The sequence below is a fragment of the Nyctereutes procyonoides genome, unplaced genomic scaffold (assembly GCF_905146905.1).
Source record: "Nyctereutes procyonoides isolate TBG_1078 unplaced genomic scaffold, NYPRO_anot_genome, whole genome shotgun sequence".
Classification (NCBI taxonomy): domain Eukaryota; kingdom Metazoa; phylum Chordata; class Mammalia; order Carnivora; family Canidae; genus Nyctereutes; species Nyctereutes procyonoides.
Window position 1 is genome coordinate 15,318,813 of NW_026575032.1, and position 144,179 is coordinate 15,462,991.

The 144,179-nt window shown below is 36.7% G+C and overlaps 1 protein-coding gene across 1 annotated transcript; it reads right to left on the bottom strand.

The window, feature by feature from the left end:
• Positions 1 to 34,408: 34,408 nt before the first annotated feature.
• SLC7A11 (solute carrier family 7 member 11) lies at positions 34,409 to 111,903 on the bottom strand. Its single transcript, XM_055317070.1, has 12 exons — positions 111,176 to 111,903; positions 107,527 to 107,653; positions 103,916 to 104,031; positions 95,697 to 95,822; positions 91,968 to 92,067; positions 84,376 to 84,420; positions 55,390 to 55,513; positions 53,204 to 53,307; positions 52,166 to 52,262; positions 50,457 to 50,606; positions 48,911 to 49,088; positions 34,409 to 36,369 (listed from the first exon to the last, which is right to left on the bottom strand). Exons 1-12 carry the CDS (start codon positions 111,450 to 111,452, stop codon positions 36,302 to 36,304), a joined length of 1,512 nt encoding a protein of 503 aa, XP_055173045.1. The 5' UTR covers positions 111,453 to 111,903; the 3' UTR covers positions 34,409 to 36,301.
• Positions 111,904 to 144,179: the final 32,276 nt, after the last annotated feature.

The following is a 144,179-nucleotide window of genomic DNA, read 5'->3' on the forward strand; positions in this document are numbered from 1 at the left end:
GTTCAATTAGACTTAAGGATCAAACTCCTTTTATGCAGAAAGAGTGCTGTATTAAGCATCATGGCCATGCTCACAGAAAGCAGAGAGTGAGGGTGGGAGGTGACAAATATCAGAGGAAAAAAGACAATGAAATGTCAAAAACAAACTTCAAGTGGTCAGTGTTTTGTTCTTGGTTTGCTTAGGGACCTAGGATAAGGACCAGGAAATTTTTTTGTTGAATATTTAGATTGGTAATTGCTAATTATTGGACATAATTATGACTGGTCACAAAAATAACTGAATATTGAGCAAATGAATGCTTTCTGGCCCTGTGGGCCAGTTTCCAACAATGAACATCTTCTTCGTATTATTTTGTTCCCATAGAAGCACAAAGGGTTGCTGCTTCAGACTTCTTGCCCAGGGAATCAGCTCATTCAGCACATCCATATGCTGCCCTAGATTCTATTGAAAAGTCAATGAATCATGTGGGTAAATGGCAGTGGACCACTTCTATGTCCTCATTTTCATTCCCATTAGTTGGGGTTTTAAAACTGGGTTGAGTTCATTTTGATTGCTAATTATTAGGTTTCTGTAGCTCATCGGAATGTTGAGAAGGAGCTCAGAAGATGGTGGGGAAAAAAAAAACGAAAAGCTGGGGAAAAAAATAAAGCTGCTTCAGGGATGTGAGAGGCTGGGTTGTTCACTTCCTAATGCCCTACAGAGATCTAGGTACGTGCAACCTCTTCTGCAAAAGTCTTTGCTTCAGAGTCACATTACTCCTCTAACAACTTCTTTCAGATGCTTTAAAAAAAAAAAAGCAAAACTCATTGAGCACCAATTATACAGGAAGCACTGCGATAGATTTTCAATTACAAAAATATTAAAAGAATATGATTGTTATCTTCACGGAGCTCAAGGTCCCTGTGAAAGTCACCATGAAAGCAATGCACTTGAGTAAAAACTACCATAAGAATGACGGCAGGTTACGAGTGCAGAAGAGACTCAGGAGGTGTAGACGAAAGGCTCAACTAGCGGGAGAAACAGGAGGGACAATGAAAAGGTAGCATCGGAGGGGAGGCATAAAAATGGGCTTGAGAAATATAATGTAATAATATATAATAATCTGTCCATAATGCTGTGGTTCTGACATGTGGGAAACAGGACATCACCTCCCGGGCCTCGCTAACTGAAGGTACAATAATACGGTTCAGGGTTCCTTTTTCTATCCCATGCACTTTTAGCTGCTCCACGTTGCTATTTACACCCCGTTAGCTCGTTGGCTGGAATCACTGCTGCCATGCATTCATCATCCCTGCTCTTCTTTTATTTCTTTATGATAAATGATTCAATTTCTGTAAACATATTTCCTCATGGGGCTCTATTTCCCTCTAATTTTATCATCTTCAGGCTCTTCCCTGACCATTTGTGAGCTCTTTAAATTCAGTGTAATGATGCTTTCAAAAGGGCAGAGGTATCAGACCCGGGGCAAGTCAAAATTGGGTTTTCTCCTCCCCTATAAAGTATGGTTAAAAGAAACATCAAGAAAGTCTACGAGGAAATGAAACAGAGAGGCGATCTCACGAAGCCAACTCAAGTGCAGCAGAGAGGAGGCCCTGCTTCTTTAGCTTGTTGAATGACCACTGTCAGAGTGGAAAGAGTGGGGACTCCACCCCTGAGAGTCTCGCCCCCCTTTGTCCTTTGGGCTTTTCCTGTTCTATGAGGCAGCCAACCCTTGGCACCCCCCTCAGGCCTGGAGCCCAGGTGCATCCATCGTTTGTCAAAGCTCTCCATTCAAATGGAACAGAGGCAACGCATTTCGCCAGCACAGCAGATAGGAAAGCCAGGGAATGGAAGTGGAGATGCAGGACGGACAAGAACACACACGGGTCCATGGAGAGCTTCCTGCAACAGGGAGCAGAAGAAATCAGGCAAAGCATGTGCATCACAAGCTGCAGCAGAAGTGTCCCTGCCTGTTGAGCACACACACATCCACGACCCTTCCCCTCCGGCTCATGTCTTCTTCAATAAGTTCACCCTAGGAGCTACTGCTGTATCACTTCCATTCGTCCTATTTTCATCGGCCCCAATACATTTCTGCTCCCCACCCTCTCTTGGCATTAGAGTAGTAAAATGGCCACTATTCTCCTGAAAATCTGATTCCACCTTTAGTAGCTTATCATTCCTACCAACCACGTGCGGAAAGGCAGAGGAGGAACAGCCCACACCCTGATGGAGAAGGAACGGTAGTCTCTCTGTGATTTTTAAATGTATAAAAAGAAAACTCTCGCTTGCAGCATTGACTGGAAACTGCACAAACAACACATCGTTTTGACGATTGCTTAAGCTTTCAAGGGTGGCTACGATGCTTATTAATCGATGGCGTTAGCAAGTTACTGCTTTACATGACATCAACTGAGCAATAGTGAGAGAAACTGACAGACAACTAAATTCAATTATAATTTGTTCAGGTAACCTTAGAATTCTCATGGAAACCCTGGATCGAGTCCCATGTCGGGCTCTTTGCATGGAGCCCGCTTCTCTCTCTGCCTGTGTCTCTGCCTCTCTCTCTCTCTCTCTCTCTCTCTCGTGTGTGTGTGGTGTGTGTGGTCTATGAATAAATAAATAAAGTCTTTAAAATTTTTTTTAAAAAAGAAATGGGAGACAAAGTGGATATTAAATGGTACAGAAATCTAGGCATTCCAATTTTTATTACCTGCACCAGCAGGGTTTGATTTTTTTAAAGATTTTATTTATTTATTTATTCATGAGAGACACACAGAGAGAGAAACAGAGACCCAGGCAGAGGGAGAAGCAGGCTCCATGCAGGGAGCCCGACATGGGACTCAATCCCAGGACCCTGGGATCATGCCCTGAGCCAAAGGCAGACGCTCAACCACTGAGCCACCCAGGCGTCCCAAGGGTTTGATTTTAAATTGTAAAATCTTAGGGTAGACTTTGGTTCATAATGTGTTCCAATTTTCAAAGAGGTCATATCTTCTTATGACAAAAATATAGTCCGCAATTACTGGCACTACCCTCCCCCCATCTTTATGTGTCTTGGACCAAAAAAAAAAATTGCTTTATTTAAGCCCTTTCTATGTCCTTTATTTTTTGCTGCTACTGGAATAAATCTGAGCTGAATTTTTAATCCATCCACTGCAGCAAGTATTTTCAATCATTAAAAAGCTAAGGTGAACATAGCTGAACAGGACACAAGAAAACAGAATGGAATAGTAGGAACACACCTGAAACCTCTGTCATCCTAAAGCAGAGGGGTCATCTTTGATCCTTTTTGCACCTCTTCATGTTGCCTAGTATGGTATAAGGCATACAATAGGTTCTCAGAATTTCTGAGCGAAGTTGGTTAAAGGTAAATATTCTTGTCTTAAAGATACAGTAAATTACAATTTGTCACCCCCCCCCTTCAATATGGTCTCTAGGGAAGCAAGAGATAATCCTGCCCCTCGAGACTAAGCCTTGAAAAGTAGATTTGCTAAGGTCAATGTCAGTAAGGCCAGTTATAGGATGGAGGGGTTTCAAAGTAGGAGACCTGACCAGCCGTGTAGTCAAAAAGCCTCTGCGAGGAGGAATAAGACAGAGAGAATTTTGAGGTAGACAGTGACTGACGGGACCCTGCCCTGACTCACTGAGTGAGCCTCTTTCACATTCCAGGTCTCAATTTGCTCACCTATATAATGAGGCAAAAGTTGAACACAAATATCTATATATCCCCTTCTAACTAGCCTGGTACCTTTCATCTGGTAAACCAAAAAAGATAAGAAATATTTTAACAGAGGTCTTCAAAATATACTAATAATCATTTAATACTACCCATAATTGAAAAAAATATATAGTGCAAATGGGCTATCTTAATCTGACTCTTTGCTCGTGGCCTTGTCTTTCTTCGTCATTTTTTTTTCCTTCCTTTTCATTTTTTCACTTGGAACCTGTGGAGTGTGTGTGCCTGCATATCTGGTCCCATTTTGGCCACCTGGAGGGGTTACTGTCTTGGACTTCCTACAAGATTCAGTTTGTCTACTTATACCCAGATTTTCATGCTTTTTAGTAACTACTTCTCTAATTCTCCAACATCTCCTTCCGGAACATCACCCCCTCAGCAAACCCCCATAGTTTTCCATAATCTAATTTCTTCTACAAATTCTATTACATTCTTTCTTCCTAACTGGAAAATGATGAGTACAATGGCATCACATAGCATGTTGGCCTCCAATTACAATGTCTGGTCTTTCTGCATCCTGTTTAGTCCCTACCTTTATATCTCTGTATTCTGTTTGCTTTAAACTTCCCTGATGATGCAATACATGCAGAATCACTGCAACTCTACACATCTCGTTTTTATATCAGGTGCTTCCTACCAAAAGGAGTTCCACATCTATTCTATGAATGAGAGAATAGAATTAGGTATGAAATAGGAATGTTTCTGGGCAGTTGTCTTCTAGGACCAGTCCTAAAGCTATCCAGGATGGATGGATGGAAGGAAGGAAGGAAGGAAGGAAGGAAAATGGTCATCAGGTGGATCTCCTGTAAATGCCCCCAAAGATCTCTGCACATTTGAAATCCATTCTTTGTCTTCTAAAAAAAAAAAAAAGAATGAAATGCAGAAAATACCAGGAAACTGAAAAATAGGTATGAAGGAAATATGTAGTTAATGAAAATCAGTATAAGAAAATGTAAAACAAACATATGAATAAAACTAAAACTATAATTTGATTGGCAAATAGATGTCAAATCGTTAAATGACACAGGAAACATAATCACTAGTGGGATGAGGGAAGATGTGACTACTTTGCGAGGCACGCTTTGACTCCTTCGTCCTATTGCTTTTCTAGTCCATTTCTAAGAGGCAATACCCTACCAAATGCTCAAATGCAAAAACTTGAGTTCAAATAATTGTCAACACTCATCTGGACTCTTTTTTATTTCACCTTACATTTCTAAATCACATTTATTTCATAACGCTAAACTCAAGCCAGGTGAAATCCCCTGACAAAAGAATCGAACAAGTCCAAATTGATCTCTTAAGTGGATCAATAGAAACTTAACTGAAATGGATTGGGGATTTTATCAAACTTGATGTAGTAGAACACTAATAAGATCACTTCCAATTCACACATATAGAACTAAATTTTCAGCACAAATTGATCTGATTACTGAGGATGAATGGTCACCTTTAATAATGGATTAAGGTGGTAAAGAATTCTCTTTTTATACAAAAATGCCAGTTTTTTAAACTCTTGGAGATTGCTTTAACTTTTCTTCTTATACCACATTTTACTCACTTCTGACACGGTCAGTTTTGACGTTAGAATTTTTTTTGATTTTAGTAATTTCATCTGATTTTTTTTGTCATAAATATCTTCCAAAGTGTTATCAAAAGGAAATTTTGTAACAGCCAGAGAAGCCATGATGATACAAGTGTATTGCTAGGGTAAAACCATAACATCCCTAAAAGCAATTTATAAAGTAATACAAGTGATAGTAAAGCTGTCACTATGATAGGGGATTATATGTTCAAAGTGTTAACTTTGTCCATTTTATGGTCACTAAATCGATAATTCAGATACGTGTTCCTTAGAAGATCTAGAGAATGTGAGGATTCATTAATTATACTCGTTAAATGTGTGCATGAAAATTTGATGATGAATCTTCCATTTGGTTGGGGTAAAGACTTAAACATTGTGATGAATAAAAGCCAAAGTTTGTATCTCTAAGGAAAACTATCCTAATCTACCTCCAACCCATTTGAAATAGTGAAAGTTTCACCCATTTCGACATCCCTCTTGCGAGAGACTAGCTTCTGCAGTTGTGCCAGGTGTTGGCTCCAGAAAGCTCTGAACAACTTTCACCTTACTTCAAGAAAGAGTGTTGCTATGAAATGCTCAGATCTAGGATATTTTATTGGACACTTCGTTAGTGAACGTGTGGGGGTAAACTTCTCTAGACCTTTTCTTTCTGGGACCATGAAACAATGTCCTGTGACCTAAACCCCTTGAGAAAATCAATCTTTCTCTTTCATTCTCTCTCTCCTGCCCTGAACAACCTCTTCTGTGTGTCTCTCGTTGGGTCTTGTTTTTTGTAATTTTTAATTTTTATTTTTTTATTGGAGTTCAATTTGCCAACATATAGCATAGCACCCAGTGCTCATCCCAACAAGTGCCCCCCTCAGTGCCCGTCACCCAGTCACCCCCACCCCCCGCCCTCTCATTGGGTCTTTGACTCTGCTAACTCATCTATCCATATCTTCTTCTGTTAGGTAAATACATGCAAAAATGGAAAGCTTCTCTATGCCTAAGAAAACATTGAAACAAGCAGCCAAGGCTTGATATCTTGTTTCCTGCACTCTCTTCTACTTACCGGCGGGTGTGCTTTAAATTAGAAATTCATAAGTATATTTGTGCTTCAGGAAGCAAATAACAAGACAGGACATTTGGTCTCTTTTACTTCTAGGGTCTGGAACTTACACGGTTTAAATGGACAAACTATACCTAAAACATTCTCCAACTGTTTGGTTCAAGATAACTCACACAAATTTTATGTTGGAGTATGAGTCTGAAGCCCCAGAATCTCTAGTAGTATCTTTTTCCCCAGGTAGCGTCTCTGTCTCTCTATCCCCAGAAGTGCAAAATAAATGGCTGATTTGTCTAGTAGATTTGGAGTATTTGTGTGTCCGTAGGACTAATACCACCATAAGCTCACAGTTACATCTTTCAACACTGAGAATCATGAGAAATATAAAAATGAACCAGGTATTACATATACTCATAAATGACCTGGAATTATTTCTGATTTCCCTGATGCCAGTTTCTCCTAGCAATATTTTATATTTTTCTTATGTTGTTTCTTAAAAAAAAATTATTGTATTTAATTGCACATTTTACTGTATTTTTTTCTTTTTTTTTTTAATCTTTTATTTTTATTTTTTTAATTTATTTTTTATTTATTTATGATAGTCACAGAGAGAGAGAGAGGCAGAGACACAGGCAGAGGGAGAAGCAGGCTCCATGCACCGGGAGCCCGATGTGGGATTCGATCCCGGGTCTCCAGGATCGCGCCCTGGGCCAAAGGCAGGCGCCAAACCGCTGCGCCACCCAGGGATCCCATGTATTTTTTTCTAAATGCAAAGGTAATGATGTATTTATTGTAAAATAAAAATTTGGAAAATTTGGTAGACTACAAAAATAAAAGAAATAAAAGCTCATAGGTAGTCCCACCGGCCAGAGACAATCACAACATTTTAGAGAGGACCTACTATGTACATATCGAAGTCTAAAAGTTCTGGAGCTCAACTAAAGTGTTAAATAGGACATTTCTTTCTACTTCTAGACCAAAGCCCACATAATGGTCACATGTTTTGCATTTCAAATCAAGTGGAAAAATTCAAGTTACTCAGGAGACAGAGAATAGTTACCTCAATTTTTATTAAGGCTAATTGGTCCTATCCCCATTCCACTCCCCCATCCAACCTGGTTATATGGGGGAAAAAATCCAAAAGGAAGAGAGAGGGTAAATATAAATGGCCCAATCATCTATAAGAAGGAGGATGCTTCAGGATGCTTCAGGACGCGCGCATTACCAAACCGCTTTACTTCAGCACAAAGAAATTCCCCAACCATTTTCAAGTGGATGATAATGCATCTCTGGCTTTGAGCAACACATCCTCTAGGGGCTCGTTAAGTGAAGTATTTCCATCTCTTCTTGAATAAGAAGTCAGGAGGTTGTGTGGGGAAAGAGGATCTGAGCTCCTTTGAGACGCTGAAACCGGAGCATAGGATGTGACTTGAGTATGGATAATTAAAATTGGAATAATGGCCCAAATGATTTAACATGAGATACTGGAAGAAATGAGAGATGAGGGTCACTGTTTACTGTGAGATCAAATGTTATTCCTTCTTTTCATTCAGTGTCCCTCTTGAGGGGATGCTTCCACATTCTCGCTCTGCTGAACTTAGACCAAGTTTTGGCCAATTAAGTGTGCATGAAGTGGCCTGAGGTGATGAGATGTAGAGGCTTTAAGAAGCTGTGTGTGGACTGCCTTGTCTCTCTTCTCTCTGCAGTGACAACTTTCTAGAGGGAGATGGCTCCATTACCCTGAGTTCTAGAGGAAATACAAGAGAACTAGAGCTAAACGATGAGGGACATTAGCATAAGGGAAATAAATATTCATCATTATAAGTTAATAAGATGTTTTGTGTTTTTGATTCCTGCAGTGCCCCATAACCGATTCTGCTGGATATAGGCGGTGCCAAAGCTCTCCGGACCCGATGGGGGATATAATAGAGAACTGCAACAATAAAGTTCTTACATAGCTGTAAGAACTGAGTTGCAAAAAAAGATTTGGTTTTTTAATACAAGAGTGAAAGATAATTTCTGGGAGCTGCATAGCTTTGGGTTTTGTGCTGCGTATTTGATTTTGATTCACACATTATTTTTATTCAACATAATATTGGGAGGCGTTTTCATGTTTAAACACTTTTGGAAAGCAACATATTTAATGGTCATGTTCTATCTCCTTGATTTACTTATTGTGCTACTGACAGGTAGGTTGTCTTCTATTGTTTACAATCACCAGTGATACTATAACAAATGTCTTCACTTTGATACTCATTTTTTTTGTTGTTTTACAACCTTAGTTGACTACGGATTTTACTTATTTAAAATATCTTTTTGTGTTGTCCTTTGCATTAGATTGTAGCTCAAATGCACATATTATGTTCATTATTTTCTCTTAATTTCCCTTGATACTTATTCCAGTAAATTACACAGAGCTAATGCATATAATAATCACAACTAGCCAACTAACCAAATAGTGCTATAAACATACTCTCCTCTGGCTCTTATAGGGACAACTGAAAGGATGGTGGGATATTTTCTATATGGGTGACCTGACTGCATAAACATTTACATGTATTTATAGGAAGGCTAATTTTAGCTAGTGAACTGAGTTTTATTCTACATATAGCAGAGATGGCCAGTAGGTTCTCATCAGAAATCTTTGGAAGACAATTTAAGGAAAATAGTAAAAACCAATATTTTGATATACCCAAATTCCTATTTCCCTCCTTATTCAATAACTAGACACAATGTGGCTTTACAAAGTCAAGATCATTATTAATTCAATCATGAAACAGAAAAGTAATGTAAGTTGAAGTGATATAAATAAAAGCTAAAGTCTCTATAATTAATCATCTGTAAATGAAGATTACATATTTATGCAACCCGGATAATTCTAAAAGGGGGCGAAGGGAGAGAATTTAGCCTCACTCAAATTTATGTTGTATAAATTAAATTCTACATTCTACATTCACTGAATGTAGTGTATGAGACAGAGTGGGGGCAATAGTTGAGAATGATAGTCAAGCCTCTGATATGAGCAGCAAGATAAATGGCGATACCACTCTCTAAGAGAGGGCAACCCAAGGAAAAGGGATTAAGTGAAGGGAAAAAAGTCTCACATAGTTAATGGACATTTACAAAAATGTGAGAATGGGGTGTTTGACAAATGGATAAACACATATAATACAGTAGTAATTTCGTGTGCTTATCAACCTAGTAGGTATAGGGTCTAATTCTGTTCATTAGCTAGTTACATCCTGTGATTTAATTTTACAAAAGAACAGAAAAGCAGTGGAGAAATAGGAAAATGCTTTACCAAGGCAGTAGAGTAGTGAAAATAAATGCTTACACAATAATATGCTTTAACTCATTTGGAGTAAGTGCTGGCCATTAAATATAGTCAAAACAGATACCATGCTGTGAATTACAGGGTCTTAAACATCCCTCTAACCGATATTTGACTTGTTAGAATGTAATGGTGGGTGGAGAGGGGATGATCACAATAAATAATAGAAGATAAATTCTAGGCCTGTCAGCAATGATTTCCTATGTGCCATTTTCACTTAAACACTGAAGGAAATGACAAAGGCATAAATAGAATGAAAGCCAACTTAATGAAGTCTTTTTTATACAGTTTAGTAACTCTGAATCTAAACCAGCTTCCAGACAAGACAATCTTGGCACTTAAATCAGACCTCAGGACTGGTTTGCTGGGATCAAAACTGAGTTGCACTTCTAGAATTGTCTTTCTTAGAATGAGTCAAAAGGGTCAATGTCTTCATATCACTTACTCTTTTGCATTTTCAACTTGAAGGTGTCTGCAAAGTCCTTTTCCATTTATAAGATTCATTCTGAAGCTTAAGAAGACGTGCTGCAGATTAGTGCATACTTGGTTACTTCAGAGTTTTGAAGGTAGCAATAGATCTAACATAAAGAAACACTATAGATTTCCAAAGGTTAAGAGGCCGCCAGGACAAGCTGGTCTGCCTTTCAGCTTCTAAAAATAATTCTATCTGAACTCCCATTGACCTAAATGTATGTTGTCATTGCAAAATCAAAGCAAGTCAAAGATTAGGTTGTGTTAACCTTCCATACGCTGATAGTTGTCTACGAACGAAAGTTGATTCAAGAAAGTCAACCGATACTGGATTAATCCATTTATTTGACCATTTTGTTGAGGATTTATTTAATGCCAGACATCATGTCATATACTAATATCATCAAAATATTAAATATACCTTCCTCGTCTCTTTTAGAAACCTAGATATAGGGCTTGAATCACAAATTCTAAAATACAAGGCAAGGCAAGTCTTTCTCACAATTGCTGAGATTCCAGAGCCCTACTTTTTCTTGGTATCATCCACTTTCAGACCTATATGTACCTGAAACGTGGTTGTTTTAACAGGAAACACACACAAACACACACACACACACACGTGCATTTTTGCCACGGCAGGAGACACAGCCTCTCCCAGCTCTCTTGTTCCCTGCCTTTCTCTCTTTCCCGCACTTTCATCTCTAAAACCAAACAAATTATTTTCCTTGTTACATGCTTGACATCTCTGCCTTATTTTATCGGAATGTTCGAACTCAAAACAAAGTCTCTCTCTAGCTTGTGACATTCTATTTCCCAACTGTTTCTCCAATTTATAGAGCAGTGTTATTCAACTGAACTTTCTGCAGTGATGGAAATGTTGGATATTCATCTTGTTCATAGAATAGCCACTGGCCATACATGCCCATTGAACATCTTAGATATGGCTAGTGCAAGTGAAGACCTGAATTTTTATTGAATTTTAATTAATTAAAATTTAAATAGCCATGTGTGGCTAGTGACTACCATGTGGACAGCACCACTATAGCCTAAGGAAGCAATCAAGTACTTGCTTAATAATCAAGACCGTATTAGCAACCAAGTTATTAGGGTTACTTTAATAGATACTATTTTCTTCATATTAAATATACTACCTTCTTAACAAAAAAAAAAAAAAAAAGGCAGCCCGGGTAGCTCAGCGGTTTAGCGCTGCCTTCAGCCCAGGGTGTGATCCTCGAGACCCTGGATCGAGTCCCAAGTCAGGCTCCCTGCAGAGGGCCTGCTTCTCCCTCTGCCTGTCTCTCTCTCTCTCTCTCTCTCATAAATAAATAAATAAATAAATAAATAAATAAATAAATAAATAAATAATAAATCTATCTTAAAAAAAATACAAAGGACTGATTTATCAAATCAGATTCACATGAATCAGAATTGCAAGCTTTAGTAATATTTTTGAGTCTTAAAATAATCCATGGCACAGGCAAAGCAAAGAGAAGTCTAAGATCCCTAGCATGGCTCCTCATGCTTTCTCATATCAGAATACCTTCTGGCCCTGATTATATATGAGGTCACAAATAATGTATGTAATCACTCTCCTTTCACGAAGGGATCTCTTTTAATTATGAAATATCTGCATTCTATGCCAAATAGCTTTTATGAAATTTCCTAGAAAGCCATGCTCACACATCATCCACAGATTCCATTCTCCAAAACCCCACAGACTAACATAAGGAATCACTGAGAGCCCAGCTGCAAAAACGATAAAAGCACCATCCAAGATGCAGTTCCATAATTGGTCTCAGATCAACAATCCCAGAGGAGCACTGAAAATGGAATCTTAATACTGGCTGCAGGTTACCTATACTATGGTATACCAGCTACTCCCTTTGATGTCCAATATGGAAGCTACTAACAATGGGTGGCTATTGAGACCTTGAAATGTGGCTAGTCCAAATTGAAATGTATGGCCAGTATAAAATGCACACCAGACTTTGAAGACTCAGTACCAAAAAAAGTAAAGTATTTCACTGCTAATTTTTATAGTGATTGAATGCTTACGTGACTATATCTTGGATATATTTTGTTAAATAACACTTATTGAAATGAAGTCCACTTTTTCAATGTGACCACAAAGACATTTAAAAGTACATATGTGGCCTGGTTTTTGTGACTCACATAATATTTTTATTGGGCAGCACTGGCCTAAAATATCCTATTGCAAATACCCCTTGCCTTATAATACAAAGCCTCTTCAAATTCTCAGTATATTAATTACATTTTCATGGCACTTTTGTCAAATACCTCCTCTGCACACACTGTTTCTGTTGTGCTCTATCTTAGCTAGCCAAAAATTCATAGCTTCTATCAGTTATTAATTTGAGGAGAGGGATTTATAAGCATAGAAACATTATTGACAAGTTATGGGCCAGAGTTGCATCATCAGATCTGCTGCCTTTCTGCAATCTTGCTTTTCCCTTTGTTCTTTGTTCATTCTTCCTTTCCCTCTCCTTTTGCCTCAGGAACAAAACATTTCTCTCTCTTTCTCCTGCATAGCAGTTTAGGAAGCATATTTTGTGTGAGCATGCCTATGAGGTCTGTCTCTCTCTATCTGAAGACAGGCAGTTTTCTCCTTTAAGATGAGGTCTAGTGAATACATATTTCTTGATATTTTTACACTTGTGATACAAAGATGAAAGTCAACGGAGAGACTTTTTTTAGTGTGTTGACAGTCTACAGGGGGATATAGAGAAGTTAAACCAAAAATGAAAACAGAGTGTGAAAGGGCCATGGTAAAACCCTACCCAAGATGCCCTGAGAACACTGGGAATGAACAGCACTCACCATCAATTATACAGATCAATAAAAGTAATCAGGAGCTGCACTGTTTTGGCTGCGTTCATGGTATGTTCCAGCCAAACAACCATGTGACATTCATCATTCACTCTACCTCAAACTCTCGAGAGGTTTTCCCGATGTAAATGCAGTTTTATCACAAAACCCCTTATTTGAATTAAAGCTAACGAAAAGATGTAAACCAATTACTCAAATGAAAGCAGCTACTGTAATTTTAGTGAGTGCCCTGGTGTCCCATCTAGTTCCTCCCCTCTCTGTTGTGAAGCGCAGTGACACCTAGTGGGACTTTGGGGAGCACAGAATGAACACCATTGCTCCGCTCCCTTGGCTCATGAGACTCTTCAATGGATTTTCCATCTCCGACAAATCCTCCTCAGCCAGCGTTGAGAGCTGCCCATTTTCCAAACACCCCTAAATGCTAGCTTCCTCTCATGCTTCCTATTCTCAATGTCTTCCTGAGTATTTCCAGCCAACATGGATTCAACTCTACGGTCTAGAGGCTAAGAACACGAAAATGTTAACCTCCAATTCAGATTTCCTCCAGACTTCGGGTTCAGATAGCAACATACCTGCTAGACATGTCCTGTTGGCTTAGAGTTCCACGGGCACCCCCAGCTCCACATGCTCCACACCTCACACCTGAGTGAGTTTTCCTCCAATATTCTTCATTTCAGTTGGTAACATTTCTTTAAGTCAGGTAAGTTAAACAACTGGGAACTCTTACTTTCTCTTTTATTCATCCCACACATCTTCATAAATGACGTGTCCTTCCAAATACTTTTTTAATGTGTCCCTGCGGTGGACAGAATAAGGGCCTGCCAAAGATGCCTGCATCCCAATTCCTCCTGCCTGGGAATACATACCACACATAGCAGAAGGGACTTTGCAGATGTGATTAAGAGTTTCAAGATGAGGAGATTATCCAGTATTATGTGGGTGAGCCAAATCCAGCATGACTGGGTCATTACAGGAGAGAGGCTGGAGGGTCACGGTTGGAGCAGATGTGACAACAGAAACTGAGGTCAGAGTGATGCAAAGAGGCGATGAGCTGAGGAAAGCAGGAGAGCTGGCAAAGGCAAAGAAACAGATTCCCCTCTAAAGCAGCTAGAAAGAACACAGGGGCTCTGCTGCCGCCTTGATTTTAGCTCTAAAAGACCCATTTCAGACTTCCGAGCGCCACAGCTGTAAGATAACAGGTTTGTATTATGTGGAGCCACTCAGTACGCAGTAATTTATTATGGTAGCAACAGGAAACCAGTACATCGCATTACCTCAGTCTCTATGGCCACAGCCCTAGTTTTGTTCTCCTCAACGTCTCACGTGGAACACTGTCAGAACCTCTTCGTTGTAACCCTTCTTACATGTTGATACTGTAGAATCTAGTCCCTACTCAACACAGAGTTTTCTGAAAGCCTCCCTTCCTTATCACCCAAAGAAATCGCATAAACGATGCTCACCATAGCCTATGTGGCCCTATTGCCTACTTTGCTCCCACCATACGCCTTCCTTTCTGCCCCCAATTCAGCTTGAGGTCTCTGTGCACTCTGCACAATTCCTTTCCCCCTTCCTTGGCCATACACATGCTGAAATGCTTTCCACAATCCTAACCACCCCATAACCCTTTGCCCGCTGAGCCATTAATGCTGTTTATGAATCATCCCTCCAGGATTTCATCTGTACTCTCCATAGGTGGGGTTAGGTATCACCAGTACATGCTCCCATAATGCCCAGGCATGTCTCCATCAGGTCCTTAAAATACTATCTTGTATCTGTTTGTGGGTCTCTTTCATGGTTAGACTCTTAATTACCTGAGAAAAACTGTGCTTTACCTTTGAGTGCACAACACTCAACCTGGCACATAGTGGTTGCTTATTATTTGTTGAATGAATTGAGATTTTTAATTAAAATACATAATATTGCACATCCATCATTTCCTAGCAAAGGGAAGGGGCTTATTTAACAGCAAATTGGAATAATATTGAAGAACTTTGATAGAAACATGTCACTGGTAAAAGAAATTTTAATGCGTGTTTTAAAACGTCACAACTCATTCAGTTATTTATAACCTGTAAAATTCATCTATGACAGGAAATGTTGTATGAAACAAATCAGGGTTGCAATGGTGCATTTTCAGTTTGAAAGTATAAATTACCTTTGTACTCATAAGTTGGAGATAAGACTCAAGTTTGGTAAATGAAGGAAAAAGATTTTATAGGATAAAGCGGTAATTTAAAATCCATAGTCATACTGGGACTCAAATGAAAGGGTCTGAAATGATTTTCCATTTGTCTTACTATATAGTTAAAAGGTTAGTAAACCCAACTCAAGGCTTCTTTTTGCTTCTTCCTTTACTATAGAATTAGAGATAAATTATGAAGCATATCTCAGGATTCATATGATATTAGCACCTAAAAATTATACCACGTAGAAACTGCCCATTATTAGGTCAGAGATTCTGCAGCAAGAAGTTTGTTCTACACTTGGTTTTTCTCTGAAATCTAGAAAACAACAGTGAATTCCCTGGACAGAGTGCACTGATCTATAGATAAGAGAGATTAACCATCCTTATTTTTCTTTATATTTTCCTCTCTCTTTTACAGACCTCAGATGCATGAATAACTGAAAAAGTTGGGGTATTTCATGACTTGCCTTGACAATGATCTCATTGGCATATACATTTCTATCATTGGACTTCAGCATAATTTTCTTTTTTTTAAGATGCTATTTATTTATGTATTTTAGAAGCTATCTCTTTTTTTTAGATATATATTTTTTTAATTGAAGTTCGATTTGCCAACATAGAACACCCAGTGCTCATCCCATCAAGTGCCCTCCTCAGTGCATTTATTTATTTATTTAGGACAGAGAGTTCAAGTGGGAGGAGGGACAGATGAAATGGGAGAGAGAGAATCTCAAGCAAACTCCATGCTCAGAGCTACACTGGAAATGAGACTCCATCGTATGACGCCAAGATCATGACCTGAACTGAAACCAAGAGTCTGATACTTAACTAACCAACCCCCAAGGTGCCCCTTAAGTTCTTACTAAATAACTCATTTTCTTAAAAAAAACAATTTTAATGGAACACGTTATTGTCGCATTATTACAGTGAACTCACTCAAAACTGTCACCTTTTAAGAATACTGTGAGCCACTTCTTGGGTTCATAATCCTTCATCTGGATGAACGAGCCAGTCAGTCTCCTGGTGTTATCGCTGCTATTATGTTGTGTTGTTCTTGTGATTTTCCACTTGTACCCACCACTACATTCCTCTTGTCTTCCAAATTTCCCTCTTAGAGTGCTTTAGCTGAAGCCCAAGAGCACTGGCTTGTTTTCTTCATGATCATCTCATTCCACCTATTTTGTAAATTTCTTCTACCTGGGAGTTTCTCAGCAGTCTGTCTTTAAGATGTACAAACTTTTTAAACCTCTCCTTTTATTATTGATTTCCAATTCTGCTATATCCTATAGTCTCTAAGATACTGATTTCTTGAGAGTTAGTCGGTTTCATCAAGTCCCAGTGGAAACTCAATTTTTGTGAATGGTCCACTAATGCTCAAAAATAATATTTTCCTATTGGGTATTACATATATATTCACATAATTTTACATATAAATATAAATGTTCTATATAAATATATAATTTATATATAACTATATGTAACTACACATATAATTATATATAAATATATGATTACAAATATAATTAATTGTGATTTTCAAACATTCTATATATTCATGTCTTGTGGGTTTGAACTAATTTCCACATTTCTGAGGAAGTGTTAAGGTTGTTAAAATCTCCAACTAAAATGAGTAATTCATCCAAACCGCCCTGTTGTTCTGTCCACAGATCACCTGCACTCTACCAAAAACCAAAACTAAAACCAAAAACAAAAACAGACTACTCTGGAAGCAAGAAACTAAGAGGAATGTGGAATTGTTAGAAGTGAAATCTTCTTACTAGCTATGGCTTCATGATAGGATGTGGAAATGATGCCTGTAATTTGTCTTGAGTTACCTTACTCTCTGCAGGATTTTTCAGTGTGAGAGAATGCCCAAAATTACATTTCCACTCCTAACATCCCCCATAGCTAAGTAAGGCATTGTCCAGATAAACACTAATAAGTCCCATAACTTATGGATATCCTAAAGAATCAGTAATATTCATCAACAATACTCTTATTGATGGAAGATTCTTTTCCTTTTGCCTTGTGAGCAAAGAAATTTCATTACTTACAAACAGGAAAAAATAAAACATTTGGTGGTTGGAGAATAGGAATAATTTTAAGTGCTTTTCTGTACAAACACCTAAAATGCGCTAAACGCTTCCTATGTGACATTGAACAAATTATTTGACTCCAACTTAGCTCAGTTTCTTCCTAACAGTGTAGACCTCCGGGGTGCCCAGGTGGCAAAGTTAGTTAACTGTCTGACTCTTGGTTTCGGCTCAGGTCCTGATCTCAGGGTTGTGAGATCAAGCCCGGAGTCAGGATCTGCGCTCAGCATGGAGTGTGCTTGAGATTCTCTCTCCCTCTGCCCCTCCCACTTGTTCTCTCTTTCTCTAAAAATAAAAAATAAATCTTTGGGGCACTTGGGTGGTTCAGTCGGTTAAGGATCTGTCTTTGGCTCAGGTCATAATTCCAGGGTCCTGGGATCCAGCACCATGCTGGGTTCCCTGCTCAGCGGGAAGTCTGCCTCTCTCTTTCTTTGCCCCCTCCTCAAATAAATGGATAAAAATCTAAAAAAACAAAAACATAGTGTGGACCTCATAACACTGTCATGAGCATTAAATGAGTTAGTTTTTACTTAGTGCTCAGAACACTATTAAAGGCATTTATCACACATCTGTTAAACATTATTTTTATCTTCTCTCTGGCTGTATCTCACACTTCCTATTCTTTCCAATTCCTTGATTTATTCATACTTTATATGCATGTACATCCGTGTATGTAGGGGTCAGCACACATGTGTCTTGAGAAAACCCTTTACAGTTAGTACAGTTCTCAAAACCATTCACCCATTTGCTTGTGCAGGAACCAGAGGGCTATCATTGAATTCTGCTTGGTGTTAAAATTTGTTACCTATAATTGCTACTAAAAGACCTGTGGCTTCTCGAAGTACCTGAACAGACAAAAGATTTGACTCTTTGTGATTGGGAGGAGCCGGAAGCTATGTCTAGCTGCTAAATGGAACTGCTGACCGGTTTCCTGTCTAGGTGGAGTCATAGAATGGGCTCTGCCCTGGGACAGCCTGATGGCTTTGGCTCCAAACTAAGCAGAACTGCCAACAAAGCTCCATGGCCAGACAGGGCCACCGGCTTGGGTCTGCATATGGGCACCACTGGCAAAATCTGCATGCTTATTACTGTGAGCCTTGCTCCCCTCCTCTATCACTAGCAGACTTCCCCAGTGATCCCTGTGAGGCAATACTGAAGTGGGGCTCATAGGAAGCTTCCCAGAATGCTGGTCAAACTGGGTGTCCACCTTAGGCTTCCATTCACCCACTAGAGAAATCACAGGCCATGAGGCCACCCTATGTGTGGTTTTGCATTGGCCTGGGGGCAGGTAGATGCAGTCAAAATGAAATGAGTCCTCTTACCCTTTTAACGTGGTTTTTCTTGGTTTTTGTCACCCAAGGGGGTGCTTCAGCCTCACCCTCAGGTTCTGAGATCTTCACAAAGGCATCCTACCTACAAGTAGTTGCTAGCTGTTCCTTCTGTGAAGAGAACTTAAATTGGGAACCATCTATTTTACCATCTTGCCCTAATACAGCTTTTCATACCCAGGTTTGCCTTACCTGAAGTTCCATTACCAGATGTTTCTCTATGCACTTACAGTGACATATTGATTTCCTTAAAAGAATAATTTGGTATCATCCAGGTGTGCCTAATGATAAGAAAAGGTTAATGTAGAAAGTCTATGATTATTAGTAAAATACTTTCTCAAATTAAAACTCTCAGATTTCAGTGAGAGAATATTGAATCAAATAACTGAAAGGGCAGAAGAAATTGAACAATGGTTCAATTTTGTAATAGATGTTATTTATCATTTTTATTAAACTTTGTATTAGCCATGTGCTTTGCATTGACTAGGATACTCTTCACCACTCTTTATGAATAAGACAGATGACAAGTCTTGCTTCCATTTTCAGATTAAGAAAATGCGTCCAGAATAGCTAAAATGACTTGCCTAGAGCAACAGAGAAAGTCAAAGAGGTCAGAGGAGAAATTCTGATTATCAAGTCACTCTTAAATTTCAGACTATTAAATCAAACCATTTCTTAGTGAAGATGATTGGCTTTGTTTTATCTATAGGTCAATTAGGCATTAAATATTTATTTTGTATTGCTATATAATTAACAATACATTTTAGGATATAGAAAATATACCATAATTCTTCAGCCTTAAGAACTTATAGTAATTCAGCTTGGATAAAGAGGAATCTATAATAAGCCACAGAAACGTACAGTTTAATGCAGCATATGATTAACTGGAAAACTGTGTGTTACAACTGTAAATGCACCAAAGGATAAGAGTATCGGGCTTTGCGTTGGTCCTCAAGCACTTGGAGGAGATGGTCAGAAAAGTAGACGCTCTTTTTCAATGCTGTGTGTACGTGGTTTGCAATTTGAGAAAAGATATGTATATCAAGCAGACAATACTTTTGGTTTCTAAAGGAGTTAAGTCTGAGTAAATTCAAGGCTAGTAAATTCAGAGGAGTTGATTGTCTCGTGTCTTCTTGTGGCAAAGCCTTTAAACCAGGAAAGTGAATTTGATCTGAAGATGAAAGCCACTGAAGGCATTTCTGAGGGGAATAATTCAGTCAAAGTGGCTACTGGGCAAGGTTATATCATCAGATCTGCTAGAGGGTTTATGAGGCAAAACCTGGGATCAGCAAAATCTAGCTGATGAGCTTTAAAATAAATAGGCATAAAGTCTAGATTTTGATCAGAGATAAAAGGGCAGATGAATTAGAAATGGAGAAAAAAACAATAAGTCTTGGTGCCTGACTTATTATGGAGGATGAAATGGAGTCATTGTCCAAGGGGACTCTTAGGTTTCAAGCCTGAATGAGCTGATGAATAAAGGAGCGTGTGACTGAAGTAGGCATGTTTGGTGGTAAACCTCTGATTTCTTTTTATGAAGTAGTTGGAAATTTGAGCACATTTACCTTTATGAAGTGCTGAACTTGAGGTAGTGAAAATTCCATCTGGATAAAGCTCCTAATCATCAGATTATTGGCAAGAGCTACAGAGAGAGAAGAGGATTCAAGATACACATTGTTAATATTCTTGGGGAGGCTGACAAATATCATTTCTCCTCCACACTTGAATTATAAATCAAGAAGACATCAGTCAAAATTGTAAGGCAGATAGGGGCATAAAAACATCACCTTTACTGCTGAAACAGCTAATGGAGAAGAATGTGATTCCTAGCTAAGGGCAAGTGGGCTTTCTAATATGGAACTCTAGGATTAGAAAGATTTGCCCCCCCAAAAAAAATAAAATAAAAAATAAATAAAAATAAAAATAAAAATAAAAATAAAAATAAAAAAAAGAAAGATTTGCCCAACCCATTGCAAGCATTGTGCCATTTCAGACCTCTTCCCAAGGATTTCTGACTCTGGAAAGACATGGAGCAGAATAGCAGAATTAATGCTCTCTGAGGTCAGGATGACTCCCAAGAGAGAAAAGACACATAATTAGTTTTTTTCCCCCTTTCCAAATTCACCAATAAAATTAGGACATGCCTCTTCTAAAATGAGGTTAAGAGTGTTTTCCTAACATGACTCCTTCCACATGGAAGTAAATATCAGGTATAAAAAAAGAACCATCTCCTCTTCTCCCCCACCCCATCACAATTAGGAGTACTCTGCATAAAAATGCACCTTGAGTTCAGAAAACATGTCTTCTGCGCTTTGTGTCCATAATCTAACTCAAGCATGGTGGCGAGAAAATCTCAAGTTACTCAACAAACAAATACTTCCTAATTACATGAGCAAACAAAATTGGCAGTTGAAGATGACATGAACTGATGCTTTCCATTGAAGAGAGTGTAGGGCAGCCCAGTGGCTCAGCAGTTTAGAGCCGCCTTTAGCCAAGGGCCTGATCCTGGAGACCCAGGATCAAGTCCTACGTCAGGCTCCCTGCATTGGAGCCTGCTTCTCCCTCCCTCTGCCTGTGTCTCTGCCTCTATTTCTCTGTGTCTCTCATGAATAAATAAATAAAATCTTTAAAAAAAAAAAAAAAGAAGAAGAGAGTGTAAAAGAGAAGAGCATAGCCCCCAGGGAGCAAGTTTGCATGGTCTGGGGAGGAATGAAATGAAGCAGGGGCACTAAAAGGGAAAAGCAATGGGAACGTACTAAGACTTTGGATGTAAGATGAACGTCTGTGTGGGATGATGACACAATATATCACATTCCATTGATGCCATCATCTATTTCTCATATTTTGTTCAAGTTGGCAGCTATCCTGGACTTTGTACTTTCAGGTATGTGGTAAGTGAAAATATGTCCAACAATAATTACTGTATCTTATTGTCTTCTGTTCCCAGAAGCAGTAAAAAAAACGTACTTTCAGCCTTAACAACCTCATTGTGATGTATTATGTCATATTATCTAAAACTTTGGGATGCAAGTAACGGAAACCAATCCAAGGAATTAAAGCAAAAGAGGGAATATGGTAAGAAAATAACCGTGTCTTAAAGAATCATTTATCAGGAATGCAGTTTGGCCTCAGAAAGGGCTCCAAATCTCGAACTGCAAAACTACAGGAAACCAGGCAACATTCTTTCTCCATTTCTTATCTCTGTACTTTATGTGATTAATACTTCCACTCTTCCAGGTATTGGCTCTGCTCTACAACACCAGAGTCTATCTGTCTCTTCCAATGAAGAGAAAAACTCAGGCAAAGATTCAAATATTTTATCCAGATACCATAGAAAACCACACCAAGCACATCCTAGAGTCTCTTGGTCAGGGAAGAAAGTCAGTGCTCCATCCAATTCCTGAGTGTAGTCTCCAGTCCTGCCTCCCCAGCAAGCCTGGCAAGAGACTCTGGGCAGCTATAGAGCCCATTCTGTAGCCCTGCTCAGGCTAAGCCAAGCCAGCAGGCTTGCTCAGCTGCAGAGCATAACCTCTGGCCCTGTCTGCAAGGGAGCCCAAACAGTGACTCTGGGCAGACTTGGGCCTAAACCAATGGTACCACCCACAGCTTGTGGTCTCTTCCAGACACAGAGCCCAACCAGCAACCCCACCCAATCATGGAGCATAGCCAACAGCCCCACCCAACTGTAAGGCACAGCTGGTAGCCCTGCTTGACTAGCGACCCAGCCTGAAGCCTTGACAAAGAGTGGATCATAACCATCGGACTGCCTAATCATAAAGCCCAGCCTGCAGTCCAATCTGAATCCTGAGTCTAGCCAGTAGCACCCTATATTGCTGGGGAGCCAAGCCTAATGAACATAGATTCAAAAATTCTCAACAAAATACCAGCAAATCAAATTCACGAGTACATTAAAAGGATCATACACAATCACCAAGTGGGATTTATTCTTGGGATGCTAAAATGATATAACATATGCAAATCAATAAATGTCATATACCACATCAATAAAATGAGAGATAAAAATCATATGATCTCAATAAGTGCAGAAAAAGCATTTAACAATAGAATATACTTGATGCTAAAAACTCTCAACAAATTGAATATTGAAGAAACATATCTTGACATAATAAAAGCTATTATATGATAAACCATAGTTGCCACCTTTAACGGTGAAAGGTTGAAGGGTTTTCTAAGACCAGCAATGACTCTCACCACTCCTATTCAACATGCTACTGGGAGTCCTATCTAGAGTAATTAGGCAAGAAAAAGAAATAAAAGGAATCCAAATCATAAAGGAAGAAGTAAAATTGTCTTTGTTTGAAGATGACAAGATCATATATATTCATTAAACTCAAAATACTCTATCAAAAACTATTAGACCTAATAAACAAATTCAGTGAAGTAGGATAAAAAATCAATACATAAAGATCAGTTGCATTTCTGTACACTAACAACAAATTATCTGAAAAAGAAATAAAGAAAACAATCCTATTCACAATAGTATTGAAAACACTAAAATACTTAGTAAGTTTAACAAAGGAGATGAAAAATCCATACTGAAAACTATAAGACAATTACAGAAACTGAAGAAGACACAAATAAATGGAAAGATATCCCATGTTATTGGATCAGAAGAAGTAATATTGCCAAATGTTCCTACAACCCAAAGCAATCCATAGATTCAATATAATCCATACCAAAATTCCAATGGTATTCCTCACAGAAATAGAAAAAAATTCTAAAATCTGTATAGAACCCACAAAAGACCCCAAAGAGCCAAAGCAGTCTTGAGAAAGAAGATCAAAGGTGGAGGCACCACCTTTCTTGATTTCACTTTATTATGTAGCTATAGTAATCAAATAGTATGGCAGTGGCACAAAAGCAGACACATAGACCAATGGAATAGAATCAAGAGCCCAGAAATACATCCGTGCATATACAGCCAACTAGTATTTGACAAGGAAAGCTAGAATGCTCAATAAGGAAATACAATCTCCAATAAATAGTGCTCGGAAATCTGGATAATCACATGCAGAATAATGAAATTTGACCCCTATCTGAAACCACTCACAAAAATCAACTCAAGAAAGGGGCACCTGATGGCTCAGTCAATTAAGCACCTGTCTTCAGCTCAGGTTGTGATTCCAGGGTCCTAGGACCAAGCCTCATGTCTGGCTCCCTGCTCAGTGGGGCACCTGCTTCTCCCTCTTCCTCTGCCCCTTACTCCCCTCACTCGTGCTTGCCCTCTCTCTCAAATGAATAAATAAATTTTTTTTCAAAAATTAACTCAGGATGCCTGGGTGGCTCAGTGATTAAGTGTCTGCCTTTGGCTCAGGGTGATCTTGGGGTCCTGGGATCAAGTCCCAAATCAGGCTCCCTGCAGGGAACCTGCTTCTCCCTCTGCCTACGTGTCTACCTCTCTCTGTTTCTCTCCTGAATAAATAAATGAAATCTTTAAAAAGAATTGGCTCAGGATGGATTAAAGACTTACATGTAAATCTTGAAGCCATAAAACTCCTAAAGAAAATAAGAAAAATTTTCTTGACATTGTTCTTGGCAATAATTTGACGAAGATGACACCAAAAGCACGAGTAACAAAATATATTAAACAAGTGGAGTGCGTTCAAATAAAAAACTTCTGCCCAGCAAATGCAATAATTGACGAAATGTAAAGGAAACCTGTGAAGTAGGAGCAAATGTTTCAAAACCATATATTTGATAAGGAGTGAATATCCAAAATATTTAAGAAATTCCAATAACTCAATAGCTAAAAAACCTCCCAAAAACACATTTTAAAATCCACTTTTAAAATGAGCAGAAGAGCACCCAAGTGGCTTAGTTGGGTGGGTGTCCAACTCTTGATGTTGGCTCAGGTTACGATCTCAGGGTTGTGAAATCAAGTCCTGTGTCTGGCTCCATGTTTAGCGTGGAGTCTGCTCTCCCTCTGCTCCTCTCCCCACTCATATTCTCTGTCTCTCAAAGTAGAAAAAAAAATTAAAAACTAAAAAAATTTCAATGGACAGAGGACCTGAATAGACATTTTCCAAAGAAGACAAATGGCCAATAGGTACATGCAAATGTGTTCAACATCCTTAATCATCAGGGAAATGCAAATCAAAACCACAAGGAGATACCATCTCACACCTGTTAGAATGGCTAGTTCAAAAAGACAAGAAATAACAAGTATTGATGAGAATGTGGAGAAAGAGCATCCTTGCAAACTGTTGGTAGGGATGTAGGTAGGAAGTCGCTATTGAAAAATGTGGAAATTCCTCAAAAAAAAAAAATAGAACTACAATATGATCCAGCAATCCCACTTCTTTATATATCTGAAGATGAAATCGGAATCTCAAAGACAAATCTATATAACCTTGTTCATTATAGCATTATTCACGATTGCTAAGATATAAAAACAACCGAAGTGTCCAATGGCAGATGAATGGATGATGAAAATCTATACTTGAAATCTTCTAAGAGAGTAAATCTTAAAAGTTGTTGCCACAAAACAGTGGTAACTATGTGAGGTGATGTGATCATCTTAATGTGATCATCATTTTCACAATATATACATATATCAAATCATCACATTATACACATTAAACTTACACAATATTATTGTCAATTATGTCTCAATAAAGCTATAATGGGGAGAACTGTATCAGATAATTCCGTTTTCCATATAAATTTTCTTTAAATAATTTTTACTTTATTACTTTATTTCTTATTTCTCTAATAACTTTTCTTTATTTCTCTAATCCCTTAAACAATTATTTCCTTGCCAGAAGACTCACTTTTCATCCATTGTGAATTATAAAGAGTGAAAAAATGAAAAATTCATTCTATTTATACAAAATTAGAAAAAAATTCAAATAATTTTACTGTACTGGCATTTTTCATATTAAACCATTATAGTCAAATGAAGAATTTTTCTTCTAAGATAATAACTCTGTTTAATAACATGTCATGCAAGGTAATGTTTAATGTTTTCACATGTGCAAAAGAATACATTTTAGAAATTATGATTAGGTTAAAAATGAGAGCATCAGAAGAATATTTCTCAAAAAAAAAAAAAGAAATTACAAATTGTCCTTGAGATGAATGGTGGTGAGCACTCAACAGTGTAGGTCAGATGTACTCTAACTTGAAAGAGAGGAGGGAAAATATGCTAAAGAGAGACAAAAATAAAATTTCTGGGAAAAAAGAAAAAAAGATTTCCTTCATTGGTTGATTATGTAATTCCTCCAGTAACTTTGTTTAAAAAAAAAATGTCTCGAGCTTATTGCAGTTTACACTTTGGTCAGTGTAAAATAATTAGGTAAAATATAACAACAAATAATATATAACAATATATAATAATAACAAAAGAAGTAAGATGGAAATTAGTTTTTACTATTTCAAATGATTCTATTCAGATATATTAGGAGAGGGTAAGATTTGAAACTTTGATAAAGTTCAATGTTCATATTATGTGTGATTTTCATTTGTCTATGCCATCTCCAAAATATTGGATAAAAACCACGGTCTTGAACATTGACTATTAATGTTAGTCAATTGCTCTACAATTGCTCCTCTCTAGAGGTACATTAGGTATGTTGTCCCCGTACTCTGGTTCCACTGGTCTGGCATTGATTTCCCTAAATAAACCCTACGTTTTCTGGTTCAGGGACTTTATCACACAGTTTGCTTTGCCTAGAACACTCCTCACCCAGCCTCCACTCTACCTGGTGAATGTGCACCCATCCTTCAATATCAATTCATACAACATCTTTAGGAAAGCCTTCCCTGACGTCCTAGGACTAGATCACATTTGGGTAGACTGCTTTTAGGACCTAAGACCCTAATTTTATCAATACATTTGAATGATTAAGAGAAAAAATATTTGTCGCCCCAGCTCCATGAAGCAGAGGCAGTACAGACTGTTAACCGTGTTGTATCTCTAGCACCCATCATATGGTTTAGCACTGAGGAGGTGCTTAAAACTTTGACTTTACTTCCTTAAGTGACAAATTCCGAAAGTAACATAACAACGTGAGAATAAGAAGTGACCATAAGTTTAAGGCAGAATTAAGAACATGAAAGACATTTTTATGGTGTCTTTAGATTTTAGGAAATGGAATGCACGATGATAAAAGAACCTGCAGTTATATAATCACAATGTTAATTACTATGACAAAAGTAAGATTAATTTCTCTTATTTTTAAGAAAAATTAAAATGAGAAAAAAATGACTGGCTTGCTTGCATTTTTCTTAGGGTTATACTCATTTATACTTCGTTATTTTATTATAGCTGCAGGGTATTTCAATTTCTGTAGTATTTAACCTGAATTAACAGCTTTGAAATCCTGTTTCACATCTTTCAGAGATTAATAAATCTTCAAAGCTAAAGTTTTAAAAGCCATTGAATCCTAATTACATTTTTATATCTGAATTCTTTTCAAACATCAAACATTTTTTGAAAGAATTAGCCAATGCCTGCTGGTGACCAGGTGTTCTTAAGCTTAATACTATAAAAACAATAAGTGGCTATAAAGACCTGACCTTCAAAATCATATATCTAGGAAGTGTGCAAATATAATTTTTAGGGCATGTGGAGGCAAAAACAATAGTAGTTATCCATAGCCCACCTGCCCCATCCCAGCATATATAATGATCTCAAATCTTTATAAATAGGACATAGCCTGAAAATTCAAGTAGAAAATGATTAGATGTATTTCAGCAGCAAAAGTTTTTGTGAACCTAAACCAACATGTTTAAGAGCCTAATGATAGCTTAAAAGCAAATTATTAGCCATTATGTATTATCTTAGTTTTTCTGCATATTTTTATTCAACACATTCCCAGTAACACTCATTAATTTTAAAATAAGTATATGTAAGAAATATGTTTATATTTCTTTTAAAAATAGTTTAAATTTAACAGGTGCCAAAGTTATTAGTTTACTTTTTTATTGTTTTCCCAAAGCATTTCACCAGGGGAAAGTGCTACTCAACCTCCTGTGTCTACTTCAAAGAGAATTTTGGTCATCAAAACTTTAGGCTCCCTCCACAGTTTCTCAAGTTAATGTCATTAAAATGATACCTTATTGAAAATATAAAAACTTAAATGTTTTTTCACAGGAAAAGTTCATAGTAGGTCACTTGGCTATTCATCTCCTTTGTCAAGATGCATTTACTGACATGAACTGGGGATGGGGGTGGGGGGGAGAGAAAGTGAAAAATGAGAGGGGGGGGGGAAGAGGGAGGGCAGAGGCTGAAACTCCCCAGCTTTCTTACATTCTAAAGTTAAGATATTCCATGGAAATATTCTTTCCTCAGAATCTAATGGACTGCTTAAATTTAGAAGTAATAGAAACTGTATCTAAGAGAAACTTATGAAACCTAATGAATAAAAAGCCATTCATTCATTCAATATATTAATTTAATAAACATTGAGTATCTACTCTGCTTATAGTCAGTGAAACACACACACACACACACACACACACACACAAATTTCAAATCTAGGCAGAGGAGGGAGTCAAGTACATCGATTCCAATGGTGTGATGAGTTCTACAAAAAAGGTGCACCCAAGATGGTCAAGATATTCAGGGATCAGGGGAAGGTTTCTGGAAGAGGGGACTTTTGAACTAGTCTTGAATGTTGGGTAGAAATTTGCTATGTTGAAAGTAGAAGACAGGAATGGGCAGGGAAAATATAATTTCCGTAATCCACAGTGTGTCAAATGAAATAACAGCATCTATGTTGTTGTTGTCAAACTACTGGAAAAAATTAAAAAAGACAATATGGCTGCAGAGAAAGTGGAATTGCTCATTTGTAGCTGGAGAAAGGACAGCAGATTATGCAAAGCACTGTGTTATACAGGGGAGTTTGGATTTATCCAACTAGAAAAAAATAAGTAAATGTAAAGCTGTGGAAGACTTTTACTATATTTGTGTTTCAGAAAGAACGTTCTGGGGAAACATGTGAAGACTGAAATAGAGGTAGACAGGACATTAAACTTTCGTTAAGAGGCAAGAAATAAGACTGAACTGACAGGTAACAATAGAAGAGAGAAGTTAGTAAATATTTTAGACCAGAGCATAGACAGACATAAGCCATGAGGAAGAAAAGTATCTACGGTCTTTACTGTAGTGTTTGCCACACTTTCAGTTTTTACTATAGGAAAATGATGCTAAGGGCAATATGCCAACAAGTACACAGAATCAGTGATAGATAAATCCAGTCTTTAAAATCAAAGCCTTAAAAAAATAAAAAATAAATAAAACCAAAGCCTTCAATTTATTGCTATATACACTGACTTTTGAAAAAAAAGCAATACATGACTTTTCTTATGTAAACTATCAAATGTTTATTTCATTTCCATTTAAAGTATTTTCAAGTAAAAATATGGACAAAAAAACATACAAAGGTTGAAGCAACTAGAAGCATGACGGGTATGCATATACATAAGTACAATCGATATCGAATTCATTGCAAAATTGAGTGACACCATATTGCACCAAAATTTATTCCATACAAAGACACATGTGTCAAGACTTTCTATCAGATGAAAGCACTCTTATTTCATAATATCTTACCACTTACACAAATAGCCCATAAACACCATCTGGCAGTGTGATTGCTGCACAAGAACTCTCCCCAGAGGGAAATCATTAAGCTGTAGAAAAATCCTTTTTATTTCACATATCACATAATGGTATAGACATCAGTGCCAGAGAACCTTAAGAAACACAACACAATCCACACATGAATGTCCCTTTGCAACATTTATATTTTCATAGTTAAATATCTAAATAAATCAGTACTCCTAATATGGTTGGAATGTAGATGCATAAGAGGAATTTTGCTGTTTAAGAATTTATCGATATAAGACATTCTGTAAAATTTGTACAAAATACACACAGACCCCTTTACCATGTTTTACCACCATAATGTCACAGTGAAGAAACCCTACCACAGATGAGGAGCACTGCTGGGATACTGCCCCTCAGTTAGGGGGACGGTACAAGGCCATGACAAACATTCTAGAGTCAAGTTAAGGGGATAGAGCTGGTCTATAAATTAGAATTGAAGCATAGATCAGAGATGGCTGACAGCACAACCCTCCAGAGTATTCTGACTACCATTTTTTCCCACCGGGCTAACCTGACTCCATGGATGCGAATTATTGATGCTTGCCATGGAATGACAGAGGCATTTAAATACGTTCATATACAGTACCTAATAATATGCTGATATGAACATACCAGCACATATATTTTCTATCCCTTGATAACTGAAAAACAAGTCATTATTCCTTAGGCAGATTTTAACATGAAGCTCACTAAATCTATTTTTAACAAAGTAAATACAGATATACATATGATAAGAAGACACAAAAAACTCATCATGAAATGAATTCTGAGTCAATAGCTAAATACCATCTCTACCAGTGCATCACTACTAGCTAATCCATACTAAAATAAGTATATATTAAAAAAAAAAAACTCTGTGAAATCTGGAGTCAAATCTTTGTCAGAAAAGTAGGACAAATTAATTTGTCAAGGACTCAATACAAGAGCCCATTTTTTGCCTTTTTCTTATTTGTATTTATTATAAAGCACACCTACATGTCTGCTCCCCAATTTGGCACTGAGAGAAGACTTCTATATTTCATGGTACTGAGCAACGCACTCTCAACACATCTGATGCTTACATTTGCAAAGTTCTCAAAATGTTGTGGGGTACCACTGAAAACTCATTACTATTATATTGCAACATTTCTAGGAAGAAATGGAAACTTGAAGCCTATGCCTGTGTTGAAAATAACATTGGCCCCAGATATCCTCAAAGAGGAAAGTCATATATCACTCTCTGCTCATGGATAATGTCAAAAGAAGAATCTGGTTTTCAAGATGTGAGTTATCAACAGTTTAGCTCCAGATTTATAGCGTTAGTCGTACTATTTGCAAGGGAAAACTATTAGGTAAAAAATTTCTCCAAGGGAGAAGATCAAAAACAACCCAAGACCACTTAAAATCTTTAGAGGATTCTTGTGGTTTGTGTTGTAACCATGGATATATATTGTTTTTTTTTTCTTCCAGAGAAATTAAAAAGTGCTATATGGTAGTGTTTGAAAAATCATTAAAACAACAGTAGCTTAATGTAGATCACTCCTATTCTGTTAAAAGCATATGCTCATTGGAAACAATCTATTCCCCCAAAGTATTATTTTACTTTAATATAAGATTCTTTATATTACATTAGTCAGTAAATGGAAATTTGGAATGAAGGAGAAATTCTAGGGAAAAAATAATTCATAAATCTTTTGAAATAAGCTCAAACCTACAACCAGGGAACCACATTGCATTGCCTCCAGGTGTAACACAAATGAGCTTCTGAGCATGTACTGAAGACTGATAACTAGGAGTAAGTGAGGTCTTATCTTCACAATCATCATCTAAGATCCCTCACAATGCAACCAATTATACAGATGTAACATCCAACGGCCTAATATGTTTTGCCACAGGATTCTGTGCAAAGTACACCGTCACACAAGGTGCTCAAAATAGTCACTTCTGCAAAAGACATTAACTGTGCATCAGTCTTTGTTGCTTGTTTCTTCAGCTTTCAGCATGACCTTTAAAGACTTCAAGAGGTAATAAGGACTCAGCAAACAAATCTTCTAACCAATAAATTAATTCACTTGAAAGTCATACTTTTAAAAAAGTCAGTAGTGTGTATGTTGAGGGAAAAACAAGTATGTCCACTTTCAAACCAGTGCATCCATCTGCATGGCTCTCAAAGGCCTACTACTCCACAGTTTTCTTGAGAGAATATTTATTAAACTGTTAAGGCTGCTATTGGTACCATAAATGTACCCTTGATCCAAGAGTTGAAATACACACATGTAATAGATAACTACTTGGCATAACCATCCCCTAGTGATATTTTAAAGCCAATGGTAACAAAGAGAGCTGAGGACTCCCAAGGAAGTAAACCAAGTGGCAGTTTCACACTAAAGATATCTAGAGTCATTGAACATAAATTCAAATTAAGATTCACTCCCATTTAGAGGATACCATGTCCAAATAGGACAAATAAAACAAAAGAAGCAATTGATTGATCTAAAAGACAAAAACAGAAATGGTTCAGAAAGATCAAGCTAATATCCTTAGGAGATTGCAAAGGACAATATCTCACAACATGGAAAACTGGTGAACTTTGTGAGACTAGGATTTACATTTGAGAATTTGTAGTGTATCTAAGAATAGACCAAGCATTTATTTTTAGACATAATCAACTGATTTGAAAATGCAACAAAAAGAAGTAAGAATTATCTTCAAAATTTGGTTAAGATACCTTTTTAAGTACAGTACTAAAACTACCAGAGGTTACACTTTTAAGTATTATATATATTGATATACATTTAAAAATACTGTTTATGAGAAAATTAACCTAAAATATATTTATAGGTAATAAGTTTTTATCTTATAGATTATGTAAACAGAAGCTGTCAAGATGTCTCATTATCTTCTCTCTAATTTATATCTGCTACAAGTTTCTTCTTGCCAGTTACACATTGTCATGCTTTAATTCCTGACTTTAAATTGTTAGCAAAGTAAAATATGACTCTGTAAACATTGTCAGCACCAACATACAGCATGTCGTGTAGGGTAGAATGAAGCAAGATTATATTTAGGTAAAATCAATCTTTTAGTCCCCTGCATTCAAATCCTCAATCTCACTATGTTTCTTTCCTAAGTAAGAAAAAGAGTTACAGGGACCCCTGGGTGGCTCAGTGGTTGAGCGTCTGCCTTTGGCCCAGAGCATGATCCTGGGGTCCCAGGATCCAGTCCCATATCAAGCTCTCTGCATGGAGCCTGTTTCTCCTTCTGCCTGTGTCTCTGCCTCTCTCTCTCTCTCTCTCTCTCTCATAAATAAATAAAATATTTTTAAAACATTTTGTTGTTTTTCTATCATTCAGAACTTAATCATAAAATATGTCAGAAGTGATCCCTCTCCTTATATATTGCAAGATATATATTATGAGAAAACCATTTATAGTTATATTTAGATACTTCAATTAACTCAAAACTTTATTATTTAAAAATATATTCTATAAATGGCCCATGTCTATTTCTACTAGAAAAAATAATGGAAGTTATTTTACCATATTCACAGAGACTGATACAGATTTTGTAGGGCCAGAAATGTATTCAATTTTTTCTGATCTTCTTCAAGAAAGAAACAAAATACAAATTTTCTAATGCAACATTAGGTACAGGACCTTGGAAGGGGCATATCTAAGCGAGGGGCACTGAAGCTACATTCCATCAGCTACTCAGGATATCCACATATGCACAACAGTTATTTTTTAATTTTTCTCTGACTAGGCTGCATAATAAGTTACATCAAAATATCATTACTTCCAGTCACATGCTATCTTTCATTTCTTGCTACTCTGACCTTCAGTATTTTATCTTTTCATAACCTATAACTCAATTATAAGAAATCCACTATAGGGCAAAGATGCCCTCTTTCGTGGTTGGCATTACATTCGTCTACAAATAGAGATAAAATAATGAGTTTCCTGAAGACTGATTACAGTTCATAAAAAAAATATGTTAAGTAATTATACTCAGGTTAACTATCTGTTAATATAGCAACTGGGGACACAATTTTACCAGACACATAAAATTACCCAGAAATGTGTTTCAACGTACATGTTAGAGAAAATGCTATGCATTGCTAATTTAACCTAATAATCTATCCTACTCCTGTGTCAGCAGAGATGGGAAAGATACAGTATAAGCACATATGTATATTTGTGGGTACACAGGCCTAACATTTATGTTGGGTACTGTAGTCTGCCATCTTTTCTAGAACAAATCTTTAATCTCCTGAAGAAAGACAAGAATAGTGTCTACTTCCAGTTGATCTAAACATTTATAACAGTCCAGTTTTCCACAACCAACCAAAGAAAAATCTTGGGAAAATAATCTAACATTTTAAAAAATGAGTCCAAAAATTTACTGAAATATTTATAATTGCATAAGGAGAATCAGTCCATTTTTTAATCAAATTGTTTTAGCTTTGGAAGTCTTTAACTAAATCTGTTTAATCTTCAATTAAATATTTGAGATTCCATGTTACAAAAAAGCAGTACATTTGAAAATAGTATATCAGTCATCTTAAACTGTACTGGCCACTTTTACTTTTTGTGGTATAATAAACTCATAATATGTATATGAACATTTGAATATCCACACTGGTGCAAGTATATTGCATGTAATGGTTTATATATAGTTCTCTACATACATAATTTTAATTATACGAGAAAAAAATTTACTTAGTATAAATAAAACATACATATTACTGTGCAGGGGGGTTTTCAACTAGAATGGTTTGATGCAATACCATCTGAATAAAAATTATGAATATTGATTTACTGATTATAGAAACCCTGCGTCTTTCCGTGATGTATCGTGCAAATAGGTGGAAGTACAACTTAATCTTTATCACTTAAAAAAAATTATTGACCAACTAACTCTCTGTCTGGTTAAAATGGTATTACAGTAGCTTTAGAAATTTAACAATGCAAAAATCCTTTTTGAAAATGATGGAAAAAATAAGTATGTGTTTTAGCTAGCTTTTACAATGTCATATTTAAAAAGAAATTAAAACAAAAAATAAAGAAATAAAATGAGACCTACCTGCCACTGTAGATATAAGCACATTACTCTCAGGAATAATCAAGACCTGTACAAACTTCTCTATAAGATTTTACTTTTTTTTTTCCACTACAAAAAAAAAAAAAAAAAAAAAAAAAACGAAACAAAAACAAAACCCACGAAAAACCTCAAGAAGAGTTAGCTGGTTTATATTACATGGGCTTAGACTGTAGAAAAAAAAAACAACATAAGGACAATCTATTTTTACCTCAGCAACAATAGAGTGGCAAGAGATGTAGACAAATGGATAGAAGAAGCAGAGTCTACAGATCAAATTTGAAAACCGTATGGTAAGAGAAAAAGGAAAGAATTTTTATGAATTCACTTAGAGACCCAAATACTAGGTTTGACTGAAAAAAATGTCAATCTTGGATGCGTATTAAATATTATCAAGATCAAAAACTGAAATTAAAAAAAAACTGAAATTAGTGAATTGGAATTGCCTCAAATTATAAATCATCATTTCTGTTTTGGTCAGTTGTCTATGGACTATCAGCTCTTAATGATTTTAATAAGTAAAATTCCTTAAAAACTTGTTACTTTTAAAATCAGGGGATGAAACAGTCTATTTAATCTTGGAGGTATGTAAATAACAGTTTACACATTCCATCATTATATTACATTCAAAATTCCACAATATTTTCTAAACCTACCATAAAAACATCTGTCTGAATACATATACATACAGTTTCTCCTTTTGATGAATTTGTTATCAGTTATCTCTTTCTCAAGTTGAATGATAATTAAGGTAAGGAAACTACTGACAAAGCTGAGATAAAGAAGTGGAAAATTTTTAGAAATACTCGTTGTAAATCTTATTTAGCAGTGACATTTCTTCCTCAATTTTTTTCTGTAAATATATGCCTTTTCCTAATTAATCTGGACAGTTTCATTTGAAGGGATACTTTAACAGAATATAAAATATATAAAGAAAACATACAAACTATCAAAATTTGTCATGACGTAAAAATAACTTATGATATTAAAAAATTATTCCTGATTACTAACACTGCATATAGATATGATTATAGGATCGGGCATAATATTTTGCGTATTTTCTCTCTTGTTGACTTCTGTCTTATATGAACATTGCAATTTGAAGATTTAAAAATGCATATATTTAGATATATTATCAAGGAGGTAAATTATCTGTAATTGTACTTAAAAGGCTTAATACCAAACTGAAGTATTGTTTTGCTCTTAGAAAGATGATACATCCTTTCCTAGTCAAATGGGCTGCCATGAAAACAAAGTGGCCCATAACCTTGGAGTGAAATGATAATGAGTGAAAAAAATCTTAATGTAATGAATTATCAAGAATTTTTAGACATAATTCCTGGATTTTTCTCATAAACAATAGCCTCTAGAAGCTCTTCTTTAATATATTTCTTAAAATTAGGCCTATCCCTTCTGTCTTTTGTTCAAAATGCTCTAGCTATATGCATTAAAAGATGAGTGACATCTAAGTTGGTATCTAAGGGGAAGCAATGCAATGACAACATAAAATAAATTTCTTTCCCTCCTCAGTCTATAATGGTGACGTATGCTTCCCCCCCACCGAAGAGTAGAAAACACTTTTCACAGTATAGTCATCTACAGCATATAAAAATTGTTTCTATAAAAGCCATATATACAGAAAACATCTCAGTGTTCATGATAAAATGTGTTATAAAGGCCACTAAAGTAATAGTTCATTCTGTAGTCATTTTCTTCCAACTTCATGTAGGTATCAGGGATTCCAAAATCATGTGAACCCATGGAATGCTTGCATATCAGCTTTCAGTAACTACATGGAGTTAGAACTAAAGTTCTTAGAAACCAGCTTGAATACACTAAAAGATATGAATAGCAATAACAGATTCCTTTAGTCCATCACCAAAGTTGCAATCCTCTAGATTTTCATGAAATGAAGATCCACATTTTGTTTTAGCCTTTTGGACAGAAACAAGGCCATGCATAGATCACCAAGATTTCAAATGCATTAATTCATAATTTATCACAATCTTCTTCTGGTACAACTTCCAGTATTATTTGTAATGTTCTGGTTATTTTGTCTACAAAGAAATAAAGAAGAGAAATTAAAAATACATAGCACTCAGGAATGCGGAAAGACAGCAAAATGTGAATTATTTGGAGTTGAATACTGAAAACATACAACTGCCTATTTCATGAGCACTTTCAAGAATTATTTACTTCATTAGAATCCCATCATGCTCAATTAATTTATTTGTCACTTCCGTAACTTCCCATGATGGCTTCTTAGCAAGAACACATTAATATTTTGTATTCAAATAGGAACTTTTATTCAGAAGCCAGGAGGCTGAAAATACTTTGAGGCAATAGAACCAAGATATAAATAAATTTTCAAAAATATACTCCGTATTTGGTTTAAAACTGGTTTGTTGTTTTAGTACCTATGAGATTACAACCAATTCCTCAGAAAAACCAAAAGACTCATACCCTAACATCCTGCTCAAACTTGTAGCATATTTCTGAGTAAAACACATTATGTCCCAGGGCCTTATCATCTCATCTGCAGAACGAGGGACTTGGGAGTCCATCAGCAAGATGGAGGGCTAGGAGGTCCCAACACTTGTCTCACCACAAAAACAACAACAAACAAAACAAAACAAAAACACAAGCAAACAAACAAAAAACCAAGAACAATAAAGAAATAGCTACAAACTGAAGAAAACAGATCAGGGAAATTTCTAAACAACAAAGAAAAGGGAACAAAAATCTAGCAGAGCTAAAAAAAAAAAAAATTGAGGATGCCTACATAGAAACATAAAGAAAGTATTCTGCCTGCATCACCCTATTCCCCCAGTCAGAATCTGGAGGACCCCAGCAAGGCTTGGTGTTGTGGAAGGGTGCAGCTTTAGCTACATAGGCTTCCCACAGTCCTCCTCAATGACTGGTCCCAGCTGATGGGGCACTGAGCACCCCCACTCAACATCTGCTCCCAGAGGCTGGGGCTTGTGCTGAGGTGAGACTTGCCCGTATGGGGCCTTGGGTGTTGATATGCCCCCCCTCAAGGATGGGGCCCCGTGGCACATCACCACACACAAGACTGGAGCTGCCACTGTTCTTAGTCCACTCCAGCCCCAGACTGGGGTTTTGTCCCATAATCGTTGAGGAAACCTCTCCTCCCTTGAGCCCTGCCCTCAGGGTCCCAAGTTACTCTCTGGCTGTCATTTTTGGGGCTATGCTACTGTTGCCGTGAGTCCCCCTCCAACAACCTTCCCAGGTCAAGAATCTGAATGATAATTGCCAAGACAGTCTTTTACTGGCCCTACTCCTACCCCTCAGTTCCAGGCCCTGGCTCTGACTCATCACTGCCAGGGGCAGTGCCACTATCCTAAGTGTCACTCACTTCCTGTTTCCCAAGTCACACCTTGGCTACCATTACTGGGGCTGTGCTGCTGTTGCCCTGAGAACCCCATCCCAGGTCAAGGCTCTGAACTGTCATTGATGAGATGGGCTCTTGCTGCCTTAATCCCTATCCTGTGGGTTCCTGGTCACAGTTCTGACCCATCATTGCTAGGGCACTGCCACTACTATAGGCTCCACCCCTCAGGTTTCAAGTTGGGGCTCTGACCTATCATTGCTGGAAAAAGGCTACTGCTGCCTTTAACTCTACTGCTCAGGTCCTGAGTTGGAGCTCTGAAATGTCATTGCCAGGGCAGGGCTGCCACTGCTCTGTGTCCAGACCCCTACATGTGCCTTTAACAGATCACTACCAGAGTTGTGCTGTTGCCATCTTATGAGTATACTGGTGCCAGAAGTGAGACTTTCACCCACATCCTCAAACTGCTCTACGACAACACTTTGTTATTCCAGAACACTTGCCACTGCTGTATTCCCTCCAACCACCAGGAGTCACAGTGGTGACTCCTTAGCTAGAACTTCCTTCCATGGGGGGAAAAAAAAATCTCAGTAAGGAAATCAGCAGATTTCTCAGCAGAAAAATTGCAGACCAGGAGAGAATGGGATGATATATTCAGAGCGCTCAAAGAAAAAAAAAAAAAAAAACTGCCATCAACCAAGAATATTCTATCCAGAAAAGCTATCATTTGGAAACAAAGGGGACTAAAGACTTTCCCAGACAAACAAAAGCTGAGGGACTTTATAGCCAATAGACCTGCCTACAAGAAATGCTAGAGAATTCTTCAAGATAAAAAAAGTAACATAAAAACAAGTGAAAGCATAAAATTCACTGGTGAAGGCAAATATATAGTCAAATTCAACTCTTATATTGCAATGGTAGTGTGTGAATCACTTTGAAATCTGCCATATGAGTTAAGAGATAAAAGTGGTGAAAGTAGCTATAGGTACAATATTTTGTTAATGGAAATACAATGTAAAAACATGAAAATTGGGACATCAAAATAAATTTTGTGTGTGGGGGCAAGTAAATGAGTAAAACTTTACTATGGAATTGAATTTAAGTTGTTATCAGCTTAGAGATCCCTGGGTGGCGCAGTGGTTTAGCGCCTGCCTTTGGCCCAGGGCGATCCTGGAGACCCGGGATCGAATCCCATGTCAGGCTCTCGGTGCATGGAGTCTGCTTCCCCCTCTGCCTATGTCTCTGTCTCTGTCTCTCTCTGTCTCTCTGTGACTATCATAAATAAATAAAAATTTTTTTTAAAAAGTTGTTATCAGCTTAAAATAGATGGTTATATCTATAAGATGAAAGCCTCATGGTAACCACAGAGTAAAAACCCATAATAGATACATAAATGATAAAGAGAAATGAATAAAAACAACCACTACAAAATATCATCAACTTGTAAAGAAAAAAGGCAACACAGGAAGAAAGAAACAGAGGAACTACAAAATGATCAGAGTGCAATTAACAAAATGCCAATAGCAAGTCTTTATGTATCAATAATTACTGTAAATGTCTTAATTTCTAACTAAAAGATGCAGAGTGACTGAATTGATTTTTTTAAAAGATTCATCTGTACACTGTCTATAAGACACATTTAGCCATTAAGGTCACTCACATGCTGAAAGTGAAGGGATGATAAAAGATAATTCAAGCAAATGGAAACCAAGAGAGAGTAGGGGTAGCTATACTTATATCAGATCCTAAACCAAAAATGGTAAAAAGAAACAAAGAAGTCATTATATAATGATAAAGGGGTCAATTCATCAAAAAGATATAATAATTATAATCATAATCATCTATGTACCCAATACTGGAGCACTTAAGTATATCAAGTAATTATTAACAGATATCAAGAAGAAATAGACAGCAATAGTGGGAAAATTGATGACTCCAGTTTTTTTTTTTAAGATTTTATTCATTTATTCATGAAAGACAATGAGAGAGAGAGAGAGGCAGAGACACAAGCAGAGGGAGAAGCAGGCTCCATGCAGGGAGCCCGATGTGGGACTCTATCCCGAGTCTCCAGGATCGTGCCCTGAGCTGAAGGCAGCACTAAACTGCTGAGCCACCCGGACTGCCCGATGACTCCAGTTTCAATATGGATATATCATCCAGACAGAAAAATCATCAAGGAAATAATGGATTTAAAAGACACTTTAGACTAAACAGACTGAACAGACATAGAACGTTCCATCCAACAACAGCAAAATACACATTCTTTTCAAGCACACACAAAACATTCTCCAGGATGATCACATAATAGGTCACAAAACACGTTAGCAAATTTAAGAGGATTGAAATTGTACCTAGTATCCCTCCAACCACACAGTATGAAGATCAAATCAATAAAGGAAATTGGTTGAATTGATCGAATCAAAAGAAAAGCTAAACAATTCATAAATATGTAGAGATTCCTCTGAACAACCAACAGGTTGAAGAAATCAAAAGGGAAATCAAGAAATATATTCAAATAAAAGAACCCAGAAGGACAACATATCTAAACCTCTGGGATGCCGCTAAAGCAGTTCTAAAAGGGAAGTTTATAGCGAGACAGATCTCAAATAACTTAACTTTATACCTCAAGGAAGTAGACAAAGAAGAACAAAGCCCAAAGTTAGCAGAAAGAAGGAAATAACAAAGATCAGAGCAGAAATAAATAAAATAGAGACAGAAAAACAAAAATATCAATGAAATTAAGAACTGATTCTTTGAAAAGATAAACCTTTATCTAGATTAACTAAGAAGAAGACTCAAAAAATAAAGTCAAAAAGAAAGAAAAGGTGTTTGGGTGGCTCATTCAGTCAAGTATTTGACTCTTGATTTTAGCTCAGGTCATGATCTCAGGGTTCTGAGACTGAGTCCGGCATTGGGCTCCACACCGGGCATGCAGCCTGCTTAAGATTCTCTCTCTCCTTCTCCCTCTGCCCCTCCACCACCCCTTTCTCTCTCTCTCTGTCTCTTTCTTTAAAAAAAAAAAAAAGGAGACATTACAACTGATACAAAGTATTATGAGAGACTTCTATGAACAATTATATGCCAACAAACTGAATAACCTAGAATAAATGGATAAATTCCTATAAAAATATGGTCTCCCAAGATTAAATTAGGAAGAAGGAGAAAATCTAAATAAACCAATATCAAGTAAGGAGATCAAATCAGTAATAAAAAAAAAAAAAAACCTCCCAACACAGAAAAGCCTAGGAATAGATGCTTGCAGTGATAAATTCTGGGAAACCTTCAAAGAAATATCAACACCAGTCCTTCTAACTGTTCTAAAAAATTCTAAAGGAAGGAACATTCCCAAATTCATTTTATGAGGCCAGCATTATGCTGACACCAAAGTCAGACTAAGACATTTTAAGAAAAAAAAATCATAGACCAATATTCCTGATGAATATAGATGCAAAAATTCTCAATAAAATATTAGCCAGTAAATTTCAACAACATAATAAAAAGATAATTTACCTATGGTCAAGCGGGATTTATCTGTGGGATGCAAGGATATATCAAACTCATACTGAAAGTCCTAGCCAGAGTAATTGAGCAAGAAAAATGAAACAAATCATATTCATATCAGAAAGAAGTAAAATTATCTCTCTTCATAGATGGGTGATCTTATACATAGAAAACCCTAAAAAGGGATCCCTGGGTGGCTCAGTGGTTTAGTGTCTGCCTTTGGCCCAGGGCATGATCCTGAAGTCCCAGGATCGAGTCCCACATCGGGCTCCCTGCATGGAGCCTGCTTCTCCCTCTGCCTGTGTCTCTGACTCTCTCTCTCTCTCTAAGTCATCAAAAGCACAGGCAATGAAAACAAGTGAGACTATATTAAACTAGACAGCTCTGCTCAGCAAAGGAAACAATCAACAAATTGAAAAAATATTGTGAAATAAAATCATTCGAAAATAAAAGTGGGAGAAAATTATTTCAATAATTTGAAATAAAAGTGGGAGAAAATATTCACAAATCATATGTCTGATGGACTATTATCTGCAATTCATCAAGAACTCACACAACTCAATACCAAAAAAAAAGAAAATAATCCAATTAAAAAGACCAAAATCCTGAATAGACATTTTTTTCAAAAAAGACATACAAATGGCCAACAGGTGTATGAAAAGGTGTTCAACATCAGTAATCACCAGGGAAATGCAAATCAAAACCATAACGCGGCATGACCTTCCACCTGTTAGGATAGCTTTTATCAAAAAGAGATAAAAAAATATTAGTGGGGATGTGAAGGAAAGGCAACCCTTATACACTACTGGTGGGAACGTAAATTGGTTATAACCATTATGGAAAACATAATGGCAGTTCCTCAAAAAACTAAAAATTGAACTACCCGTGATCTAGCAATCCTATTCCCAGTTATGTGTGCAAAGAAGTTGAAGTCAGTATCTCAAAGGTATAGGTGTATCTTTAAGCTATGTTAACTGCAACATCATTCACAAAAGCCAAGATATGGAAGCAACCAAGTGTTCATCAACAGAAAAATGAATAAAGAAGATGTTATTATGGACTATATTTATCCGTGAGAAAGAAGGAAATCCTGCCATTTGCAACAACATTATGCTAAGTGAGGTAAGTCAGAGAAAGACAAATACTGCATAATAGCACTTACATTATGGAATCTAAAAAAAAAAAAAATGAGCTTGTTGAATAGAGAGTAGAATGATTATTACCAGGGACTAGAGGGCTAGGAAATTGGAGAGATGTTGTTTAAGAGTATAACCTCGGTTATGGATGTCTAATGTACAACGTAGTGATGACAGTCAACAGTACAATAACTCACAAACTTGCTAAGACACTACCTCTGAGCCATCCTCAACACACCTAATGCTGGTGTAGTAATCATATTGCGATATACAAATGTACTAGACCAACACATATACCTTAAAGTCCTATAATGTCATAATGTAAATCACATCTCCATCAAAAAAAAAATAATAATAATAACTTTAAAAAAAAAGAAGGGACTTGGATTCAAAAGTAGTTCTCAAAGTGTAATCCCTGAACTGGGAATAGCCTGAGTTATCAGAAACGCATCTTTTCAAAACACAATCCCAGACCTACTAAATCAGAAACTTAAAGGTAGGAGGCCCACAAAACTGTGATTCTGCTAGACACTAAAATGTAGAAACCAGTGGGCTAGATGATTTCTAAGGTCATTTTATCTTGGCAGTCCTAGAATTCTGTGATGCTAGTTTCCCAGGGTGTTCATTCTTGTTCATCTCTTCATCTTTGTCATCCATCCCTATAGAACCTCTTCAGACTGCTACAGGTCCTGGAGCCTCTAGGGTCTGTCTTCTCGATAGTGTCAGACCCGCATCGTCACTCACCCAGACACACAATCATCCTCCTCTTTCATGACTTGTCACCTGGAAAAGTCCCTTCCAAGAAGCCAGTATTTAACTTCACTTAAAAAAATAAAAAAGGTATATTTTTCATCCACTGCCTTAGAAGAGTGTTCCCTAAGGTCGTTTTTCTCCACACACTCATTTTCGTAAGATACATTAATTATAAAGAGCTCGGGACAATTCTGGCAAATGGTAAGCTCCCTGTAAATGTTTCTTGAATAAATTATATGTATCACAGCCCGCTCTACACTGAGATATACGTGGAGGACAAGTGAGTGCTCAAGAGTAATAAAAGTCCATGTTTACAGAAAAGGGAAGTGGTAAAATTATCTGCGAAAAACAGATTGTTGAAAAGGAAGTACCAATCAGCGGTATGGGATATATGGCTTTTGTAAGCAGAGAAGGAGCCAGGGCTATCCGATAGGTTGAAACAGTAGGAGATTTTAGGCATTTTCAGTGGTGGATTGCAAAGCATTGGGGTTAAATTTACATCCTCTCCATCTCTCCCTCCCTGAACTAATCCCTACAATGATTGACGCGTGTGTGTGTGTGTGTGTGTGTGTGTGTGTGTGTGTGTGTGTGTGACTATTCATGCAGGTATCTCCCGAACAAAAGCCTTACCCAAATGTCTGTTTCTGCATTCTGGCCCCCCAGTCTTTTGCTTTCTTAGACATCTTATTTCCCCATGTCACAGAACTATATCGGCTCCAGATAAAAGAAGAGCAACTCGGGGATCCTGATGCTTTGCTAGTGACATTCTTTGCTTTGTGACATTCTCCTTTCTGAAAGCTCCATTTAGGTCTTCTATTCTAATAGGACATATGAGGCCAAAGAATCTGTTTTCCAGTTCCGCACACCCATTCTCTTCTTCCACGTTCAAATTTTCCTATTACATTCTCTCCTACGATTTAAATCTGCTCTTGGGATCCTGAGATTTAAATAATTCTCCTCATAATGGAGGTTCGGCCAGAGTGACTGACTGTGGCCCTGATTTAGCCGTTGGAACTACACCAGCTTTTCCTTCTAGGTCACCTCCAAAGATGAGATCAGATAGGGGTACTCTCAGCAACCCAACAAGCCTCTGTGGAAGCTTCCTACTTGCCCACAGAGAATGAGGACCATGTGGCATTCAGCTGCTTCCATGCTCGTATGATCACATGAGCCTTTTGACTTTGGGGATAATCAACTCCATGATACTACTCTCTCTCTCTCTAAATTATAATATAATATAATATAATATAATATAATATAATATAATATAATATAATATAATAATTCTAAATAAATATATGCTTATAGATATATAAAATAATATATTTATTATTATATTATCAATTTATAAGTTTTATATAATTTATATATATAAATTATCTACTTGAGAGAGAAAGAGCACAACAGAGGGCACAAGAAGGGGAGAGGCAGAGGAATAGAAAGAAGCAGAGAAAGAAGCAGACTCCCCACTGATCAGGAGCCCCCATGTAGGGCTCAGTAGATCCCAGGACCACAACCTGAGCCAAAGACAGATGCTTAATCAATGGAGCCACCCAGGGGCTCCTCCATGATATCATCCTTTTAGGTAAAGTGGAGCCAACAAGCCTACACTTGGTGTTTTCAGGAACTGCAAGCTACAAGAAGAGCAAACAGCAATTGCAGTGTTTTCAGCTTTACTTTTTCGTGTTCAGTAGTTTTGAATTCAGCTGAAACAACAACTGACTTTGCAAAATCCGATTTACCCGACCACACTTGGTACAAGCATGGGTCCTGCAGCCAAAACTGAGTAAGTCTGTGAAGTATTAGAACAAAACCAATCTTCCCCACAAGTCAGAGTAAGACTAATAGTACATTTTTTTTTTAAAGTCTTCCAAATCTTTTCACATGCATGGTCTCGTTTTATTTCTCCTTACAATGAAGGTGGTTCGGGCCCCTAAGAAATGTAGGGCCAGCTTAACTTAAAATATCACACTTTAACTTAAAATATCGTACTACAGTCTTCGCGAAGAGCCAGTCACGTGCCATCAGTGAGGCACTTTCAGTGAGGCATCATAAGGCAGGTTGCCAATGACACACCGTAAGCAGCATATGCTTTCAGGACCCTGGAACTGCAAAGTCATTGTCTACAGAGATGGACTATGATGCTTTTGCTTGGCGCTCTTCGGTATGATGCTTTGTAATCAAAGGTGTTGCCTCAACTCTACTATCCTCCATATCTCGCTTTAGCAAGAGGGATCCACTCCCAGTCAACCCAGTCATCTGGGCTGTGACACAGTCTGGCTGATAAATGGAGGCAGCCAAGCAAAACAGCTACCGCCAGCCCTCGCCGGAGCTTGCCAGCTCCAGCTACCTCCATGTATTTGAGTCGGTCAGTGGGGTGTCCGCCCCATTTTCCCTGGTGAGAAGCTCGTGTTTCTATAAATAAATAAATAAATACCCAGAAAAATTCACGACTCTGTCACAGATGGCAGAAAAATGTGTTCTGTGTATCTGACTATTCCCTTAAGAGCACATTTTCTTTTCACCCTAGGAACGCTATCAGACAAAACGTGGTTCAATACTGGCATCCTGTGGCCAGAGAAATTCATCAAATCCCTGCAAATCTCAGATCCTCGGGTTCTGAACATTCCTGGCTCTCTGTACCAAGCAGCTTTTCACTATTTTCTGAAGGCTGGTCAGAACCTCGCATCGTATGTGAAGGCACCTTAGGTTAAGATGTATTTTGATCAACTATCATTTCAGGAGGCTGACCGGTTCGTGTATATTAGGGTGAAAATAAATGATAATAGAAAGTCTAGAGAATGTCACCCAACAACAACAACAACATTTGATATGAAATCGCAGAAGCTCTGCACGTTCACACCGAGCTTTTTTCCTAACAAGGAGGCAGTTGGGAGAGGAGGCGAGGTGGTGGGCAAGACTCGGCTGCCTGTGGGTCCGTGTATGAGTGTTTTGTTTTGGCCAAAGGCTAGGAAAACACTTGCTATTGCAGCAATAAATATTATGAATTTTCTTTATTTTACTACAAGAATGCTGCCTAAGAGGAAAATCAAACAAAATTATGGAGGATTGTTGTTTTTTGCTACTCACTTTCAAGGCGGCTATAAAGATAAAAGGTTACAAGGCTCGCAGTTCAAAGACAGAATTGCCATGCTCCCTGGTAAGACTTAATGGCATTTCTGAGATCCGAATAACCATTATGGGACTGCTGCATCGCGGCTGCTTTCGCAAATGGCTACACTAAATTTGGAGTCCTTGGAGATGTTTGAGACATCATTAGAGACAGGAAAAAAACAAAAAAATTTCAAGATCACATAAGCATGGAAAAGTGTCAAAGAAGGATCTAGTGTGAAAACTGGAAGTCGGTAGGCACTGACAAAGGAATGGTGCAAAATATGTACGTGGAAGCGATGGGAAGGGATGTTCAGAGTTGGCTGCCTCCCAATGGGCGGAGCACAAGGCCTACTATGTGGGAGAAAGCATGGCATCGGCTCTCTCATCAAGCTCCGCCTCATCATGGCCCAACTCCAGGGCTACCAGCCCTCCCTCCCTCAGTTCACGGGCTTTCCCATGGCTCTCAGGGAATTGAACTCTCTCTCACCGGGGTCTGAGACACACAGACCTTGCAATGATGATCCCTAGTCTGTTCCAGGCATTGGTAATGAGGACAGCAACCCTATGGGCAGTTATTGGTTAACAAGATCCTTTTCCCTTTTCAGAAACGCCTCTGTGTGTATTGCCTACAACAGAGAAAATCTAACTACAAATACTCCACAGAAAACGAGTGTGACCTAATAGGAAATAGAAGTGAAATACCCTGCGGGACAATCAGTGGGCCCTTGTTAGCCTTAAGGAACCCAACTTTTAGAATAACACCTCCTCAGGGAGTCAGTGTTGCTGGCTAGAAAACAAAATTTAGATATAAATAGTAGCATAAGGTCTAAAGATACCAAACACCAATTAAAAGCTAATAAAGAACAGTAGCAAGACTCTCTTTTATTTTTATTTATTTATATATTTAGTTATATATTTATTATTTTATTATTATTATTATTATTATTTTAGCAAAAGTCCATTTTAAATGGCTGACTTTTTTTTAATTTTTTTTAATTTTTATTTTATTTATGATAGTCACACAGAGAGAGAGAGAGGCAGAGACACAGGCAGAGGGAGAAGCAGGCTCCATGCACCGGGAGCCCGACGTGGGATTCGATCCTGGGTCTCCAGGATCGCGCCCTGGGCCAAAGGCAGGCGCCAAACCGGTGCGCCACCCAGGGATCCCTAAATGGCTGACTTCTAAATGAGTTTGTGGAGCACACTGGTGAGCCAATATGTATACATGTTTTGAGGGGCTTTTTTTTTTTTTTTTTTTTTTTAGGTTTAGTAACACTGACATTATTTATTAACAATTCTATCAGAAATATCAGAAATCTCCCTCAACTTCTTGCTGGGCTTTTAAGAATGGATTATGGTCAGAGAAGTCAATGAAAATGCATGCAAAGAACAATCATTCTCTAAACTCACTACACTCATCCCAACTCACAGGCAAAAACATGGCCTCTGGCTACATTTTTTTTTTTACTTGTCTCTTGTGCCCCAGAAAGAGCATAGACTCTGAAGCCCAGCAGCTGTGGGTACAAATCCTAGCTCAATGGTTTAAAATCTGTACACGCAGAAATAAATTCCCTATGTCCCTGAGTCCCAGTTTCCCATTGAGGAGAGAAGAACAAACTCTCTCTCTCTCTCTCTCTCTCTCTCTCTCTCTCTCACAGAGCCTGTGGATGATGACATGAGATGACATGAGATGATGTGAGAGGAGGGCCTTACTCAGCAGAGACCCTTCCAGAGGGGTAGGCTTTCCACAGAGGCTGCTCCCAAGCACCCTTTCTACCTCCTCATATCCCATATTGCCTCTTCTCCCAACTTACCTGGTCACCAAGCCCTTCTGCTTTCTCCCCCTTTAACATGGTTCACTTTCTCTTGGATTCTGCGGGCCTTGTCCTCGGTCAGACCTTTCTTAATCCTTGTGCGGGGTTACCGTGGTAACTACCAGTCTTGAATCTCTTCAGCCCTGACCCTGTCTAATCCACCCTCCCTGTACCCAGGATGATTTTTATAAAATACAACACTGCTTGAGTTTGAATTCTGGCTGCATGACTTGGAACAAGGCACAGAAACTCTCCCACGTTATGACTCAAAATCTATAAAACAGGGATAATAAACTTTTGCCAACTCAGAACACTGTTATAAGGATTAAATAAGGTCAAATATGTGCTAACGCACAGAAATCACACAATCCATGGGAGGTGTTGTTATTCTTCTCTTCGGTGTTCTTGCTGTTCTTAGGACCCTTTGCGGTTCACTATGCCCATTTACCAGGGTTGTGTCGTAATCACGACATGGAGGACCCTCTGTGGGTCTCTGCCTCACTCCCTACCCAATCTCACATCACTCGGCAGGTAGCATGTTATGATATAGAATCAATAAACTGAGTTCAACCCAGAGTAGAAAATAATTAGGTTAGTAAGGGAGTCGGGAAGGCAATGAGGTCATTTCCAGAACTGCTGATAAAATTCTATCTAAAGAAGCTGTTCTCTTAAGAAGTAATTAGAGCAGCTCAAACTAAAATATCCTGCAAGGATGGAACGGCTGTAACCCAAACATCCTTCCTGCTTTTTCTGCTAGTCCTAATTAAAATGCAAAAATGTATTTCAATGAGCAGTTGCCTTGCTCACGTTGTTGAACATTAAGGGGTGTGTGTGGTGGGGGGGGTGTGGGGGTATGGTTGTGTGTACCCATAGACTGGGTTTTCTATAACACGGTCTCTCAAGAGGTCCCGAAACTGTGTAAAAGTCTTACCTGACAGTCTTCTAAACCACTTGGGTTTCTTGTCCCAGATAATAAAGAGATAGTATGCAGGGACCCCCGTCAGAGTAATGATGAAGCCAATCCCTGTACTAAATGGGTCCGAATACAGGGAAAGGGCAACCATGAAGAGACACGTGAAGGAAAACAAGGCTGGGATGAACAGCGGCACCTGGAGCAAAGCACAGGGGGGGAAAACAAATCATTTCAAACAGTTCCAGAGACAGAAGGTGGGTTCAAGAGGAGCTCATCAGTCATTGGATTGGGTGATCCCCACCAGCCGCGTGAGGCGGTGACAAGCACCAGCTGACCTACCTTACTAGCAGCATCTCTTTAACAGGGCACACAGAATGGAGCAACCACACTCTCTTAATTTTTTTTTAAATTTTGAATAGAATAAAACCTAAGGATAAATAAGCATGTTTCATTGGAGATGCTTTGTTTGAATTGTTTGACTAGGTAAGTACCACTATGACTGACGTTTTTTATTTTAAAAGGTTGGCTCTGGGATAATTATGATTAGAATCTGCTTTAATGTGGAGTCAAGAGCACGGGCTGCTTGTTACATGTTACAGCCTTTCAGTGCATATTGATTTTCTGTTGGAGACTCACAATAAGAACTGACAGGAATAAAACAGACCAACTCCTATTCAACCGCTAATAAAGATGTTGCTAGCATTAGGCTATGGATGTAATTAGAAACAAATTCTGACAACACGACTGACGACATTTTCTGTGTTATTTCTTAAAAGCAAATAAATAGTGAGGTCAGATCAATCCATGAACGTTTGCAGCTAGAGACGAGAAACATTCGTCAGCCCTCCCAAAAGGAAAGCTTCGCAATGGTGAATGCGGTACGTACATACATTTTCACACGCCCTGTGTATTCACACTATTATTCCTTCTAGACCATATAATGTAGAAAAAGGACAACGTAATAAGTCATAACATTTAAGAATACTCAAAAAGCAGGGTCTTTTTTAGAGTTTCAATTAGTGGCAACTCTGTAGGTATCCCCCCGCCCCGGCTCAGCACGCCTATCCACAATTACTCAGCGGACAGACACAAGTATCCCATATCCCACACTTTGAACACGTGGGGTCATTAGACACATCCAAGAAAAAGCAACATTTTTCAGAAAAGTGACATACAAAGTTGGGTATACATCACATAAATGACCCGATGAGTTATTTTTCCAAGCTAACATAAATCCAACATCAAGGCACTAACTGAGAGAGTTAAACATTTGATTCCAGAGGATGCTGTCCCCACCCAAGCTCCCCATCACCAACTTATAACAACGAGAAGACTATGTATTAGAAGAAAGATTTATGGAAACCCATCAAGATTACTGGGCAGCCCGGGTGGCTCAGCGGTTTAGCGCCGCCTTCAGCTCAGGGCGTGATCCTGGAGACCCGGGATCGAGTCCCACATCAGGCTCCCTGCATGGAGCCTGCTTCTCTCTCTGCCTCTCTCCCTCTGTGTCTCTCATAAATAAATAAATAAAATCTTAAAAAAAAAAAAAGATTACTGAGGTTACCTTGAAAGGACGATGCATATCTGGGCGTTTGTATCGAAGATAAATCAGCCCAGCAACTGCCAGCCCAATAAAAAGCCACCTGGCAAAACTGAGGAAATTCAAAAGACTGTAGAGGTCCCCAGAGAAGAGCATTATCATCGTCAAAGGGTGCTAAGGGGGAAGGGGGAGAAAAACCATGCTCGGTGAGTCAAAAGAGAACACAGCTGGTAACAAACAATAACATCACTACACATTACGATTCCCCTTTTCATATGATTAGTTACACGGATAAACTACGACAGTGATTAAAAACCTATATTCGACTGACTTCCTATCTATATTCTGCTCTTATACCCCATTACGCACCAGTAACAGCCTGGGAAGAGCATCATCATTACCACTTAATCAGATGGAATTTTATACAGATGTTCAGTTTTCCGTTGTGCGTGTGTGTGTGTGTGTGTGTGTGTGTGTTTTCATCTGAGAGAAGAGAGCGTGTTTCCAAAGTGTAAAACGCAGGATATTCACTGACTTACATTTAAAGACCCAGAGGCTGAGATGAGAAGCGAATAACTAAGACTGAAAATCAAGTGTACCCAATTAGAAAATTCCCAGAGAGCTCTGTAAATGGTTCCTGACAAGCCCTTGGCTACACACACCCTGGAAACACAGGCACCTCTCAGTGACTCTGTCGTCTCCTGAATGCAAATTATTGACCTCCCCTTCCTCAACACTTGCTCTGCCCGTGTGCTTGCCATGTGTGACCCTCAAGAGCACAGAAGAGAAGGAAGCCCAGAGATCAGCCTAGCAAGTCTCTGCAGCTCCACATGCCAAGGGCAGCTCCACTGATAGCAGAGGCTTCAAATGAAAATGAAAATGAAATGAAATGAAAGCCCCTTCACGGAATAGTACATTCTGTTCCCACAAGTGACGTTGACTTCCAGAGTCCGCACAGAGCGTACGCACACTTTCTGGAGAGCTTTCAAGGAAACGTAATGACACAAATGCATGAAACAGAATGTCCAGTATAGTCTGTGGCGCTCCTGACAGCCAAGTCCACTTGACAAAAATATTACCAAATAGCAGGTGAAAATGAACAGAACGTTGCCAATGGGTATTTAAGGGCTTCTACACCTGACACAGCCACGTGTGTCCCACACTTCACGAACACCTTGCGTTAAGAATTCTACAACCCAAATTTCAGCTGCGGTGCTTTGTCCTTCTTCCCTTTAGAGTTGCTCTCAAATATCTCATTTTTAATCACAGAATCACTGCAGTGCCTAGGGCTTCAGCGATTTTTTTTTCTATAATTTTGTATGCAACTCGTTATAAGGTGCCTATGATACTACGATGTACCTCTAGGTGTTTTTGGACTGGGGCTTTCAGCTTCACTTTCAGTATGCAGAACTGGGACTTGTTGCTCTACATCCTTTTCTGTGAGGCTCTGTGTCGAGGACAGGAGCCAAGGTAATCATTTCCCTTAGACCTCGCGAGTTTCTACAAAGGGGAAAGAGAAGTGATGGGTCCCAACGCATCAAATATGCATCAGAAATACTGACTAAAGGGAAGCGATGGAAAATATCTTGCCTCCCAAACTCCACCAAGATATACACAGAGCCAATTTAGCAATGAACGGGAAAGTAAAGCACCATCTGAATTCTGCTTTGAAATCCTCTTCGCTAACCTGTTATTCAAGCTTATATCTAGGTATACTTTTTAATATGCATTACCAAAACAATAACAGCTGGCAGAGGAGTGTGCTTGCGGACATGAATCATGGAGAGGATTTCTGGAAGTTGACCCTCTCGAGACGCAACATAGAATAACCTGATGGGAGAAAAATGTGGGTGGAATTGACTGTAAAATTGATCATTTCAAAGGGAAAAATCCAGAAATCTAAGAGAAAACTTGCATCTACTATTATAGCAACTGGTTTGACATTTCTTAGGTGATTATTCAGGTTCCGCTGTCCCGGTAAGGCAGAGAAACATCAAAAGAAACCTGCCTTCGAATTTTATAAAATCTGCCAACATTTATCTTATTCTTTGAGGAGGAACAATAGCAACATCCGACTCAGCATAGCTCTCCCTACATATAAATAGTTCTAGGTTCCGAGTGTCGTACGTGTGCTGTCAATCCAATCGAGTCCAATGTACACACACATGCAAATGTGTGTACGCACAGACATGCACGTGTACACACACATAACAGTTACATTTTTCTGATTGGATCTTAATCTTATGGTAAAATAAAAGGGACTTTTGCAGCAAACAAAACCAAAGGGATACAGATGGCGGGGTGGTGATTTCTGGTGTCTCTTACTTTACTTTTTTCTTGTCACCCTTGGAGAAACAAAAGATTTTTATCACCAGAAATAAAATGCTGTTGTTGAACTCTGCAGACATTCTATTTAAAAAAATAATAATAATAAAAGAAGAAAGAAAGAAAGAAAGAAGAAAAGAAAAGAAAGAAAGGAAAAGAAGAGAAAAGAAAGAAAAGAAAAGAAAAGAAAAGAAAAGAAAAGAAAAGAAAAGAAAAGAAAAATTGCTCCATGCCCAGCTGCAGCGTAGACTATGAGTAGACAAGCAGTGCCCTCTAATGGGCAGAACGAGCCATGCTACCGATGCTCAGACGAAGACTTCAATCCTACATGTCTCTTTAAAAACAACAGCTTTGCAGGCACTATTTCTTTTCCTTTTAAAACTACCCTCATCACAGCCAATCTCAAAAACAGAAATGCATTTCTGGAAATGCTTGAACTCACTCACCTGGAGACAGCAAACACACCACCATTCATGGAGCCAAAGCAGGAGAGGGCAACAAAGATCGGGACTGCTAATGAGAAATTTCCCAGGAGCCGCTCAGAAAAGGTCTAGTGAAAGACAGAATGAAGCAAATTAATGCTCTGCCAGAAAGTGGAATAAAATGAAACAATTTAGGCCAAACTCGCTCTATGACTTTCTCTTGGCCTGCTGATACGTGTACGTTTTATAATCTTTCTTTTTTGGTTAGGGTCAGACTGACTTCTTGGACAATAATCAAAAGCAGGCACCGTGGCACTGCTTGTTGCAAAACTATGGGCAAGAGTCTAAACAAGCACCTTCTCTCTACTTTCATAATGCAATGATCCATTTATTGAATCTTTATCAACTATGATATCTATCATCTCTGATTCTGGTAAGTAGGAAAAGCTCAGTTCAGAAGTTCTCCTATTAGGGACAGAAATCCTTCTGTAAAATGCCTTCCCTTTAGCCTAGAAAGCCACATTTTTACAGCGAAGTACAAATGTACCCTGAGAAGTGTCACAGATACTTGTCTCATCTACCAGTCCCCCTGTTACAACACAGAGGTCCAGAGAGACATAATCGATGACTTAATCATTTATACCGCATATACAAGCGGTTCTGAAAATCTCTTGTCCAGAATAATCACATTAGCTGAATGTCTGTTTATTGAGCCACTCTCTCCCTCTCAGGAATCGGCCAATTCCTTTCATGGTTTCCCATAAAAATAGGCTGGAATACATATACAGGTCTGCGAAAATCGAGCCACAGAAAATACAAAAGATAAACAAGACTTCCAAAATTTCCTTCTCCGCCATGGCGTATACAATACTGCGAATCTCCATAAAGGATGTATTTAAAAAAAAAAAAAAACAACAACTATGTGGGATTCTTTAGTTGTCCTTGATGCAGCCGGTGCTGTGTAATTAATGGACCACATCACCCTCTAAAAGTAAGTGCTGCCCTTTGTCTAGTAAGATGCGACGACTGACCCGACATCAGTAAGCTCTGGACACCGGCTTGTCTGGTGGGACTTATGGCAGCGGGAAAGTCTCTTTTTAATACAGTGAACACGTACATAGATTCCCATGAAATGAGATAATTTGTCCCCTGTGGATGTTGCCCACATGAGGTAATAGTGACTCTTTTAAAAGGAACTGACATCTGGTGATGGGAAGTTACTTTTTCACTCTTCATTGTTATGAGGTCATGAACAAATGCTTTCTTACCAGTTAAGTTTTTATACAAAACTAAAAGTGTGTGTCACAGATTGACAGTCTCATAACATGACCTTTGAGGGCAAAGATGGTCCTGGGGTCAAGTAAATTTTTGGAAAATGCTGTAAAATTACGAGTCTCCGCTTCTTAGGGAGTTAAAAATGCACATTAGCATCTTTAATATTCTGAGAAGTGCTAGAGCAATGACATCTGTTTAACTTTGAATAACTCAGTATTTCCAAAAATTAATAATATCCCATTATTGGTATTCAAAAGGATATAGTAGAAAAAAACAAACACATACGGTCCCTTGGAAATTCTTAAGTGGCACTGCGGGGAAACAACAAAAAAAAAGATTTTAAGTTTGAAAAGTTTACAAACTGGGGATCCTGGGTGGCTCAGCGGTTTAGCCCCTGCCTTCAGCCCAGGGTGTGATCCTGGAGTCCGGGATCGAGTCCTGCTTCAGGTTCCCTGCAGGGAGCCTGCTTCTCCCTCTGCCTCTCTCTGTCTCTGTCTCTGTGTCTCTAATGAATAAAAAAATCTTTAAAAAAAAAAAAAAGTTTACAAACAGGAAGGAGTACAGAATAAATTGCAATTTGCAGACCAAAAAATACATTCGTTTAAATTCAGTAACTGCCCACCTATCCTGCAAGTCATGTTGGAAGAATGTTTTCTTCTCTTCCACATGCACACATGGAAATGTGTTTTCAAGCATGAATATGGGGAAACGTTTTGTATGAAATGAACAGTGCCAAGAAATCATATAGGGCTCTGGCTATATCAGTTAAATGGAATATGCTAAGGTGTCTTCTAAATTTTTTAAATGCTCATTATCATTCAGGTCAAGAAGGGATTACCGAATTTCAAAACACTTTCTGCTGGAGGGAACTACTATAAAATTGCATCAACTCATTAACCTAAATTCAAATTGGCATTTTCCCAACTTGGACTTACCACCGCCACTGCATTTGAAAGCAACAGTTCCTCGGCACTAATGGTCGTAAAGTAGGCCACATTTGTTAGCACGTAGCCAATGGTGACGATGGCCATGGATATACATATTGCAAGGGGGATGGTTCTGAAATGCACAAAGGAATTGCTTATTAGTTATCTTTTGTTAGTCATTCTCTGAAAGCGAAGACGGTACCATAACAGGCTAATTCAAACAAAGAATAAAATAGTGTGTATGATAATTATAGCCTCTGTTGAGTATGCATATTTTATCAGGGTGAAGTGCTACAGTCCTTTGCAATTTAATAAGGTCCATGGGAACAGGTACTTCATTTGTCTTGTCTACTGCGCTACCCTCAGAACATATGGGGCCATCCCACTCTTGTACTCCACAAATGCTACGGCAGTGTTTCTCACACTCGATCATGCATCACCTGGAAGGCTTGTTGAAACAGTTTGCTGATCCCACCTCAGAGTCTCTGATTCAGTAGGATTTGCCTTTCTAACAAGTTCCTGGGCAATTGTGCTGCTGCTGACCGGGGGACCGCGCTTGGAGAACCACGGGTCTATATACCTTTCTAATACTAATTGACTGCCTTGCCACCTTTCTAATGCTAGACCCCAAGAAGATCTTTCCCATTCAGCTTTCCGCCTTAGATAGCTTCCCTTATCAGCAAATAAGTCGTACACTTTGGGATGCATGAGAGCAAGATAGATCTACCATTCTAAATGATAGTGATGATAATTTTATATATGACACAAAAAGCACAGAAGCGCTCACAGTAATGACTTTGCACTGCCCTGCTGTGAGTTCAAAGGAAGCTCAAGATCATGAGTATCTATTAAAGCAACAGTGCAGATAATCCCATGAAATTAGAGGTGACATGCTGTGAAGTACATATGACCGGACAGTGCTGACACTCTGTGGCATCAAGAAGTACCCAGCACAAATGCAATGTTATGTCTTCATTTAATGCACTGGCAAAGCCAGGAGTTACTGACCCTAATAATTTGATTCCATGTTACCGATACACATTACTTGCTTAACATAATCACCTCTTCAGACTCTTTCCAGTTCAAGCAACTTAAACCTTCAGCTCCCTGCACAAAGGCTGATGGGTTTTTTAGCCATACAGCTTATCAGCCCTCATGGGGCCTTAGACCCTGCTGGGTGCCACTAATGAAGACCTCAATATAATTTCTTCCAAGATGAAAATACAGCTCAGAGCTGGGAGGGAAAAAAAAAAAAAGGCACAGCCTGCCTCACTCCCCAAGCTGGGTATGTTTAGCACACAAAGTCCCAGCTCATTATGCTGAACAGCACTATCCCCTGTTGAGAACAGGCAAAGCTAGCCAGTCAGCAACTGCCATTCATTATGCTGCTTGGAGCCTGACACTTCCCCTGATCCCCAAAGCCTGAAGCCTTGATGGGGAAACACATTGACCTCTAAATCCTGGCATCCTGATATAAAAGTAGCAGATGTTCCCCTTCCCCAGTGTGAAGAGGGTCCTGTGGAATTTTCTGTTAGCACCGTAACATGCATTGCTAGTTGTGATTGATAAATGCTAAATTTCAGCAGAGGAAATCACTAGGCCAATTAAATACAAAGGACTGAGTGGCATAAGGCATACTAAAGATGAATTCTGTTTCTTCGAAAGAAAGACTATACGTAAATGCAAAGGGCTAAGAAGGCGAACTTGCAGGTATATGTGCAGCTTTTCAAACATTCACTGTGTGATTTTAAACTTGAATCTTTTCTTTCTTTCTTCTTCTTCTTCTTCTTTTTTTTTTTTTTTTAACATCCCAAATGGTGTGTTAAGCTCCTTCTCTGGAGGAGAGAAGCAGGGAGGGAGGCAGGGAGAGAGAGGCTCTCTATTCCTTGCAAGAATGGGAGTAAGAAGTATAAAGTTTTCTGTTAATAAAAACTGAGGTGACATTGTTAAGTGCAGTGAAGTAACTAGCCTGTCCAGGACAAGTCCCATCATAGGACGCTGCAAATTAGCAGGGGAAGTCAGTCTGAGATCTGGGCTGTGACCCTCCCAGCATAGAATCTAGCCTCAGCTGGGCTTTTCCAAGGCAACCTCCTCACTTTCTGCTTCAAAATAATGGTATGTCTGAGGGATGTTTTCTGAATTGGTTTTAGCAGAAGGAAATCCTAAAAAAAAAAATCCAACTTTTTTTTCTCCACTTGTTAATGACAAAAACTATAGCACTAGCTACTGCCATTTACTTGGTGGCTGTTATGTGCCTGATATTTTATAAGGTACTTTACATATTTGCCTCATTTTATCTTCAGAAAATCCTGTGAGTTAGAAGCATCATCATCATTTTGTATATGAGGAAATTAAGTCTAAGAGAGTCTAAATAATTGTTTAAAGATACAGAACTGGTAAGTAGAAACCCAGAAGTCAACTGATCAATCCTAGCTCAAGTCACAGCTTTTTAACCACTAAGATGTACTCTCTTTCTCATGCATGTGGGTCCTCAATCTCTTAACTCTTAATTTTCAGAGAAATCATAATTGTTGAAATCATAATTGTTTGCAATCATATATAAGAGCTTTGCAAAGCTCTGATCAAGACCAAAAATGCAGTTTTACTTACCATAAAGGAGGGAAAAAAGTCATTCCGTGACTTTTACAATTTTTCTGTGTAACATGAGCTTTAAGGTCAAGTGGATGAACTTTTTTTTAATAAATTTATTTTTTATTGGTGTTCAATTTGTCAAAATACAGAATAACACCCAGTGCTCATCCCATTTAGTGCCCACCTCAGTGTCTGCCACCCAGTCACCCCCACCCCCCACCCATTTCCCCTTCCACCACCCCTAGTTCGTTTCCCAGAGTTAGGAGTCTTTCATGTTCTGTCTCCCTTTCTGATATTCCCTACCCATTTCTTCTCCTTTCCCCTTTATTCCCTCTTTCACTATTTTTTATATTTCCCAAATGAATGAGAAAGTGGATGAACTTTTGAAAAAAGTTTCAATGTTTATAAAATTTGGGGGTAGATTTAAAAGACAACAGAAGCTCACCTAATAAATCTCCCTAGACAATTTTTGCAGAAGAGGAGGAAAAGCAAGCATGTTTGTCAGAGAAGCTGAAATGTATAGATTATTAACAACTTTACTATCAGCCAGATATACTATATAGATTCTGGGGGGGGGGGTGGAATCAAAGAACTTAAACGATAAGACAAAAGTAAGTAAGGGTCCAACCTCGTTGCAATTCACAACATGCCCAGGAATTCCTCTCTCAGAAAATTAAGCCAGGGGAATTGGAGGGGGTGTGGCAAAAAAGCCAATGTCTTCTGTGCTCCAGTTCCATTGCATTTTGACAAAGGGAAGGAGGAGAAGAGCTTGCGGCTGCCTTGGCATAAACAGCAATCAATTACCAAGGAAAGCAGTTGACATGTTCAGAAGGGCTTGGCACCATGTGGTTAACTCCTGGGTTTCAAGCATCAAAGCTTAAGAGCCACTGGGTGAGCTGATAAAAGCTATTAGGCCATGCCAGAGCAATCTTTCTGGAGGCTTTAGATGCAGAGGGCAGATAAGCACAGTTAGTAACTCAAGATTAAGGCAAATGGCACGTGATAATAAAATGAATTAAAGGGACTAGTAGACCACTGATATTTCAAAGCCTTTGTGTTACTGTGAGGTATCCTCCAATTCCAAGTGCACCGAAAGCATTGTCTTTAAGCTGAATAAAAATAACTCATCCCTCTGAGTTCTACTCTTTTGTGAATGTTTGTGCATGCCTGTTATGATTAACAGGATACAGATGTATTGAAAAGAGTTACTCAATCCTCAAGACCTCTAGTCATTATACAAAGTCTTTTCAATTAAAGGCCATTAAGTGTGGCCTTTAATGTGAGAATCCAATAATTTTATTAGCTGCCCTTAGTTTTCAATCAGAAGGTCTTGGGCAGTCTTCCTTTCCTGCGGGCTTATTTTATTTTATTTTATTATTTTATTATTTTATTTTATTTTATTTATTTTATTTTATTTTTTCCCCGATGCAAACACACGAGGGCATGTGGGCTTATTTTAAATCGGTACCTATAACCAGTCTATGTCACACATGGATAAATACTTGTTTTCTTAGAAATTATTAAATGGAAGTCTCTGGAACATCTGCTTAAAAGCACTTCATTCTAAGGAATGAAGTGGAATCCAAAGGGTCCCGAAAGTAATGTCTGGTAGCTTATATTTGTATAATCTACAAAGCACTGACAAATACACGTTATCTTCAAATATACACACGTCATTCCAAATCCTTTGTGGAATGAGAAAGAGTATAGACGAATAACAAACAAAATTCGCAACAACCAAATAAGAGGTTGTCGAAATTGTTCCCACCCTTTTCAAACATGAGAACGAGAAGGCTCAGAAAGGTTCAGTGATGTGGTCAAGGTCACAAAAATAGTAAGAGGGAGGGTTGAAACTTGAGCCTACATCTTTCAGCTCTAAGCTCCACATTTACCATATATCTCTCGCCACATCACCCCTACTTTGTACTTGCTCTAACTCCAGCACGAGGTCCCTGGGATTCTCAGGTGCTGACATGTGTTTTATTCTGTATGATACAAATATCAGAAAACTGAATGTAACGATGTGACACGTCATGAGCCAAGTGTATTTCTCTAGGTTCCACGTAGTTCTCATGAATAAACCTGCAAATAATAAATATACCATGGGATGCATTTTTTGATGTGCTCTGCAACTGTGATAGAGCATCAGAAATGACCACTGTTTCCAAGGGTTTATGTGGACTCTTGCTACAAACACCAAATGAGTAAACCTAGCTTGATTCTCCAGAGATCTGAGGACACCTGAAGCTATAGGGATTTCTGAGGTTCAAACCATATGAGTAATTTAGTAATCACTTGAATTTAGAATATTCCTAAAATTGTTTGATCAAAATTTTCTCATTTTGTGAACCAAAAGAAGTTCCACACAATCCTCAGTGTTGCGGTGCATACAATCGAGACCACAGAACGCACTGATCCTGGGGCATCTAAAATTGTCTTTGAGCCGTGGGACTGGGCATATGACAATCTTAAAGCCTGCTCTTTTTGTGTTCAAGAATCTTCTAAGGGAAGTGACTGATGTTTCACAATTTCTTTTTTTTTTTAAGATTTTAATTATTTATGAGAGACACAGAGAGAGGGGCGGGGGGACAGAGTCACAGGCAGAGGGAGAAGCAGGCTCCATGCAGGGAGCCCGATACGGGACTCGATCCCAGGACCCCAGGATCACACCCTGGGCCAAAGGCAGGCACTAAACTGCTGAGCCACCCAGGCATCCCGTTTCACAGTTTCTATTTAAAAATCATTAATATTTTAACACATGTATGTGACATTCAGGAAAAAGGGGGGAAGGAAAGATTAAGAAGAGTAAGAACATGGTAAACTTCTTAATTTGTGGGATACAAAAAGAAAGTAAACAATTTTCTAATTTTTTTCAATTCTATTAATAAACTAGGCACTATTTATTCATATATAATTGAAATGGAACTGTGATTCATCTCAACACAAAGTATTTAAAATTATACTAAGTATCTCTTGATTCCAAGTTTTTTTCCAGAATCATTCTTAACATTTTATTTATAATTACCCTATGAAGACCTTGAAAGCTTTTCTATAGCTCAGACACAGAAATGACTCAAACATCTCTTTTATTTCTCTCTTCTGTATCCACTATCAATCGATTAATTTTTGCTGATTCACGGTTTATATACTGCTGTTAGTTTTGTCACTCTTATAACTTCGGTCACGTGTTATAGTCAAAAAGATAATAGTATATCTTAAAGAAAATCAATCTATATTTTTTCATTCACATGATTTTTTTCCATACATTTTTACATATTTTCCCTGACTCTTGCTCATACAGAACACTCCAGAGAGCCCTGGGCGCTGAATCATCCTATCTGGCTATGTGTTTTCTGACATTTCTAGCACAAACTGAATTACAAATAAGTGTTTTTGATAGTTTTCCAGACTTGAAACAATTAGATTACAGATGGCTGGACTCACAAATTCTTTTGTGTGTTTTCAGTGATTTTGCCTCATTGTCATTTAGTGCTATCACTATATCTCTAGTTATCCATGGTGAGTGGGAATTGGGCTGTTAATGACAGAAAAGAAATGCACTTGAGGAGACATAGCAAGGAGTTAGGGGAAATGTGTGGGTTGTCGCTGAAAGAAAAGAAAAAAAACACAGCGAGAGGAAGAATCATGTTCAGTTCTAACTTAATCACAATTTCTGGGCCAAGGATGAACACAAAGATGTGACAAACAGATTGTCACATAAAGGTACGCGGTGATCCCACTGATTTCAGGCATTAAACACCTGCCCTCTGCTCCTTACAGGATCATGGCAAGGCTATGGATGTTGTCACTGAGGCATTTTGAATTTCAATACTACTGATGTCTAATCTAAATCTCACCATTCTCCATTGTCCACAGATGAAGAAGTCCATAAACAGAAAGAGAAGACAGAGAGACCCGTAGAGAAATGTAAGAAATGAACAGACACAGATTAAGAGACTGCAGGGCTGAAGGAAGCTCCCGGGAAAATGTAAGGAGGGAAGAATGTACAGCAACACCAGATAGAACAAAGAACTAAAAAAAAAAAACTTACAATTCAGAAACACAGGGTGATAAGCAATCAGAAGCATTAGTGTAAATGTTCAATCCCTAAAAATACTTAATTTTTTATCCTATTAGAATAAATTCATCGCTAAGTAAAATTATTTGGCAAAATGTAGCTTGAGAATAAATTTTCATTTGCTTGAGTTTCATTCAAAAAGATTAACATGGCTACATCTCACTTTCTCTCATTTTCTAGAGATTTAGAGTATGTCTTCCAGATATACTACAACTATTTATATTTATCATGGGTATAATAAAGATATTAGTGGGCAAGTCTGAGTGTAGGAAAAAAATCGGTTTCTAGTAAAATGTTAGAAATTAAATAGCTGAAAAGATAAAATATCTTAAGAACAATAACTTAAATTTCACACTAATGTTCAATTCGTATTCTTGTTACACTGTTTTTATGATATGCCTTTTAAAATTTCATTATTTTCCTCAGGATTTAGCCTGGCATACATTACAATAATGCAACATCTCAGGAACCGTTCTTTGGAAGAGAGTCCCCAAAATCCAGATGTATGGATGAAATAACCACCCACCACACATTTATGTACCTCTCTCCAAAGTATAAATTGTTCCTGGGAAGAGCTACCCACACGGGCCACATTTGCCAGACTCTCTTGTATTTGGGTGAGAGGGTGACTTATCCTCCATCTCAACTGATGGGGCAATTAAAGGCCAAAGCGGGCTGCCTCGTTACCCCCTTCGCCTGACAGCTAGTTGCAGAAAATCTACAGAGTGGCAAAGCCACACTGTGAAAGGAATCTAGGTCACAGAATCGACATGTATAAGAAGGCCCACCAGTTAGCCAGCGACATCACTGGCTAACATCACATCACCACTTAGCCACTGGACTGTTACATGATTTAAGGATTAAAGTTTTGATGGTTGAAAGCCATTGAAGACTTGAGGTTTGTTTGTTGTAGCAGCTGGCATTACCCTGACCAATAAAAGAATGAAAGGCCTCATTATATCAAGATCTCAATTAGTTTATATAAGACTTAAAATGAGTCCTCATTAAATTTTGTCATATATTGTTTTATAAAAGACCAGTATATGGTATAAAATTCTTAAAACACTGTCCCAACTTACAAAACACAAAACAATCATATCTGAGAAGATTAAAAATTAATCATTATTCAAACTTCCCAGAAATGCAACAAAGATAGATCTCCTTGTTTGCTACTTTAAAATAGAAAATCTCGGGCAATCCCTGGGTGGCTCAGCAGTTTAGTGTCTGCCTTTGGCCCAGGGTGTGATCCTGGAGACCTAGGATCAAGTCCCACATCAGGCTCCCTGCATGGGGGCCTGCTTCTCCCTCTGCCTGTGTCTCTGCTTCTCTCTCTCTCTCTCTCTCTGTCTTTCATGAATAAATAAATAAAATCTTAAAAAAAAAAAAAAAAAATCTCCTGCACTTCTAACAATTGTCACCCATCCAACAAAGACCAAAGCACAATAGCCTCTTGTTTTGAACAAGGACATATGATAACACAATACAATGTTAAATAAAAATACTCTTATGCCAAGAACAAGGCAACATAAAATAAATATACCCACTTTGGCATAGTAAATGGAAATTAGAGTCAAAATTCCCTCAGGCTATAAGCACATATCTTGGAAGGAACAGATGACATTTCTCCTACTATATACGCATAAACCAGGTCCAGGCACATTTCTGATCAGCCACGTGATAAGAAACGGAACAGGTAAATGTGGAGATGTTCAACCATGATAAATAACTACCGCTCATACCACCAAAAATTGCCATCAACATTTCTGAACGACGACAAATTTAATTATTAGTAATAATTTTACTTTGATATCTGGTGGCCAAATAGATAAGTGACTCTCCAGTTGGCCGCTCTGGGAATCAGAACAGAAACTGGACAACAGGCAAGGTTACAGACCACCCTGTTCTCACTCAGGTCAACCAGATCGGTCCTCTCTTCCTTGTTCTATTCACTGATACTCTGCAATACAACTGAGGGTTTCAATAGTTTTAAAATCACTGCTCTACATTCTACAAGTCAAATTATGTCTTCAGATCATTTTTTTTGGACCCAATACCGGCTTCCTAAAGTACCATTTTGAAAATAATGTGAATTCATTTCGTAAAGCTGCTATATATGAATGATTAATGTATGCATATATTTGACCCTATAAAGTTGAATTTTTTTTTTTTTTTTTTACCGCAACAAGTCTCTATTTATACTCCTAGGGTAATTCTTTGTAGGAAAAGTACAAAGTCAACAGACGTGCCAAGAGCTATGCCCCGGCTTTAGTAAGTTGGTAAAGCCATACGGCAGGGCCACAGAGAGCATGACACAGCAGGCTGATGAAGCGGTAGAGAAAGGCAAAGATGAGAAGAAATAGAGTTGATGGACCAAGAACCTTGCCAGTTGAGAGGGGTAATATGTCTTTGCCAAGAAAGCGATGATGAAGGCGCCTGATTGGAATGGTTCACAGCTCCCTGAAGAGGTCACAAAGGCCCAGAAAATGTCAGCACCTCCTTCAAGCCCTCCCTCTCCTCTCTGCAGGCTGCCCATTTGCAAAGATTCATACTCGCAGCAGAAATGTAAATTTTGTGATCTTTTATCTTTCAGCTCAAAAGTTAAACTCTCTGAACAATAAGCTTTGTGCTTTATGTTTATTAATGCCTTTTCTTAGGCTACAAGGATTCGTAGGCACACTCTCTCCAGGCATAATTTTCTCAAGTCAAATATACTGTGCAGTAGCTGAGGGACTATAAAACAGAAGTGGTCCTTATGGGGCAGGCTCCACGCTTGGTGGAGGGTCTGCTCTAGATTCTCTCCCTCTGCCCCTATGTTGACTCATGCACAAACAGGCATACTCGAGTATATGGTGTGTATATTTTTATATATATAATTATTTATATATAGTATATAATAATATATTAATATTGTATCTATTTGACCACCATATATCTTATATATATATAACATCCCAGCTATAAACTGTCTTTTCATAATATCTTTTCCCCAGAGTTTTGCCTTTGATTTTGTTTTAACTTAAGTTCATAGAATTTTGAAAAATTTTCTGGACTCCAATCTGAAGGCTGAGTGTAGTCACATTCCAGTCACTTGCAGGGACTCAAAGAGATCACTGAATCTCTCCAGGTTTACACTTCCTTATCAGTTAAAAAGAGTATTGAATTAGGGCACTTGGGTAGCTCAATCAGTTGAGCCTCAGAGTCTTGGTTTCAGCTCAGGTTGTGATCTCATGGGTCCTTAGTTTGAGCCCCGAGTCAGGCTCCATGCTCAGTGGGGAGTCTGCTCTAGACTCTCCCCCTGCACCTTTGCTGACTCATGCACAAACTTGCATACTCAAGGGCTCTCTCTCTCTCTCTCTGTCTCTCTCTCTCTCAGACAAATTGATAAATCTTTTTTTAAAGGGGTATTGAATGAATAGAGTCTAAAGTCTGTATCACTTGAAAGTTCATTATCAACCACTTTAGCAAATAAAACTAATCCATAAAGATTGTTCAACAGAATTCTTTAAAAACTCAGTTGAGCACTTGCTGATGAACCGGAGCATTCTGAGGAAATGCCTCTCATTGCCTCGTTCTGTCATGCAGAGGAAATAATAGGATGCTGACTTTACAATCTCTTCTCCTGGGCTCTGGAGATTATGATTCTATTCTCAACCAGGAATACCAGCGCATCAAAGCATCTTCTATCATGACAACTTCGAAGTATCAGCCTGGCTGAAAATATTGATCATTAGTAAAGATCACTTGAAGGAAAAGTGGTCTGTCCATTCTTCTAGTTTCTAAAATGGTATATGCAGACCAGTCAGACCTTTGGAAGGTCACATCGTAAGACCATTGTATCATAGACACTCATATAATGTCTTTGCAAGTCACTATATTTTATGTCTCAGCTCTTTCTTTTTAATGTTTTATTTATTAATTTATAAGAGATGCAGAGAGAGAGGCAGACACATAGGCAGAGGGAGAAGCAGGCTCCCTGTGAGGACCCTGATGCGGGACTCAATCCCAGGACCCTTGGATCACGACCTGAGCCAAAAGCAGACTCTCAAACACTGAGCCACCCGGGTGCCCCTATGTCTCAACTTTAATCAGAATGCTACTCTAAATATATTTTTTAAAAATCATCTGAATTTTAGGAGAATATTTGTAGTAATGTCATTTGTAGTAATTGTCATTTGTCAATTGCATCTGTTCTTACTCAACAAATTCTAGAAAGAACTTAAGGCCATTCACTGAGCATTATAAAGTACCCCCAAAATATTTCCTTTAAATCTGTAGCACAAACATTTTTGAGAGAAGTTGACAGGACTCTTTGTCACCCTCAAAGATACCTCTGCTTTTCATATAGCTTGTAACCACATAAGGAAAGAGTTACTGGCCTCCTTGGCTTGCTTGCTTTATTTATTTATTTATTTATTTATTTATTTATTTATTTATTTATTTATTTATTTTTGCTTTTTAACAATCTCTTATTTCTAGGAGATGTGGTTCATTAAAACAGGGAGAGAAGAAAACTAGGTTGAAAGATACGACATGGGATTTAAGAAATCTTTAAAATAGGAACTTGTTTACAATACTGATGGGAGGACTCATAAAACTTACCAAATGTAAATTACTTCAACCAAACGAAGCTATCATTTCAACTTTCTTTTACATTATTCTCACAGCCATGCGATAAATCTGCACAACCCTCCCAAAAGAAGACTTTAAAAAAATAAATAAATGGAAGCCATGAAGAGGAATGAGGGGAAAAAAAAATAGTTAAGAGGCAGCTTTAACAGAGAAAAGAAATGTTTATTCCACCAAATCCTCATGAGAATTCTAAATTATTAAATCTCTGAGAACACCTGATTTATGAACAGGATAACACAGCCCCTAGCCAAAATCATTTTTAATAAAAAGCAGGAAACCTCCTGAAGTTCGTCTCAGATTTAATATCAAACACAGCAGCCACACATGAACATTTCCCCATAAAACACAAACACAGCAGGGCACGATCGGCTGGCAGCCATCAGTGGGGCGTCAGCAGAACAAACAAACAGGGTGTTGGAACCATGGGAGGGACCAGGCCTTGCAATCAAGATGAAACAGCCAATGGAAAGGGACCACAGACTGAACCCATGTCAATGAGGAAGGAAGGGGGCTTAGGGTAGACTCATTTCTAAATATACAACAACAGCCAGCCCACACTCCTGGTCAAAACACTGAGCTTCCCGACTGACAGATTTGAGAGAGCAACACAATTGTGCATTTGTGTTGAATTTTATGCATGAACTTAGAATATACCAGGTGATTGGGAACCACCATAAGAAAGCAAAACCTAGTAAAGAAATAATCCAACATTGCCTTGCCATTTTTATTCTGTAAAAAAAAAGGACAGCTAAAATATGTATAAAAATGTGATTCAAATATTTTCCAGTGGATATGTGGACATCAAGGAAAAAGTAGCCTATTTTTTCTAATGTATGTTTACTTCTGAATGGTGTTTATTACCACATTTATAACCTACGTGGTGAAGGATTTTTCTCAGGAATATGAATTCAACTAGTTCAAATATAATATAATATAAATACATAATGTATAAATATACATATAAAATAATTAACAGCATTTATGTTTAATCCCTTACAGACCAGTTTCTTTTCTTTTTTTTATAATTTTTTTAAAATTAGACCAGTTTCAACAATTATAAGGATAATAAGGAAATATTTTTTGCTTATTTCCATTAAAATTTTAGCATTTGGTGTTTTGTTAAAAAAAAATATTCTGGGAGACAGAAAATCATCATAAAAGGCCCTCTGTTAGAGTTCAGAGATTAAAAAAGAAAGGTGAAAGGGGGAAAAGAGTAAGGCTAATATTCCTGACATATACCTTTTAGGTTATTTTAATTAGTATTTTCAAAATCTGAAAGAAGAAAGAGAAGAAAACAATTTAGTAATTAACTGTCGGATACAGGAAAGGAAATAATTCGACTATAAAGGATTTAGCTATACATGTGGAGTATATGTTTATATAGGCAGAAAAACTATGAGTGTTAAATTTCAAAGCATTATACAGGTTTCCTTCCCATTCATGAAAAGCCAAGAGGAGTAACTGCCTGCCTACAAATATAAGTCATACAGAATCTTAATTTATTCAGAGAGAAAAAGTAGTAATTAAGGTCACTTTTCTGTCCAGATAAGAAAGGATGTTAAACTTTCAATAAAAACTACATAGTAATTGGCTGATGTATCAATAGAAAGGCTTTAAGTCAAGCAGAATAAATTACTTAAAATACCTTAAAATTACCTTGAAATAGTATATAACATAAAAACAAAGTACAGCAATTGTCATAATTTATGAGAAGTATTATAAACTAAGTAAGTAAGTAAATATCATAAACTAAGGGGTAATATGACTGTTCAATAAATGCTGGGATATTGAAAAATTGGGGGGAAATCAAAAGCCTACATTATATCGTACTAAAAGAAATCCATTCCAGATAAGTTAAAAAGCTTAATGTCCAAAAGAAATCAGGAAAAAAACAAACAGAAAATATGAGTGATATATAAATGATCTAGGGATACAAAAAAAAAAACTTATGGTGGAAAAGCCATACACAGAGATACTTTTAAATTCTTATATTATTTTAAACTCTTATATTTAAATGTAGTAAACTTAAAAATTAACTAATTTAAATAACTAACATTAACTAATTAAATTATGATATATAAATTCAAACTTCTATGAGCTGAATCGTAAAGAAAATTTAGTTACGTGAAAAACTGTGACAGAATTTGGCAATCAATATAATAAAGAATTAGTACCCATAATATACAAAAAATTCTGTTGAATCACAAATATTCATGCCCCAAAATGTCAACCACATAGAACTAAACATGGGGAAAGGATTAAGCCTTATATATGTTTTTAAAAATGCAATTTAAAACAATGAGGCATAACTTTTGCTTTACAATTAACAAAGATTTTTGTAAATAATGACACCCAATGCTGAGTAAGTATTCTTAACTATTGCTATTGAGTGAGGAAACCGATGTACATGCTTTGGAAAGCATCTGGGTAAGACAAAGAGATACTTAAAAAGTTTATTGCCTTTGACATAGTAATTCTCTTCCAGCAATCTTCCTAAGAAAACAATTAAATAGGTACAAAGATTTATATATTAAATTATACCACAGCATTATCACACTAAAAAAATTGGAAACATTTTCAACGCCTAACAGGAAAATAAGTAAATGCTGGTAGACCTACCCAACGAAATACTATACCATCATTACAAATGGTGCTTACTAAGATTTTAGAGATCAAGGAAAATCTAATGAAATGATGTTAAATAAAAAAGCAGGATAGATCTAGATGAATAAAAAGAGTTAGAGCCGAGCTCGAGATACAACAAATCTGGAATGGCAGGACAGACGTCATGATGCCTTTGAGCTGCTGGGGATGCAGCAATGAATGATACAGATGAATGAGCCCCGGCCCTCATAAAGGAAACAGACAATAAATAAACAAGTAAATCCATAGTGTAATGCCAAAGCGATGAAGAAAAATGTGTACGAAAAAAAAAATCTGTATGTACATTTATCTCAAGTAATATAACGAAATAGAGATGCGCACGGCACAAACATAGGCATATATATACACACCCGGGGTGGGGAAACAAAATATCAAAATAATAACAGTTTCTATTTGATGTGATTATGAGATAACAGGTGCTTTTAATTTTCTTCTACATAGTTTCTGGTCTTTTAAAATTCGACTATCCTCTATTATTAAAACGGAGAGGGAAAGACCATGTACGGTTAATGAAAATACTATGAAAATCATAAAGTTTTACTTTTACATTCTGGCAGAGTATAGAAAACATAGGAGATTTCCTTTCTATAACTTGATTAAACCATAGCTGCTAGTTGGAAATTTGCATCCTGGTCATTAAAAAATGGCATAAACAAGATGTGTCTGGTGGGAGAAATAGGAGAACCAGCCCACCAGGATGTCTCGTGCTCCCAGGTGCCCCTTGCTCTGAGCTGTGGAGCTGGGGAGGCCTGGCTCAGAGGGGAGGGAAGTCTGCAGGGAAATGCCTTAGAAGTGGCAACAACAGGAGCAGAAGTAGCCTTATCTTTCGGAGAACAGGAAACCCTGCCTCTGTGTTGGTCAGACTTGCATCTGAAACTTGAGGGCTGGAAAGCACCTACACATCCAGGTGGAGCTGTCACCCTTGCTGCAGTTCAGAGTTCAGGTTGTGGCTCGACAAAAACCCAAAGGGCTCCGAGTCACCAGAGAGGGACATCACTGAGTTCGATTTGCAGTTGCCTCTCCTTGGCCAGAGGCCATGGCACAAAGAGGATCAAATAGCTAAGCACTTACAAACATTTAAAACACATTTAACCTTTCTTCCACCAGACCCTGAGCAGCTACAAATCAGTACTTTTAAAGCATGACCTCCTCTTGCCATCTATCGCGTTCATTTCTTTTGTCATTTTTCTGGCTCAAAACAAAATTAATCGTGTCTTCTATATCAATTTCTCTTTTGCTTGCCTCAGGCCAGAATATGGGAAGTGATATCTTGATTGTTTGATAATGTCGATACAGAAAAATTAAATATTGTGCGCCCCCCCCCCCAAAGAGATATAAAAACTATTTTGAGAATCAGGGTGTCTGTCAAAATCTTAAAGAAAATAAAAAGCAACTATTTCCTTACAATATCCTAACATTTCAACATTTCCCAGCCATAAAGTGTCTGCTTTAATTGTGCGACCAGATGACCTTCAATAAACAACCTGGAATAGATTATTTAATTCAGCTAGCCTAGGACCCCTTTCATTATGTGTTTGAAAAATGGCTTTAGAAAGTCGAATGCAGGCAAATGTTAATGCTTTTATACATTTTTAAAAGCAGTTTTGCTCCATTCTCAAATAACATACAGGTCACTCCTAATGATCACATTCTTCCCCAGCTAATTTCGAGGCTAAAATCTTGCCATATCCATCACTCTTAGATTTTTATTCAACAACGCTAAGTGTTTGAAAGGAGGACTAGAAAGGGATCAGTATTTTAAATATAAACAAATGTAAATATAGACAAATTAATCCATCTCTCTGACTTCAGTTCTTTATCTTTACAATGAAAGGGATAGAAAATTTGATGGCTACCTCCCGCCCAATTCAAAAATCCCTGGCTCAAATTGAACACCAATAAAAAATAAATTTATTATTAAAAAAAAAAATCCCAGGCTTTTGTGATATACTTCCTCAAGGTCAAGTCCATTGTGTTTTAAATTACATTAGGAAGTTAGTCTAATAAACTAGGCCAGCCATGCCAATGTGTGAATGAAGGAAAGTGAATGGGTGGAGAACTATTTGTATACACAGGTAACATGAAAACTGAAGCAATTTAGAAATTAATAAACATCCTCACCTCCTTTGCTATCTACCCCTAAGAGAATGACCATGACCGGATAATGTCAGTGAGAGAGAAAAAAATGACATCATCCAAGGCCTACAGGAGACACACTTTGGAGGAGGTAAGACATGAGATGCCTATAAAAATCTCTGTGATTAAAAAAAACAAAAAACAAAAAAACAAAACAAAACAAAAAAACTCTGTGATAGGTAACCAATGAGCCTCTAGAAACAACTCTGCTTAGAAAGTCATGCATGATAGTCTTTAGTGTCTCTTATTTTGTGTCATATGAGTAAATGCTGTAAACTTTAGTTTTACATATTATGAAATACTTGAGCTGTATGGTATAGACTTAATTTTATAAATGATCTTCTATATAATATTGCTTATCTTACTATATAAACCAGTGGCCATGGTGTTTGATCACCACATTCTCAACTAATATGCATTAGTATTGATTATTATTAAGCTTTTGTCACAGGTAGCTCTCCCGATCTGTTCCACCTAACTTTATTTTTTTTATTTTATTTATTAATTCATGAGAGACAGAGAGAAAGAGAGAGGCAGAGACACAGGCAGAGGGAGAAGCAGGCTCCATGCAGGGAGCCCAATGTGGGACTCGATCCCGGGACTCCAGGATCATGCCCCAAGCTGAAGGCAGATGCTTAACCACTGAGCCACCCAGGTGTCCCCCTATCTAACTTTAAAAGAGAGAGAGGGGAAAAATAAATAAATAAATAAATAAATAAATAAATAAATAAATAAATAAGGGGGGGGGCACCTCAGTGGGCCAGTCAGTTAAGTGTCTGATTCTTGAGTTCCACTCAGGTCAGGATCTCAGGATTATGGGACCGAGCCCTGTGTCAGGCTCTCCACCAGTACTGAGTATGGAGTCTGCTTGTCTCCCTCTCTTTTTGCTTCTCCTCATGCTCACATATACACATTCTCTCTCTAAAATAAATAAATCTTGAAAAAAAACACAAAACTTAAAAGAGAGAAAGAATGAGAAAAGGGACAAGTGAGAAAATGACACAGTAGAAAACAACTGGGAAAACCATCTGACTATTAAAAGCTCTGAGCTTGTCTCCTTAGAAAAACCAACATAGTACTATATGTTTTTGAAAAACAACCATATGAGACTAGAAAAGCCTACTTCTGAGACTGAGATAATTTCTGCTTCCTTTGGCAAGATGCTTCAAATAAGAGTGTTTTTGCCTTGTCATAATGGATTTCAAACCCAACATTTAAGCAGTATGCACAAAAAGCAATACTTTGGCCAAATTCATAAGTCCTGATCTGATAATCCCTCTTAGATTTCAAATGAGCTAATGACATGCTTCATAACAAAAAATAAAAAGTAAATGGTCTGCCATTAAGTATCTACTATGAGCCAAGTATTGTCGGACACCTCAGTATATTATTTCCAATTCTCACAAAAACTCTGCAAGGTAAGCATTAGAATGTCCATTTAAAAGATGGCTAAAGGAATGAATATACATTTTTGAAAGTTATTACAAATCAATCTTTCTTTCTCTCTCCCTCTTTCTCTCAGTCTCCCTCACCCTTTCCTTCTTTCTTTTCTTAGGTGGGCAACATAAATATTTATTATTATAAATTAATTCATTAAATCCTAACCAGACTATTAGAAATGTCTAATGCTTGACCTATTAGATCTATCAGAGAAGATACCTCTCTGCATAGGCAATTCCGTCACCATAAACGTCTATTTTTTCTTGAGAAAAATATAAAACACACAGAAATAGACTAGTATGAACAACATCCTGCACCACAGAAGTTTAGAAACCATTCTGCACCTTTGTTAGGCACGTATGATAAAAACAGTAAACAGAATCCAGGACCCATCATGACACACGTAACTGATCTCCCCAACGAGTGCATTAACACCGCCCTATATCCCTCCTGGTGCATTCCAGATCCTACACTTCAGGTGACCCCAGTAAATTAGATTCCACAGCTTGGATCTAATCCTAGATCTTCATATCTAATGATTAAGTCCCATGAGGTAGGATGTCAATCTGTCTTCACTCCTCACCCTACCCCCACCCCCACCATCTGTCTGTTCAAACTTCTTATACATTTCATGAAATAACTCAAAGTTTTAGGCCCATTCAATCTCCCAATCATCATGATATCTAGAAACTGGCTACAAAATCCCTTTCTCTGGGTCTATTTGTCTTCCTGAGACAGATCTGTCTAAGTTTCTCTCCCTTGGCCATATTCCCAAAGGATATCTTCATGTCAAACTGGGTACTCACATGTCATCAATTAGAATCATACTAGAGTTGAAAGGAAACTCAGAATTTGATACTCCGCCATTCCTTTCCTGCAGCTGAGAAATCAGAGGCTCAGAGAGGATAAAGGAGATAGCTATGGTCACAAATTTACATATCTCCAGAACTGGAAGTAGAACCTTAGTCGCTTGATTCTAAGTACAAAGCTCTTTCCACAACACCAGTGTGAATCTCCTGTGCTTCAGTGGGGTCAGTTGCTATCCAGCCCAAATCTTGCCCTGCACTGGCTTTGCTATTCCCCTCTCCTCCTTAACCCACCCCTTCCTAGAACACCAAATGTTTGAAAGTCAGATCTTTGACACATCTTATTTGAAATATTTCCAAGCCTTGCCTCAGGATTCTATTTGACCTTAAAATTTAAGGAAGGGTTCCCTTTGTCTTCCTAGCATGTGACACTTTCCCCCAGTAACGGAGACCTATGGTGGAGTACCTGACTCCCCACATTGGTTCCCATATATTCACTAACCTAAAAATAGAACCAAAATATTATAGAATTAAAAGCAAGCTTAAGCAATGGCCTGCCTCATTTTTCCACCTGACTATCTAAAGAATCATGGCTAAATGATCATTTCTTTTATCTCTATTTTGGGATTCCTAATGCCTAATCAAATTCTCTTGTTTCAATACTTATAAATATAATTTTATATTAAAATGATCTTTCTTCTCATTTAACTTGATTTTATTTGCTCTTCTTCTGGCATAGAGAATAAATGATCCCATCATTTTCATTAAAAAATAAAAAGGACAACTCTATTTTTTAAGAGAGTATGTGAGCACCATGTTGACTCATCCATTTTCCCTAAGTAGTTTAGTTCATAACTTTGAACTGGGAAAATGTGGCCATTATGATGCTATTTGCCAGAATTTTCTGCCACATGATTTGTCAGGCCCAGAAGGCAATTAACGTTTCAAAGATATTGCTTTTGTTGAAAATAAACATGTAAAAGAAGACTGAAATGTGACTTTTTGTATTATAACTCTCTTTAAACTGTTCATATATCACAAAAAGAAAATCCATTGAAACTACCATGAGGTTCATCTTCTCTAAACACCATTTCATATATACCCAAAACTTGCAACACCCCCCCCCACCTACCCATCCCATTGGCTACTGGATCAGCTCCCAAGTTCTTCTAATGGAGGCTCACCCCATGACAGCATCCACCTCTTACTACCATTTCACCTTATACTCTTCTTTACAATCCTTTGCTGTAGCTAGAGAGGTCTACACATCATTTCTTGAAACCATGGCTTTGTGTATGCACATCCCCCAGTGAGATGGCTCTACTTCTTTATTCTACCTTTGTAAATCCTACTTTTCTCCCAACTTCCTCTTCCATAGCAAAGTTACTTTCTTAGCCATACAACACTGTGTACACCCATGAGTCACTTCTGCTTTGCTTCTCAAAGAGACCAGTTGGCATGCTAGAAAGAGTACATGCTCTGAAACCAAACAGTACATGCATTATATCAAGCATGGATTATAGTCCTAATCTTCTCACTCATTACACAGCCATGAAAAATTGCTTCACTTCTATGGGCTTTAACTTTCTCAACTGAAGAATGGAGAAAGGGGCACCTGGGTGGCTCCGTGGGTAGAGCATCTGACTCCTGATCTTGGGGCCATGAGTTTGAACACCATGTTAAAAAAAAAATAATGGAAATAATATACATCATATTCCTGAAAATAATCTGAAGTGCTACTTTGTAATCCATCTATTATTCAGATAACAACTACCATTTATATTTTTAATAAAGGCTATGCATTTTTATGTTAGGCAAAAATTCTTTATTTATTTATTTATTTATGATAGTCACAGAGAGAGAGAGAACGAGAGAGAGAGAGGCAGAAACATAGGCAGAGGGAGAAGCAGGCTCCGTGCACTGGGAGCCCGACGTGGGATTCGATCCCGGATCTCCAGGATCATGCCCTGGGCCAAAGGCAGGCGCTAAACCACTGCGCCACCCAGGGATCCCTGTTAGGCAAAAATTCTTAAAAAAACATTTGGAGGTAAACTAACTCTTGTGTTCTCCTGTTTTATACCAACTCAATAGCTCCTTTTCTAGAAATAAGAATAAAAATTTAAATTCATGATGTCAGTCACTCAGCTCAAACCCTTGTTTGTCAGATTTCATAAATGAGTATCTTGGTAAGAAAGTAAACTTAAAAAAAAAGTGAATGCAGTGGAAGTACAAATAGTTCATCCATTAAATCAGCACTATAAGCCAACAGCGTGCCAGTGACAGAATGGGCCCACACCCATTGTGTGGACATATAAATATTTGGTTTAGAAGGGAAAAAAATCTGCCACGAAATTTATTCTGATTATAATGCGTGAGCATATTGCCACCTAAGGGAGATTAGAGACTACTAAATAAAAAGCAGTTCTCATCTTTTGAACCTTTTAACTACTAATAATTGGGTACTTTGCTGATGATGCAGAACAACTTTTCAAGCTGATTAATAGGTCATTTGTATAGAAAAGGCACCCCTGTTCATAAAACAATTATGCTAATCCTCTAATTTTTTGCAAAAATTATGAAAAATTCTAATCTTTCAAGAATATAGGTTTGGGATGCAGATGGCATTTGTATATTACTTGTCAAGCTCATTAACATTTTTGAATTTCACATATTTTATCCTTACAACCCCATGAGAACTCTAATATGGGGATTATCACCCTCTATTTAAAACTGGTAAACAAAGATTCAGAAGCAACTTAGAAGCCTGTCCAAGGTCAAATAGCTAGTTAAGAGGAGACAGTCTTAGAATTTTGATTTCCTAAACTAGTGCTATTTTCAAAGACTCACTAAGTAAATATTTTCACAGTTCATAAAAGTGAAGGAAATCTTTCTTTACTGGAAAGACTCGACTTCATTTGATTCATTTTAGATGTTTACATTGGTAATACAGTTTTAGCTTGTGCCTTTACAAATTCAAAAGTTACTCATTTTCCTGAGTAGATCGATAAGCTGAGTCAATGTTTGATTATGACGAGAACAAAATTATCAAAATTATTCCAGAGCATGGCCAGTGTAAATATAATGGCCTGGATACATCTTGTCTCTGTGCATAAAGAACAACATGGGATATTATTCTATTTTTTGTGAGACTCTTAACACTGAATCTTAATGAATGCCAAACAGCAGGCTAGATATTAGTGGTCTAAGAAGTTTTTCACCCAAGTATAGCCCAGAATGTAAAATTTATTTATGAACTACTTTTTGGGTGCAATCATTAACATTCAAATCCAGGCACAGAGTAAAGTAGCTGATTTGCATAAATGAGAATATGAATGAGGGGAGTCACTAAAGTGTGAACTCAAAAGCAGGAGACAATCTAATGACTGACATTTACTTCTGATTGCAAAAGGTATTTCCTTTCAGATAAAAGGATTCTAGCTCTGTAACCTCTGATGTGTGTCATTTAATTTTTCATTTGGGTTGTACCTGTTACAGTCAAAATGTTTGCCCTATCCTCTTTATGCCACCCAACTAACAATGTATCAAAGCTTGAAATGGTCACAGAAATTAGCAGGTTGCTAATCAGCACGTGAAAGCAAAAAATTCTGGTAACCCAGTTCAAGGAAGGTAGAGTCAGTTTCTCATTTTGTTTTATAAAAATTACATCTGAAGATATTATAGAGGAGAGTAATGCATCTGGTGGAAAGCTAAATTACATAGTGTCCAAGAACCCCTCTATTCTGAATTTTTTTGATTCTACCCATTATACTATTTGTGGTCTCCTATTTTATGAGTAAATAAGAGAAACAAAAACATAGGGTAAATTTAAATCAGCCACTATTATTTCACCCAAAACATTAGTTCATGATTCTAAACTCAAAATATAAACTTCAATGCAATTAAAATTAAAATTTAGAAATAAGTAATATGATATAAAACAGTAAAAGCATTGACCTTCAAATTTTTGCCACATAATGGGGTTAGAATCCTTAAAAAAAAAAAACTAAACTAAATGGCTCCCACAAACCACTTGAAGGATTAATATCTGTCTCTTTGATTACTGCCTGATAAAATATTATAATATAATCCTATAATTTCTGCACCACTTATTTGACACTTCAACTTTACATGAACAAAATGTGTTTGAGCCAAATGTATTTTTTATGCATATGTGAAGCTCAGAAATGCAAGAATTTTGATCCCAGGATACTTCAACCACATGTTCCATCACTGGGAAATTTTTAGACTAAACGAAGGCAGGAAGAGTAATTTGGTGACCTTGTTCTCCGAACACAGGACCATCCCTGTGATATCAGTGGCTAAACCAGTACAATTATACACATATTTGAAACATATTTAAAAATGGATATGCCAAACTTTTTACACATATTTCCAGAAGAAATGCACAAAATAGAATGATTTGAATTTAGGTATAATAATTTCAATGATTGAAGAGAAGCACTGCCACATATTAAGTAATTCTAACAATTCCTGTCATTCGTAAAGAGATGTCTTATTTTGTCAAAGAAATCTTTGTAACTTGGATATATAAATTCAATTTTATAAATTAACTCAATTAGGAGACATCATTTTGAAGAAATTCATTTAGTAAATACTTTTACAAATTAACTCTGCTTAATAATCCAGATTTTTCTATATGTATTTATTTGCATAATAATTTTCTGTGAAAACTAGTTTGCATTCCTTAAGAACATATATCACTTTAGTATTTGTAAAATAAACTTTAGAAATATTCTAAGAAGGCAGATAGCATTGCATTGTCATAAAAAAATCATGACACATAATACTGCTGTAATCTACACATACATAGTAAAGACATTATATGCTATTTTCCAGCAACTGCTAAGTTAGGAAGCTACAAAGTACATAAAGATGAAGATTTGTCTCTCACAGAAAACTGCATCCTTAAAATGCCAAAATGCAAAATAAAAGACCTCAAATCAACCTTTAACACTCTATCATGCAACTTGGCTACAACACATTCAGGCAAGCTTTTAGATTGTTTTGTTTTGCAGTGTTTTTAATCAGGTTAACTGTCTCACATGTCCTATAAGCAACAGGCCTCATAAAACAGTATAATGTTACTAAGAAAATCTTTTACACTGACTTAATACAAATCAATGAGGATAGAAACACATATACTAAGAATGTAAGACGGCAGTATCTGAACTGAATGCAAATAACACGATTATAGACCATTTATGAACCGGTCTGATCGATCACACCACCTTCAAGGTCTTCGGGCATTTTCCTCAAGTCAAATTCCTCTTCTTCTAAGCTATCGTTGGGACAAGGTGTGATGACTTTCAGGCATCAATTAATATAAATTGGAAGCAGACAAAGTATTAATTAAACCTGACACTCTGATTATTTAAACCTTCTATTAAAGTTGATTATTCAGACCATGTTGATAGCCTGTTCTTTAAAAAATGACTGATGGTATCAAGCTTTACTGACTTCCACCAAGTCTACTATTTCCAACTCCTCAAGACAGAGGGAATAAATGAAGTGAAAAGAACACTGGAACAAGTCTAATAGACAAACCGACTAATCTCAGACCCCCAAGGTCAAAGTAAAGCAATTCATTTCTTGGCTTTCATCAACCCAAGACATGATTGATCAATCGCAGAGCAGGATTACAAACATTATACATCTCAATGATATGTTCTTTGCACTGTGTAACTTTGGGAACAATGATAGATTGCACAGTTGCCATACAAGTAATGTCATAGGCAAAACTCATTATATTTGCAAAGAAAAACACTTTGGTTTTTAAAAACAAAGTACATATTAGCAATCCTTACTACTACCAGGCATTTCATTTGATGGGAAGACACTTTAAATGCAGTGAGATTCTTTCATCTTTATGGTCCAACCTTTAGACATTCTTGCTCCTCAAAATACTATTTTTACCCTCACGGAGTCAATCACCATGCTATAGATAATTACTGAATGCTATGAAAATCTCAATGATAATTACTGTCATTTTACATAAATATGTTAAATCCCTCTTAAAGGATTCCTACTTCCATAGATCCAAAGCTACTCTTAGAGAAGAGTACACAAAAAGACACTGAGAACATTTTTAGCATTATAAATGCAATCCTATAGCAGGTATTTTGCTCCAATTTTTAAGATTAGTGTTTTGCAAGCTTTAAAGAGAAAGTGAGATAATAATAAAAGAAATCATGAGCTAGTTATTTGATTTTATTCATCTCCCAGTTTACCCCTCACTTGTTACTGCACTTAAAGGAACTGTTCCCTAAGTCATGTTCATAATAGCAGTCCTGAAATTACTCCATAGAGTGACATTAGATAATTTGAAAGATTTCCACTGAAATTAAATTATATGGAAAGGGTAGTCAATTGTGAGCATGAAACCTTATTCTACATTCTATGTATTTTAAATCACATTGTTATTTTCAGTGATCTAAATTAATGACCACTTTTTCTATTAGGTCACAATTTTAGCAAAATTTTATTGCCTAGGTGGAGGAGGATAGTAAAAGGTGTTGTATGTTCAGCTGATGATTCATTTCACCAGCTGCCAGAAAGTTACACGTTGCAGCACACCTGGACACATGCACCCGTGACTGATTGGGAAACACATTTATCTTGGCATGTCACAAAGGAGATGGAATTATAATTATTCTCCCTTGTAACTAAAGATAGTTTGGAGCTGTATCTACCTACGAAATCATACAAATTACACATCTAGACGAGGTTCACATAATTTTACCACCTGTTCTCTATGTTCAACCATTAATATTTCCCAAATTGTTGCTTGTGTTTAAAAAATAAGATTCAGTTTTAAGAGACCTGGACTAAAAAAAATAAAAAATAAAAAAATAAAAAAAAATAAGAGACCTGGACTGATTGCTGACGTTATAGGGAAATATTGTTTTTAAAATTAAGACACTGAATAAGTTAGTTAAAACCCTGAATTTCTTCCGTTGATAAGTACACAGTACAAATTTAATCTCTGCTTTCCATTAAGGGGATTTTGTGGATTTCTCATATTCTGATTTTGAGAAGATAAAGCATATTAACTAAGTTTTATACAGAATCTTTCAGGTAAAAATTGAATATTGGAGTATCTAGTACAGCAGAACAGAAAGGTTCCAGAGATTTCTTTCTTCAAGTTAAATCTTAGTAGTTACTAATTATATTGACAAATTCCATAGATTCTTACTTAATTTCTCCTGAGAAATTTCTTAGTTTAAGACCTTAAAATATCAAATCAAAAGTATTCTAGAAATACTTAATGAATTTTGCAGAATTATGATTTCCAAAAAAAAATGAAAATATTTCATCTGGCATAACCAGTGATGATAATCAGTCTAAATCAATTTTGATAGTTACTTTTAAATTATTATGAAACTGGGGATCCCTGGGTGGCGCAGCGGTTTGGTGCCTGCCTTTGGCCCAGGGCGTGATCCTGGAGACCCGGGATTGAATCCCACGTTGGGCTCCCGGTGCATGGAGCCTGCTTCTCCCTCTGCCTATGTCTCTGCCTCTCTCTCTCTCTCTCTCTCTCTCTCTCTCTCTCTCTCTCTGTGTGTGACTATCATAAATAAATAAAAATATTTAAAAAAATTATTATGAAACTCTCATATCTTATGTTTTTTTTAAGTACATATTTAGTTTTTCTAAATATAAAAAATTAGGGATTCATGGGTGGCTCAGTCAGTTAAAGTCTGCCTTTGGCTCAGGTCATGATCTCAAGGTCCTGCGATCTAGCCTACCATTGGGCTCTCTGCTCAGTGGGAGTTTGCTTCTCCCTCTTCCTTTGGCCTCTCTCTCTCTCTCTCTCTAATAAATAAATAAAATCTTTTTAAAAAATTAAATGAAATCTGTACAAAAGAAGAGGAGAGATCATAAAATGCATATTCAATTTCAGTGCTGAAAGATGGCGAAACAGGCTTCAATATGGTGTGAACAAACTTTTCATATTTCTTTCAAACATACTGAAGAAGGAGAATTCCTTAGGATATTGTAACCAAGGAAATACTCTTATATGAGTAAGATTTTATGTTGTTCTTAAAATCGGAATATGAGTATAATAAAAACAACCAATTATATAGAGATTAAAAAGTATAGTCACTAATCTAAACATTTTATACATATTAACTCATTACCACAACTCAGTAAGTGCTATAATTAACCTCACTTTTTTGAGATGAGGAAACTTCTTTGCAATAACAACAAAAAAACACTGAGTAAATACAACACTGTTTTTTCGTAGTTGTACATACTAAATCATAGACATTATCAATGTGTGAAACTAAGGCCCTTAAATTAAGAAAGAGAGAGAGAGAGAATCTTTGATTGGCATACTGTTCAGAAATACAGAACAGAATACATCAGAATATCAGATCAGAATCATGGCATAAATAATTTTAAAATAGCTTAATATATACAATAGTATTATATATACAGCAAATAAAACTATACTTAAACTGCTAAATACCATTTTTTATTATTTTTTTTAAATTTTTTAATTTTATTTTACGATAGTCACAGAGAGAGAGAGAGAGAGAGGCAGAGACACAGGCAGAGGGAGAAGCAAGCTCCATGCACCGGGAGCCCGATGTGGGATTCGATCCCGGGTCTCCAGGATCGCGCCCTGGGCCAAAGGCAGGCGCCAAACCGCTGCGCCACCCAGGGATCCTAAACTGCTAAATACCATTACAAGAAAATCTAAACTATGCCACTGATGTGCCATATAACAAGTGTCACATTATAGGTTCCATCCACAAACCTACAGCTTGCCATTTTTTTTTCATAAGAAATATTCTCTGATATTAGATTTTAGTAACTGGGCTCTTTAGACTTAAAAGACATAAACTCTTTTATACAATGGAAATTCAGTACATATATATATATATATATATATATATATACAATCTAGTAAGAGCAGTCTGTTCTCTGTTACCACTTACACACTATTCTCAAAAACATTAAAAACAGGGCAACCTATTTATTTCTGCAATCAATAGATTTAGAGTCATAAAGTGGCTTATTTCAAAATAATGCTAGAAGAGACTAGTTCCTGCTAAGTGAATGTTCTCTACCACAATTCCAGTTATAAATATGAGAGTACTGTCCTAAATTTCTCATATTTCTCAATAAAATATCCCTTTCACATGTTTAAATTACATATTGATTTGCATAACAGTTGAATCAGATAGTATAAAACATCATTTTAACCTCAATTGTTGGTTTCCTTGTTCAAAATGCTGATGACCCCGGTACTTGGCCAGATCCAATTGGCTTACTACCTCCTGATACACTTAGTGCCAGAATTTCTTTGCCTACCTTAATGTGAATTGTGAACACTTGAGCTTATTCTCTGATACCTAGGCAATTTCATACTGACCTTTGTACATGTCTCCTTTTTTAAATATTTTTTTTTATTTCTTTGACACAGAGAGAGAGAGAGAGAGAAAGAGAGAGAGAGCGAGCATGAACACAAGCAGAGGAGAGGCAGAGGGAGAGGGAGAAGCAGGCTCCCCACTGAGCAGGGAGCCTGATACAGAATTCAGTCCCAGGACCCTGGGATCATGACCTGAGCCACCCAGTCCCCAGGACCCTGGGATCATGACCTGAGCCTGCCCCCAGTTTTGGGACATCTCTCTCCCTTTTTCTATTTATCACTCTCACACTTTCTCACTCTTTTTTACCTAAAAACACCTGTTCATTATTTGAGAATCTATATAATAAGCACATCCCCATAGACAGAGTTAAGTATTTCTTCCTTTACTCTCTGTCAAACCGAGTAATCTATCATAGCATACTACGTTACTTTCATTTATTTACACATTTGACTAGACCACAAAATTGTGAATACAAGTCTTATTCATCATATAAGAAGTTCCTAGCACAATGACTGAAACATGGTAGATGTTTAATAACTGCCAGATGAGTGAAACTACTTTGTAATTCAGTCCATTTCTTACATTGCACTTCTAAAAATGTCCCGCTTTTGCCCATAGATTATGTTGCTTTCCTGTATAAAGTCAAATGTTTTTATGCAAATCACAAAATTCATTTGTCTAAGTTCTGAGTTAAAAATAATTCAATTTAGGAACATTATGTAAATCATCGTCAAATTACCTAACCATCAAAAGTATTACCTAACACACAAAAAGTAGAAGCAATCTTCCAGCTACTAAAATGTGTAAGTTCTAAGTATTCTACAGTTACTTCTAGGCTTCCATAACTAATTGTTTATTAAATACATTATTCTCTTTAATTGAATAGTTATGAAAAACCTCATATGAATTTTTAGAAATAATCGGTTTCTGGAGCTCATGTCTTATGGAATATTTGTGGACAGCTGAAAGTCCACGTTAAGTTGCATATAGGCTTTTATAAAATGGATTACCTAAAATATAACTTTATTATTTTATACTTTCAGGTTATCAGATAAGTTAGCATTAAATGTAGAATATATAATAAAGTCATTTACATCTAATTTAGAGTAAAGTCAAACAAATTTTGATGATGATGATGATAGTGCTAAAGTTAAATTAGCCCACACGGAGTACCTTCTGGGTCTGCTTTTTCAACTGTATAACCTTACATTTTATTCCTCACAAATATTTCAGATTAAATACGGCCACTTACTTTTCAGGATTCTCCACTTCTTCAGTAACAAAGTTGAGATAGAACCTAAAAAGATGAAATGAATTATGAATTATCAATACATTTTATGATTATAATCCAAAAATTTACAATCAAAATCAGAATTATAAAAAGTTTAAAAACAAATACTTATTGTAAGATAAAAATCTCCAACAATCAAAGCTCCCACAAATCATTTTTCTATTAAACCTTATGTATAGTTATTTTTTTTAGTATTTTTATATAGGTATAACATATGAATGTAAAGTGCACAAATCTTAATCTACACCTTGATGAATTTTTAGATGTTTATACACCTTTGGAACTTACAAGACCAAGAGTTAAAACATTCCTAGAACCCTAGAAGTTTTCCTTATGGCCCTTACCAGCCAATACTCTCTTTCATTCTCTTGTAAAGGCAACTATTAGTCTGACTTTTATCACCTTTGATTAGTTAGTTTTACTTGTTTCATCACAATAAACTAATATTTGCTTGTATTACTATCATTTGGCTTTTTTCCCCCAACTTTTGTTTGTGGTCTCATCCATGCTGTTACATGTAGCAAAAATTCATTATTTTTATTGATGCTGTTTATCATATTATTACACTATATATTCTACTGTTGATGGTTTTGGATTGCTTCCAACTTAGAGTTGTTATGAATAGATACCACAAATATGCCTGTACATGTTTTGTTGTGGACCATGCAATCATTTCTCTTCAGCATATATTCAGAATATCATCACTGGATCATGGGGTAGGTGTATGTTTACTATCAAACTATTTTTTTCTCATTTTTTTCACTCCCAGCAATATAGGAGATTATCATGTTTCGGTGACTGGGGCAAACAAAGTGGGAAATCCACAGTATTTCTTCTAAAGGAGCTCATAGTTTATAGAATGGCCAATAGAATAGTGCAACACAGCACAAGCAGCAGTGCCGGAGCATGCACAGAGCACGATGAGAGACAGGGGTGAGGTGTAACCCTGACTGGTAAGTCAGAAAGTTTTTCTAGAGAAGGCATCATTCAAGTTGAGTCTTCAGAAATGCTTAACATCAAGCCCTAGTGAAGTGGTATAAGAACATTCCAGACTGAGTATACCACATGAGCACAGGGGTATGAGCAACACTTTATCATTTTGCAGTGCAAAGTGCAGCAGGAGTCATAAGAACAGAATCTAAGTACCAGATGGCCTTTGGCTTCCAGGAATCCAGATTTTAGTTGTGTTGACAAGTCAATCAGAGCTTGTAGGGCAAGAGAAGTCTGACAATAGCATTTCGCGGTTTTAGGGAATTGGCCATATATAAACACAAAAGGGCAAGTAGAACTGACAATGGTATCAAAGATAACAGTTTCTCAGTTTGCACTTCTTCCTTTTCAATTCACTGGTTTCTGGTATATGCCCATCCAAATAACCTCAAATCATAAGACTATGAAGTTGCTTTCTTGACACGCTGTTAATCATTACACTATTGGTGGATAACTAAAGGGCAAAACATTTTGGAAAAGTTTCCCAAGTTCCAAACACTTTTCTGGCTCCTTGCATGACATAAAAAGCATTCTAGGCACACAATATTTCACTCTCAAGTTTCACAGGATTACAAATATTACCCTAAAATTATGGCCCTCCAGATTCCTTTCTTTTACTTTGTGATGCTACTTATCTCACCTAGAAATGTCTGCCATCTTGCATCCTTATTTTTCTAATCCAAATTTTCCTAATGGCTGGTGACTCATTAAAGTGCTTACAGTTCTTTTTCAAGGTTGTAAGACATTCAATTGAGGCAGACTCCATCCTCAAATAAGCATACATAGATGGCTGAATTGTGAAGATGGGAAAACCAAGGGATCATAATGGAAGAGCGAAACATATAAAGACAAAGACATTTCATTTGATAAGCTAGGCCATTTCCACAAAATAAAAAAGGCATGTTTTCAAAATATTCTTCTGTTCTCTTATTATTCTTTAGAAGGTAAAACAGCCATTACATAGGTACACAGAAGCTTGGGTCTATAAATATGAATTTTCTATTACCTAAAACCAATTGGCTAGAATATTAGCCCAATAAGACTTTAACATACTCAGAGTATCTCAAATTTAAAACAAGAAAGAGAATACCTGTCTTATGTCTTATTTCATCTTGATAATAACCCAACTAAATTTACAAGTAGGAAGTCGATGTTCGTGGTTGTTAAAAACTTGACAGCAAGTCCAAAATAGAGTTACTTATGCTAAGCCCCCAACACCAAACCAAGACAATTACAGTTTCTTCTCTCCCAGTAATGGTATTTTAAGCCAATCAGGAATCACTTGATTAGTATTAGCTAGGTAATCCACCTGATAGGTCCCGCTATTGCTTAAATGAAAGTAACCTTGTCAAAACCAACCTGTTTTATTGCCTACACTAACTTCTTTGTTCCCCTCCCTTCTGCCTATACAAGGCTCATTTTGTACAGTCCTCAGAGCTCCTTTCTATCTGCTAAATTAAATGCTGCTGGATTAAATCAACTTTTGCTCAAATAAACTCTTAATTAAAGTCAACAATTTTAATATGCTTCAGTTTATCTTTTTTGAGGATTTAATTACTTAATTAATTTAATTTAATTTATTATTTCAAGTCAGAGAGAGAGAGAGAGAGAATCTGAAGCAGATTCTACACTGCATGGAGCCTGACTCGGGACTCAGTCTCAGGACTCTGAGATCACAACCTGAGCCGAAACCAAGAATCAGACACTTAACCAACCCAGGTGCCCTGCCTCAGTTTATCTTTTGACAAGGTTAAGACATCTAATATTTTAAGTACTGTCTTAGGTAGAAACATTTGAATAGCTGACCAAACAGTAGCAGAAAAGGTGATCTAAAAAGTTAGCAGTCAAGGATATTTTTTAATGACTAGAAAGTAAGTTTCTAAAAATAAAGGTTGTAGTTATACCAGGAAGGCAAGCAACAATCAATACTTATACCTGGCATATGCACTTTAAGCAATTTCCTGTGTTTGTTATAAGGCCAAAGCAATGGGAAATGCAGGAAGAACATGCAGGGTGGGGGGAGAATGAAAGAAAGAAAAAAGAAACCCAAAATATCAAATAGAACACATACACACTCAGAAATGTTTCCCAGTTTCTCATGTCAAAAATATCCAGTTCCTTCTCAACAGTTGTTTCAGAAACTGGTGTTTTCCAACAATGTTTACAGCAAGAGAGGAAATATTTGTGAAAAAAGGAACACAATTTCAAATATTTGCCATAGCTCCAGAGAATAGAGAAAAGGAAAGGGCTTGGGGCAGGGTTGGGGTGTGAAGGAGAAAGCTTCTTATTTTGGTCCAAACATTCACATCCTGTGGGAAATACACCTTTATGCTCTCCTAGTCTCCAGCAATGAGTCCATAGCATTCTCCTTGCTTTACATCTCCTCAAGGCCTCTAGAGAACGTTCACAAGATCTATTGTTTCAGCTTTTCCATAATTGTGTAAAACAAGCACCACAAAGCTGGCAATGCATTCCAGTACCCAACTATGTGAATTATTTTAAAAAGAAGCTTATTCTTTAGATTAGATTTGACAACAATGGTACAAAATAATCCCAGCAGGTGCTTTAGAAAGTCTAAATCCACTGAGGATAGGATTTAAAAGGGAGAAAAAAGACACTGAAAAACTTTCTATTACACAGTTTAAAAAAAAAAACCCACCAAGCAATATTCAGCTTTGGATCAGGATATAGGACTGAAATTGGTTGAGTTCCCTTGGGCCAGAAGGAAGACTGGCAGACATATCTCTCTGAATGCAGACATTGGCAATAATATTAAAGTTGCTCTGCCCCAACTCTGTGACCTGGCTGGGTTAATGATTTCTTTCCCCCAATCATGTTTCTGTGAAGGAGTTTTCATCATTCTAAAAAGGTTCTGCACTCCTCATAGCCAAAAGCCTACTCTATTCAGACCCAAGTTTTGGCAGGGTCTTTTTCCGATTCACCATGTAGAAGCTGAATTGCTGACAGAGCAAGGCCTCTTGGCCAACAAAGGTCTTGCTGCTTCTACTTACACCCTAGGTGGCTGAGTCCTGATGACAGTAGCTGCTTCTGTCTGACTTATTTGCAATGACACCACACACACACACACACACACACACACACACTTTTTGTTTGCATCAAACGTTGTCACAGCAGCAGCACAGGGAGTGGAGACCCATTCACAGTGCCCCATTTATAACTCCACCACCTAATCTTGTCATGATACTGTGAACGACAGAGAGAGGTCAGAGAGGCAGGATCACATTTGGAAAGGGAATAAATACCCCTCTCTGTGAACTCTTTTAATCTCCATCTTGTTCCATTTTCAATCAGATATTAATTTTTTTTTCCTCTGGAACTCTGAACCAAGTGCTTAGTTCTTCTAGACATGGCTTCCTTTCTCTAAGACTGACGGCCACAGAATAACCACCACATTATTTCTACCTCTCCACAAAGCAGCATTCAGGTAGCAGAACAGCCCTGTTATAGAAAAGCAGTTACTTATCTGTCTCTACACAAGACACTTGTATCAGATTACATTCCACTTAAAATCCTGGCCTTCATTTCCAGTACTATAATTGAACCCCCGTTAAGAACATGAAAAAATCAACAGTTTTCTATTCTTTAAAATAGGGAATAGAGAGAAGGATCAAATGAGTAAAAGTATAAACAAAAGTTCATGTAAACCGCACTTTCCCTGTAAACAGAGCGTTGAAATACATGTCTAGGCCCGAAATGGGGCCATTTAGTCCCCAAACACCAACTCTGGGATCTATACTTATTTCCTTGTTCCTTATCCCTTTTCTATTTCTCCTTTCCTTGTCCCTTATTCTTTGAAAGAATTCTGTAAAAGCTCCTCCTATAAAAAGCTTCTTGTCTTCCATCCCATTTTGCAGTTCTCTGGACACTTGAAAGCAGACTGCCCACTTCATGAGTTGTTAAATAAAGTTTATCTATGTCACCTAAATTATTTTTTAAAATCAGTTTAACAAGAGTGGCATTTTAGGTTCAACATCAATAAAACTAGATATTAAGATAATTCAAAATGAAAAGAGTGAAAAAAAAAATGGAAAAATCTATCAGCCCTCAAAAGCCTACAGAAGTGGAGGAGATTTGCTCTCCATGATGCTAGTGACCTGAATATTTGGTGCCGGTAGTGGGAGATGGAGCTGGATACAAGAATATTTTAAGATTCCGTGGGAACAGATGCATGGTACTCACAGGCAAAAGAAACCTCATTCAATAGAATTAATCAAATCTCCCTTGTGACTATCTCCACATTCCACAATTCCTGATTGAATATTGCTGGGCTCCCAACACTTGGCTCTAGCTGAAAGCTTTTACCACCTCCCCACTTCACTCTGGTCTCTGGGTTACCCTCCCAGTAGCTTGGCTGCTGCCCCAGGGCACCAGAGCTTTGATCCAAGCTGAATAGCCATAGAATAGTTGATTCGGCTACTAACCCTGTGATCACAAGTCTGTTCTTCTCTCTGTCCAGCACCACATTGTGATTTGGACAAAACTAAAAAGACTTCAAATATACTGCGTGGTTCAAGATTAATACTTACAGACAATGGTTATAAGAATATTTCTCGAATATACAAATATTCTACACTATACTACCTAGAAATCTTACAATGGTTATAAGAATATTTCTCGAATATACAAATATTCTACACTATACTACCTAGAGCTACAATCTTCGAATGCCTTTCAAACATGCTTTGCTTGAAAAACTAGGTTAAAATTTTAGGTTCTTAGACCCTCCCAATTTTCCTCTAATGCTATATTTTCACAATTCCATGAGATCAATAAGGTAAATACTCCATTTATTTTGAAATATATCTTTATATTCCATGCATTCCCTGGAAGATAAGATTCTAAAAACTACAGAAGCAGAAGTAAATAAAATTTATATTAAATGCATTTATATAATTTTTGTGTTAGTGTGGTTTCCTGATACTATCTTTATGTTCATAGACCATTCTCACAGGTAAAGCTGTACAACTAGTAGCTCTATAAATATTTTTTAAAGATATGTTGCTACTAAGTACCCCAAAACAGTGAAATTTAATGTTACTACAATGATTTTGATGTTTAAACAATACTTTTCTACCCAGTAGCTTTCTTGTAACAGTCATTTCCACTGAATATTAGAGCAATAAAATGTACCTAGTAAAAAATCCCACTCTTAACCATGATTATTGTTGTTCAAGCTTCTGAATAAAATAAGGAATATAAAATTCTAATGCTCCAACCAGAATGGTTATCACAGTTGAACATACACAAAGGAAATATACCATATCATAGTGATTTTAATCATCTTCCCTGCATATTTTGTTCTTAAATGTTGAGGAAATTTTGAGGAATTTGTAAGAGCCTTTAAAATATAACAAACTATCTATTATACCTGATTTCATTATCTTAGTTTTTCCTACCCTGCTTTTAGAGTATCATTTTTACCTTCTGGGAACATCTTACTTATTTCTATATCCGAATTATTTCATTCTCAAGGGAAAGTAGAGAAAATCAATAATTACTATTCACAAACAACCTTGGAGCTTCAGGTGAAAGGCCTTTTGACAGCAAAGAATTAATCTTTAATTTCTCATGGCACTATTATGTCCTCACTGAAACAGACTTATAAGTGATTTGTATTGGTTCTTAATGCCAGCAAGTTCTCTTGCTTAATTGTAGACTCTAACAGTTAAAACCAGAAATAGACAAGAACACTTAACTCGAGCTGTAACCAAAACCCATTGTGCTTATTCATTATCGCACTTTCTTGAGGCACAGAGACATTTTACAATGACCGAACATACTAACCACTGGACCAGAAAAACCCTGTTAGCAACAGAATGCCTAGAAGACCACACCCCACACATCCCCTTCCCTATGCATAATCATAGGCTGAACACATGCCCACTCCAACCATGATTACATGCACCCTGTCTGCTCTCTTGCACTTACCCCCGAACCTTTCCCTATAAAACTCTAAGCATCCATCTTACAGGCAGAGAGGTTGATTGTTAAGGCTTGAGCCTGCCACTTGCCCCAGCTGGCAGCTTCTGAAATAAATCTCTCTCTTTCCCTTTTCCAGACCCTCATCACTTGAGGTGTTGGCTTCTCTAGCAACAAGTTCATCTGAGTTTATTCAGCAACAGCATTGGCAAGCCCAGCCAGGAGCTGTACTTTCTATTTGTCTAGCCCCCCTCAGGATTCCCCAGGATGGAGCAGTTGGCTCTGGCAATGGGCACCAAGAATTACCCATTTGTTTTCTGAGTTAGTGGCTGCAGTAGATCTTTTGGTAACATGAAGACCCACATGTGTTTGTTTTTTTTATAACATCAGGCTAAATCTAATGGTCAACTTGACTGAAAAACTCAGTTACACTTACATTAAATCATACACATAGTAATTGGCCTGATGGAGGGAGCCACACCATCTTTCTCACTTCAAGTAAAGCAGATTGTGCTGGATTGTAGCTATTCACACTTGTCTAGCACCTTGCTTGGCACTTAACCAAAGTACATGAAAGAATTAATAAACCATACAAACCACTAGATCTAGAGATATCAACTTACCAGCCAGCGTATGCATACATTCCATAATAAAAAGCTAGTGGCAACCCCATAATATTCGCACCTCTTCCTGAGAAAGCATCTTTAAAGTGTTGTGTTTGCCCTGCAATGACAACAGAAAGATTTAAGGACTTTTTAAAGAATTGGTTATTGTTCATTCTTTAACTGTAAACATGGAGAAAGAAATGGGAAGGTTGGGGATGAACTATACCGTTTCAGGTCCAGATTTCTCACTCCTTGCTCATTGCCGGATTCATCTATTAATACTGTATCCAGTCTAGAGGAGGAGTCCCAAGAGTATATTGATCACTACTAACACTATTTCACATTTCTCTTGTAATAAAATTATTGCAAAGAGCAAAGCAATTCCTTGTTTGAGTGTGCCTCTACTCTTAAAAAGTTTGAGCATGAAAAAAGGCTAAAGAATATTCTGTAAGACATGGTTTATAGGAGTATGATAGAATTCTTTTAAATAATGATAATATAATGCTCATGTCGGGGAGAAAGAATTTCCTCTGACCTTCAAGGTCCTTCTATCTGGACTAAGAATTAAACTAACATGAAACAGATTAACAGGAAAAAAATCAAATTTAATAGCATACGTATGGGGAACTCCCACAGACATGGAAATTCTAAAGAGAGTGAGGCAATATGAGTTACATGAGCTAAGAAGGAAGGTAAGTTTCTGAGGATACAAAGAGGAGAAAGAACATTAACAGGAAGGTAAGAGGAGATTTTAGAAAACAAAAGTTGCCCTATTGTGTGAGATGAATTTCTTTGGTAAAGAGGAATCTGTTAACATCTCTCTTCTGGGCATATGCAGGCAATTGAGGAGAGGTAAAGAGCTTTTCCTGAATCTGCTGGGTTTTGATTATTTTTAACTCAAAATAATGTTTATGTCAAAGTGGCATAAACATCTTGAGGCAGAGTACCCTTGGCTTCTACACCTGGAAAGCAATATCCACAGGTCTACTGTCAATGAGGAGACAAGACCCAAGAACCACCTTCACATATCATTTAACTTTCTTTCTGCTCTGTTTTCCCCTGTAGTCCATTAAATACCCACAGTGGTTGGAAAGTCCTAAGGACCAAATCTGCCCTTCAGAAGATTCTTTTGTAAATAAAATTTCACTGGAGCACAGCCAGACCCTTTTCTGAAGTCTCGTTTTCTGTGTCTCTTTTCTGAAGAAAAAGGCAAATGAAATCACCCAAACAGGAAATATGACTTTGTTTCAAAATTTGTCTTCACTTAAGGAAATAAAAGAAGGATAGGAGAGGTGGATGATCTATGTGATTATGAACCTCTCTCTTCACTGAAATCTCAGTAGTTGCCTGGGTTGCCCAGACAACAATATATATTAATATAATCTGCTTTGAGATAAAAAATAGAGAAGGTTGAGTTGTGCACTAAATAATTTTTCCCTCAAAGTATCCAGTTCCAAAATATAGTTCATTTAAAAAGAAATGACACATTGAATTCAGAAATGCCTGTTTTATTAAAACATCTCTGTGTCCTCACTGAAGGGAAATATAAATACTGGAGCTCAGATAAAAACATCTGTTGAATATTCTTTTCTCATGACCTGTGGTCTCCTTGGCCTAAAGAGATAATATTCTAAGAGTACAGGACTGAATAAGCAATAAGAAAAACCAACGTTTATTAAAGATCAGGTCCTAAAGCAGAAATCCTAAAAAGTCTCATTTTGGAAGTATTACAAAAGAGAGGCTTTCCTAAACATCTGGGATATTTTAGCTATATAACAGAAGTCTCAGAAATATGAAAGTCATAATAGTCAAAGGAAAATTTAACAAATCCTCATAAGTAAATACAGAACATACAACTGTTTTCAGGATCTGATTAGAGTGGAAATAAATGCACACTCTGTATTAGTAAAGCTTTTCTCTTCCTGGAGTTACAAATTAATGTGAAAAATATGTGATTAAGTTAGAGAGAAAGAAAAATCAACACTTTGTACTAATAGCGTAAATTTACTTGCTAAAAACGCTCTCTAAAATATTAAAATTCACTTTAAATGTGGTAATATTCTTACTGCATTTCTCTATTAGGTGAGCTATAAAAGGATGCCTGTTCATATTAAGCACTGATAGCATAGATATTAATTAAAGAATCATTCTATTTTAAGTGTTGAAAAAGACCCAAAAGATAAATTATGATCTCTGCTCTTAAGGAATTTCCAATAAAATAACATTTGGAAAACTTCACCTCATCTCACATACATATATAAATAGGTGGTTAAAAAAATGACTACAGTCTTACATTACATCAAAAAGAAAAAAAAACTTAGTTTTAAGGAATAGTATATCATCTTTTGGAACCTAAACTAGAACTAAGGTAGGGTCAATGACCCAGGGTCTCTGCACTTTCCAAAAAATGGAAGAAACTCCTTAGAGAAGACTGAAGAGTTAGCCAGAAAAAGAAAGCACTAACAAAACAGGTTATTTTCTCTATATTTATAATGGATCAGATAAAATGAGCAGGCCAGCTCTGTGGTGGCCGATGTGAATTAGAAGAGCAAGCTCATGTCTTCTCTTTGGTGTTGGGCATAGCATTAAAATCTTTATTGTGTTTACTCTGAGTTGGCTGAACTTGCTGGATTTGATTCAACCATTTAGCCAGGAGAGTTCTAAGATCTTCCATTAGTAAATGGACAATAGCAGCTCCTTTTCCCTAGCTACAGAGTGACGGATCTTTCAATGTTTGTTATTGTTTGAGGCCTCTACCATCAGTGATGATTTTGCTGGATTTGGGCATTTCCTTTTGCTTTGTGTAATTCTTCTTCTGCAACTTCATAAAACTTCTCTATAAATTCCCCTTCCTGGAATGGACAATATCAATGTAAACATTAAATACTTAACATTCCTAAATTATGTCACTCCTTCACAATTTAATCTCACTTTCCTATTTTCTACTGTTAAGTCCATTGCTAATTAAATAACTCACCTGGATCTCATACTTTTCCAACAACTTCCACTGGATCCAAGCAATTACATGTACCTTCTTCTCTAGAACAACTGAAACTCTAAATAACATCACCTCTTCAACCATTTCATCTTTTCCTCTTAAACAGTCAAATCTATTAGGCAAATACTCCCCCCAAATAATATTACATATCCATAGAAATGAATGTTTTACTTTAAAGATAATGTAACAATAAAAATTAAGTTTTTACAACTTTTTTGTCAGATAATATTTGGTTTTTAGGAATGCTCTTCCCATATAATCTCTCCTTCTGTCAAGACTCTATTCTCAAGGTAAAAGCAGTTATAGCCATAGAGTAAAAGAATTATGGTCATCTTTCATTATTTTCCAGATATCCTTTCTCCTTAGTCATTATTATTATTATATTAGTGAACTAGTTTAAAGTAAATGTAAGAGGTATAGTTGTCAGTAGTCAAAACTAATGGCAGATTTGTTTTTCCACTTTAAGTTCTCACTCCAAAGAGTTTATATGGATAGAATTCACTGATGCCTTATTTTGTTGGTTGGCCCAGTCTTAATTCTCTTGCTGCCATTCAGCTGTAAATACCAATGCACCCCCCCCCCACCACCACCATGCAGCAGTCTTTCAAATCAATTAGATGACAGTGTAGAGTCTAAGTTCCAGAAACAGAGACTAATTAAGGGATTCTGCTAAGACAAGTGAAAGTTAGTGCAAGGAAAGATCAAAAGCAGATACGTATTTTAAAAAGCATTTACTTTCCAGTCCATACCTTTAATTAGCTGCATAACTCCAGGCACTATAATTATCAGAATTGCTGTGAGCTTGCAAAAGGTTAGGAAAATCTGGATCCGGGCGCTCCAGCTGACACTCATGCTGTTGAGGACCATCACTACAGCTGCAAACAAATAGATGAAGTTACAAAAGGTGAATTCTCATTAGCATGAAGACACCTTAGGTCCCTGCTATTCAAAGTGCCATCCATTTAACCAGCAAAGTTGGCATTACCTGGAGGCATTTTGGAAATGCAGAATTTCAGGCACTGCCCTAGATTTAAATGCAAGATGTCTAGGTGACTTTTATGCACATTGAAATTGAAGAAGCTTAGATAAAACCCCTGGACAGTAAAAATTCATCTCTCGGTCCTTGTATATGTCAGTAAGAGTGGGCATATACTGTAGTTTCCTAAAAATCAGGTATAAATACCTTCTAACCAAATCCTGAAGTCATCATAATATGCAATCAAATTGCTGAATATGACTCTCCAGCTTGGTAAGTCAGGCAACTATTTCCTCCTATAATGATGTTACACATACGCACCTGCCAGTATGGAATCACTCAAGAAATGGTAAGATGTCAAAAAGTTGTCTAGTACCTTATTCTTCACTCTCAGAACTAGCCCTAGCCAGCACTCTGGTTTTCCTCTCTACGTTCCAATTAGCACCAGAAGGACTGACTTTCAACCTACCTTAAAAATATAGGTTTCCGAGATGTGTTTGGGGACTTAGAAAAAAAGTTGTAAGTAATGAGTTCAAAAGAGTTCCCGGACTAGGACACACCTTGGTTCTGAAGCCATCAGAATTTCCCTTTCTTAATGATGCCGTCTGCAGTTTCCTGAGAAGCATTCAACTATCCAGTCTTCCCCCAATGGTAGCCCATGAGAACCCTAGGGATAGAACAAGCATTTTCTATCCCTGTATGCTCGTGTCCAGCTCCATGCTTGGCCCAGAAGGATAATCAACACAATTTTGTTGAATAAATGAATGAATTGGATCCTCAGTTTAAAAAAACTACCTTCAGCCAAGAAGGCATGAAATTAATGGTGATACTCTAAGACCTTGCCTCCTATACTTGGCTGGAATGACTTCTACAGGTTCTTCTAAGCCACAGATTTCAACTTTATACTCTTTCCAGAAGTTTATATTAAGTATTTACACGCCCCCTCATCCCTACCCAAAGCTGTTCATACCTGACATTTGCAGTTATTATCTATAAGCTTTATTTTTATAGAAGTATATCCCTCCTAAACAAATTACCCAATTGTATGAACATACTTCTCAGGGGACAAAACAAAACACGGTTTTTATCGTTCTAGTTGCAATAGGAAGTTTTCCTATTATACAATCATCCCTTATCTTCATGGTTTCCATTGCCTTGTATAATCACTACCTCATTTTAGAACTTTAGAATTAGTGCAAGCAAAATTTTTTTTTAATTTTTTAAAGGAAGCCTTCTAAAGGAAGGCTAATTAAGGTAAATCTTCTTAATGATTTACTATGCAGTCATTTAAAATCATGATACAGTTAAATATGTATTGCATGAAAGGATGTTCATGATATATTACTGACCAGGACAGCAAGTTACAGAGAGAAGGATGGATGGATGGATGGATGGATGGATGGATGGATGGATGGATAGATGAATACACAAAGACAGAAAGAAATGAAGGGAAAAAATCTGAATGTTTATCAAAACACTAACAAACACTTCATCTATAGAAGGTATCTATAGATGATAGAATACTGAATATTCTATTTTATTTCTTTTCCTGCATTTAATAATTTTAATAACAGACATGCAGTATTTTTAGTGAAAAATCAATAAAACAATTTTCATTTTTGAAAAAGTCAAAGATGGGGAAAATAAGGGATCAGAAGTTCCCATATAAAGTTAAATAGGGGGCTACTAATGAAGAAATGTTTCAAAGGAGTAATGATTGAGAATGATCAGGGAAGACTGGAACCCCAAATAATCTCCACGGGAGGCTCAGGGAAATATTTTACCTGTGCTTGAAGCTAAAAGGCAGGACTATTGTTAATAGCATTTGCTATTGTTAATAGCAAAGTGCATTACTTTATCAGAGGAAGGATAAAAAATAAAATTCTTTTTCTTTCTCCAGTATAAAGCACTTATATACTGAAAATAATTTAATGCAGTGGAGTGTTCTCCACTTCATCATCCAGTTATTCTTTTCTTTTTTCTATGCAAATGATTCTGTGATAAATGAGTCATCATATAAAAAGCATGATTTTTTAAATTAAGGAGATCCAGCATTGGCCTGAAAAAAATTGGACTCGTGTTCCTACTACCAACAAAAGAGCACTGTTTTCTTTTAAATAGAGCTCCTAAAACCTAAAACACTATTTCTGAAAGTACTCCCCAATTTTTCTCTTTATAGAGGATAAAAGGACAAAGAGAAAGAGAAAAAGGAAAAGAAGGAAGGAAAGAAAGAAGGGAGGAAGAAAGGAGGAAGGAAGGAAATGGAGGAAGGAGAAAAGAAAGGTGGATGGGAGAAAGAGAGGGAGTGAAGGAAGAGAAAGGAGAGAGGAGAGACACAGAGGCATTCATATTTGGGGAACTTCTATAATTGAGAAGAAAGAGGATTTGTTACTTTCAAACAGAGTGTGTCTTAATGCCTGTTGAAATAGAAAAAAAATGAGCATTTGGGGGTTTTCTCTTCTATTTTATAAAGTTTTCTTAGAAAAATGGAAGACAAAATCGAGTAAATATCATAAATTGATAATCTCATCTTGCTTTCCTCTCAGGCAGGTAAAGTAAAAATTCTAGTTAAAACTGATTCTTCTTAAAGGTTTCTCAAAACCCCACTTTATCTGAATATCCAGACATTACACTCATTTTTTTGGTACACCAAAAATGACCCTGAAGGATACAACTTACCAAGTAACAAGGAAGCCAGTACAGGTGCACGGTAAAGTTCCTCAAGTTACTAGAAGTGCTGTTTCATCTCGTGTCTTTACACAGAAATTTAAGTCTACATATGTAGCTTATCCAACAATATTGAAAAGGGGCTTTGGGATTCACTAAATGCACGGGGTTTCTGAGTTTCTGCAACAAATAATATCTACTCTATTTTTTATAGACTAACTACCCACATTGTAATAAAAGAAATCTGAGTAAGTTCTGTGGTCCTACCTAGCTTTACCTCCTTCGAATAATAATTGTAAATTTTACATGCTAGAAAATCTTTTTTTAAAAAAAAGAAACTCTTTATATCAACTTTGTTTTTTTTCCCTTACCAAAATAAAATACAGGGACATAGAATTTTTATTTACTTATTTATAGTGCAGTTTTCTAAGAACTGAAACACAACCACAAAAGCCATAATTATACATATGTATAAATCCGGGAGATAAGAAATACGTATTTGGATGGAGCTGTTTCTGAAGAGGGTTGTTTAGGAAATGTGAAGGACCAACAAGTGTTTCTGCACTTCTAGAATTCAAGCCTGTCTTTGGATTTGCTGAGTAAGATTACTAAGCTTGGATATATTAGTTTGTCCTCCCAGGTTTAGGTTCTCCCTGGTTTCTGACTTCTGACTGCTTCATGCTAAATTGATAAAATATATGGCTGCTGTAGGGATGCTATGTGGTGAGTTAAAGTCCCTCGTTCCACAGTTCTTTAGAACAGCTGCCTAGGTTACCTTTCCCTTTGTTAGCATTCATTTCCTGAGTTTCTTGATTTCCGAGAGGATAAACCCCTCCAGCTATAAACATCTTTAAAAAAAAGAGAGATGGTCTATATCTAGGATCCCGATATTGAGAATAAAAATGGTAAGCATTAAATAATTGTGAACGATTATTAAATGGCAGACATTGAACAAAGACTTTATATGGATAATGTTATTTAATCCTCGTCTCTCTATGTTGGGGTCACCATCATTGTCTTCATTCTTCAAATGGCTACCTGAACCCTGGGATAGTATTTAACTTGTTTATGTTCACACAGGTAAGCATAAAGATAGGACTAGAGCCTAGGTAAACTGACTTTAGAGTCCACACTTTTACCCCTAGCTCACAGGTAACAATGAGGAAGTAGCTCCAAAGACATAGATGATCTCACTAGTTCTCTCAAACTCCTGGTGGCTCTGCCTCCCTGCCAAGGTTCATGTTTATGTTGGCTGGGATTTCAGGATACTTTGATCCTACATTTTATTTGTTGTTCCTCTGAAGGATATGGTTATTGTTTTTCAGTGTTCATATATCTCTACCTACGAATTCATTGTCTTGGTAAACTGGGTGTGGTCGAAAAGGAAGAGGTGGAGCCAGACGTCAGAATATTTAGGCAAAACCACTCCACAGGCTATATTCGAAATCCTAGCCCAGAACCGATCCTTGATTCTCTTTCATGGAATTCAATGACGCCAGGAAAATAATGTGGGAAAAGTAAGAACAGTGATATAGCAATGGAACTGGCTACTTTTTTCTTATAATACAGTCACAAGTGTGATTTTCTTTGCTTCCTCTTAATTATTCCCACAAGGTATGAGAAGCAGGCTGGGGCTCCTTACTCACCTATAGACACTAATCAAGGAAGGATATTGAGACTCAGAGATTGTTAGGAATGGATCTCGGGGTAGATTTCATATTTTGAAAAAAAAAAAGTATTTTTATTATAATGCTCTGCCATCCAAATGTATAGTTGTATAGGGAATAGTTTCAGGAGACCAGAACAAAAGACTGGATACCATTGTAAGGACTGAGCATCCTTCAATGCTTACCAAAGCTACGTGGACAGTGAAACTTGCTCATGTTGCATAGGTGTGATGTCCAGACGGGGCTAGAGGAGAACACTTAATGTGAATAGATAAGATTTCCCAGCTAGACTTCCCTGTGCCTGCCGTGTTTACCTGAATGAACAGGGTTCTGGATAAGCAAAAACTTTTTCTCTTTATTAAATTGCCAGAAATGATAGCAAGTATTTTCAACAAAGGGCAGATAAATTAGCATTTAGTAACTTCCTATTCCTACCTCACCTCACCGTCACTTCTCAAGTGATTGGTTAACATTTCACAAAGCTTGAAATTCCTTTTTTTCTGTGACTTGATTAGGACAAGATCCTTCAGGTTTGCTCTTCTTCTACACTTGAACTAGAGACTTCAAGCTATCACAAACTGTTTCCTTCCCCAAGGAAGACATGGAAGCAATTTGTGCCATTAAACCCTATTTTCCACATCTCACTAACCTTCCACCCTTTGCAGGCAGAAAATCACCCATACTCACTTTCAACAATACAGAATAAGAGAGATTTGCCCCCAGGTAAATTTCTCCTTCTGCATTTCCATGTCCACCCTTTTGCTCCATTAAAGCTAAATCCTTCTAGAAGATAGTTTCACTCTCCCAGGTAAGCCACTGATTTATATTACCTACCACTGAGTCCTAACAATGCCTTGTTTTCTCTTTCACTGTTTCGGATTGTAGGAATGGATTGCCTCAGAATCTCAAGTTTGCAAATAGAACATCAACATTTGTAAGCTAATATTATAATTAATGGCAAAAATGAAGAAGATGTCTACGCGCATCCAAGATTTACTTAGGCTTTGTGACCTATTCTATCACCAATCTCTACTACAGGAGTTTGCTTAAGCACAACTTTCTTAGTTAGCTTTACCTATAACTGTACTAAAATTTTGGTTTTAAGAGTTTCCATTCTCTCCTCCAAAATACAAATTTTCCCTTCAAAAAGTTGAATAGGGGCAGCCCAGGTGGCTCAGCTGTTTAGTGCCACCTTTGGTCCAGGGTGTGATCCTGAAGACCCGGGATCGAGTCCCACGTCGGGCTCCCTGCATGGAGCCTGCTTCTCCCTCTGCCTGTCTCTGCCTCTCTCTCTCTCACTCTCTCTCTGTCTCTCTCTCTGTGTGTGTGTGTCTCATGGATAAATAAATAAAATCTTTAAAAAGAAAAGAGAGTTTCCTGGATATAAAGCAGGGGTTCTCAACCAGAGGTAATAAATAAATAAGTAAGTAAATAAATAAATAAGTAAATAAATAAATAAATAAATAAATAAATAAATAAATAAAAGAATTGAGATCAAGAAAAAGAGCCATCCAGACCTTACCAAAATAGCACTATGTCGTGATTATCCATCTAATTTGAAGTCCAAAGAGGCAGTATTAGTGAACTTGTAAATGTTTACATAAAATCTACTGAAAGTTTGCTGATTCTTTTAATTAAATTGAGGAATACACATGTCTACACTAGAGATAACTTTTAAAACTCCTATTGTAAATCTACAAATCTCTCAAAAACATTACCTTCATCTCCTTTTTGAATATACTAATCATGCTACTATTCTGCCTCAGTCATTTTAGGGACAAAAATATCATGGCTATAATAATGGCTGTTAGTCCAATCCCTTAGTGGGATACCAGATTTATCAAGAACTTTCTACAGGCAAGGCACTTTGCTTAAGGCTTTAAAAACCTGATGTAATTTCATCTTTCTGCAGCCATCCAAGACAGATTATATTTTCGCAGATATTTTACCAATAAATAAAAGTAATGCTTAAGAAGGTTTAATATTTAGCTCCAAATCATATAACTAAGAAATTATCACAATAAGTTTCAATTCCAGGCTGTTTGCCTTCAGAGCCAGAGCTGTAACTACTATGCTAATATAGTTCATCCCACAAAAGCTCATGGTATTAGATCTGAAGATCACATTGAACAAACTCTATTTCATTTACTGCCATTGTCCTACTACCTGAGAAAACTGAAGACGTATAATCCTCCAGGTTTAACAAGTAGATTTTTCTGCTAGAGAAAAATTCTTAGAAGTCTTCTCTCAAAATCAGTGAGTCAACAAATATTTATTGAGCACGAACACCACACAAAAACCATGTGAAGGCCTAGACATATGCAGCAAAAGAGCCCCTGGTCTCGTGGAACTTCAAATGATGTTTTCCCACAAGAGTACCAACAGCTACCATTTGTAATTTGTTCTTAATAAATTGCAGGCATCACCCAAAATACTATATGTTTGTTGTCTCAGCTAATATCATTTACTCTTCACAAAACACCCTATGAGACTCTGCAGGATTTACAGGTAAGAACACTGAAGTGTGGAAAGCTTTGATGATTTGTCCCTAAGTCTCATATCTGTAGTGTCTGTTAGGGACCATGATGAGTTAAGTTTGCCATCACCCCTCCAGAACTCAGAAATCTTTCTTTAAAGATTTCACAGGATAATGGTGTGTACATGTTTGGTAGATAAGATAGAAAATCCAGAATGAACCTATGTTCAAAATATATGTATCTACACTAGAGATATTTTTATGTCGAATTCCTAGTTATTTCCTGCAAACAAGCCACTCACTTCCCTACCAGTAAATGTGCGTTGTTCTCTTCAGTGTTCTATTGAAATACCATAACGGTGCATAAATGAAAATTTTTTCATTAGGTATGAAATTCAGTTATTCCTGTGTCATTTTCCATTTCCAAATAGAACTTAATCAAACATGATTATACTGATTCTTAAAATTGGCTCAGTTAGCATCTAGAATTAAGTTATTGTTTTCCATAATATTCAAAGGTTTGGCTTCATACCACTTATGGAATGTTGTGTATATTCCTCTTTTTCATGTCTTTTAAAAAAATGTCTAGTATTTAAAGCACATTGATAAAAATGAACAAATTCCTAATTTGGACACCTATTTTGAGAAGCGCGACCAATAATCAAATATTAAAAGCAGATTTTTATCATGACCATCAATGGACAGCTAAAACTGTAACACTGGGAGTGACAGTTTGCTAACATTATAAAATGTCTGAGTACAACATACACACCTAACACATGAGGAGCACTCTATGAGGATAAGCGAGTTATCATTCAACATATTATCAGGGAGGAAGGATAATTTATAATTCAAAAATCCATAAAATAATTGGGATTTCATCTGTAAAATTCTCTCTTCATGTATTATTTTACTAATAAGGTGGTTTTTGTTTGCCTATATCAAAAGATTAGCCATCATATCTATTGACCCAGTGTAAAACTGACATAAAAGGTAATACCAGAGATCATGCTGAATCCTCATTCTTTTCTTTATTTTCCAAAACAAATTGGGCAAGGAACTGAACACCAAAAGAGCATGATGTGAACAGCAATTCCATCATGCAAAAAATCTACAGAAATTTTGTCATCAATTACTTTTGCTTTTTTTTTTCTTTTTCATATTTGTACCAATGATACTCACTTATGCCCACAGCTGTAATGAGCTTGATTGCAAGTTCAGGAATTTCACATTGAATAAAAAATGGTTCCAGAATATAGCGTCCAAATGCCAGAGAAATCACAGCAGTGGCTGCAGGGCTGGAAAAAAAATTAGGTTAACAAAGGAAAATATAAGTAGCATCTTTACTGAACTTTCTCTAACTTGAGGTAATGTTATTCAACATAAAGAACATGCTAAGTATAAAAGTCTAGGGATGTCTGAGTAGCTCAGTGGTTGAGCATCTGCCTTGGCTCAGGGCATGATCTTGGGGTTCTGGGATCAAATCCCACATCGGGCTCCCTGTATGGAGTCTGCTTCTCCCTCTGCCTGTGTCTCTGGCTCTCTGTGCCTTTCATGGATAAATAAAATATTTTATAAATAAATAAATAAATAAATAAATAAATAAATAAATAAATAAATAAAGTCTATAATTTTCCAAACTCCATATTTGAGTAGGTTGTCATAGACATTCCAAGGAAAATATTGCCTATAACTTCAGTGGCTATTTTTAACTTCCCATGTCCATGGAAGCAAGTCTTTGTGCTATCAGTTTTGTCACTGCTCTTCTGGATTTGACTTTTTTTTTTTTTCTTAAAAATCTAGTTTATTGAGATCTTGACAAAGCTGGGCTTTACAAGAAGCAGTCCTCCCAATAAGTCAACAACTAAACTCCAGCTGCAGCATGAATGGGTCAAGGGAGCAGATCGAATGAATGGGGCACAGTCAGGAAAATGAACACAAAATTCAACTTCAAAAATTATTATTAATAAGTGTTCATTGCAAATATACACTTTTGTCCTTGACATTGTATTCCTCTTATTTTTCTGGTACAGCAAAAACTTGACAAGCCAAGTAATTATTCTTAATTTTATAAAAACATTTAGATGCAGAGTATAAGTTGAAAAATAAAAACACTGTTGTGATTTTATACAATTTAGAAAACATGCATGAGATAAGAAAATTAAATAAGTTCAGGTCTATAGTAAAATAGGTAACAAACCATTCTACTCTAATTCTTCTAATATTTCTATGAGAAAATGACATGTGACTCTAACTATATTTCTATACAAATGCATAGTCTTTCCATACACAGGCAAGTTCATAGAATTATATAATTTCTCCTGCCAATCTTTGCTCTCAGCTTCTCTTCTCATAGTTACTCAGCACCCATGTTCAATACCTAGATTGTCAGAAAACTAACAACTATCATGTTCCAATGTTGCCCTGCTTATACTAGAAAGCAGCATACATTTTCTGATTTTCATTTCCTAAAGACCCTCTCTTCTTCTACTCCCAAAAGATGATTTTTCCAATTCTTCATCACTTGCAAATTTTAATGTATAAATTAAAGTCTGATCACGTCATTTTAGTACTTTCAAAACATGCTCAGGATATGCAAAAACCCTTCAGTTATGGCTCCATCTGGTCTAAGCATTCCCTTCCTTTTGGTTTGCTTCTTCCAACTAGAAGGAGCTGAATACACCTTTTGCCTGAAGCCCCTTTAACTCATTGATAGTTTTTTTTTTATACCCGGTATCTTTGTTCAATCTATTTTTGCTCAAGGAAATTCTTTTAACCCTCTAGATGAGAGCTCCCCAAGTACATGCTCTTAGTGAATCTCATGGCTTCCCTTTCACACTGCTTTTCACAGTAGCAACTTTATATTTACTATGTGATTTCTTGATTGATAACTATTTCCCTCATGTGCCCCTGAGCTCCACGAGTTCCAAATTATGTCCATCTTAGTCACTATTTTATTCCCAGTATTTGGTACAGTATCTATCCTAAGTGGAAGCCCAGTAAATATTTGAATATATGGTGAATATGTGAATTCAATCTAATGATCCCCACTATGTACTGATATATAATATTTCTTTTCTTGAAATCTGTGTACTACAGATTATCCCTGGCAAGTCTGAAGCATAATTTTAAGTACAGGTATTGAGGCTCATTCTACTTTAGATCTCTTTAACTTACCATGCACCACTCAGCAGCTGTTTAAGGAATGAAAAAATAAGTGAATGAGCACTGTATCTGTGCTGTTATGAACAGAGTGATCATGCTTATCATAATGCCAAGCAATCAGCCAAAGCCATGCAACAAATACATTGCTGCTCAAAAAGAATTTACCATCTATGATACTCAGGATACTGATTAAGGAGTATAATGGTTTTAAAAAGTGTGAGATAAAATACATTTTATGTATTTAAAATGCCTGGATTTTTAACGGAGGAAACAACATAGACACCTGAAATATTAAGTAAGAATACAAGATACCATGCTGAATGTCAAGTAAGAAAGAGAGACTGCATTTTTTTTTCAGAAGAATTAAGAGAGAAAATAAATATAAACTAGCGAAAACAGGAAATTAACTGTGGAAAAGATAGGATTTAGGTTAACCTTTGAAAAGTAATATCCAGATAAATCAAAAAAGAGCAGGTGATACATCCCAGGCAAATTCCAGATTTTAGAAAAGGTCCAGAATACTTCTTTATCATTATTTCATTATAACAAGTTTTAAATCATGCAGAATTGGCTAGCATGAGAACAGACGTATAGAGGCAAATACTACTCTAAGCTTCTTGTTAAAAAAGAGATGCCCACAACTATAAAAATTGTGACTAGTGTTAAATCAATATTTACTAGGTCTGCATTTGCTACTTATGCCCCAAATATTAGGCTAAAAGCTCACAGGAGCTCTCAGCTGTGTATGTCTGATAAGTTTACAGTAAGAGCAAGTTTCTCCAGTTATTTCTGTTAAACTCTACAATCAGAATGTGCAAGTCACACTCTACGGTAGGAGTTAGCTTTAAGGAACTATTATACTCTAAACTTCACATATGACATCACAAATTTCCCACAAAGGCAAAGGAAATTTGCTATTCAGAGTGACTTAGCACTATTTGGTTTGATTTTAAACCCAATTAGAAAGGAGAACAAGTTTTACAACAATAATTTTTTTTTTCCATTATAGTTCACTGATTTGCTTAACAAGAGGAAGTGAGTCATTCAAGGTTTGGCTTGTTGTTTTTTTTTTTTTTTTTTTTTCTTTTCGTAAAGTAGTAAACTCAATGACACACTAAGTTGTTAGGCACAGAAGTTTCCTAGTCACAATTGAGTGAAGTTAAATGATGATGCAATCCACAAGAAGAAAAATTCCAACTACTGGCTTAACATTTAATTTTGCCTGGCCAGTCAAAAGGTATGATTTATTAAGGTAGCTTTTTATGCTCCATATCCTTTCAGGTCAACATATTTTCTAGAAATGTTAGTGAATGATTGAATATTAAAGATAATCAGACACTTTAAAATCTGGCATGGATAGAGAACTCCTGCCAGTGACAAAACTGCATTAAAAACATTAATTGAAAATAAAATAAATAAAATAAAATATAAAATAAAATAAAATAAAATAAAAACATTAATTGACAGAAGTGCTTCATCACAGATTTCAAATCCTGAAATAGACATGCTTACAACATGGTCACATGATATGCCTATTTCTAATCAGTCAAAAATGATCAAGATGATTTAAAGAAGGGTATAATGAGTGGATTTATTTTTCCTTAATTTTTTTTAATCTATGCTCTTACCGTATTATGAGCAGTTCCACCCAGACTCGTACAAAAGCTGGCAATGGGCCAAACACTTCCAGAATATATGTATAATGACCACCAGATTTCTTTATAGTTGTTCCCAATTCAGCATAAGACAAGGCTCCTGTGAAATGTCCATAGTAAAAAGGCACATAATTAACACATTACCAACTCATCCAATAGAAGAACTGATACAATAATGTTTATGTTACTGTATCATTTGGTCAGAATGAAGTCCTTATTTCAAGAGAAAAAAACAGTCATCTGATTGTTAGAAGCCACCAAATTCCCCTTATAACTTCCTCACATTTGAGATTCAGTTCGTTGTATTCAAACAATATAATTTTATTTGAAATGGTAAAGACAGACTTCTAAAATAGTATCATACTATTAAGAATTTTGATTCTCAACCCTGAGGAAAAGAGAAGACAGGTGCCAATCATACTAACCTATTTTTAAAGGAACTACACACCAAGACAAGGAATTATCTCAAATTGACCTCATTATATTAAGAATCTTTTTAATAAATGATATTTGTGTTGCACATCAAATTTAACAAGATTTACTTGTTCTTCAGAAAAGTATAGACTCTAGGCCTCACGAGACCACATTTAATTTGTAGGATATGGTTTGTCGACAAAATGAATTTTGACCCCAATATTCTATTTCTAGAAAAGGTTTTCTTGGATTTTGTTTCTGAAGTGCACACTTCTGAGTAGTTGAAACAACATACTGTTTAGAAACAGATGCTATAAGTTGTGTATATTAAGTAAAAAATCATGATAAACAGCAATTTTAACATTCAGCAATACAATTCACATGGACTTGAACAAGGTCTAGAACCTCCCCAAACCTACATTTCTTCCTCTATAAAACGGAGGTCTCAATTCTTACCCCATAAGGGAGTTGTGTGTATACATGGGATAATGGGTGCCAAGGACAGTACTGGGCCTGATACACAGAACACCTCACGAAATATACTTACTATTTGAGCAATGAACTGTCAAGAAAATGAAAAAAAAAAAAAACACATCTTGACACTATGTGAAAAATTCTATTCATACTACCAAGAACTCAAATGGAACACAATTTTGGGAGGAGCTACTGCAGAGACTACAAGTGTGGGAAATTATTACTGATCAGTAAAGCTTCAGGCAGAGCTGTCCAACAGGAGTAAAATTTGGATTTTCAGTGAAATCTGAGTATCATTAATCCTAGTCCTGAGCCTAGCTCTGTATTGGAATCACCTGGAAGTAAATTGTTTTATTTAAACACAAAGAACAGACTCTAAGGCCATAACCCACACTTGTTCTCTACCAAGGAAGTCCAGACTCTCCAAGAGAGGGATCCAAAGAAATACATTATTTTAGAAATTTGTACAGGTGGTTTTAAAGTAACTAGCTTGCAGGTTGATATTTGAGGATCACTAATATATAGCTGGCCTATTTGTAATGAATCGTAACTAGTTGCTGTTCACTCTGCTGGAAACCAGTTGCCACGTTGGTAGCCTGTGCAAAAAAAAAAAAAGCTTCCAATATAAAATGTTATTGGAAAGTCTTAAGTACCTCAGAATTTATTGCCAGAGAATCAATACCTAGACCTGTGAACGCTTTGCTGAAACTCCAGGACGGTTGCCCTAGGTTTAAATTGAGTTCTGGAGGAATGAGAGTTTCATTTAAAAGTCTCAAGCTCCATAACCATTTTACCCGGATGAAAGAAGTTCAAAACAGGATGTAAAAATCCATGTATTGACCCTGGCTTTAAAAAAAAAAAATTGTAAACCAAATATACAGATTCTTTACTCTTAGTCCCAGAGTTCTAGAGTTTTGAGAGAAAGGATTTGTTTTCCTTACATTTTGCTTTGCTTCCTGTTAGGAAGGCGCTCCTGTCAAAAGCTCCTAGGAACTTAAATGACAAATAAAATGTAAATACAGATAATTAGATTAATATAGGAGTATGCTCCCTGCGATTAGCAATCAAAGGATACCAACTCAAGTGTAACCTTAGCTAGTCCTTTTAAATTTTTTTTTCCTGAGTGTCTGCTTAAGTTGAATTACTCGCACAGAACCATATTTTCATAGTACAGTAGCAGTTTAACTAGTTTAATCCTCAGCCCAATCCCCTTTACCATATCTGAAGAACCTTTTATTGTGTACGCACATCAAATCACACAGTGGGAGCTGCATGTATGTAAGTATGAAAAGTCCAGGAAATAGGTTATGGTTTTTCCTATTAGACATTGATTTATTCTCAATTTACCAAGTATTTGTAGAAGATTAAAGACTGAGGGGCATAAAGTCTCAATGTATACACCAGAACCCTATAGACCACAAACTCTTTATAAAACCTAAAAATAATTGTCCTACAGATCTTCCTATACTAAGGCTTTGTTTTAACAAGTTTTACTTGAAATACCTTCTTCCTAATAATGGAAATGTGGGTTCTCTAGATGCACACCCAAAGTAATTCACTGAAACATCACAAGGCCTTAAGAATGAATGGATTGGTACACGTAGGGCCAAGAGTAAATGCTTAACCCTAGAGTTAGCTTTGTATTAGTACCTTTAAAGAATAGGGCCTTTCAGAATTAAAACACACTACCTGCCACAATAGAGCAAATAAATACGTCTTATTCATTTACCACATAGTATAAGTCAAATTTAATTTTTTTTTCAGCATCCACCAGTTTTTGTCACCTTTATAACTAACTCAGGTAGCTTTCTAGTAACTTGCCCACCCCATGAAAGGTATTTATTACCTCTTTGCTATTAACAGCAGATCCACACAAGAGATCTAGGTTTTGAAGCATAATTGAGAATCACACTTCTACCTCTAGGTCTGTTCAGACTGACTCAGTGGACAGGTGGACAAGGTATCTACGTCCCCGAGGACCAAGCGAACTATAAATGAAGGAAACAGATCTGGGCAAGCAGGGCGAGCTAACACCCAATTCCAGTTTTACTATTTATATTGCAAAAGTTTACAGGTGTTAGGAAGAGGTGAAAGACTGGAAAAAAAAATGAAATATGCTCGGACCCTTGCAATAGTCCCACTTATCACAGGAACCGAGTTATGTGCCACCAACACATATTATCATGGCAGGACTTTTGAAAAAAATATCATGGCAGGACACGCACACCAACTGAAAAAGTTAAAAAGGACTGCACCCCATTCCCCCCACCTCCCCAGGTTTGTTTTGGCAATAAAAACACCGTACCACTTCTGCTGAATACTCATTTCTGTGTCTAAATAGGCCATGCCGGCTTTCACTTCACAGGTGTTTCATTCAGCGTGCCAGCTGCCAAGACGCGCAACTAAGCAAACTGCCTGGTGCAGAAAGTTCGCCTGTATTTTCCTGGGTCATCAGAAGTCAGCCTTGGCTCTCACCACCCCAGAGAAAGTCAGAAAATAGCCCGTCTTGGCCAGGAAAAGAGGGTGAGGGCAGCAGGAAGCAATTGGGAAGAATTCAGGGTCCTGCCAGGGGCGGACAGTGTTTGGGTCCCCTGCAAACTGAAGCAAGCCTCAGAAAATCTGATGTAGCCCGTGTTGTTCATTCCAAACGTTCATGAAGAACCACCCTCTGCTTTCCCAGAGAGCCAACCGCCCAGTGCCACAGACAACCCCCCGGAGAAGAAGCTGCACTCACCAAACAGGGACAGGACCCCACAGACTGTCCAGATCACCAGAGACATGCCCACGCTGCCCGTGTTCTGGAGCACGCCCTTAGGAGAGATGAAGATTCCTGCTCCAATGATGGTGCCAATGATGATGGAGATGCCCCTCAGCAAAGTGATCTTCTTCTTCAGCACCACTTTCTCCTGCCCGGGGGGCTCCTTGCCACCCAAGGATGGCAGCTTCCCATTAACATTCCCCTGCAGGTAACCTCCACTGGAGATGGTGGACACCACAGGCTTCCTGACCATGGTAGTGACACTCAGGGAAGAGTGAAACAGAGGGGAAAAAATAAACAGCCCCCCCAAACTTTCACCTTTGGTGGCTCTTGGGGGGACTGACCCAAAGCTCTTCCTCTCTGCTTGCAGGTTGTCTGTCTCAGTGCTACTGGGTGCACAGGTAAGGACTCCAAGGGGGTACTTTGCTCCCTCCCAGCTATCTAATTACTGCTCAGAAACACCTGTGTGCTCATGGTGCTCCCGCTCCTCCCCTACCTCCCACTAGCTCTGCTGCTGAGCTGCTGCTGCTGCTGCCCTAGCCTTACAGACCGCTCGCTTCCTCATGGGCTGGTATTTAAGCTCCTGCCTGTCACACCAACTTATTCCAGCTTAATGATGATGCAAATTCTCCAGGTTTGCATCAGCCACATGAGAAGGCTCCAGCATTACTCAGCTCTTTTTTTTTTTTTTTTCAACATTAGCAGCATGTTGCTCAACTGACCTAAGCTTCTCAGAGAACAAAGCACACACTTAAAAGGGATCTTAACCAACCCAGAAGTAGTAAATTCGGAACAGACCTTCCCAGAGATTTAAAGCAACTCCTAGAGAGGGACAAAAGCGCTTCACTCGAAGAGAAAATGAAAAATGAAACAGGAAATGATCACGGCTTTGTAAAGGAGTTTGCTTTTTTTTTTTTTTTTTAACTCACGCGTAAAACATTGCACACGCAGCTGCTCTGATAATGGAGCACAGCCCGAAAAAGCTGCATTGTTCACAGCAAAAAAAGATTTTAAGATTTCATAAGAGTTCCTGCTTAGTTTTTTTTTTTTTTTTTTTTTTGGGTCTCTGAGTAATAGAGTCAAATCTAGGATTTACAGAGCTAGAATGAGCCTGTGTAGCCGCAGTCCTGCACATGCCAACTGTGAGACTTACTCAACAGTAAAAAACAAAAACTATTTCTTGGAACCTGTAATAAATGCGTATTTAAAAGCATCACCTGAGTGTGACGGATGTAAAAATCACCGTGACTCCAGAAAATAGCCATTTTCTGATTCTCGTCGGCTCTAGGTGATCCCCTGAACCAAGTAAAAGATACAAAATCTTCATTTGCATGTTGTTTCGTTGACTTTACCGAAAAAGTTCATTTCAAAATGAAGCGATGCTTACAAGGACATAAAAAACTGTGCGTATTCCAAAAACTTGAAAAGGAATGCATAGGATGACAGTTTTGGAAGGCGTGATATTACATATGATTTTTTTTTCTGGAGTGTATGAACTATTGTCATATCATGATTATAAATTTGAAATGAATCGGAGGGACGCCTGGGTGGCTCAGCTGTTGAGAATCTCCCTTCAGCTCAGGGTGTGATCCCAGGATCTGGGATCGAGTCCCACATCGGGCTCCCTGTGGGGAGCCTGCTTCTCCCTCTGCGTCTCTCCTGAATAAATACATAAATCTTTAAAAAATAAAAAAATAATAAAATAAAATAAAATAAAATAAATAAAAAATAAAACGTGTTAGAAATATAAGCTAAGGTTAAAATGTTTACTTAAAACAGTAAGAAAGACAAAACATTTTCAAACCCTACTAACTTTCTTAATCTAGTGTCTATAGAACAAATTTCAAAAGAAAAGGAATCCAATATACCACTTCGGGCTGTGGTCATAGGTGGCTTTAGATTCAGTGACAAGAATTGAACATTATTACCCTGCAGCTATACTTACAAATGCCATTAAATACACTTCTAAATGTCCCAACAAACAAAAAAATTGTGTGTGAGAAGTGAGAATGAGGTGGGTGGGAGCTTCACGAGGAACCAAGAAACACCCGCTGGGAAAGTGGCTCAGAGAAGGTTAGAACCATTTCTGTTATTTTGGCACCTGAGAAAATTCTACGATACCCGTGCTCTCCCATCCAAATAGTTGAGCCTCTATCATTTCCTTTTTAAATTATCCACCTAAATCCGAGATAATTTGCTTTGGGTATTCCAAGTTAGGGTTTTTATACAGCCAAAATAAATAATTTTTCCCAGTTGTTATGCTTTTCATAAAGTAAAAATGGATGGGGTCCCTCATTCAATCGTGTTGATACTCCTCAAAAAAAAAAAAAAAAAGGAAGCTAAAAGAAGATTCTTCTTCACTTCTCCCTCTAGTGCCCTTCCCCTCGCACAAGTGAGAGGAGAGGTCTCTGTTTCCCTAAAAGGAGAACAGATCAGTGTTGAAGAAATAGGAGTTAAAAAGTAGAACACTAGAAATCCCAGGGAGTAACTTTTCATCCTTACCTCACATGGAACCACACTTCGATTTTACATTTGGTGCTAAATGACTAAACTCATGAATTGAGACTAAGGATCCCACTCAGACAGGAAGTGAGATAAATTCTACAAGAAGAAACAATGTTCTTTCAATACCAAATAACATTCTCCTCCTTTGCAGTATTTAAGACAGTATTTTTGAAGAAAACTTGAAGTCTCACTAATGGCCAAAAGAATAGTACAAACCTGTAAGAGAGTCATATTCAAAAATTCTGCAAAGCCACACCTAGTCCCCAAAGACACACATACCTCTCCCAACCATCCACGAATTTGCAGAAAATTCAGGTTACAAAGAAGATGTTGAGTTACCTTCAATGTTAACAAACCCCTATAATCAACAGTCCTAAACTTATAAACTCAGAATTTATAGTCTTCAAATATTTGTGTATCATAAAAATGAATTCTAAGCAAGTGCATTTATATTCTTCCCCTTGCTTCAGACCTCATTTTACGCATTCCTGTCAGATGAGTGCTATTTACAAATATTTATCTAGTGCCCTCTGTGCATAAGGGATCACTTCCACTCTCTGAAAGTATCTTATGAAAGGACCAGATGTGATATAGTGTGGTGGCTTCCCTTTTCTGGTCATAATTTCTGTTCCATGATTATAAATATGGGCATGTAACATCCTGGCCAAAAATATCCTTTTCCTGGCTGCCATGGAGAAGGAATGTGACCTGAGCCAGGACATTACTAAACAGGATTAGATTGATCATTTCTCAACTATTGGAAGTTGTAAAGATGTGACCCAGAACAACTGGTGCCTTGCCATGTTGAGTAAATCCTCATGAAATAAAAGAGAATATGCAGAGGTGAGAGGCACTTTCAAAGTCTCAGAATCATCAAGGCCTGATTTAGTTCCTAAGGAGGGACCTCAGATTGGCTTTAGATCCTGAAGATCTTCCTTCAATCCCATACGCTACATAGTTTTCTTGTTAGGTATGGTACCTCATGTCACACCAGAAAACATCAACATGGGTGGTAGAGCCAAATGTGAATGGTGTATCGTCAAAGCCTCTAAAATGGGCTGATAAATTATAGTCATTAGACACATGTGATCGTCAGAATTTGAAATGTGGCTACTCCAACTAGGATGTGCAGTAAGTATAAAACAGCCACAGATTTTGAAGTCCTATTTTTAGAAAAAGAACAAAAAACCTTTGTCAGTAATTGTATTATTCATATTAATTTCGCCTGTTTCATTCGATTTTTTAACATAACTATTCAAAATTAAAATTTTATGGGCCATCGAAGATGATTCAGTCCCTAAAGTGTCCAACTCTCAATTTTACCTGACGTCACAATCTCAGGGTCATGAGATGGAGCCCCGTGTCAGGCTCTGTGCTGGGCATGGAGTCTGCTTAACATTCTCTTTCCTTCCCTCTCCCTCTGCCCCTTCTGCTTGTGTTCTCTCTCTCTCTCTCTCTCTCTCTCTCTCTTTCAAATAAATAAATAAATAAATAAATAAATAAATAAATAAATAAAATTATGTCTATAGTACAAAATCTGGTTCACACTATATCTCTAATATACGGTGCTGATCTAGAAGAAAACATAAAATATATTCTTCGATAGGTGTAAGCAGGGATTTCTTAAAAGAGACATACAAAGTACCAATCATAAAAGGGAGATACATTGAAATATATAAAAAATTAAGAATTCCAGTTCATCAAAAGATATGATTAAGAGATTGTAAAAGCGAACCATAAAATAAGAGAAAGTATTTGCAACTGACAAAGATCCCATATCCAGAATAAGTAATAAATTCCTACAAATCAATAGGAATAAGACAGGCAACCTAACAGAAAGTCAGCAAGAAATTTTAACAGACACTAGATAAAATGGCCAATGCATTTTTATAAAAACTGCAAAACCATATTAGTCACTAGGAGAATTAAGACTAAAACCACAATATGATATTAATTCCCACCATGATAGTGGCTCACATAAAAAAGATTGACAACACCTGGAGTGGTAAGAATGTGGCACAACTGGGGCACCTGGGTGGCTCGGTGGTTGAGCACCTGCCTTTGGCTCAGGTTGTGGCCCCCGGGGTCCTGGGATTGAGTCCTGCATCGGGCTCCCTGCAGGGAACCTGCTTCTCCCTCTGCCTGAGTCTCTGCCTCTCTCTCTTGCTCTGTGTCTCTCATGAATAAATACATAAAATCTTTAAAAAATAATAAATAAAATAAAAAAGGAACAATATCTATGTACAAAAATATGGAGTACTCTCAATAATATTAGAAGATATATGCAAAATAAAATACTATATGATTGAGTTTACATATTTAATGTAAATGATTCTATGGGGTAAGAACTCTGATGATTATCTTTGGAGATAAATGGATTCTAGTTATTGAGGGGGGACACAAAGGCAGTTCTAGGGTTCTAGTAATGTGCTATTTAACAACCGGGGTAGTAATTGCATTAGTATTTTAACTTTGTGATAAGTCACTCGGCTGTACACTTGTATTTTGATACTTTACTGTATTTATGTTAAGATTCAATTTTTTAAAAATAAGCATTTCAGTTGAAAATTTATGATACCCTCTCAAAAACAGATCAAGCAGATAAATAAGCAAAAGAATAGAAAATTTGAAGAATAGGATTAATAAACTTCAGATAGTAGCTCTATAGAGAACTTCCTATCCATCAGATAGAAAATACAGATTATTTTAAAGTATATATGAAATTTTCACAAAAGAAGCCATATCTACCATAAAAGGAAACCCCATTATGTTCCAAAGAATTAACACAGACACTAACACACTTTTATCATAATGCAACAAAATTAAAAATAACAATTATAAAACTAAAAAAGTATACCTTGCATGACTGGAAATTTAAAAATATACTATCAATTTATCTTTACAATAAAGAAGAAACATGAGAAAATACACACATTGCTGGAAATTAAAGAAAAAAGTATATGTTCAAATTTGTGAGACTCAGTAAAAAAATTAATAAAGAAAAAAATGTAAAACTATAAGTTACATTAACAAAAAAATAAGAAACCACATGCACTGTTGGTGGGAATGCAAATTGGTGCAGCCATTGTGGGAAACAGTATGGAGGGTCCTCAAAAAATTAAAAATAGACTTACCATATGATCCAGTAATTCTACTACTGGGCATTTACTCAAAGAATATGAAAACACTAATTCAAAAAGATATATGCACCTCTATGCTTATTGCAGCATTATTTACAATAGCCAAATTATGAAAGCTGCCCAAATGTCTATCAATAGATTAATGGATAAAAGAGAGGAGGTATATTAATATATATACATGTTAATATATATAGTGGTATATATGATATAATATAGTATATACATAATATTATATATATTATATAATGGAATATTACTTAGCCATAAAAAAGAATGAAATGATGCCATCTCCACATCATGGGTGCATCTAGAGGGTATAATGCTAAGTGAAATAAGGCAGTCCAAGAAAGACAAATACTGTAGGATTTCACTCGTATGCAGAATTTAAGAAACATAACAAAGGAACAAAATAAAAAAGAGCTAAACCAAAAAACAGACTTCTAAATATAGAGAACAAACTGATGATTACCAGAGGAGAAGTAGAAAGAGGGATGAGTGAAATAGGTAAAGGAGACTGAGTGTACATGTATCAAGATGAGCACTGGGTAAAGCATAGAATTGTTGGATCACTATATTGTACACCTACAACTAATATAACATTGTATGTTAACTATACTGGAATTACACTTTTTATTTAAAAAATTAAAAATAGGAAAAATTTAGGGCAAATAAGCCAAATATCCAACACAAAATTTGGGGAGAAAAAGACTATATTCAAAGAAGGAAGAAGATAATTCCAGAAGTGAGGAAAGAACAAAAAGACAATAGAAAATATTCCCACAAGCAAATTGTAATTATTTGCGAAGACTAATATAGATAAAAGTCTGACAGGAGTGAACAAGGAAACATTAGGAAATTAACTAAATCTGGAATAAAAAAAGGAAATATTTTGGAAAGCTAGACAGGTTTTAAATAATAAAGGGATATAATAGACAACTGTATGGCAAATACTATGAAAATCTAGTGTAAATGGACATATTTGTGGAAAACAAATATTAGAATTTGAAATGGCATAAGGAGAAATAAAAATATTGAATGAATAGAATAATTGAATAACAATTTAAAATGGTAATCAAGGACATGCTTGACCCAAATAATCAAAACAACAATAATGATAAACAAAAATTAGGCCTCATTTATTTTACATGTAAGACCTATTGAATTTTCATGAAATAATTCCTTTCTTAGAGAAGTTATTTAAGAGACTTAAGAATTCTTCCTGTAGGAACAGGCTGGGGTTTTACCTGAAATTGTATCTTTACTTTCTTTATCCCCCCTGACCTGCTTTCTGTATTCCCTTACCAGTAGTCATTAAAGCATTCTTTAGTAGATCATTTGCATGTCATTCTTCAGCGCACAGTATTTTTCTGGAGAATCTGACCAAAGATGGTTGATACTGAAAGTAGTCTAGAATGCAAACTCTAAGAAAGAGATTTGTAATTTACTCACTCACCTGTCAAATAGCAGGAAGGACCCCAACACTAGTGCCAAGTAGAATACTAATAGCCACTGTCAGGCTGCTGTATTGCAATTACTAAGACTTTCCCCTGAGGTGAACTAGAAGAAAACACAGTTGAAAAGGGATGCACTGCCTTGCGCAAGTTCTTTGGTATTTGGGAACACTAGAAACATTCCTCAGAGTCAGGAATAAGATAAATTCACGTTACCATTATCATCTCAGATTATCTATTATCTATTTGCAACTAGGCATTGCAATTAGATAAGAAAAAGAACTCAAGCATTAAAAAAATGAAAAAGTGAAGGAAAAACTTCTATTTTATAATTACCTGTCAAAAACAAAACATTTAACAACAACAATGAAAAATTCCTACTATAATCAAAGTGTTATAACAAAAACAAATGAATAGAAAAGCAGATTTCATATATGTGTTTATATATAAAAACAATTATATGAAATAATAAAAAAAGAATTATGTCACTTATAATACCAATAACGAATTTAAAACTGAAGACTGAAATTAACAAGAAATTGGGAAAGCCTGTATTTAAAAAATCAGCTTGAAAATAAAATCAGCTTGAGCAAATAAAAAGGTATGTTATGTCCTTGGATAGAAAGACTAATATAAAGCTGTCAATTTTTTAAATTAATTTGTAAATAGAACACAATCCAAATGAAAATGCCAAAAATTTGTTTAACAAGAAAAGGTAATTCTGTAATTATATGAGAATGTTGTTTCTTACCTGAAAAATAAGAGCATTTACTATCAAGATGTATTTTTATTCTTCAGTAGTTAAAGCTTCGAGGCATCAGTATTTTAAAAACAAAGTAATAGAACAGAATACAAAACCCAGAAACTGACCCAAATACATTCAGAACTTTGTCAAATGATGAAAGTGTCATCTCAAACTAGAGAGGAAAATATGAACTATTCAATAATGAAGTGAGGAAAGATAGATAGCCATTGAGAATACAAGAAGTTGAATCAGTCCTACACACCATACAACAGAAATAAAATCCTAATAGATCCAAGGTATCACTGTAAAAACAGAATTATGGAAGTCCTTTAACAACATAGTAGAATTCCTGTAGAATCTAAGACTGCAGAAGATTTATTTAAGTGATACAAAATCCAGAAGCCATTAAAAAATGATAATATTAAGAGAATACAAATTTTAAAACTTAAAATCCGTGTGGCAAAAGAATCATAGTCAAAAATGAAAATGGCGATAATCTACTAATATTACAGCAAAAGATCTAGTTTCTTTAAATTTAACAATTTTATACAAATCAATAAGGAAAAACGATATCCAACCCAACAGAAAATTAGCAAAGGATATCAATAAATTCTTCACAGAAAAGGAAATACAAATGGCATATGAAAGGATGCTCAGGCCCACTCATATTGAGAGAAATGTAATTCCATAAATCAAGGATATGCTCAATAATAAGTAGAGCTGGTCAAGAAGAGAAGCTTTCTTGAAGCAGCTTTTATTGTCCAAATTTGGAATAATTTGAGCATCATGAAAAATAATGATTGTAAAGAAAAATAATTTTTAAAATAATTTTTAAATCATTAAAAAAATAAGTATAGTTTTCCTAGGGGAAAAAGAGAGAAGGGAGAGGCAGGAAAAAATGAAAGTTTTTCTTTAAAGAATCATAGCTAATATGTAAGAGTAGTGAAGAATTAGAAAATCAATTATTTTGCAATCAACACAATAATTGATTCAGGTCAATAATTAATGAGTTTCAAAACCACAGGGTAAAACCTTGTTGAAAAAGAGAATATTTACATAAGCTTGAATTATCTCTCCAAAAATTATTTATAATTTTCAAAGAAGCAAACAGACCTTTTATAACACAGAGATATGACTGTCTGATACTACCTTAATTAAGTGATCAAAGTAGATACCATCAATAGTGCCTATTGATGTAACCATACTGATAATCCAATATTACCTATAGAATTCTTAACCAAAAATCATAAATGTACATAATCAGAGAATATTTTTTAACAAGTAGCCTAGGCTTTTTAAAAAAATTCAGTGTGATATAAAACAAGGCAGGAGGAGGACTGTTCTGTATTAGAAAAAATTAAAAAGATATTATAACCTAAGGTAGTTTGTGAAACATAATTCAAGTTCAGATTTTTAAAAAGGGATATAAAAAATATATTGGGGACAACTGAGGAAATTTGAATAAGAATTGTGTTTTAAATAATATATGGAATTTTTCTTAATTTTCTTAAGTGTGATAATGAAATTAGGATTACCTGGGAGAAAATAATTTTTCTTCAGAGATGTATGTAAAGTATATATGGGTAAGGTTTCATGATGTATGCAATTGACTTCCAAATGGTTCAGCAAAAATATGTGTAAAGAGAGATAAGTTAAATACAGTAAAATATTAACATTGTGTCATAGTTTGTGGCAGCAAATGTTTCAAAACATCAATGCCCATCCAAACTAGAATGGTTAAACAAGCCAGCTATTTAAAAAAAAAAACCAAAACCTGCAAATTTCTTAATGTCAATATACATGGACTTCTAAAATATATACACTATTAAGTAATAAAGGAAGAACAATAATTATATGGATGTGTGTATAAACATGACTGTATAAAATCTTCACGTGGAAATTGACCAGATGGGGTCAGAGTAGGAAAGAACTTTCCACTATATGCTTTTTTAGTGCTATTTGATATTTAATCACCGTGAATGAATACCTATTTTAACAATAACAACACTTTTAACAAAGAACATTGGAAACAGCTCAAAGAAGGTAGAAAAAAGAAGATAATGAAGCAATAGAAATCGGTATAAAAATGATAACAAACAAAAGAAACAACATGATTCTATGAAAAGCTGACAAACTACATGTACTTTTGCCAGGATGGATTAAGGTAAAACCAGACAAAGTAAAGTAAATCTTTGTAAAAGAAATATAAGGGTCATAATTATCAACAAAATACAGGCTTAAAAACTAATAAAGTGGTACAAATTCAAACCAAATTCATCTGAAAAATCACATGAAACAACTTTCTAGAAAAATCTATATCACCAAAATCACTCAAGAATAGAATTTTTGAATTTTTTAATAGTTAGAAACTAATTAGCAATTTAAAAAATGATGTATAACAAATGAACAAAAAACATACTGGTGATTTTATCGGAAAAATCTATATTTTTCAAAGAACACATACTTTATCTGTTACCCAAAGTAGCAAGAGAGAAAAAAATCTTAACTCTCTTTATTAAGTTAGTGTAATCTTGATATCAAAATATAGAAGGACAGTAAAAACAAGGAAAATGAGGATTCAGTTTAACTTGAAACACAGATAAATACATGCTAAAGTATTAACATAAATCATTTAAAAACTAGTAAACTATACTCAATACTGTATTTAACCATTCATTATGATCAAATCATGTTACCTCAATCATATAAACTTAGTTTAACAATAGAAAAATAAGTGCAAATTTTAAATTATGTAATTAGTTGGATGCTAAAAATTATAAATTTTGTATCTTTTATATATATTATTTTTATGTATGCATATATAGTTAAATATACACATACATATCCGAGTCAATATTTTATTGGAATTCTGAACCAACACAAAAAGGCCAGAAAAAGAAATTAAAAGCATAAGAATTAGTGTTTAAAAATCCTTGTTATTCATAGAGGACATTACTATCTAAATAGAAAGCCCAAGAGAACCTACCAATATATTAAAAGTAATAGGAAAGTTGCTGGATATAATATAACTATATAAAAAGATTACATTTTTAAACATAAACAATAAACAATCATAAAATATAATCCTTTAAAAAGTATCATTAATTGAAATTTGCTAAATGATGAGTCCGTGGCAGAGAATTAAATAAGCTAACATATGGAAATAAATCTTATTTCCATCTAGCAAATGATCAAAAGTGAAATACCAAGTTATGGCTTCTTAAAAAAAGTATCATTAATAATTTTTTAAAAGATTCAGAATCCTAAGTTCAAAGTTCAGAAAAAAATGTAGTCTTTACTGAAAGACTTACAAAAAAGATTTATTAAACAGATATATACCCTCTTCTTGCATGGCAAAACTCTATATTTTAAAGATGTCAGTTATCAATGAATTGTATATCAAAATAAAATCAAAACCTAACATTTTATGAAACTAGATGGCTCATTCTCAAATTTATGTTATGATGAAAAGCTAAGAATATCCAGAACACATTAGAAAAAAATTAGAAGAGAATTCGACCAACTGGAAATCATGACTTACTACAAAAACATGGTAAATAAAGTCATGTGATACTGGTACAAAAACAAATAGACCAGTGGAAATGAACAGAGCGCTAATAAAAATTCTTAATTACATAGAGAGAATTGGTATTTGACAGGTAACACTACAGAACAGAGGAGACCGAGTGGCCTGTTTAATGCACAGTGTAGGAACAGATACCCAGGCAGAAAAAGTTGAAATTATACCCCTACCTCACACCACACACACACACACACACACACACACACACCACAATACACACAAATATTTTAGATAAAGCCTTAAACAATGAAAAGCAAATTAAAAAATATTTTATGAGAATGTATATCACCAGATAGTGAAAGATTTCTTACACAAGACAGATATCTCCATGGCTTGCTTCTTTATTCAATAGGTTCTCTGCTCTAATGTCATCTTATCATAAAGGCCTTCTTTAGCCACCAGATTAGAATACTAGCCCCTATACTTGATGCTCAATATTCTCTATATTATTACCCTGTTTTATTTGTCATCATGCAAATTATTCCTATTGTTGAGATGGGAGTAGGGACTTTGTCTACTGTGTTCACTCTTCTGTCCCCAAGATCTAGGACCTAGCACATAGTATTCTCTTAATAACATTTGTAGAACTATAAAAATATTTTTAAAAAACCCTAGGAAAAATATTTATAAATTTATCACAATGATTTGAAATTTTTCTCTAATAATCTTCATAAATATAGAATAGGTCATATTGAAAGACATTCACATTTGCCCTAAGATAAAGGCCTAATGCCCAGAATATGTAAAGATATGTGCAAACCTATAAGAAAAGAAAAATAATTAAAGGTAGGATTTAATCAGACTATTCACAGAAAAGAAAATCTACCTGGCAAGAAACATGAAAATGTGCATCATGCTAGGTGCACAACCACTTTACTGACAAAGAATAAATGTGCCACTTCCAGTCCACTTGGAAAAATCAAATGAGGTTTACCTCCCTACAGCACAGAGAAGGAAGCAAGTACACTCGAGACATCCCTCAGAGATCTCGGCTACATTCTTCAACAGCAATGGAGGTTCCAGTTGACCAGTCGCAGAACATACCATATGAATGAGTGAGGTCCCCCTGACTTTCTGTTAGCATGACATCCATGCTCCAGACCTCACCTGGTATAAATAATCCTAGACTAATTCTACTAATCTGGGTAAGTGCCCAAACCATCTCCTCTGGCCTAGGTTTATCTCATCAATCTCAGAAGTATACAAGCTACAATTTGATTGCAAGTTACCCTAAGTTACACCTAAACATGAACAAACTTCATTCAACTTCCTCACTCACCCTAGGGTAACATAGTCTTGTCCAAAATACAGTCAGAAGAAAAAACACATTCTTCTTGAATATACACACAATGATTACCGCAGTTGACCACACACCAGGCCATAAAACAAATCTCACGACTTTTCAGATGAAAGGTATCAAATAGGTCATGTACTCTGATCACAACAGTTAAGTTAGAGGTTGCACATAGGAAAAATAAAATGGCCATTAAGAACTCACTGGCCACAATACAAGTGACAAGAAATTTTAAAATTTGTAGAGATTAATAAAAGTCAAAATGCTATATTTAAATTTAGGGACGTTGGGTAAGACCTCACTAACTCATGTTAGAAAAGAGGACTAAAAAATTAAAAGGGTAAACATATAAACATAAACAATTAGAAACAAACAACAAGCCCAAAGAATATGAAGGAAATCATTAGAAAGATGAATTAGAGAAGTTCCATAAACTGTAAATCAGATCTTTGAACGATGACAAAATAGAAGTGAACCTCTGGTTACACTGAGGGATAAAAAAGAGACAGGGGACACATAAATAGTATGATTGATAAAGGAGAGGGAATACTAATAATGCAACTAACATTAAAAAGATAATGAGTGAATATGACCAACAACTTTATTCAAATGTAATGAGAACCTAGAACAAATTATTAGGGAACGTTAGCCTAACGAAACTAACTTGTGAAGACATAAAATATCTGAATGGCACTCTTTTAAAGAAATTGGAGAGTTGCAAAAGCTTGAGAGAGTAACACAGATCAAGATGGTTTTACAGGTGAGTCTTAGAAAAACCTCCAAGATTATTAGAGTTGGCAACTCGCATACCCTACAACCCACAATTCTACTCATAGCGGTTTAGCTAAGAGAACTGTTCTCACGTGAGCACTATGAGAAGTCCTCAAGAACAGTCAGAAAGCAAAACACTACAAACAATTCAAGTTCCCTTTGATGGAGAATATTTTTAAAGTTACGTTTTACTCACACAGCGAGGTGTGAGGATGAAGAAACTATTCATCCATGAAAGAACACGGATGGATCTTACATAATGTTAAGTAGCATAAAGGCTCCAAAATCGTTCAGTACGATACTCTCTTCATGAAGTTCAAAAAGCAAAAACAAACACACACATGAATACGCAATTCCTAAAAAGCAAAAGGAAATGATAAACACCTTAAAATTCAGGGTTATAGGAGGCAAAGAGAGAGGTTTAAAAGTTCAGGGGTGTCCATGACATTATTCATACATACATGGGCAAATAAAAATATGATCATGCATGGACTGATAATGATTTTTGTATCATGAACCCAGGAATATAATAAATGTGATTCCTTCTGCCTGAGATCCTAAAGGAAATAAAAGAAAGTAACTGCATCTCCTGCTTTCATAGCAGCAAATCTTAACCAGATACTTTATGCATGAAAATGAAATAAAGAGGGGTTAATGTTTCACCCCTCCCAGGCTGACAAATGTTTAAGATGGACAACATCCACATGGAGGTGAGGATGTGGGGAAAATAACCTTAATGTTGATCTGAGAGCATGAATTCATACAACAGCAAATTTAGAGAACTATGCAGAAATACCTAAAAACGTTTGAAAATTGCACTTGCCCTATAAGTTATAAATTTCATTTCCAGGGCAGCCCTGGTGGTGGAGTGGTTTAGCACCGCCTGCAGCCTAGGGCGTGATCCTGGAGACCCTGGATCTAGTCCCACGTCAGGCTCTCTGCATGGTGCCTGCTTCTCCCTCTGCCTGTGTCTCTGCCTCTCTCTCTGTGTGTGTGTCTATGAATAAATAAATATAAATAAGTAAATAAATAAATAAATAAATAAATAAATAAATAAATAAATAAATTTCCAGATATCTACTCTTAAAGAAATTCCCATACAACTGCTCAAGGAGAGAAGTACAAGGATCTTTCCCTGCACTCCTGTTTACAACCATAAAAGTGTGGAAACGCCCATATATTCATCATAAGGAAATGGATAAATTGTAATTTATTCCTATAAAATTAATACAACTATAAGATATATGAACTAAATTTGCTTGCATTAATAGCTACAAAACATAAGCTTACGTGAGAAAAAGGAAGTTGCAGTAGAATATACACAGTATGATTCCATTTATGTAAAATTTATACAGAGGTACTTGGGGCGGCTCAGTTTGTTGCGAGTTGGATTCTTGGCTTCACCTCAGGTCATGATCTCAGGGTCATGAGATCAAGATCCACATTGGGCTCACCAGGGAGTCTGCTTGAGATTCTCCCCCTGTCCTTCTGCCCCTCCCCCTGCACACACTCTCCCTCTCTCTCTCTCAAATAAATATTTGTAAAAGCATACAATACAATTTTACATATTTTTAATGAATCTATTCCATGAGTAGTAAAAAACCAAAACACATATGAGGATATAGCTAATTCCAGAAGAGTGGGGTTACAAGGATGAGGTTTTGTGGAGATCTTTAACATTTCATTTCTTTCAAACAAAATAAGGTGTGAACTTAAGGAAACATGGCAAAATAAATTCTATTGAATCCAGATTGTGTACCCTGTATTCATTACATTTTTAAACTTTTTCTGTAGGTTTGAATTATTTCAACAATAAAATTTAATTGAATTTTGTAACAAAATAATTTGACATCTCAAACTGTACCCAAAGTCCAGTGAGCACCATCAGCTCTGTAAAAATTCACAGCACACATATAAGGGTATCACTGTAATCCTAGGAATGGTACGATATATCCAGTTTTGCTTATAATTATTTTACTCAATTTAGCCTAAGTTGCGACATGAAAGAGACTTTGGGAAGAATACTTAGCCTCCTATAAGATAAATTTTTATCAATCATCAGAGAATGGCAGGAAGTATTCTTTCGTAACAGATGGTTGAAGTTATATTAAACCTAAACAAACTAAAATCATTCCTATATGAGTAATTTCAGAACACATAGAGTAATTAAAATCTTCAAATTTTTGTACTGAGATTTTTTTTTTTTGAAAATGTATGAGCTCCAGAGAAAATTTCAGAAGCAGTGAAGAAAAATTGTTAATGTAACTTATACATTTAAATATGGGTCATAGGTACAACTGAACTACCATGATTCTTATGGTATTTCCATTTCAAGAATTGTTGCTATAAAAAAAATTGTATGCCTTGATTTCAATCATGATATTGAGTCATCACAATACAGCTATGGGCAAGTCTCAACTTGGATTTCCACTCCTTGTTCTTTTAAGAAGCGGGAAATCTTATAATGTCTGTAAAGGATACACCCTTCATTACTACTGACAGCATCTCGACACTATGGTTTATGTCAAATTTCACTACAACAATTTCTTAGAAGCTCTATACTTCATACTCCATACTGGGGGAAAAAAACACTTATTAAAGAAATTTCCCAGAGAATACTTGCAAACAAAATAAAAGTATTCCTGAAAGGAGGGAAGGGTGGAATCCTGTCTCTAACATAAATAAATTTACATGCTTTATCTATTAAACAAAACAACTAATGAACCGTGAAATCAAACCAAGTTAATTCAGCCACAAGCTGTATGAAAATCTCAATGTAAAATTCGGGACCAGAGTTCACCAAAGCAATTTCTATAAATTGGTTGACTCACCTTCTCAGGTGTCGCAAAGAACTATAAATAAATGGTAAAACCAATGGAATATTAAATTCTTTTGCTAAAACTGAGTTATCTTTCAAATATGTTTGTGTTAGTAAATATTTGAATTAATTTTGCTAAACAAATCCTTTTTCACTTTGAACATCCTTTGAAGGCATATAAATACAAGGTTCCATCCCTGACTATATACAGCCCTTAAAGGGGACCATCCACTTCAGAAGACCTAATCCAACTCGTTGACCTCTTCCGTCTATGCATTCCTCCTGTACCTCTATCCATTCAGTTCTTCCTCCAGCAAATATTCAATAAATATTTACTGTGTGCCACACATAACCCTAGGCAGGAATATCTAGTGGATGATGATGATGATGATGTTATGTCCAGGCATTGTGTAAGCACTTCACAATCCCTACTTTCATGAAGATTACAAACTAGCAGGGAAGGAACAACTAATAAATTGATTACACTTATAATAAATTCTAAAAAGGAATCCTGTGATGGTCAAAATGACAGGGAGATGGTCTGAGAGTCAGGGATGATGTTCCTGAGAAGGCACAGGAACATTCTCAGTTTCTAGCAATCACCTTACCTTGTTCCAGTCTCCCAGAACATCTTGTCCCTGGAAGTCAATGGTGTACCTCTATGGACTTTACTCAGCCCTTTCCTCCCTATTACCCCTTTCTTCCCCACATCCTGGTCTACTCTTCAGTAATGAGCCTATCCTTGGCCTCCGTCTCCAAATTTTGGCAAATACATTCATCCATTTAATGTGCAAAGACTCATCTGAGCACTCAGGTGGTTGTTTCCTTGTATCAAAAGTAAAACCAGTTGCCAATGGAAAGCTACCTTTTTCCCCAAATTCTCACATGCCACTCCTACCTCTCAATCTGTTCTCTTGTATTGCAAAGAAGAAAATGAGAGCAGAAGGGCATGGAGGGGGAGAGAATGAAAGAAGAGAAAAAAGAAGAAGGAGAAGGAAAGAAAGGCATCACTAGAAAGTTCAGGATCAATTTTCAAAGCACAGGAGAACTTTGACACGCCTTTTTCTCCCTCCCATTGTTCGTTTCCTACTTCCTTTCACCTTTCTCCTTGTGTTCCTTTTTATCTCCTGTGGCTATCAGTACACATACATGCACAATTTAAAACCTGTATCATGGTCATTAATAGAATCAGATATCTTCCCTCCATAATGCAAAAGTCAGCCCCCAGTGCAATAAAGGCTCCATGGTATTGAGGTTGCCTTGTCCCTTAAGCAAAGCTGGCCAAACCGCTCATCTCAGGTCTATTACAGATTTGGCGGGAGAAGAGGGCAGCACTTACATTTCTGCCAACTGCCATTGCCACTGTTTACTTCTGCTGAATTTTATTTTATTTTATTTTATTTTATTTTAGTTTAGTTTTTTTTTTTTTTTTAATGATAGTCATACAGAGAGAGAGAGAGGCAGAGACATAGGCAGAGGGAGAAGCAGGCTCCATGCACCGGGAGCCTGACATGGGATTCGATCCCGGGTCTCCAGGATCGCGCCCTGGGCCAAAGGCAGGCGCCAAACTGCTGCACCACCCAGGAATCCCTCTGCTGAATTTTAGATCCCTGTTCTGCCTTTGCTTATTATTTTGATTTTCCTCCCCTCTTTACCTCATCCCGTTGGGACCCTGCCCTAACCTTTTCAAATAACAACCACTTAAAGTTATCTATTTACATGTGTCCAGCAGACGAGGGTAAAATTTTGGTGCAATCAGAGTTGGAGGTGGGGGTTACCGACCAGGGCAATATAGAGAACAGTCTGAAATTAAACATTAGGCATACTGGTTTTTCAAACCTCTTAGCCATTCCTGACACTGGAGACATTGTCTGGCCACCTTCCTTTCATATAGGAAGTTGCTAACTGTCCTATCTTCCCTCACCTAGTTTCATCTTCTGTCTCCTTCTCACGCTGCCTAGAGAAACTCAAACTTCTTATTTTGCCATTCAGAGCAACTGGTTTGTCTTTGCCTCACTCCTAGCCCAGACTTTTTTTTTTTTTTTGTAAGATTTCACTTATTCACCTCAGAGACTAGAGAGAGAAAGAGCATCTGAGCAGGGAAGGGCAGAGGGAGAGGGAATGTGAAGCAGACTCCACACTGAGCAAAGTCTGACACGGGACTCAATCCCACAACCTTAAGACCATGACCTGAGCTGAACTTAAGAGTTGGACGCTTAATCTACTGAGCCGCCTATGCGCTCCCCCCAGCCTAGACTATTCTTGTATGAAATACATCATTCCAGAAACCAAATGGTCCCTCACAATGCCCAAGAAATTCATTTGTTTCACTGCAGAGGAATTCTTTCCTTGCTCTGAAGCTAAAAGATTCTTTTTTCCTCCTCCTTACAATTGTGAAAGCATAATTGTAAATAAAAATCAAAAAAAAGCAAACAAATCAATCTGAAAGGAATAATATTGAAAGGTAAAATGTGCTGAAATAAATAAGTCTAAAAGTTCTAGCCCAGTGCCATAGAGTAACAGTGTTTTATTAAAATGGTCATCATAGAATTCCCTCCAATAAATACAAGTTTATATCTAACACTATATATATGTGTGTGTGGTGTATGTGTCTATTAGTTTCTAAAATAGTAATGAAAAGTCTAATATATGGCAAAACACAGTAACAGGACAAAGGAAAAAGAATGTTAAGACTTTGGCTAACAGGCAAGCAGAAACCTAACAAATGCAGGCATAGTTATGCCTCCTGGAAGTTAAATACATGGTGCAAGTCTGTGGGGAGTGCAGGGGAGGTGGCTGGTAGAGAGGTGTTGGTTGAAAAAGTGAGGATAGTAAATGTGAGAAATAACTAAAGTAGCCACTCAAGTGACAACCATACAAAACATATCAATCTGATACATTTGTTCTACCTTCCATGGAAACTCTGAATTGATTAATTGGCCAAGTTAATGAGCAAACTACAACCTAGCAGTCTGTCCCCTCCAACTCTACAATGATCAAATGCACAATGTCTTGGGAAAGAACCAAGAAAGCAAGCCAGGCTGGGATTAACTAAAAACATATATCATGCCCTGGGAAAGTGTCAATGAATCTGGAACCAATACTTTTTGAAAAATGTTAAAGGAAAAAAGTTTCAAGACCTGATAGGTGTTTTTGAGAAAGTTGAAGAGGAAGGGAAGATGAGAAATAAAACTGACTCAGGGCGTGTTCGAAATTTTGAATTAACCTAGGTAGTTATCTGTGCTTAGGGACTACATACTCAAATGCAGCATGATTGACAATGACTTAAATTTGCAAAGCTCTAAATTGGAAGCAAGGATTTAATTTGGCAAACAGGCCTTTTCCTTCCACTGACATCAAGTCAGAATGATGCAGCCATTTCAATGAAGTCCCCAGCTGCAACATTCAGTGTATAACTCATTATTTGACCCATTTTGGTGTCTTGGATTTCTTGATAGGAATGATAGGAAAAAAAAAAAAAAAGAATGTTAGGAAATCTGACCAGTTATAGCTTTGAAGTTTTGGTATTCACAATGCCAAAGAAATAAGGGTTCAAATTGTATCTCTTAGTGTCATGTATCATTTTCTAACAGAGTCAGTACATTTTTTTTTGCATTTTAAGAAAGAAGAACCAAATTAATTTGGTTTCAAAGATGAAGTACAGGCAACCTGTGGCATGCAGGGTCTTCCAAAGAGAACATTTCCAATAACACACTTAGGAAAATGGTAAATTAGAGAAAATTTATTGCTAGCATCCTTTGGTCATCCTTTTCCATCCTTTTAGCTGAATATTTTTGTTATGTTTTGGGAAAAAAAGCAATCTCACTGAAGACGTACTAAGTATGGATGGCGCTGATACAAGCCCAAAGGTCAAAGGCATATTTTCTAACTAAAATCAATTGATGGTATGGTATGTGTAGGAAGGTGTTTTTGTCTATTTGTCTCATTTTGTTTTTGTTTTGCTTGTCTGTTTGACATGGAAACTTTCAAAGCATCTCTTGCTTTTTCTGGGAAGAGTAGTCTTATTCCATATCAATAGGTTTTCTAATAGGTAGTATCATTCTGAAGCATACTGGCCTTGTCTTGTCTCCAGAGCACTCTTCCCTCTCTTGACACTGGTGCTACTGAAGACAGGTAGTGAATTTTCAGCCTCACTCACTCAGGAGTTAGGATGAGAAAGCCTTGTCCTATTTCCCCCAAAGGCCAGCAAAAGTAGCTCCTGCTCATTCACATACCCATCCTGTTTCTAAAGTTCCAAATCCATAACATGCTCCCCCAGCCCATGGGAATAATTTTCTGCCTGTTTCTCCACATCTTCTCTACTATAATTAGAGAGTCCTACCTTGACTATCTCTCTCTTGGGAGCCCTTGTCTTTGCATCGCACTCAGAAACCAGTGTTCTATGAGCGCCTTGAGCAAACCAAACATACTCAGCCCAAATTTCTTTACCTGTCTCATGTAGCTAACATATCCTCATAAGGCTATGTAGAATACTTGACCAAACGTGCACCAATTAGTCAGCACGGTGCCTAACATATAGTAAAGGAAATAGCTTTGACTTCCCTTCTAAATAAGAGAGATCTATCCTAAGAAAGTGTTAAGTAGAAGTTTATACTGGGCCAATAGTTTATTTAGTAAATGTCAATTAAAAATTCTAGTTTCAAAAATCCCTAAGTAATGTATCATTGTTATTTGTTTCTCCAAAAACGGTTTAAAAAAATAAAAACAAAACAAAGAGCTCCATTCCCAGATTTGTGAATATTTATAATGACACTAGAAGATTCTGGGAAAAGATGGCATTGGAGGCATAGCATTGGAATCTCCCTGAATCCCCCATAATCAACAAGCAAAGACTTAAAACCCACAGACGATATCAACAGCAAAATTAAGTGACAGAGTATCCCTATAAACCCCAAAATATTAGTCAGTGGCTGCGAGCCACCATACGTGGAAAGAATCACATAGCATCAGAAACTGTTAAGAAGATAAGAGGCAAGGCACAGGGGATTTCTGAGGGCCCTGAGAACTGGAGAAACCAAATATTACCCAGAAGTAGTCACTGGAACGCTCTGTAGGCCCAGCTATAAACAGCCACCAAAATGTCGAGTGGGTTCTGCAGGCTCCAGTCTACGGCTGAGAACAAGGGGACCATAGTAAGGTGTGACTGTGCCGAGTTACCCACACCTCACGGACTCCTAAAACTAACCAAATGGAGTTGCCTTCCAAGATGAGGCCCTGCACCAAGGAGAGATTCAACAGCAGAGTATCACACGAAGAGGAAGGGTGCCACAGAGGTGGAGGGTTGGTAGGAAGAGCGTGACTATTCTACACAGAGTGTTCAGGGAAAGCTTCACTTGCAAGAGAACACTGGAACGGAAGCTGGAGGGAAGACGGGAGTGTGTTCATTTCCTGGGATTGCTGTAGCAAATTCCTACACACTTACTGACTTAAGCAATGCAGATTTATCCTCTCACATTTCTGGAGGCCAGAAGTGAATTCAACATCCTCATTGGGCTAGACTCAAGCTGTCAGCAGAGCTGGTTCTTTCTGCAGGCTGCAGGGGACAACCCATTTCCCTTACCTTGCTCAGCTTCTAGTGGCCACCTGCTTCCCTTGGCTCGTGGCTACTCTGTGTCTCACTCCATTGCTTTGGTCCTCACATCTACTACTCCTCTCTGATCCCCTGCCTCCCTGCTGTAAGGACCCTTGTGATTGCACTGGTCCCACCTACATACACCCAGATCATCTTCCCATCTTAAAATCCTTAGCCACATCTTCAAAGTTCTTTTTGGAGTGTAAGGTAACATATTTACAAGGCTCAGACTAGGATATGGACATCTTTGGGGGGGTATCATGCAGCCTTCCAGAGGGAGCACACGAAGACAAACCTCTCTGTATGACAGGCAAAGTAAGATATGCCTTCCACTTGCTTAAAGCTATGATTGGTTATTAAGTTCATGTTTTCACTAGGACATAAACTAAACCAGTTCCTAGGGGTTCTCCAAAAATGTTTAGTGTTTTGTAAACAGTCACTGCACTTTGGACTTTAACAATATCACTAGAGCCTGAGCAGAGACATTTGAAAGATGAGAAGTTTAGATTAAAGGCAAACATCTATTCATTGCAATCCATTTCCAAATCTGCTGTTTTCCTGGAAAGGCTTAATTAGGATGCCAAATTGCGTGTCAAAATGAAAAAAAGAATACACTTTACATCAAAAACCAGCATGACTGTTTCACCTGTACTAGCTAACAACTGTCAAGACATAAAAAGCATATATTAAAGAATCACTATTTTACATATTTTCCAATTGCTGAGAATTCATAAATTAGTTTAAGTAATATATGATTTACAGAAAACTGTTTGCTAGCCTTCAGTCCTTGCTACAGAATACAGCAGTTGGAAATGTGAAGATATTCTCATGTACTCATGGTCGCTAATGTATTTTAGACATTAATGTATTTTATTAAAAACTAATAACAGTCCTCATAGAATAAAGAAGATAAAATTTAAAGAGAAAACTTCAAATACAAACACACATAAATCCATACACACACATAAGGTTTTAAAAACTCACCTAATGTCCTAGGAAGAGAGACATAGTCAAGTCTTGATTCTAGAAGCAAATCTTCTCCGTGTGACTCATTAGCTCTGTGATCTTAGTTGCTTGAACTATAAAACTCATTTTCCCATCTGTAAAATGGGGAAAACGTATGTACTGCCTCTTACATTAGCGAGGATTAAATGAGATTATGTAACAATAAATCAATGCAAGATTTAACCAGAGGGTACATCTTTCAACAAATATGTGCCACTATTCTCATCATTTACTCTTCAGTTTCAAATGTTAAGATTTATTTTATTTGTCTGTATGAAAAAGAGAGAGCATGAGCATGGGAAGGGGCACAGGAGAGGGAGGGAGAGTATCTCAAGCAGACTCTGTGCTGAGCAAGGAGCCCAGTTCAGTGCTCAGTCTCATGCCCCTGAGATCATGACCTGAGCCAAAATCCTGAGTCAGACTTTAAATGCACTGAGTCACCTAAGTGCCCCACAAATTTTAAGATTTTAAATAAATCATCTCTCCTATCTCTCTCACAGGTCACTGAGAACTTGAAACACAGAAGCTAGAGTGATTGTAGTTAAAATGTGAAGTCCTATTAGGTCTCTCCTTTGGTTTCTAATCATGCTAAGTGATGCTCACAATGACTTTATGGAGGATATCCTACAATCTCTATTTTCAGACGATGGAGTAGGGTCTTGGAGAGTTTAAGGAACCTGACAGGAAGTCCCATGGGGAATGTTTTGAACTTACAGATGTCTCCCTCCAAAGTCTAAGTTCTTGGTACTCTGCTGTATGGCCTCTTCAACTGTAGAAGTGACTAGACATTATTTTCAAAGAAGCTTGAAGTCTAAAACCACATTAATCTTTAAATCCTTAGAGACAAATTCGTATTTGAAATATGTGTGAAAGTATTACTATTCTGCATGGTTTCCCATAAAGACAAAAGTTTTGTTTTTCTGTTTCTTATATACAAACTGGAAATAGAGCTTTGCAGCAAAACATATCACTGAAGAAGGTGGTCATCAGTTCTGCTGTTAAAGGGATGGCATAAAAATAATCAGGATATGAATTTAAAATTTAAGTTGTATCCAAGTAGAAACTGATTTATAAAACTAAGTTATTGAGTTAACATCTGGAAGAAAGTCACTCTCAAAAGAATATAAACAACACTGAAAACAAAAGAAGGGTAGAAAAAAGCCCACTTGAGTTAACATAGATTCCCTGTACTGAGTTAGAAATTAAAATAAAAATGGAGAAAATATCTTGTGTGTGAAAAAGAAGCCTCAGGATGAGTAATACTAGACCTCATATAATGCTCTCAGAGTTAAGAGTTGAATCGCCACCAGTGGATTCTAGAGGGGTTCATTATTCCAACAAGTCAATGTCTATATTGCATCTTGTTAAAGAAAAATGCCCAGGATGCCTGGGTGACTCACTGGTTGAGTGTCTGCCTTCGTTCAGCTCAGATCCTGACCCCGGGGTCCTGGGATCAAGTCCCTCATCGGGCTCCCTGCATGGAGCCTGCTTCTCCCTCTGCCTATGCCTCTGCCCCCCTCTCTCTCTGTGTGTCTCTCGTGAATGAATAAAAAAGTAAAATCTTAAAAAAAGAAAAATTGTTCAATCAGAAAGAGCATCCAAGGGGGTTACTAGTTTATAGGAGCATAGCCTGTATTTTATTCCTGCATTTTTATTGAGATTATTTTAGTCTTGCAAACATTTTTCAAAATGTATTCCCACTTCTCCCTTTTTTGACTTTCTGAAAAGCATCAGACCTCTACTTCTCAACTTTTATAATATGCTCTTCAGGTTAGCATGTTATCTTTAATAGTTATGTCTAAAACAGTGCAACCTAATCATAACAGAAATAGACCATTATGTTGAGTTGAATGTATTGCATAAATTCACTTCCCAAAATCTCCAAGGATATTTTGTAACCAGGAATTCATACCATTCCCCTAGTTAAAAAAAAAAATCTAAAATATATCCCTAACATTTGCCCAATTATAGTTTTCTTAAGGATAGTAATCATGTGCCTAATTGGCAAATCACTTCATCATGTACTTCATACCACACTTACTGATTAATAACTGTTTAGTTGACTAAATGATAATATACAGATATCTGAAAACTACAAAAAGCTAAGGGTTTTAAGGTAAGGATTATACCTCAATCAAAAACCACAAAATCTAACATGAGAAGACAAATCTCTTTCTTTCTTATCTAGGGTGACTATTCAGAAGGAATTGACCTTTGCCCTTTCCTTCATTTGCAATTGATAGAGGCCCCAGTTCATATATCTTCCAGTAGAATCAGTATACCAATCGTACTTAATCCGAATTGCTCTATGCCACAGACCAGGGAGATGTGGAAGCGAGTCTCAGCTTCAGCTAAAGACATTAATTTCCACTCCCTTAGAACCAGCACCTGTTCCAACATATCAAAGAACCTTGGCCCAAATGATTTCTGCAAAGTTCCGTTACGACAATTGAATTTTCTGATAGGCCTTGCAACAGTGAGAAAAGACGATCACAACTACTGTGGGCAAGGGGTGGAAATCCTTAAAGGATCAACTAAATTCCACCAGAATGTTAACAGATTTTATTACAAGTTACGCTTCTTTTCAACAGAACCAACTAACCAAAAGCAGAAATGTGTATATTAGAAACCTACCCGTAAGGCCTATCTGTACACAGTGAAAATAGGCACCTCCTGAAAGACAAAGACCAAAAAATAAAAATAGTTGACCTACAAATGTGAAGCATCATGACATTGATGGGATGATTTATTTTGATCTTCAGATACTGTAATGAAGCTCAAATTCACAAATAATTCTATCTGTAACTGTTCATTTACTCTCTTGACATTGTCGATATTACCATCAATGACTTACTAGATTTGGATTAAACGTATGTCCATTTTATTTTATTTTTTTAATGAAGTTCGGTTTACCAACGTATAGCATAACACCCAGTGCTCATCCCATCAAGTGCCCTCCTCAGTGCCCATCACCCAGTCACCCCATCCCCCTGCCCACCTCCCCTTCCACTACCCTTTGTTCATTTCCCAGAGTTAGGAACCTCTGTTTTGTCTCCCTCTCTAATTTCCCCCCACTCATTTTCCCTCCTTTCTAATCCCTTTCACTATTTCTCATATTCCCTGTATGAGTGAAACCATATTATGATCATCCTTCTCCAATTGACTTACTTCACTCAGCATAATACCCTCCAGTTCCATCCACGTCGAAGCAAATGGTGGGTATTTGTGCTTTCTGATGGCTGAGAAATACTCCATTGTATATACAGACCACCTCTTCTTTATACATTCTTCTGTCAAAGGATATCAAGGCTCCCTCCACAGTTTGGCTATTGCGGACATTGCTGCTATAAACATTGGGGTGCAGGTGACATCCATTTTAATTTGAAGACCATCTCACTAAGATAATCCCAACTGCTAATTTTTGGGAAATTTTGCTATGTTCATATATGTGCGTGGCATTTAATTGTCCCTTTAATCCTCATAACATGAGTAGTAGAACTTTCCTAATGGAGTCATCCTAAGGTCTAATGGGGTTGATGTATATAAAATGTTTAGATCCTGACTCATAACAAGATTTCAGAAAGTGCTATTTGGTAAGTGGAATTATTATCCACATTTTAAAGTTAGAGAGAAACCTTAAGTTACCAGAATCCATGTTCTTGTCCACAATTCTGTGTCTAGTGTGAATTGTATGAAATTAGAATTAATGAGCATAATAGAGGATGCGCATCTCCTTAATATCTAATTCTATTCCCATGATATTTTTTCCTCACTGATCTCCATCTTGTACCCTTCCTGACAATACGTTTCCTGGCTTCAGAGACCTTTGAGCCTGTGCAGAAACTATTCCTTCCTTCTGGAACAACTGCCAAGAAAGCATATTGCATCTTATATCTAATTGTTGGTTTCAACATCCATCTATTTTCTGAAGCTTAATTCATCTCTTTTCAATCTCTTACCTACCATAGTCCCTGACCTCTTAATATTCTTCATTTTTCCCCTTTGTCTTGAGAAGTATACTTGGAAACACATCTGTTAGTCTCTCGATGAAATCCTTAGGAAGTAGCCACTGTGTGAAGTCTTAGTTGCTGTTCCCCACAAGGCCCCAGTTTATTATAGATTGCAAGTCTCTGACAATGCCTGCATCAGGAAGCTACCATTTGGCCAATATGTTCCCAAAATGATACTCTTATCAAACAAAACGATTTTTAAAATTTGATTACAATATTTGAATTCCTAACTATACTAAATAGTGTATAATTGTGAAATTACTTCTTTTCTCTCCTTTGAACAGGTGTGAAGTTCAAAAGCAAAAGCATACCTTCTATCCGCTAATACATTATATGCTGTGTGTCTGATAACTGAAGGAGAGCGTGCAACGACACGAGGAGTACACAATGTTCAAATCATAAATCACCTCAATATTTAGAAAGTATTGTGCCATGAATCAAAACCTTCATTAGAATCATGAGATATTTTACCTATGGTACATCAAAGTGACTGTGAAATATTACACACATTCTCAATACGAAGTTAGGTAGAAATTTGCCAGAAGTGGATTTACATATGATGCATATTACAGGGTCAGTCTTACATCCTAGAAGGATTCCTGCAGTAGGGAGTGAGTGTGACCCATGACAACAGTCCCAGCTGCCTATTCGACACCAAGTACTGATGGGATATAAGGCATATGATTTCTCGTCTTCATGTCAATTTTCACATCTACAAAATGGGTCGGTTGACACAATCCAGACTCCTTACTCAATTCTATCAAAAATCCCTAAATATTATGTATAATTTTCCAAAGATTGGTGGATCTTTGGATCTTTGGGAAATAATATCCCAAAAATGACTTTAGTTACTAGGCTGTATATTTAATATCTGTGATGTTCATACACCATATGTGAAACTTTCATAATCGAAAATTAATGCTACAGTGCTACATTCTTGATAAAATTGTATTTTAAGCTATGCTACTCTAAGTAGTTCCATAAATGATCCAACTCAATGTTTTTATAAGTATTTCCTTGATCTTTATAGAAAAATAATCTCTTTATTAAGAACATTTTGGAGAAAAAACTGATAATGGACAAATGTTGCACATAACTTTCCATTGGGTATTTTTTTTAATTAACTCTTTCTTTAAAATAATTACAAAAATTCAAATACATTTCAGAGAGGCAGAGGCGTTTTACTCTATTTACTAGGATGCAAATTTTCCTACCAAATTCTCCTCCCTTTTGCTTCTGGGGTTCTATTTTTTACTCTCAACTTAGAAGTGCTGCATGAACTAGGAGACATACCAGAAAGCAAACACAAATATATCAGAATAAATCATACCCATTTCCAAGCATGGATATTGGCACAGTTTTTATTAAGGTTATGTTTCTTTATAATGATCTCTGCCCACATCACCTCTGCTTATCAATGCTTTTAGAAAACATATTCAGACAGGAAAGTCATTCAACACTGAAGACCAGGATGCCAGGGAGGAAAAATGACTTCTTGCAAATAATCATTTTGGATAATTCTGGAGATTTATTCAACCAGATGCTCCTGGGTTCTGCTGTCTGACAGTCATGCAAGAGTGCAGCCATAGGATCTGCCTTTGCAGTGGCTGTCAAAAACAAGAGCTTTTAAACACTTTTTTAATGGATTTTTTTAATGGAAGGGAAAATAACAGAGAGTGGAAATCAAATTATTTTTTGCTCTTCCCTTTCAACCGCTTTAAAACAGATTCAGAGGTTATTTTGCTAAGGAATTTGCTACTGACATATAAATAACTCCATTTTCAAAGTAGAATGAACAAGAATGATATGACTATAAGCACATCAGCTACCTTTCTGGATATTTCCCGGTTTATCTCATTACTAAGTTTTTGCTTGATTTAAGATTGATGATTCCTGTTTAGGATACTTAATACATTGAATGAAAACATGATTGGAAAGAAAGGCCAGAACAAAGATCCAAATTACAAAGTATGAGAAGAAAGCCTCCATTTGGCTCTACTTGCTAATCCCTTTATAGTATTGATCTTTATTGTTTACTTATAGACTTTTAGACTTAGAAACAAAATGACATATTTATCTAACTCAACTGTCTATTTTAAAGCAAAAGAGCCGGGATCCCTGGGTGGCGCAGCGGTTTGGCGCCTGCCTTTGGCCCAGGGCACGATCCTGGAGACCCGGGATCGAATCCCACGTCGGGCTCCCGGTGCATGGAGCCTGCCTCCCTCTCTCTCTCTCTGTGACTATCATAAATAAATAAAAAAAATAAATAAATAAAAATAAAGCAAAGGAACCTTTGTTTCATTAATGAAATGCAAAATTGGTTGCTGCACTACGGTAATTCAATATTTCCTATTACGAATGTTCCTTGATTCTGACTCTAATATCGCTGTTTATTCCAAAGAATATTCTTTTCAGCAAAGTAAACCTTAAAAGTGCATAGCATTTGGCAACATTATTTTTTAATATATTTCCAAGTAACATGGTCCAATTTTGAAGCCCAGGATTTAGGAACGTATGTGCATGTTTTTTTGTGGGTTTTTTTTTTTTTTTTCATTTACTCAGTGACCTTAGGACAGGTCACACCTCATCAAGCCTGTGATATTATATGCTGTTCAGCATCAGGCCTGCTGAATCAATCAGAAAAGACATAAACTGAAATATGGACTGTGTCTTGCTAGAATTAAAAATCAGATGTGATGTCTGTTTTTTAGTTTGATACATGCCCTTGATCTTCAGCTGTGAGAGAAACTCTGTTATATTTTTTATGGTTTAAAAAGTATTTACAGGTGTTAGACCTCAATAATTTTAAGCAAAGAGATTATTTTTTAACAATTCAAATAATCTTATAAATAAAATGCTTTGTTTATAAACTATACCTTATTGTTACAACTGGGATATCATCTTAGGATAGCAAAATAGAGGTCTAGTCTTTTTATGGGCCAATGTTTAAAAACATACATACACAAATATACAGATATTTATTGTTTATATATATTCATTCATACTTAAATATTTTAATTATATTGCACACTAAAAGTTATATAGTGTGTATGTTATTCAAAGTTTGTAAGCTAAACAGAAAGTTTAATAATTTATAGGTTTATGAGCCACAAGTAAACATATATAATAATCAGCATTAGAGTTTTTTTTCTTTATTTCTTCTAATATTAATCCTGTGAAATTCATTCAGAATATTAAAGTTTGGAAAGAAAAGGTACACTGCCTCCATTGTAGAGGAAAAAGTTTTAATAAAATGTATGGGTGAACATCATCGTCAACATTATAACAAACAGGGAGATAAGAATGGGGGAGAGAAGAAGATAAAACCTAAGCTAAATCTTTATCTTGCATTTTATTCCACTGGATTTATTCAAGCCTGTTCAGGAGTATTTCTTTATTGGCCTTATTTTTTTTTCCAGTAAAAACTGTCTTCAAACATACTATTTGCTAAAATCTGCGTGGTTCTAAAGTGAATTATTTTTAGAAAACTACATTCAACTTAATGGGAATAATTAGAACCATGAGACTTCCAAGAAATTTTTTAATCCATTTAAATCTTTGTGCATTTTTAAAATAAGAACTCCTGCTATGCACAGATTATTGGGTCAATATTTATATTTAAATAGAAATAGAATTGTAAAACACAAATGCAATTATGTTTGGCTATAGCATTTTACATTTTCCAAAATGTTTTAATGTACTCCACCTTATTAGGCTGTCACAACACTCATACATTACAGGTAAGCTAATGATTATCATATGCCTTAAGCATCCCCTATCTTCCAATTTCTCTCCCTGCTGTCATCTAGCATTGTGCTGCTTCTTTTCTCATGACAATGAAAGTAAAAAGTCTAAACTTAATCTGGTAGGGAAGTCATAAAAAATTCACTTTATATTTATATGTGTCTCAAGTTACAGTCGAAGTATTAGAATCTAACTTTGATCTCTGTTTTAAATACTTGCACACTAGTATAGCCAGTTATATGGGAAGACTACACTGCTAGTAAGGACATGATATTGGTTTTGTTTAAATGGCTGAAAAAATAGAAATCCTTTATATGCATATCATTTATGCAGTACATATCTGCATATGTATGTATGATATCACTATTTAAATTACAAATTTAAAAATGCAAAATAAGCAGCAGCAGAATTCAATATGATGAGGACATACTATTCCCAGAATCGAAGACATGTCTTTTTGACTTTGGTATTCCATCCATAATTTGGCAGAGTAAAGAAACAACAATTTTAATCTGAGGTTCCTTAGATGCTGGCCTCATTTAAAATTACAAGCATCATCAGCTCATTTAAGTGACTTGACGGTAAAATTATCAGCAGTCCAAAAGTGATTTCAGGATTTAAATCTGCATCCAGATGACTAAAAGTGAAATTAATATAAAAATGTGCAATATATAGGCAATGTTGGCCACTATTATTCTGAGGGCACTACTGATGGTCTTCGAGTGAGCAGAGAGACAGTCTGAGCCATCCTGATCCCAGTCAAACTGAGGTTTCCTATGTTAATCATGTGTCTGGGTTTCCTGGACAACAGAAGATTAGGACTCAAATATATAGGTGACTTCACCCCCAAGCATCAAGTTATACTTGTAGGTTTACCTGAGAGCTGAGATGCCTCCTGGAGGAAAAATGAAACATAACTTTGTCTTTCTAAATGCCTACTTTAGCCTATGGGAGTGGGACCAGGGGAGCAAAAGGACCCAATATTCACAGATGCCAATTCCCTGAGAGAGCTTATTTTATAAAGGCCAAAGAAGCACAGGACGCTGGATTTCAGTAGATGACCTGAGCGTGACAGGAGAACTCACCACATCCAACCACACAGGAAGAACTTTGAGTGCTCCAGGATGAAAGGATCGGGAAACAGAGATGGGTTTATCATGAAGCAAATGAGGTTTAAGCTTCAAGGGCCCTTAACTGACTGTTTATGTGGTCGTGAATTTTTGGAAATTTAGTACAAATAAGATATTTAGCCCCCACCATTAGAGACTATCACCTCTTTTCCATCCCGGGCTGCTCTGGAGTTGGAGTGGTCACAGGCAGGTTTGAAATACAGTAAATAGAAAGAGAGTCAGGAACACATTTACATGGAGTTTAATGAGACATATTTCTGTGGTTCTCAGTCATTTATGTGTGGTTAGATGGTTAGGTTACCACCAGCCAGGAGAGACTTTTCGGAACATACCCTTATGTCGACACACCCAGTTTCCTAACACAAACATACAGGTTCAAAGGTCAAATCATAATGTGAGCAAATTCTATAGCACCTGGAACCAGAGCATTTGGGCAGAGAAGAAGCAAGATGTGAAATGTACACAGAAGGTAGAACTGTAGGAAATTTTCTAATCCTTTGATAATTAAAATCGTAAGCAGAGAATTGGATTCACATTGACATCTAGTCAAAAAAGAATTGACTATGTCGAGAACATGCTTGATGGATCCGTGTACACAATTATAAACACACTGTGGTGGTTTTCTTAAATTCTAAAAACTGGCATGATAGTATCAATAGTCAGTGGTGGAAATATCAATAAAAACAAATTTTAAGCGACTATCTCAGAGAAAGGGCTGAATTATCTTTCAATATTTTATAGAAAATCCTGTATAATATTTCTCACATAAAGACGTGTTCAGAGTATTCAGCTCGATATCTCAATGGTATGGGGATTTTGAGACATCCTTGGCATTAGTCAACTTTTTGAAACGCGTTGTGGTTTCTGAATTCTATACCAATAGTTTCTGTCTTAGCTAAATTTGTATTCATAGTTTTGTACCCTTTTTGTAAAGAGTTTCTACCAAATCAGATAAATTTCAGGCTGCGCAAAACTTCCATCTTCCTCCAAGTGGCATGTTAATAATATATATGTATTTTTTTAATGTATACCTGAATCAGGATGCTGAATAGCTCTTCCAATAGCTTGAGATTTCTACTAATATGCCAAAGCTGAGGACTATCAGAGCTAAATGTCACACATTATAGAGACTGCCAACATGCACATCTCCATGTGCCCACTAAAGGTTCTGTCTGTAGCTCCGAACATTAG

Excerpts from the sequence above, each read along its gene's own strand:
- SLC7A11 (XM_055317070.1), bottom strand. The coding sequence starts at position 111,452 with ATGGTCAGGAAGCCTGTGGTGTCCACCATCTCCAGTGGAGGTTACCTG. Across the intron at positions 84,421-91,967 it reads ATGTATGCATACGCTGGCTG|GTTCTATCTCAACTTTGTTA; the intron begins GTAAGTTGATAT and ends TCATCTTTTTAG. Across the intron at positions 50,607-52,165 it reads TGCCAGCTGTTATTGTTTTG|CACCCTTTGACGATGATAAT; the intron begins GTAATGCATATT and ends CTTCCCCCTTAG.